The 141,038-nt window shown below is 38.4% G+C and overlaps 2 protein-coding genes across 4 annotated transcripts; one reads left to right on the top strand and one right to left on the bottom strand.

The window, feature by feature from the left end:
* The first annotated feature begins 39,775 nt into the window (after positions 1–39,775).
* AGA (aspartylglucosaminidase) lies at positions 39,776–58,554 on the top strand. 3 transcript variants are annotated; one of them, XM_074905785.1, is made up of 9 exons: positions 39,776–39,914; positions 41,821–41,974; positions 42,618–42,730; positions 47,907–48,019; positions 48,971–49,085; positions 51,008–51,083; positions 51,922–52,029; positions 54,207–54,340; positions 55,180–58,554. In XM_074905785.1, exons 1-9 carry the CDS (start codon positions 39,779–39,781, stop codon positions 55,278–55,280), a joined length of 1,050 nt encoding a protein of 349 aa, XP_074761886.1. In that variant the 5' UTR covers positions 39,776–39,778; the 3' UTR covers positions 55,281–58,554. The 3 variants fall into 3 exon arrangements, with proteins under 3 accessions (XP_074761886.1, XP_074761884.1, XP_074761885.1); XM_074905783.1 differs by having other exon boundaries at positions 39,780–39,914; positions 51,008–51,061; positions 51,930–52,029; XM_074905784.1 differs by lacking the exon at positions 51,922–52,029 and having other exon boundaries at positions 39,780–39,914.
* Positions 58,555–80,251: 21,697 nt separating this feature from the next.
* NEIL3 (nei like DNA glycosylase 3) lies at positions 80,252–102,993 on the bottom strand. The gene is made up of 10 exons (XM_074904094.1): positions 102,877–102,993; positions 99,737–99,852; positions 94,698–94,832; positions 93,417–93,630; positions 92,299–92,373; positions 89,538–89,704; positions 86,347–86,516; positions 83,271–83,673; positions 81,340–81,514; positions 80,252–80,553 (listed from the first exon to the last, which is right to left on the bottom strand). The coding sequence occupies exons 1-10, from the start codon at positions 102,991–102,993 to the stop codon at positions 80,377–80,379; spliced, it is 1,749 nt and encodes a 582-aa protein (XP_074760195.1). The 3' UTR covers positions 80,252–80,376.
* Between the last annotated feature and the right edge of the window lie 38,045 nt (positions 102,994–141,038).

Raw genomic sequence — 141,038 nt, 5'->3', positions numbered from 1 at the left:
TTCCCATTTCACCATACTTTCCCATCCTTTTGCATAAAACTGTGACATCCCTTGGAATTGGGGCACATAGCCTCCTAGTTTAAATCCTTTCTGCTGCTTGGCAACTGCTCCAATACTGAAATATTTTTCCCTGTTTGGCCTCTGATTTCCTAACACAGCATTCAAGCTGGAAATTATGTGGATGACTGGTAACCCTACCTCTTAGGAGTCACACTGATTGTATCTTCTCATTATATTTGATTACAGTTCTTGATAAATTAATCTAACAAAAAGGATGACAGAAGATGCCAAGGAAACTTTCCTATGCAATTACAGCCTTATCTGCAAGCTCAGAAGCACCTATTTAAAAGCAGTGATATTCTTAACTTCATTTCTTCCTTTTTGAATATGACTTTCTGTTGCCTAATAATCAGGACACAAAGAGGCAGGAACAATCTCATGAAGCCACAGGCTGGAATTCAGATCTTGCTTCTGTTTTGAAATTGTTGAGACCTGCTCTAGAACAAGCATGTCCCTCCCTGGATACTTGTATTCAGATAAGAGTGACACAAAAATTCGTGTAAGGCTAAAGAATTGCACTGTTGCTAGCTATTATCTGTTGGCGATAAGTTAGACATGCCTTTACTGGTGATGAAGACAGCTGTAAACCTTGTGAGGCAGAAAAATATGAGATGTTCCTCACATACTTCTTGTTACAGTTTGCATTTGGGACTGCATTCTGTATTTCATCTCACTCTTTTCCTACCCGTCTCTGTTTCTAACAGTCTGTAAAATGTCCTTCTTGTTTGAGGGGAATTTATTAACCTTCTGTTCGAATATGGATTTGAACATTATTTAAGTTCTCTGAGCAATGTTCTGTTAATTGTCTCTTTTAATCTGGCATGGGAAATGGCAACATTCGGATGGAGGACAGTATAATGCTATTCTCCAAGTCTATTCCTCTTTCTTCCTCATTAGTAGATTCCCAAATCCACAGAGTCCTTCAGAAATTAAGAACTCAAGAGAGATAGGGATGCAAGTGCAGCATCATCATCCTGCTTTCCTGTGGCCAGAGACAGCTGTACACATAAAGAGTTCCTTTACAAACCTTTGTATCATGGGCAACGATCTGGCTCTGCCATATGTATTGCTTTTTAATTTTTCTTCTCAGTTACATGTTAAAGCATAAGCATTGAGGAAGTCAACTGAAGGCTGGTAGTATTGATTCAAGTTATATTGGGGAAAATGGCTTATATGTCAAACATCTGTATATTTATTATTCACAGGTTAGAGAACATGAGAAGCTACTTCTGGACCAAAAAATTGAGTCCTATGATGCTGCAATTTCCTCTTAGCAAATGAAATACAATATTCTTAATCAATGGATCAATTTTTTAGCTCTTAGAGGTCAATTAATTGTACCTGTAATATCTGTGATAGTAGCACTCGTGCCACTGGAAAGAAAATACAACTAAGTGAGATGCAGGCCTGTAACTGTGATTAACTTCTGCAAATAGCAATAACAAGGCTGGGAGTAAAAATGTCATTAAAACTGACAGTACAATGCAGTCCAGTGGATAGGTGAAGAGACTAGATCCTATTCCCATCCTTGCCAATGGCATTATATGTTTATATCTTTGTGGCAGAATTAGCGCAGGTAACCAGGTAGCAGCAGCCACGGCTGAACACTCAGCTCAGCTTAGCACATGTTCTGCTGCAGCAGGGAGGGTGCCCAGCCATCTCTCCACTCAGCCCAGCTACTTTCAGAACAAGAAGTGAAAGCATTGCATGAGGATGCCAGTGGAGCCAGCTAAACATCCGCTACCCTGGCTAGGAGCTTGAGAATGTGCTGCCACCCATTGCACAGATATCCCAGTAACTCTGGAGATAGTCTGGGAAGCTTTCCACTGTATACTACAAAGATCCATTCCATCAGAGCAACCATTTTGGAAGGATGATCCAGGAAATTACAGGCCTATGAGCTTGACTTCAGTGCCAGGGAAGCTGATGGAGCAGCTCACCCTGAGTACCATCACACAGCACATGAGGGACAACCAGATGCTCAGGCCCAGTCAGCATGGGTTTATGAAAGGCAGGTCCTGCTTGACAAACCTGATCTCCTTCTATGACAGGGCGACCTGCTTATTGGATGAGGGAAAGGATGTGGATGTTGTTTACCTTGACTTTAGTAAGGCCTTTGACACCGTTTCCCACAGCATTCTCCTGGAGAAACTCGTGGCTTGTGGCTTGGATGGGCACATGCTTTGCTGGGTAAAAAACTGGCTGGATGGCCGGGCCCAGAGAGTTGTGGTGAACGGAGTTAAATCCACTTGATGGCTGGTCACGAGTGGTGTCCCCCAGGGCTCGGTTTTGGGGCCACTCCTGTTTAACATCTTTATTGATGATCTAGACGAGGGGATCGAGTGCACCCTCAGTCAGTTTGCAGATGACACCCAGTTGGGTGGGAGTGTTGATCTGCTCGAGGGTAGGGAGGCTCTGCAGAGAGACCTGGACAGGCTGGAGCCATGGGCTGAGCCCAACTGGAGGAGTTTCAATGAGGCCAAATGCCGGGGGCTGCCCTTGGGCCACAACAACCCCCAGCAGCGCTACAGGCTTGGGGAGGAGTGGCTGGAGAGCTGCCAGTCAGAGAGGGACCTGGGGGTCTTGATTGACAGCCCAATGAACAGGAGCCAGCAGTGTGCCCAGGGGGCCAAGAAGGCCAATGGCATCCTGGCTTGTGTCAGCAATAGCGTGGCCAGCAGGGACAGGGAAGGGATCTGAGCCCTGTCCTCGGCACTGGTGAGGCCGCCCCTCGATTCCTGTGTTCAGTTTTGGGCCCCTCACTCCAAAAAGGACATTGAATGACTCGAGCGTGTCCAGAGAAGGGCAACGGAGCTGGTGCAGGGTCTGGAGCACAGGTCGTACGGGGAGCGGCTGAGGGAACTGGGGGGGTTTAGTCTGGAGAAGAGGAGGCTGAGGGGAGACCTCATCGCCCTCTACAGCTCCCTGAAAGGAGGTTGCAGAGAGCTGCGGATGAGTCTCTTTAACCAAGGAACAAGCAATAGGACAAGAGGTAATGGCCTCAAGTTGCACCAGGGAAGGTTTAGACTGGATATCAGGAAGCATTTCTTTACAGAACGGGTTGTTAGGCGTTGGAATGTGCTGCCCAGGGAGGTGGTGGAGTCCCCATCCCTGGAGGTGTTTAAGAGTTGGGTTGACAGCACTGAGGGATATGGTGTAGTTGGGAGCTGTCAGGGTTAGGTTAACGGTTTGACTAGATGACCTTCAAGGTCTTTTCCAACCTAGATGTTTCTGTGATTCTGATGCTATAATACTAAGGAGATAACCTTCTCCTATTGGTACAACACTCCCCCATATGTCTCACTAAATATTTTAGGCTGTCCCCCATACCTCTTTTCTTTGTAGTGAGGTGACCACTCTAAAAACCTCCACAGTGAATTGCAGATGAAACTGCACCATTTTCAAGAGATATTAATATGGAAAAGTAGTGGAAAATCAGTTATCAGGAGAATGATTTATGCATCCTCATTCCAAGTTGCCATGATGAGATCTAGTGAAAATGAGATCAAAACTCTAGAATAGACCTACATCTACTATCATCATCCTTTAAAGTGGAAGAAGTGACTTTGGGAGAAAATCTAAGGCAAGCAAGCACTCAAGTTAACTCTGCAGTGCAGGCAGAGTCACACCTAATGATTCCTAAACAATTGGGAAATTAATTATGTCATTTACCTATCTCACCAATCTCCATTTACTTCGTAACAGGTAAATCCAACACCAAAGTGCTGACCCTTTCATTCATAAAATAATTGTGCTCAACTTCCCTCTGTTGCCTGTTGATGTGAAGTTTTACTCACTGTTTACTTAACTGTTCCCCATTAAGAAATGTCAGGGATCTCTTACACAAAACTGAGTAACAGGTAGGCTGAAGCATGAATTTACGGCATACCAGCTACTCTTCATTAAAGTGGATGCACTTAATCCACTGAAACAGTGTGATGCTGCAATGTGCAAGAAAGCAGCTCCTCACTAATCTCCCTGTATAGACCAAATGTTGCTAATTACAACATACTACTTCAGGGCAGAGAGAAGCTGTGTGTTTGTCCTTGTGTGAATACTGAAGTCCGACCTAGCAAAATATAAAAACTGTAAGTGAAACAGTGTGCAAAACATTGCTTTTACAATTGGATTTAATCAAAAGGATTCAACAGAAGGGGTAATTAGAGCATGGCATAAATATTAGGACAACATTTGACTGGAATGGAAAAGCCATCATCAGGCATTTGGAAAAGGAATAAGGCAACAAGAGGCAAGCACAATGGAATATTAAAATTTCAGCTCAAGCTTCAAACCAGGATAATGTTGACAAAGATTTGCCACTTCTGAATAGAAATTCTGCTCCTCAAAGAAAAAAATTATCTATGTTTCAATATAAGCTAGAGAAGCAATGATGAGAGCTCCTTTTTAATACTGAATACCACCTGGATGCAATTATGAGCAGTCCACACTTACACAGTAAAAGCGAGCGCAGATCCATTTGCAAAAAATGAAAGACAAAAAGTAAAAATTGCTGAAGGTAAGACAGAGTGTCTAGAAGTTGGATGTCCAGACAGCATGACTCATGACACAAACTTTAGCTCTGACACATCTCAAGCCAGGAAATCACTCTAATTTGTGACATTGATTGCAATCAGTAAAGTGGCTACTGTACATAATAGCTGCTCTTCTGTGCAGTACATTTTGTGCTGTACTTGGCTGATGCAAGCCAATTTATAGACTGCTAGGTACTAATCCCCAGAAGGGGGGCAGTCTTACTGCCTTTCTCCTCTGAAGCAAGGTTTTACTTTTTTTCATTTATTTTGACCCCATTTGCAAGACCTATGTGAACACTTCACTGTTCTCTTGGACCCCAGTGTAACCCAACGTTACTTAGCTGGCAATCATAAAATGCCATATGAAGCTGATCAAAGAGGAATGAATCAGTGGAAGAAAGCCTACTGAAACAAGGTTTGGGGGAATCAAGCAAAGATGGGTCGCACAATCCATAAAGAAGGTCTATTTTAGGTTTCTTAGACTCCAAAATATCTGTCAGTGTTAACAGGAACAGCAAAAGAAAGGACATGATTTTTGCTTTACTTTCTCTACTCGTTTGCCTGTTATATTCAGTGTTTGACAGGCATATAGCTATATATAAAACATAATAGATGACTGTATCTAATATACCAAAATCAGGCTCTTAACATTAAAAGTAACAAAGTAGAAATTATAATGGAATGACAATCAGCCTTTGTAACAGAGAGAAAATGAAAAATGGCAAGATGCTTTCAGAAAGGCATACATAGCCTTGCAGATTCCTTTTTAAAATATACCCTTGTATCTCTCAGATTGGAAAAGGTGTTTCCTAAATGTGTAAGCTTTAAGGTCAGAATGGACTATTATCACCATCTAGTCACTTCAGCCATAGAATTTCAGCAAGTAACTCCTACATAATGACAGAAACTCACTGATCTAAGGCATATGCTATATTTAACAAAAACAAAACAAAAGTTATTCCTGGTTCATTGTTCTTGGAATAACTTTTTTCAGTTCCACTAGTCATGATACCAACAGGCAGACTCTTTTCCAGTATATGGCTCAGAGAATCTACCTACCAGCAGCTGGGTTGCTTATGGTGACCTGCTTTTTAAGTTCACTTTACATAGCTCATGACAGCCTGGCACAGCAACCTCAATCTATTCTGACTGACATCAAGGCTCTGCAGAGTTCTAACGTCTATAGCACAAACACTTTTCATATGAGAAGAAAGAAAGACCTCTTGAGATAATGAAATTAAGTTATCAAACCTGAGCAGAATGGATGAAAGTCTGCTCTGGGCAGTAATTGATTGTCCAGTTTGCTAAGGACCAGATCTGGCATCCCCAAGATATTCCTGACTCATTCCAATTTCTTCATGATGCAGCTAGAACCAAAGCAGGGTCTCTTTTGTGTCTCTTTTCATCCTAGTCCTCACCACCTCAAACTCAGCTGCCAAGTGCATAGCGACCTGCTCCATCACACCTGCTGCTATTGACATGGCTTGGTTGGGTGAAATCAGCCTCTCTGTTGCAGGTTATGTTCTGCACCATGGCATTTCACCAGCCACAACACATAGCAGGGTGTCTTCAAAGGCTCATTCAGAGTTTAAACCCTAAATATCAGAATCTGAAAGTATGCATCTCAGAAAGCTAAGTCAAATAGTTCCCATATGTTAAGCTTCCAGATTGCTGCAGCTCTCTCCAGCTGCTGGCAGAGAATGGCAAGTCATGAGATACAAATCTTTCCCAAGTCCTAGCCACACTCTAGTTCCAGCAATTGGAGGAGGAAAGAGGATGGAGATTCAGCCAGCCCTCACTCTGGTGCAACCCCTTTCTCTCCACTTGTATCACGCTCATGCATTTTCACTTTGCATTTTCACTTTGTTCCTTCACTCAGTAACTATGGCTGGCAGCTAAAATAATATTGTTTTAACACATATTAGAGAATCTGTCAAATGTAGATCCTTCATGAAGACTTTCCTTGCCGTGCCCATCTCTCTCCTGAAGCATATTTTGGTCTCTCAGATGAAGGCAGGTAGCTTGTCCCGCACAGGAGGTGTCGGAGCACTGGGCTATGTTACCTTCTGACAGCAAGACGAAAGGCAGCCTTGCAGAGCTTTGCCACAGCTAATGCTTGTGATTTTTACCAGGTAAGTACTTCTTGTAAGCTCTATCTTGCCTGCAGAACCTGTTTTTTTTGTGACAAGGTGCTAAAACTGTAACTAGTGGCAGAGTGCTTAGATTATCCCCAAGGACTTTAGCGTTGCAGAGCCTGAAGGGGAAATAAAAAGACTTCCAGACTTCAAAGAGAAAGCATGAAAAGAAAAAAAAAAAAAAGTCTGTGAGGTGAAATTATATATACTACAAAGAAACAAGACTCTTTGTCTTCCATTTGCCACAGCTGAAAAAAAGTGCAATTCATTACAAGATAAGAAAAAGAAGTGCATTTACAAAGTCCTCAAGAATGGGGTTACTCCAGCTGTTCAGTTCAATGTAAGGTTTATTTTGAAATACCTTTTTAGCAGCATTAGGAAGGACAAGAGTTGCCATCTGAATACATGTATTATAATTACCAAAAAAGAAAGCACGTCTCTCTTAAGGTGAGGTGTCACAGATGCTTCATAAGGTATGCTTCCTTTAGTCTGAACACACTGGTGCCCTGTGTCTGCACATTGACTGATTCAGTAAGTACAAATGTAATATTAATTTTTTAAATTCAGAAATATCTTTGTCCTTTTTTTTTTAATCTGAAATCTCCTCTTTCACCCTTTCCTAAATAAAAAGCAATCTATTAATTAAAAAAATCCACGTTCATTTTAGATGTTGTTATCCTCCCATAATTTTCAACTACAGAAAATTTATCCAGATTCGTTTGACATATGCAATAAAATCCGCACTTGTAAATTCAATTAACGCTATACAGTACCCTACTAAAGCACACAAACTTATTAAATCTTATCAGATACTAATTATGCTCAACTGGTGTTAATCTCAGTATATCCCTCAGGGAAAAAAACATGTTATCAACCAGGAATAACAATAATCTCAAATCAGAGGAATGGTTATGGAACATTAATGTATTTGGGGTTTTGTGATGGTAACTTTGAAAGCAACAGGCAATGAAGACATTTAAACAGTGTTTTGATATATTGAGAATTATGAGACTAACACCTAACTTTTAACATAATCAGGCTCATTAGTTTATCAAGATAGTTCAAGAAGCACAGAAGTCTGTTCATGTAAGGGGAAGTGCCAGAGCATCGGTTTTTATGACGTATCTCAATACATCTTTCTCCCCACAGAAGACTTCCTACATGATATTTTTTTTTTTAGAATACAAGAATATCTAAAAATACATATATATACACAAAAATTGAAAATTTACAAGTAAGTCATTTAACCTTTATTCTGAATGGAATTGTTTAAGAGAAACTGCTGTCATCAGTTGTCTACTCAACTAACAGACGCTTATGCTAACCACGTTACTGTTCCTCATTAAAAACAGAGTTGGGATTTACAGCATATTTTGTGTACCTAATGTGGCAATTGGGTAGGATTTTTTAGAAATACCTCATGATTCTAGGCACTTCAATTTTTAGATATTCAGGGGAGGCAGAGGTTGGATTTTATTAAAAAAAGGCATTTCTGGTATTGCTGGACAGGCACTTCAGACTCCAGTGTTATTAATCACTTGGGGAAAACCTCAGGTAATCAGTCATATACTATATATGGACCAGGTGCCCTGATGTTTGTGTGTTTCATGCCTGTTGAGGGGAGCAGGAGTAACTGTACATTAGGGATTTTTAAAGTGTGTACATGAGTTACAGGCAAGCAAATACGGTACAATAGGGAAAGGTAATGCAGGGTAGGCATTAAAATCCAATTAAATTGAATCAGTATATTTCACTGTTGGAGGGCATTGGTTCTGTTTCTTCTCCTGTAAACTGGGCACTAGGGTGTCAGACTCTGAAGCATAACTCATAGGATTTGAGCTGTTTTTTCAGAGAAATAAGCAACCAGCTGATTTCACAATGTCTGTACCTCTGCAGAGTTGTCAGGGAAACACTCATATTTCCGAGGGGAAGAGAGCTAGTTCCTTCCACAGATGTTCTGCACCTACCAGACCTATGAACTAAATACCTCTGAGTATTGTTGGGGTTTTTTTCCCTCATCTTTTGCTGAGTTTCTGTCTATTCGCTCTTGAGTGCAAGGGACCAGCATCTCATCCAGCAGGAGCCTGATGAGCAGGATTATGTAGGTCAGGGAGCTCTGCAGTTCGAGGAGACCTGCAGGTTCCCAGTGGAGAGCAGCATTCTGTGCCCTTCAGAGCACCGCGATGAGGAGAGAGGAACACCATCTTGTCAAGTCTTTTGTCCACAAGGAACTGTTGTATCTACCAGAAACATACTGGCTGGGAGACAATGCAAATGGTGTTCAAGAAATCACAGACTTTGAACCACAGAGAGGAGTTCAACTCACAGCTCCCTTAGCACCAAATTCTTTTCCTGTCCTATGCCATACAGTGAAAAATAAAAAATATTTTTGCTGGAAGCCAATCCTGAAGAACAAGGAAAAAAAGTAGATTTCTTATCAGCAGAGTCTTGACAATACGTGGTCTAAGAAGACTCAGCTGTGTTATCACCCATCTTAGTTTACCTGGGATAATCCCCCCTTACTGCATTCCATATGGTTACTGTACAATATAAAGTAATGCTAACATGAATAAAAAGAGTAAAGAAGACAATAGACATGAATACTGTACTAGTTAAGGAAAAAAAAAAATGGGGGGGAATGTCACATCCAAAGGGAAAACAGTAAATTTTCTCTAACTAGCCCTGTCTCTTTTACACTGAATTCAGGGAAATTGCACACTGATAAAATATTTCTACAAACTCTGTGAAAACTGACAGCAAAAGCTCTGGCAACATCTTCAACTTCTACAGATAAAACAAACCCCTAGATTGGAATAAGAAGTCCAGAGAAAGGCTATTTTAAGATCTGTGTACAAGAGAGTCTCTAAATTTAGAACTATGGATGTGTGTATGAAAAGGGAATATTCCGTGGGTTGGTTCAAAATTTGTCAAAAGACAGACATAGTGTGAGGTTAATGAGCAGTTTACATGAAAGGAAATAAAACAGAGAACAATTGTACACAACGACAAAGAACTAAATCTTGTTTAGTTTACTCAAGTTCAATATCAAGATGTAATTCTCTATGAACAAAGCCAGAAGAATTTGATCTGAGATCATAGTCTACTCTTCTTCCACTGATGGAAGCAAATTGAGATCTGACATGAGTAATTCAAGTGAGTGATGTTACAAAGCATTTAAGGGAGAAAAAGAGTATATCAGTGTGCAAAATCATGGCCTGAAATTCAGTGTTACAAAAGGAATCTAAATATTAATAGACAACAAGATATTACAGTATAAAATACATGTAAAAGGGTTGTTAAAAGGAAGCACACCTACAGGCAATGCAGATTTCAATTAGCTATCCAGACCATGAAGTAGAGAACATTAAGCAGAAGGAAAAATCAGGGAAAACAAATTGGAATAAAATACTGAAAGAGTAATAGAATGCATACAAAACGTGAAAGAAGAAATTGGGAAGGGAGTAAGGCATGGCTTTGAAAAAGCAGAGGCATACTTAGGAATGTACAGCAAAGGTGGAGGAGTAGCTAGACAACAGTAACCATAAACAATTTATGTTTGTAAGTAAGATGGTGGACACATATAGGTGGGCATAAAGAGACTACAGCTAAGCAGAATAAACCTTGGAGGGACACAGAAAACACAGGGGGAAGTGGATGGGGTAGAGCAATAGAGTGGAAGAGTATAGGGGGGAAAATGAGAATGCGAAATAATTAATATATGCCAAACTACTCTATGGCTCTTCCCACAATGAATGAACTTTTAGAGAAAACTAGACTGATGAGCAAGCAAACACAGAAAGTAGCTGAGAATAAAAAAACAGATTAAAGAAGGATTACGGAATTAAATTAAGTTTACAAACAAGCCTCCAGGAAAAAAACAGAAAACAAGAATAAAAGTTAAATTGCGCAAGAGGTTAAAACATACAATAAAATATTTTTAGAAATTGAAGAAGGAACCACTAAAGGTAATTGTAACAAACTAGAAGTGTTTATCCAGTCCAGCATCTCTTTGTCATTAACAGATGTTGAAATCAATGAGATCAATGGGTTCAGCTGAAGCATTTGAGTCATTCTTATTCTCGAATAATAGATGAAAGCTGTTTTAAGTTGCTGGCTAGATAACTGGTTCAATGCTTGAAAGCAACAGCACATGAAAAAATAAAATGCTTTCTTTACAATGTGTTTATTTTGTGTATTTGTCAGCACTTGAGAATTATCCATATCACCAGTTTGCTGAAAGTTTGCCCCCCTTTCTTCATCTCAGCAAAACAAAAGTGTATGCCAATAAAAGCAGCAGCAAAGCTGGAAGTGAAAAGGTAGCAGGAAAGGTATATAATACAGAAAAGTGTAAATAATTTATGTTAAGAAAAGTTAGGCATGCTGCAACCACAAGTTACCCTCAAAGCTAAGCTCTGCAGAAGAACTGAACGACATGGCATGACTTTGTGTGGTGTAAGAATGTCATATCCCGGTAAGTTGCAACCCTGAATATTAGCTCTCCTGAACAGACAAAATTGAAGTAGTTAATACCACCAAAACACTGATAAAATCAGAAAATGACTGAATTATCTCAGAAGAAATTATACTTGTACCCCATTTCTAACAGACTGTGCCTACTTATTTTGGTAAGATTTGTGCATACCACTGAGTCTTTTAAGAAAGAAGAAAGGCCCAAATCATGCTTGAATGATTTTGAGTCTTCTTCCTTCTCTCAGCCACCTAATAATGACTAGGGTTTTTTCTTAATGATGGCAGGAAATGTTCAGCTGTTGAGTTTACAAGAATAAAAACCCTCTCAGCTTTTTGATCCTGTGGCTGTTTACTCTAAAAGCTACCAATTTAATAGGTTCTGAGTTTTGTTCATATGTACATATAAGACATAGAGACATAGTAGGATATTTCAAACAGCAACTCAGGACTGAAACCTTCATGTAGAAAGGTTGAGAGCTATAAATCTTGAGAAAAGACAACATCCATAAAATTTTGACCAGATCTAGGGTGGAGAGGGGGAAAACTTATAAAGTCATAGCATACAGCTTAATAGAATTTAAAATATTCTATAATCCACAAAGCAGGGAATCAAATATAAAATGGAGAAAATAGATCCAGCACTAGGCAAGTAATAGAGAATAAGATCATATTTGGGATAATGGGCATTGTTCTGGTCACCTTATTATGGAAGTGTTGAAACCTCATTGGCTGACATCTGATACGAGGTGGTTTTGGATGTCGTCCTGTTTCTTCCATTATTAATTTTGTGCTTGAGGGCAAATGCCAGCAGTGCTCATTTTAGTTTTTACCTCCTGCTGCAACTTCAACTGTCAGAGAGACAGCAGGAGTCAAAAATGAAAGGAGCCACCTTATAGAAATGCTGTGCCACTATGTCATTTTTAAACTGACAGCTTTTTACAGTCCAATTTCTCAGGGAAAGAAAAGAAGGACTTTCATTTTCACCTCCCACTGCTGCTTTGACAGAGAAAGACATTCACCCAGGTTTGAATGCTGGTGGGAGGCAAAAATGTAAAACTGCGGCAGAGTGTTTGTAAGTGGGCTTTGACTACCCCATAGAAGGATAAGCTGATTTGGGACAAGTTGAACTCTAACCTTTGCTTACCAGGTGGCAAAAGAGAAAAACGTGTCCACCTGCTCTTAATGCAATAGATGGAGAATATTCTGAAGGATATATGTGAATATAGAGCAGCCAGATACACCTAAGGATTGCGGTTCATCTGAAAACATAAAAATGTCTGTTTTAATAGTATTTGGTCTACAAGAAATTGACAATTGAGAAGATTCTTCAATGAGAACAACCACTGAGGAAGGTAGAAATGACTAAAAGGAGGAATTAAGGAAAAAGATGGCATGCTCCTTGTATTAGTAGCAAATAGTAAGGAAAATCCCCCCCAATCAAAGGACTCAAAAAAAGAAGCTAAGAAAAAACTGAGTGCTGAAGAACCACACGTAGTAATTTTTCTACAGTTATTAACATAATAGGTACCAAAGCAAAATATGATGGTGAAAGCAAAGTAATAAGGAACAGTGATACTAAAGTACACATATGAGAGATCCCTCTAGAATCCTGATCTATCTAGCTTCCATGACATGTATAGTATTTAGAAAACTTGGAATTTAATATTATAATATAATGTAATAATATCATATAAAGGTAGAAATAGCACCTGCTCACTGCTTGATTCAGTTTTTCATTTTCAAAGTATGTTACATATTCTTCTGAGCTCAGAGTTAAAATTAATTGCAAGTGACAATGTTATTCAGGCTAAAGAAATTAATCTCCTATCATTTGAAACTGTCTGTTGTTAATCTTGTATTCCTTGTTTTGGATCTCTGCTTCTGACAGTGTCCCTGACCTTGTCAAGGTTAGAAGTATGCACTTGACTAGAACAGGCACAACATTTGGCTCTCAAGGACAAGAATGCTGAATATCTCCAAATGCATTGTTTAGTGAGACTATCTAGAATAGCAACAAAGCTGTGGTATCTGAAATATATGCATGCTTTTCAAGAAAAATAGCATATACATATGTGTGGTATACATATACATATTTTCATATATATATGTATTTAAAAATATAAAAGTGTGCATTAAACACACAAGCTGTACCTGGGGTTTTGTAATGAAGGTTTGGAAATCTAAGCCTTGTAATGAAAAGACATCATCTACTGTAATGATATCTCAAGTTATAACTAATGCTGTGGGCCTGGCTCCAAACATTATTTCAAGTACATGCGAAAGCAAAGCACCATTCTAAATTCTGCATCTTTTACACATTTTATTTTCTACTTTTTCATTTAGAATGATTTTGAAATCCTATTTCATTCATATAAGCTCACTGACAAAGTCTTTTTTTCATTATATATTTCTTACCCTCTGATAATTTTACATAAAGAAAGTTACTTTCAAGTCCTGCCAGCATTTTCCAAGATGCTCAGCTGCTATCAAGAAACCACACGCCTCTTTTCCCTATCTGTTTCATTTTCACAATTTTCCTTTACAAGTGGGCTTGCACACACAGATGCTATCCTGTATAGATGATTCTGTGGTTAAAGGTACCGAAACATTTCTCAATAAAATGGCCTTGAGTGTTTTGAGGCCTTATTGCTATAAAAGAAAGCTTGAACACATGAATTGGGCAAAAAGTGACACAAATTATGTCTGCATAAGTACCCTTGTAATATGAAACATCATCAGCTGTATTTATGAAGGGGCTGTCAATGGAAACATCAAGATAACAATAAGCAATACGCAAAAAGAAGGGAAGAAGTAGGACACTGTTAAATACATAGAATAAGCAGGATTGTAGTGGCTGAGTTGGAGCTTCTGAACTGACTGCATAATCACTTCCCAAAGCAATTTAATAATATTTTTTAATGATTATTTATTCTGAGCTGTAACGTAAGTTTCAAACTTCCTATCAGAGCAGTTTACAGCAATTTGTGAGCAGAATTTGAATCCAGGTTCGCTGGATGAAGCCAATAAGAGGTAAACCAAGGAGTACAGAGAATTTATGTGCCATAATATTTTAAATTCCCATACAGTCTGCTGAGAGGATCATTTTATGTAGATGGAGCTTATTTTGCAGTTGTGACTAAAGGGGGTATAATTGTCTCCCCTTCCCCCTTTCCTGGCTAGGCAGTGCTCCAGAGAAACAGAGGCAGGTAGCCGGAGTGGAGGCAGAGGTAGTGTGGAAACAGGTTTTGAGGAAATGGGGAGGGAAGAAGTACTCAGGATAAAAGGAGCAATTGTCTCAGACATGTGAATCTCAGAAACGGAGTAAAAGATCCCAGGTGTGTTTAGAGTTAATTGCGTAGAATAATAAAGATAGGTTTCTCCTAAGTAATCACCTTAGGGAAGAGAATATTTTTACCATTGATAGCAAGAGCAAGCCAGGCTGCAGAGAAATTACATAAAGAAGGGGTTTGGGTTTTGCTTTTCCTCTCCTGCGCTTAATCCAAACTTTTCTTAAGTTTCTATCTGACTTCAGGGTAGCTCACTATATCTCACTGCCCTCCCCACTACAGTGCAATTGGGTTGTTTTCCCTCTGCCTTTCAGTGGTACATTTGTTCCTGAGTCAGCTTTGAACATCAGCTTCAGGAAGGGGCATATCTGCGAAAGTATCTGCGTACCCAATGATTCGGAGGAGGACCCAGTGAAATATCACCTGTTTTCCAAGAAAATTCCATCAAGCACTTAAAGATTCAGGTGATTCTGAAAATTTCTGCTACGTACACTTTTCATTTTAGAGTTTTAAAAACTCTGGTTCTTAACCAGGCTAATAAAGCCAGTGGCCAAGTTAAACTGAGTATATGCTGGCTGTAAACTGCAAGTCAAAGTGGGGCAAGGGGGGAAAGAAAGGGAAAAAAAAAAAGAAAAATTAAAGAAAGAAACTTGAAACAATATTGATTTTGACTTTACATAGACACCTCCTGATAAGAATTTTAATACAGCATATATGAAATCCAAATTCCTCTCCTATTTGAACTGATAGCTAGAGGAAAAGTTGTGACTGACAGGAAGTCAGTTCATGTTCTGATATACAGCTTTTCATTACTACAGTGTTATATAGGTTCAGCATGAATCCCCGAGAGCAAATCCCTAGTATATCCTAGTACATTGTTCTTTTCACTCCTGACGGCTGAAATCCTAATTGAAACCTTATGTTTATTTATTTATTTTCTAAATCTTTCTTTCTCTCACTCAAACCTCAAGTGATTTCATTATGATTTCTATCTTTTAATGACTACTTGGCCAGCTCTGGGTCTCACCTTGTCCGTGCTAATGCAAATACTCTGATGAGTTTTATGGGGCCAACTATACAAGCAGCAAAGACTCACTTCAGTGTGTTTGCAGAACTGGATTTCTGGTTGGTAAATTATTCAGGTTCAAATAGTAAAGAAACTGGTTTTTAACTGGCAGATGGGTTGAATGATATAACTGCAAGGAGCTACATTTATTTCTAGTATAAATCCCATGATGAAATGGCTGAACAATGAAAATCATCAGGATATGGCTGGGTATTGTTAGAGGTGAATCAGCAGCTACAGGGTTCACTTGACAAAGGAATTGCAGTGAGCCCGCAAGAGAAAGGTTCGGTTGTACAGCAGGAAAGTGGATGCCAGGGCGGGCGATGAAGCATAATAAGAGCTCAACCCCCTTCCCCCAAAAAAACCCAAACAAACCAACAGTAACAACAACAAAACAGTAATTACACTCTCTATTTTTACCAAATGGGGAAATCAGCTTTTTCCAGCCAATTCTCCAATGCATCCCTGGAGTGCTAACCATTTAGAAATGTGTTAAGAAGAATCACACCTGAAAAGAAACCTGCATTGTCATTTCTACAAGTGGAAGAAAGTTCCAGATGTAAATGATCTCCTCTGCATCATCAGAGGGAATATGTTTGCGAATTTTTGCTATGGGTTATGAAGTCACACAGAAAATCCTCTATCTCCTCAAGGCTAAAGAGAAGAGGGCCTGAACCCAATGACTGATTGTTAAGCAAAAGGAAAAAAATGTCCTTTAATTATACTTCTGACTTGCCCAGAAGGAGTTACAGAATAATAATAATAATAAAACCCATTATTTTAGGGGGGTGGGGGCCACTCTTCTGATGGAAAGAGAAAGAAAATAAGAGCTCATGAAGCCTCTTCTCATATCGCAGTCTTATATAACCAAGGGGTTCAAAGGTTTGGATAAAGACTGACATTTTCACTCTTTCATAATCAGAAATTTTTAAAAAGCCATCTTATTTTCATTTCATGACCACCCTGCTGCTATCATAATGAATACATATTATTATACTGATATTCTAAGGCACAGATCTACTAGTTATTAAGCAAATCTAAGTATCTCAGAGGAACAGATTACACTGTTGTATGAGTTCCTGAGATATTGAGATCTGTTTGAATATTGAAACAATAATAATGAAGGCCTTAAATTAATACAGAACCTTTTTATTCCAGACGATCACAGCTACAAGTTTCTTCAGTCATATGTACACATGCATATAAACAAATACAGACACACATATAAATGTATTTGGATACAGAAGCTTTTAAACAGTACAAAAGTCTTAACACAGGAAGAGACAACCACACCACTATTGTGAGGATGAGGAATTGCATCAGAGTTAAATCATATCTTTAACTTCTCAAAATAAGAAAAAAAAAAAGTCTTTAAAAGCATGTCTCAATTCACCAACCTCTGTTTTGAAAATCTTGCCCTACAGATAGAGAAGGGAGCCCAGACACAGAGTTAATTTCACTTCTCTGGTAATACAGTTACTTTCTGATTCTGCCAAGATAACTCACAAGGAAGCAGTAAAACTGTGCTGAAATTCTGTAGCTTTTAAAGGAAAATTTCTACTACTGTTTACAGAAAAATCACACTGCTGTCCCATTGATGAGGAGCTTGTTCATCTTTTTATGAAAACCTATAATGTCCCAAAAATGCTGAATGTCTTCTAAAATAATCTTGATCTTAGAATAGGTATCTTTATTACATTGGAAAGAACCTTGGGAGAACCTCTCTGTATTTAAAAGAGCCAATATTTATATACTCTGATTTGAGCAATTAACTTCCTATTAGTATTTTAAAACCTCAATAATACTGTGAAATATAATATTTTTGTACAAAACACAGTATTTAACTTGTGCACTTACTTTCAGTTGGATCTGTAAAGATAAGATATGAAGTAAATTGAGGCAAAGTTCAGTTGGTATCCCTCACTGCCTAAAAATCACAGAAAAAGAAAGGTAACATTGTCAGTGTTTTCTGACTTTAACTCAGTTGGGAGGCATCAGTGGTTTCAACTGCCGAGATGCATTTGATGAAAATCTTAAAAGCAATTGAGTAGTCTAAACTGTTGACTTTTATGAATTTGTATTGCGAATTACTCTTTGAAGGCTCTTTACCTGTGAGGCTTTGAACTGCCATTGTTGTGCTAAGCTTCCTGTATTTGGAGATAACAAAAATTAACTTTTCAAAGATTCAGTGCTCTGGAAACTGGGAAGTTATTTAAAAGGTTTAGTTCCAAGAGTACAGCAACACCCCAAACCCTTAATTATTGGAGACAATCTTTAATGCTTATCATCCAAATAAGAACAAGTCCATTACTTTTGAAAACAGATAATCTGACCTCTTTCATTTGCGGATTAGTTGGACATTTGTTTTCACAGAATTTAATGAATGATTTGATATTACATTTGAAAGGTGGTGAGGCACTGCTGTATTTACTTCATTTTCCTTTTATCCCTGTAGATTTTTTTTTTTTACACAGTCACAGCACAAAAGTAGCTTCATGGTAAGTTTATCCCTTTCATTTTGTAAGGCATTTCTTGAAGGTAAGATTTTTTTTTTTTTTCCTAAACATAAAGGTCCTGATCCTGCATGGTAATGAGTGCTTTTAGCTCCCTTCGAAGCTAACAGGCAGCAAGTTTGTTCAGTGTACTGCAGAAGATACCCAGCAGGATGCAAATCTGGGTTCAGAGTGATATAAAAAGACAGTACATGTTTCAAGTCCCACTCAAACCATATTTCTGCACAATAAATTTATTTCAACATGACTGAAAGACAAATCAGGCATTCAGTTTCTTTCCTGCGGCATATGAAACCACAGATTTAATAAACTCAGAAGACACATTGTTTACTGCAACAAGATGGCCACTGCAGTGCTAGCCCATTCAATCTAGCCAGTAAGAAACCATGTTAATTACAACCAACGAGATGTGGGGATAAACTTCATTACTACTACAAACTTGCCTGAACTTAAAGATACGCAACTGGTTTTAACATCTGAAATATAGATGTTTGAGATTTCTCCTTTGCTTCGGCATCCAGTACTAAGTTTGGAAAGAATACAGATGTTTGTTGTTATGATTAGGGCTCTTCGTACAGCATTTCATAGGAATTTCTAATTGTCAGTTTTACATAATAGAGGGTTCTTAGATTTTAAACAGCTATTTACAAACTCAGACAGCTAGCAGGCAAGTGAAATTATATAATTCAAATCCAGGATGCAACTTTTTTGCCATGAAATATCAATATGATATAAAGATTGGGTTGTCTTAGGAAAAACAGTACTTATTTTAAAAAGATAAACTACCAAAAATGGACTCTAACTTTTCTGATAAAATCTGAGAGTTTGAAGCTGCACAAAGGATTCTAGAAAAATAAAGATTATTGAGAATTATTTTCTTTACAGACGCTCTAAAGTCAGCAAATGTAAAGGAAATGTCTTGGTTAGTCAGAGCCTACCTGCATTACTGAGAAGCCTTAATACTCTCAGCAGCCATAACACAAATCTGTTCTCAGGTCACTAAAAGAGTCGGCAGAGCAGAGCTGAAAATTGCTGAGTCAAACATCAGAAGAACAGCTCCAGTTAACATCCAATTTGAGTAGGACAACATTTGTAATCTCTAATACTTTTCTAACTCACCTAATCTACAGAGACAACGTGGTATAACACACACCAAGAAGGACAGAAGTCCACAAAGCAGAGCAGAATGAGTGGAAATCCTTTCCTCTCTAATTGACAGGACCTAATGCCAGATGGTCTTGCCCTTTAAACAACTCTTCAAACATACATGCTTAGTCTGGGAGGTGAGGAATGCACAGTATGTAGCATTCCTACTGATTTCCAGAGTTGCTGATGAGGGGAAATAAGATCATCTGAGTTTCCCCTTCCTTTCCCCATCCCCTGTCTCCCCCTCAGCTCAGCTGTAAACCTACTGCTTCATAATCCACCTCTCAGAAGGGCTTGGACTGGCTGACAGAAAACATAGAAAACACGGCTATTCTGAACTACTGTCTCACATTGTATTTATGTCTTAACTGAAAGGGAAAGAAGTATGAAAGATGTTTAGTACACAAAGACTTAGAAATTTAGCTAGGCTTTACCATACCTTTAAAATAAAATCCAGGTCATGGTTTTGACAAGCTGGCTCAGCGCCATGACCATTGAATGTCCACACACCTTAACTCCTGGACTCCCAGCAGCTCCCTGACCAGGGGTATTTCTGTATTCACCACAGCATTACACTAAGCAAAGTAGACTAGAAGAAGGAAAAGCTGGTACAGACTGAACTAGAGACGGTCAAAAACACATTCAAAATCCACACACCAACCAGACAGAAATATATTCAGGCAATGCCACAAGAGTAAAAGAAATAAGAGGGGTTCTTTTCTTTTCCTCCACACAGCTGAAAAATACTGACTGTCAGGGATCAATATCAATTCACCGGATGAAACGCTGGATTCACCAAACCCAGGAAGATGAAAATGACAATGATAAGAGTGAAAATGTGCTTCAGAATACTACTGAACACTATTGTTCTTTTCCGTTGAAGACAATTACCCTTTGTTCATCAAATGTCAATCTAACTTGCTACAGCTTTCATAATAAGGACTCATGAGTAGGTGTAAATGAAAGAAGAGTCTCTGTTATTTAAATTGAAATCCTTTTGCAATTCCTTGGTATGTAAATTACAGATTATGTTATACACTGATAGAGACGGTATAAATAGATCTAGCAGAGTCTAAGGGGACCTTCTGAATAGTTCTAAGTAACATGCACCACTTCTGAATTTGGCCTTGAATGCAGACAGAGGCAAACACAGAAAGGGAGATTTAACTGCTGGTGGAGAAACTCTGTGTCTATAGGCAGTGCAGAAATGAAGAGAGACAGCAAGGAAGATGATACATCCTCCCTTACATTCAGGGTCAAACAAGAATATCAGTGAGGAAAGACATTATACTTTCTGTGGAAAAGAAAGTTTCCCTGAACTGCTTAAGATCCAACAGGACTATTAGCAGTAAAATGTCTCCAAATGACAGCAAGACCTAACACCTTGTGAAGTCCAACCTTGCTTAGTACCACTGGAGATGTAAAGCACAAGAATCCATGAACATGCCATGACACAGAAAACCTTTAAGTCTATAATGGTGATAAGACTTTTTTATCAAAAAAACTTCCACAGAAGTATAAGCTTGTTGGTCTTTGGGGACATAACATATGGCCTAGTCTTTTAAGACATACTTGTTTCTTAACTGAGAAACCAAGCACTTTAGATTTGGAAGCTGCAAACTTCAGCAGGTCTGCTAATAACAGTATATTGAACTTGTGCAAAAGTTTAATACTCTGGCCTTTCTCCACTTATTGTAGATCATATATGCTATATTGTCACAATTATAAAAACTGCAACTGACAAGAAGTAACTAGAGAGTGGGCTAAATAAAAAGGGTATGTATCACCCTGGCTTTGAAAGGAGTATTATATATGCATGTAATAGAATACCTATATTGAAAGTTAAATGGTAAAAAATAACAGAAAAGTAATAGTGTCCTGGCCATGAGCTGTGAGCCATGAGCAAGGATGACAGAATGATACAGCATTTAGGGACCAATCCATAAGGTTACTTAGGTATCAAGCTGCCTATATTCATTCATTTCAGTGGAAAGTAAGATACTAAATAGGATTCAAGTAACTGGAAGCCAGTGTGTATATAGAATATTTTGTTTGTTTCTTTTTCTTTTGATCATGCCTTTTTTAATGCAGCCTAAGTGTGCAGATGATATTTTCCATTAATTATGTTTGGCGATAGAAACATGATGTTTCAAAATGTAGGCTCAGTACTAAAGGTGCATATATATACATAGTATGAGCAGCATATAATGGTCAAAAGAGGGAAGGATAGGGATAAATAAGATGGAACTATAGCAGCCAATAAACCTGTGTAATAATTTTCAAATCCAAACTATTTTTTTAAGCTGTTTTAGATAAAAAAGTCTTGTTTGCACAGCAAATTCTGTAGGCATTTCTGTGAAGTACCCAATCAATATAATCAAATTAGTTTGTATACTGTTCCAAAATACAGAAGGAAGAAAGAGCACAACTGCATAACTAAAGACATCTTTCCTATCCTATCTGTGATATACAAAAAGTGTAGGTAAGGGAGGCATATCCTTCTGACAGAGAGCAGCAACATCTGTGTTACAAACATGTTATCTTGTTAAATTTCTTTGTATAAAAATCTTTTCATGACTCTTAAAAAGTCAGAAATGCCAATGCTATTGCTGCTATTTGAAAAGCCCTCTTGTAAAGTACAGGGATGCTGAAGCTCTGAAACAGTTTAGAAAAAAGGAAGCCTTAGAATGGTCTATTAAATATATCCTGACACAAACAGAGATGCTGGTGACAGAAAGAAAAGTTAAGCAACCCACCACAGTCTTGACCTCAAGTCAATGACAAGACTGACACTCCAAATCTGTTCCAAGAAAGTGTATTCCATAGCTGCATGAAGAAGCTATGGGACACAGTGATTTATAATTCTCACTCTGAACAAATGAAAGCCCAACATTTTTACACTTGAGTAAAACTGGGCCTGGACAATAGGGAACCAAAAACTCATTTGGATACATGTGGTGTTTTAAAACACATCACCAGGATCTTCAAATCGATCCAGTACCTAATGGCAGGCAGCACTGAGATCTCAGTACAGAGACATGTGATGACCAGCTATTGTGCATGCTTAAAATCTCAGTGGTTGCATTATTGTGCAAGTTCTTGTTTTGTGAAAGGAGGGCTGAGTAAGACCTGCAAGCAGGGAATTACAGTAATCCAGACAAGATGTCACGGAAGCATGAATTAACGTTTCAGTATCTCTATGTGACAACACTCTCAAACTTGTTATATTTCTAGGTTGATAATAGGAGTTTTGTTCCCCCTGAATGCACATGATCCCCAAAGAAAAGCCTTCAATTAAAGTTTACCTCTACATTTTGCACAGATGAAGACCAAGCAGTATTTATGTGCGGTACAGCAAAGGAACAAATCTTCAGATAAAGTGTTAACAGCATTATTAAACGCAGTGGTCTCATCTTTTTCATGTTTAAGGCAATTTTGGGGCAGTCAGAGCTACACTTCATAAGAAATGGGGATCAGATGCTCCTATTGAGTCTGTAGCAAAATAATGTAAGTCTTCTTTCCAATAGCTGTGCAAGCTTTTTACTTATACTCTTCTCATCTTCCCCTGGATCTTATTATCCCCTTTTGTCTACGACGCTTAATCAGAGTCACAGCAGTTTGAACTGCTATATGACCTGATAGATGACTTCTTTATCACCTCTGTACTTTCATAACAGAAGGAAGTGATGGGTAAATTATATAACAAAGCCTAGACAGTAACCTGAGCTAATAATTTTTGTGGGCTAAGTTCTGGCATTGCAAGTCTTGCACAGTGCTTGTTCAGCCAAAACCCACACAGGAGTAAGAGTCAAGCCCAAATAAAAGCAGAGTAGGGACCTCAAGATTTGGCCTTTTGACCTTCCGCTTAGAATTTCTTGCAAGCATATTGGGCCACATTTTCAAAAGCATTCAGAAGAGTGAAAGTCCTCTGTATGTTATTTTGTAAAACACTACAGTTCTATACCTACATTACCGGGGTATTTTCCAGCAATTTTCCAAATAAATCCAATGTGCTACATAATAGCAATTCAAGTTTGCTATTAAAATAATTAAAAACTTCAGCTTCACAAATTACTTTGGTTAGAAGAGACAGGGCTAATACTGAAATACCTCTAATGGTTCTCATCATTTTATAAGGGCTAATAAGCTTGGTGGTATTTACAGTATCAAGAAACCCCATATATTCAGACATGCAGTCGCCAGTCAACAGGCTTTTTATATCTTTTCTTCAGAATATCCCAGGAAAAAGGGCCAAGGGTGCTCTCTCCCAGGAGATTCTCAGCATGTGTCCAGGCATGAGAGTCACTGGGAGCAGCTCTCTGGATAACCATTCAGACTAACAGGGTTCACTGTGTAGGGGTGTGAGATACACTATGTCTGCAGAGAAGAACATTTTGGAAAGCAGCTTGGCAGAAGGAGACCTGGTTCTGGTGGGCAGCAAGCTGAACATCAGCCAACAATGTAGCCTTGCAGCAAAGGTGGCTAACAGTACATACTGGGATCCAGCATTAGGAGAAGTGGTACCAGCACGTCAAGGGAGGTGATTCTTCTCCTCTACCCAACACTGAGGAGGTCACATTTGGAGTATTGTGTCCAGTTTTGGGCTCCCTGGTACAAGAGAGACATGGACATATTGGAGAGAGTCCAGTGAAGGGCAACAAAGATGATTAAGGGACTGGAGCATCTCTCCTTTGAGGAAAGGTTGAGAGCTGGGGCTGTTCAGCCTGGAGAAGAAAAGGCTCCGGGGTTATCTCAACAATGTGTATAAATACCTGAAGAGAGGATGTAAAGAGGACAGAGACAGGCCCTTTTCAGTGGTGCACAGAGACAGGACATGAGGCAATAGGCATAAACTCAAACAGTAGGTTCCCTCTGAAACGCAGGAAACACTTTTTCACTCTGAGGGTGATCAAGCACTGGCACAGGTTGTGCACTGAGAGGTTGTGCACAGAGATGCCATTGAGTCTCCATCCCTGCAGATGTTCAGAAGCTGTGTGGATGTGGCCCTGGTCTACCGGCTCTAGGCGGCCCTGCTCGAGCAAGGGGGTTGGACCAGATGGCCTTCGGAGGCTCCTTCCAACTGCAACCATTCTGTAATTCTGTGCACTGGAGTGGGGCGTCAACCCAGGGGTTTCTACATCCAGGTCCTCACAACGGGAGAGATTGGGATCCAAGAGCATCTACTGGGCAAACTGAGCATCTGAGCCTTGCTGCTGGAGGCATCCACACTGCTTATATATATATATATATATATATATATATGTATATGTATATTCCCACAAATGGACCTGTATTCTGCTCAGCCAGAGGGAAGAAGGATGAAGCATTGGTCCTGTGTTCGTGAGAGTGCTCTGTGTGTCTGCCTGTGGTCTGAGTGGCTGGCCATACACAGGTATGTGGTGTAACCAGGTGCTCCGTGTGCTTGTGCATACTGGGTAGACATTCTCAGACTCACTACTTGCTGGATGTGGGGGCATTGCAGTAGCCTCACCTCCCTCAGGATGTCCGATCTAGCCTGATACATTTTCCTCTGCCAACCAGTTAAAATAAATTCAGAACTGTTAATGTTGCAGCTTCTGTTTATCTTCTGTATCTGAGTCAAGTTAGCCTTTTTTTCCATTCTACTTCATCTCTTCTGCAAAGTCATAAAGCTGGTAAAATGTAACAACAGCTCTGCTCAGCTCAATAGATATGGATTCAAATGTATAAAAACCAAGTGGTAATCATTGTTTGTTATTCTCAGTTACACGCTTCATCAAGAACTTCTGTTGTCAATGTTCAAAAGCCCTGAGAATCCTGGCAGTAGCCCCTGACCAGTTTCATTCCCCAGTATGCATAATGTATATACCATCACTGCCATACTCTAGGAGTGCTAGTTGTTCTTAGGGGCATACGTGATGTTCATACAGATTTTACAGGGCACTAATTCTGTCATTACCAGAAACCAGACGTTTTCTTATCAGCAACTTAGAAAGTCAGCTTCACTGAAATCAACAATGCACAGGACAATTTTGCCTGCTAGTATTTTTGAATGGTTTCCTCCACTTATAAGCTCTTTTGTCTGTCTGGGATTCAGCAGTCTTCCCCAACCCAAACTAGAAGGCTTTTCTTAAAGATAATAATTTTCAAATAAATTTATCTTTCTCTTTTACCTACTGTCTTTAAAAGCTTTTTGGTATATTCAAGTCATATTTTCAAACTTCACTCCCCTATTAGGAAGATAAAGATTGATATGTTTGTTTAGCTGAAAGCTGAGATTTTCTCTTGATGGCATGATACACAAAGTGAGCTTTTAAGAGAAACAACAAATATTGCAAGGCTCACAGTGCAATAACGATGGATGGCGTCATGGTGTAGGCTTTAAATTAAATAAATAAATATATATACATATCATTGCAGAACCAGGGCCACAGACACCACAGTTTGGTGTCTCCACTTCATCCATGTACAGAAGGAATGCAAAGGAAGATGAAAACAGACAGTAAATTCTTAGCAGGCACACTAATCTAATTGAAAACAAGGGACTACAGGGGGAAAAAAGCATTCAAGTCAAATCAGAAGCAGATTTGAGAAATGTATGTTCCTTCTGCTAAAAAAAAAAAAAAAAAAAGTTTTAATAAAACCCTACTCTCCAAATATCCAGTTAAAAACTTTGTAAACTGAATCTAGAAAAGACTAATCCATGTATGTATCCAAAAGCTATGAGAAGAAATAGCTTGCTGAAAAAAAAAGAAACTTGGATAAAGCCATATAGGGAAATCCTTTCCTGTTCTTTAGTTCAATGTACCAATATTTATATCGAGGTCAATTGCTCAGAGATAAAGGGTTAATAATCAGTTGCCATGTAATTAAATTACTTCTAATTACTCGTTTTGTGGTCAAAGTAGGGATGACTTCAGAACAAATATATTTTAAGGATTCAGGCTTAAATCAGGTAAATAATCCAAGTTTCTACTTGGCCTTGCAAAGGAAGTCACTAGTTATGGGACCAAATTTTTACATGAAAGTGAGCAAAAATGCTGCAAGCAACAGTTCAATGATATTCTGAGTTTAGATTCAGCCATCTATATGAGTTATTTCCTGGGTGATACACAGAAACTATTAGGTAATCTACACAGATGTTAAAACCAGAAAAATTTCACACTATATAACATTTTGGATGGAAATGCTGCTGTAGTAACTGCCATGCTGTAAACTGGCATTTTGTAACAACAGGTTCTTCCATGGGTCAGTGGCCTTGAATGAAGCTGGAGAAGACAGTGTAGGATGTGAACAAGACCTTGTAAGTCAAGAACATATTTCTCAGATATTGCAAGTAGTGACAACTTTAGAACTTGTTGGCTGGTGGGAATCAGCAGAAAAACTTCTAGTAAGCTTGTTTGCGACTGTGTGTGTACCTGTGTTTGCATGCACATAACTCAGCGGGCACCCCACTCAGGGCTACTGGGCAGGGGCACGTCCTAAAACTGTGCATTCACACTTTATCACATATATAGAGAGAAAGATGGAAATTTATCACATATTTTTACAAGCTGTTACATGTTAGTATCTTCACTGGTCATCTTGATTCTTGCAGCGCCTGTAGCAACTCAGACAACACGACAAGGCTGTTTAAAGTTGTAACAAAAAAAAGTTGTAAAAGTTTTGCAGTTTTTACAGGTGACTGGCCATTTTTTTCTGTTTTCCAGTACTTAATAAGGAAATGTTCTTGTTTTATTAGTTCTACCCTGATAATGAGCAACCTATATTGTTCTTAAACTTCTGTTGCGTTCTTGATGCACTGGACATCTCTATTAAAATAGAATGACAAAGAAAGGTTTTAGCAGGTTTTATAATGTTCTGGTAGGACTGGACCCCACTATCCAAAAGATGAGAGCCATATCTGGTTGCAAAAGACTTCTGACATTTTGGGGATTTGTTTACTTTTAATACAGACAGCAAAAAGAAACATAAAGTATAGCACAAATTCTCCTGAACTGCAGCATACATTTTAATAATAACAAACAGCTACTTCTTAGCTGATCCATAAAAATCACAAATCATAAGCACTGGAATCTCTGAGATATATGACAGGCATAGTCAAAAAATAATTAAATGTCCCAAATGATTATTGTCTCTTTGACAATTACAGCAGGGGTACAATCTATCAAATGAATACAAGAATAATTGAGACAATCTGACACAAAGTGCTCAGGACAAAAGAGTGCCGGGTCAGACAGACTAAACCATCAGTGTTATAAAGCACCATGGCAGCAAAATCTTCTAAATATAAACATTGTCCACTGCCCTAGAGTAAAAAGTATGGACAGCTTAAAAGACAACAAATTAACCAGTCAAGTCACATAATGAAATGTGAGAAAAGGAAAAGGCTGCCAACAGCAAACTGGGCAGACAGGTAGCCTCCCATGTAGTCATTCTGAAAAACAGCAAAGACTGAATTTGCCTGACATAAAGTATTTCATTAATTCACAAATGAGAAAAAGAACATCTTGGCTCTATATAATATAGTATCTGTATTTTAACACTTCACATTTTATGTCTATAAAAGGAAGATTTAATACTGAAGTGATCAAATCAGGCAGACTGTCCATTGCATGCACAGTGAACCTTAAAAGAGGAATTGCAGGTGATCCTGCTGGTGGTCTCCACCTCCACAGTGTCTTCTTGTGATCCCGCAGTGCAGACCTCGTTCTGCAACAGGTCTCCAGGACAGAGCTGCCAGCTCCAACCAGCTCCACTGGGCTGGTGCACCTACTACCTCCAGACCGCATCTTTGAGACTCCTCTGAGCATTTGCTAAAGCATCAGTGTTAAGAGGAAAGAGACTAAAACCAAAGAACTCATAGACAAAGCCATCCACATTCTTTCTTGGCTCTGAACCAGTCTTCACATCAGTCCTTAGAGCTCCACTACAACCAGAGCAGATATACTTCAGAAACTCATTATAACAAAATATTTCTAATTCCTGGCTGTAATCAAGCTTCTCTCACGGACTGAAATTAACTCTTCCCACTGAGGTGACTGAGCTGCCTGTGCCCTTTTTTGCAGCACACACCATCCCTGTCCGACACTTCAGACATAAGCACTAGAGGTGATGAGGTCCACCCGCCCTCCTGACCTACCTCTAAATACCTCATGTGACTCTTGTGGCTTTGCATCTACAGCAACTTCATGCATTTTCTACTTAAGGTGTAGATAGAATACGAATTCTTATGACCATAAAATTTTAGAAAATTGGACTATGGATTAATCAACATTTCTTTATTGCAATCCAGTGTAAAACATTTATGTAGTGCAGTTACTTCTGATCAGTATAGCTCCGCTGTAAATTTGCTACAAATGACATACTATATCGCCACCTAGTGAATAAATTCGGAAATTCTACTAAAATAAAATGGACTGTATAGCAGTATTTTTATGATACAGTTATCCTTAAAAATTCGCATCTGTGACTCCCTTGTGATAGTTACGTAGTGTGTAAATACACGTTCAATGACCATCTACATCCTTATGCCTGAGTGCATGTTTGTGCATGCGTACATTGCCCTGCCTAATCACAATGCACATACACATAATTATGAGTGCATTTGCAATATATCCACTTTGATGGACATAAGTGTTACCCTGTAAAATATATGTATGCTGTCACCAATGTCAAGAAAGTACAGAAACCTTATGTGGTGCTGTCTGTCATGCTTGTCATCAAATCACCTATGCCTAGGTGACATTAAATCTGATTTGTTCAGTGATGAGGCAGTCCAAATTCTGCTTAGATAAAAACATAGCACTCATCAGACTGTGCTGGTTTACTTGGACTTTGCTACCAATAAGCTGGCCTACCAGAAGATTTGCCATGGTTTCTAAGATAGAGTGCGGGGATAAAAGATTTGTGGTGGAGCTCCTGGACTGACAAATTGCAAGTGATATCTTGACAACCACCATATGAGCTTTTATGTCATGCTCACGGCAGTTTAAGGACTTACATGGGACATGGCAATGCCAGACAAGAGTAGACAAGATGAAAATGTGCTGATCAGAGATTATGAAGGCATAAGGCAGTGCTGCACTGAAAACTTCCAAATGTACTCAATCACCCTGACTGTCAACAGAGTTGTTTCCGATGACATCTTCCTCACCACCACTCCACCAAGTAGGCAAGCTCAGGACCTGAGAATTTTAAGGACCAGTTTGTCATTATTTTTTCCAGCACAATAACATCGAGATCCTAAGCAAAGATGACAAAATTAATGACATGATAGGGATTGCCTGTTTGGAAAACTCTGGATCATTACTGAGACTAATTTAACATTATAGCTGTTGGTGCATTTTGTGAGTGTGCGTATATAGAAGGATACATCCATACGAAAACACAATTCCTAATAAACATGAAACAAGTGTAAATTAGTAAGAGCATGTATGTCAGCCCAGATTTTTTTTCTAGCATTGCTGAATTTGTAATTAGGATTTCACATTACTGGAGTAGTAAAAAGCAAAGTGCGCTTTACTAACAGCTGGAAATAGAAGTAGTTCTTTGAAATAATGTCCTTCACTTTAAGTGCATACGAATAGGTATTAGGGTGCAATTAAGTGGAAAACTATAATTTATAATTTTTTGGCCTCAAAGTCAGTTTGCTTGCGTGCATGTATGTATTTGCAATCTTTATTGCCCTCTAGAACAGCACTGGACAATAGAGCCAAATGCAGCTGATCTAGCAGTGTACCTAAGTCATTTGCTGATCAAGGGTCATTTTCAGCAGCATACTTCCTTAGCTGGGTTCATTCTTCTTAGTATAAAATAATCAGAAGGCAGTCAGTTACACAGTGTAGGGAACCAGATGCTGCTTATGCTTCACAGGTTAAACAATGAAAAATGCTGCTCGAAAGTCCACGCATATCTTACAACGTCAAATGGAGAGGAAGTTCTACATCCCATCTGGTTTTCAAGGGAATTTTATTGTATCTTTTAGATATATATTTTTCAGCTTCTGGGTATTATGTTTATTACATGGATTGATTTGTTATCTGTTTTTCTCCTTGACGGAAACTGGTTTTATGAATGAGACACTGAAATAACATGCTTTTTCATCTGCTAGTTCTTATAGACTGTAGATAGAATCATAATTTCATACTGTCTGTAGACTAACAGGAGTCTACATTTGCCACTTCAAAGCCAAATATGTGCAAAGTTAATGAATGTAAGTTCTTCAAACACAAGCAGAGGCACAGCTTATAACTAATGCTTGTATAGTTCTAGCAGTAAATACTAGTCAAAGAAGACACTTCTTGGAATATCTTTTAATGAAGGAGAAATAAATTGCAGAAAAAAAACCCCACGCCAAACTTTTAAAACTAGACTTACTCATTACACATTATCTGAGCTATTTAATACCTGATTAATATTCCAGATTATATATCAAGTTGCTGAACAAACTTAGTCTCTACGGTTTTTTACATATTTATGTAGAAATAGACATGTCACAGACCATACAACAGTATAGCACTGCACACATCATTACAGGGAAATTATGGAAAAGATGGAGTGATAAAGACAGTAACAGATGAACTTGAATACATACATTACAAGAAAGAAAACTGAAACTGCTGAGGTGATAAATATCATAAACTGAATTGACGCAGCCATTTTTTAAAGGAGGTGAATCCTTTGCCAGAGTAAGCCTCTGAAAGAATGGCCTATCACTATCTTGCACTGATGGAGCCATTTTTAACAAAGCACTGGAAGGTATTTTTAGTATTCGAAAATAATGCAATCCCTGATTTCTGTACATGATTTTTGTGTATAGTAAACACAATTCCTACATCTGATAGGAAATTATACAATATTAGCATGCATGTTTGATCAGAGCAAACTCTGATAAGAACAATAAATAAAACATAATACACAATTTTAGAAATCACATTAGAAAAAAACGATGGCACCCTTTCAGAGTCATAGCTCAGATGACAGCAACCATCTTTGTTCCCAGAATGGTTGTGTTGATTAAAGCAGCCCTCAGATGGTACGATACTTAGCCATGATCATATTTCCAGTTCAAGGATTACTGAAATTAACTAATGTTAGAAAAGATTTCTAAACAAATGATAAGATGTATTTTCCCTCAAAGTCTGTAAGTAGTTTCATCTTAAATAATATTTGCTAGGATAGGTGTTTTGGACAAAATTTCATTAAATAATGTGTCACTTATGGAATAAGTCAAAACTTCAAATTCACTGTTTATGGGAAATTCTTACAATTTGAAAAAGAAATTAACAAAATAAATTATATAGAAAAATCAGCCATCTTTTGTTCAATTTATTATAATACGGGGCAAGGGCAAGCTCCTCCTCCCTGATGCCATATTCCCAGTAACTTGTAGTTTGATGAAAACACATTAAATGGGTACATTTTCAAAAACATTTTAGTTGTCATGTGGGGGGATTTCTGAAGAAAGTACTTTAGCAGTTAATTATGCCCTTTTATCATTATTATTATTTCAATAGCAATGCGTGCAATTCTGTAACAGTGTACAAAAGATTGTTAGACATATTTTTTGTACGGAGATCATATTAAAATAGAAAGAAACACACTACAGAAAAGAAAAAATTATTTCAAAGAAGTTTGTTTAAGATTAATTTGGTAGGTAGAAATTAAAAATACTAGGCTCCTAAGAAGCAAGGTGCAGGTACTTCAGTCATTCACGCCCCATTCTGTACAGCTCTTTTCATTCTCTCTGCCTTCTCTAATGTGTGCTCTTCCTGCGTGACTCTCACAGCTACACTAAATCTCAAGTCTTCATTTGTCTTCCCTAGAGATGATCTGTAGCTGTGCAGACACTGGTGGATGCCAGGAGATTAGAATCCTCTGAACATACTTACATGTGGGTCTTACTGATGTGAAAGGGACATGGGCTGCAGCTTGTTTTACACACCTATCAAAAGTTGAGCCGGTGTGTCCAGATAGCTCTAGATTTAAGTCCAGGCTGTTCAGTTTAGAATCTAACACTACCAAGAACACAACTAAACCATGTCCCTAAGCACCATGTCAATTAGTTCACTGCTGTTTGTTCAGGGGATTATATTTCAAAAAAACACCTTAAGATTTAAGTCAGATTTAAGTCAGTTCTTCAGAAACTACCCATAGCCCAGGCCACACTTGCAAAGGGTTTTGGATCCCTACCTCCTCTTGCATCCATAGTTTCACACAGTTGGTAGTTTGGGAATCTAAGCACGAGTCAGGAGCTTAAAATAGTTTTGTGCATTTAAGCTAGGTCCATGACTCTGCTGCAATCATGTATTTGAAATGTCATACGGCACTCCCTCTAAATATAAATCTGTAAATATAGACTTTGTTTTTTCACACTACATCTTTGGTAATTCTGCTTACAGGGGAGTCAGACATGATCAATTAATTCTATTACATGAAGCAACATCAGCATGCAAATCCTGGGTGGTTTTTGGTGAGTGAATTGTCAGTACAAGGGTTAATCCAAGCAGCAATACATTATCTATTAATCTTAAAACAGATTTCATGAAAACAAGCTAATGGACTCATTCTAGTAGAATAAGAATTTGTATTGTTTTTGTATTTGTATTGCTTAGGGTTATGAATTTGAATCTTCAGCTGAAATATAGTCAGCTAGACCCAGGTACCATATGGTTATCCACACTACAGCTCAACAGATATCTCACAAGCTACATAGCTGTCCTTATATATGAACACAAAGAACACATGGTAGAATATATAATACTACAAATATGTTCAGATAACTAGGAGGAAAGATGTTAACATAGTTCCTCTCAGTAAGAAATGTGTAGTGTTTACACACATATATATTTTATGTGAAAATTCTGACAGATTCTCTTCACACCCAAATCCAAAAAATATTAGTTCTATTTAGAAGCTTGATCATTGTTACCAAGTCACAATAAAAGCATCTCAGAATTAAGACCTGTTTGGATGGAAGTCTGTATGGTAACACCATAGTTTTGATATGACATTATCCAGCCTCTCATCAAGTCTTACAGCTCCTTTAAGTAAAGTCTAAGTGATATTATTGCTATAGTGATAGACAAGCTTGTCAAATTTCAAAGTTTGGAGCAAAATTAGATTTGCTTCTAATTAAAGAGTAGCTAGAAGACTATTGGGAAAATGAACAAATAGTAAGACTGGACTTGACCAATTTTATCTTAGTGATGTTTTTGTTTGCTATTTTAGAAAACGTTTTTCTGAAAAGGTGTATATGAATGTTTTTATGAAAGTTGAGACAATGTAAAGATGACCACAGACTATTGTAAATTAATTCAGTTAATTGCTGTCTCACACACCATTACATGTGTTGCTACAGACAAAGGGAGCCCCAGGTCAGAAGATTAGATACGTGTCCCTTTTTTCTCAAATGACCACCTAAGTTATCTAGCCATGTCCCTGCATGGCACAGAGCTCCAGGCAATTGCCCTGTGTGCCTCGTAGGTGAACTATGTCTGCTGATGAGGGAGAAGTCATTTACCAGATAGATCTTCAATGAAGCCAACAGGGCCATCCACAGTCATAAGTGTCTGTTTAACTATTATTTATTCACAATCTATTATTTATTCACAATCTGAATTTGTATCTATGCTACAAAAGCAATGTCACTTCCTCTTTCAACGTGACTCTAAAGACTCAGTCTAAAAAGTAACTGTAAAATCACAACCCTGAAGAGAATAAAACATAGGAAGAGATATATTTTATTGAGATTTAGCTGAGGTATGTGATGAGCCTTATTCAAAACAATATTCCAAAAGTGAATATCAAAGATGACAGCAAATGCATGAAACAACTCCTTTCTCTCAAGTAAAAGCTTCTAGAATTTGAGAAACATTTATATAGGATGAAAACACACAAAATCTGAAGCGAAATACTGCTGTTGTTTCAATCTACACAGTCTCCTTTGCATTCTGTGGTGTTGTACTTGTGTGACCAGGAAAGGTTAAGATTATTATACTCAGATAATTAGAATAAATCCTCGTAAAGTAAATTCAGACTCACACCTGCTGCTTAACCATTAGCTTGCCCCTTTCTCTCTAGGCATCATATCCTATGATTTGATCAGTAAGAAGGTCAATTTCTGGCACAAATAAGAACTTTAAAATGTAGAGGAAGCTCAAAACTTTGTATTTCTGTGCTTTGTATCTCAGTTATTTCATCTTAAAATATAGTTGGTAAAATGCTATCAAGAGGGTTTTTGTTCGAGATTCTAGTTTGTCGGTCTGAAGCCAAAAAAGATGTATTTCCCACTTAATAACCCCTGTGGTTAGTATCGGAGTCCAGTGGAACTTGCAAAGGACAGTAATTGAACGGTTGGTACAATGCTGAAACATGCTCAAAATGACTTTGACCTGATTTGTACACTTCTTCGGTGGTTTAGAAATGCTGCAGAGCTCTGGATACATGCAGTTCAGATGTCATGGAGTAGGAACTAGCTCTTTGCCACTTCTCAGCCCCATTCTTAAAATCTGTCTTCAAAGTTTTTCAACCATCCTTACACTGAACGCTATGGGGCTGTGATATCTGAGCAAGCTTTAAGTGGATGAACTTGACTATGAGACACAGAAGCCAGTATAAAACAAAGGGTTTGGTTTGTACAGACCACCTGTACATGGAAAACCACAGAATGGCATTAGTGTGTCCTAACAAAGACTACAGAGAAAACAAATTGGGCAGAGCACTATGCACAGACATCACACAATTTTCTTTTCAAAGTTGGGGCTTACACATTTTAAATTACCTTCCAAAGGAATTATTTATTGCTTGGGGTGTTCTAACCACGCACACACCACAGTGCTGCATGTGTTGACACACCCTCTAGTTTTAGATAATTCTAATTCAGTGAGGATCCTGTTAAAAAATTTTGGTAGGCATACCCAAACCACATGAAATAGATGTAGATGTTCTAAGTTGCCATATTTCTAAAATAATATTTCTATAATACAAGTTTCTGGTTACCTTTCTTTCAACACTGAAAACTTTAACTATGTTCATTTAACAATGTCACGATAACTCTTAGACTTGAGGGAAACAAACAGTACTTGCTATATTTGTCCAACAACTTTATTATTGCCATGGATCACATTTATGAAGACATCATAAAGTTACAAGGAGTTATAATAAAAAAAGCAGTTCCAACAATGTAAAGTGGTCCATTACATGTTCCGTGTGACAACTTTATTACTGCAGTGGACCAGTATAGCAATTACGAATAGGAAATATATTACACATAACTTGTTTTGAGACAGAACGCCACAATAGACCAAAATAATACTGTAAGAACATAATATTCTGTGACATGTAATAATTATTTTGAGGTTGCAAAGAAAGTAAGCTACTGTAACTTCAGAATCTGATAAAAAAAAGGGGTAACAAAACCAAGTTTAGCAATGGCAACATGACTACTATTGTTTAGATATTATTGATGGCTGCTTGATCGTTATAATTAGCATCTGTATGTTTTCTCATTATATATATTAATGCTTATTAACGTATTGTCAGGGATCAAGGAGTGCTAAACTAGGACACACAGGTGCTATATGCTGTGAAAACTTAAAATGAAATGACAACCCATACCCCAAAGACCTTACAGTACAAGTAAAAGAGAACACATAACACATGAAAAAAGATTGTTGGGGAAGACAACATAAAAACAGTATGGGAAGCAGAGATTTGGATAAACATGTGATTTAAATGATAGACATTCTGACAGACCTCACACTGATGCTGAGTTTTATGAAGGATTCAGGTGAGGATAGCTAAGTAGCTATGAAAATGTTTATACATAGCTCTTCTCAAGCATGAGAGAGGGCATAAGGGTCTTTCCTAGAAGATTTAAGAGGTAGGTGATGGAGACATTCACCGTGAATGAATCTTTTCATCCTTACTAGTGTAATTCAGTGATGAGAGAACACATGTATTGCAAGAAAAAAAAAAAAAAAAAAGAATTTTAAAAACTGAAGAGTACAGTGCTTCCGCAAATCTACTCAAAACAGAATACCACAAAACAGAGTCATTTTTAAATATATTTTAATTAGAAACATGATGGATTCAAAATCCTAGGTGTCAAAAAAATCCACACTTAATAAGTTTCCATAGCAAATGCTAACCAAACAGGTCATTATTTTTATTAATAAAATTATTTTCAGATTTGATTTTCATGTGTTTGTGTACATTAATATTAGAAAGTGTAAGTAAATCAAGATTAAAATGTTAACAAATTACAGATGTAGCTACAATACTTAATTAAATTTCAAAGCACACTTACGGAAAATTTGAGACAGCAAAAAGGAGCTAGGCATGCATTTTTGAACAGATGGTGCTAGATAAGGTCACACAGATATAATTGAGGTCAGAATTTGGCCACTGTAGGAACAGACATTCTCAGTGAAAGAGGTGAATTTCCTCCTGTGTTTTTCATTAATTACTCAGTGCCATTCAGTCACAGTGTTGTCTGTTGTAGATCCTCTCAATAATCCCTTGTCCACACAGGTCTTTCTCTAGAATATTCTTTCAATATTATGCAAGAAAAATCCTGTTTGTGATTTACTTTTTAGCTGCAGAGAGAAAAATCTGCCGTATCACCATTTATCTTAGCTACAGTCTCTAAGATAACAGTAAGTACTGGGGGACAAACAGATTAGGGTTCATTTTCACTGCTGATGTAGGAAGAACTGACATAAAACAACAGCTAATTTTTATGAAAATACAAACAAGTTTTAAATACAAAGACAAATTTTAAAATACTTTCTATCAGAGACAGAAGGCAAATCAAGAGCCCACATGGATGTTGCAGAACTGACTTGCGGAGTTCTCTTGGACAGATACTGCTCAAATTCTCCTCAGGTTTCATCATGTAAAACTAGAGTTTTATCAACCTTGCTGTTGATTGTACACACTGTATCTGAGAGCAGTGATCGTTTTGTGAGTTTTTTCACACAGCATAAAACATGATATTAAATAACACTGTATACAGTAAAGATTGGATTCATTACTGCATTTATTTCTAGCAGGAAGTCATTCACATTTGAATGCCAGTTAGAAAACACACTACAGAAATTAAACCAACTGAGTTTCTACATGGGCCTCAAAGTATAATGTTATGCTGTTTCAAGTTGTATAAAACATTCACTCCACAGTTGTGCAGGCTCAGCCTGAAGATGCAACCATCACGGTCAATACTTTTATTTGGATGATGCCCCTATCAAAGTGTTTTTCTTTCATAATGGTCCATTTTATCTGACTAAAAGAAAACAATATTTGAAAAATATCACAGAATCATCAAGGTTGGAAAAGACGTTGAAGATCATCTAGTCAAACCATTAACCTAACATTGACAGTTCCCAACTACACCATATCCCTAAGCAGTTCAACCCGACTCTTAAACACCTCCAGGGATGGGGACTCCACCACCTCCCTGGGCAGCCCATTCCAACGCCTAACAACCCCTTCTGGAAAGAAATGCTTCCTAACATCTAGTCTAAACCTTCCCTGGTGCAACTGGAGGCCATTACCTCTTGTCCTATCACTTGTAACTTGGTTAAAGAGACTCATCCCCAGCTCTCTGCACCCTCCTTTCAGGGAGCTGTAGAGGGCGATGAGGTCTCCCCTCAGCCTCCTCTTCTCCAGACTAAACACCCCCAGTTCCCTCAGCTGCTCCCCGTATGACCTGTGCTCCAGACCCTGCACCAGCTCCGTTGCCCTTCTCTGGACACGCTCGAGTCATTCAATGTCCTTTTTGGAGTGAGGGGCCCAAAACTGAACACAGGAATCGAGGGGCGGCCTCACCAGTGCCGAGTACAGGGCTCAGATCCCTTCCCTGTCCCTGCTGGCCACGCTATTGCTGACACAAGCCAGGATGCCATTGGCCTTCTTGGCCACCTGGGCACACTGCTGGCTCCTGTTCATCGGGCTGTCAGTCAACACCACCAGGTCCCTCTCTGACTGGCAGCTCTCCAGCCACTCCTCCCCAAGCCTGTAGCGCTGCTGGGGGTTGTTGTGGCCCAAGGGCAGCCCCCCGCATTTGGCCTTATTGAAACTCCTACATCATTAATATACCACTTTTAGGAACACATTTTATTATATTTTCCTTTTATTATTATATTATTTTTCTGAAAATATTGTCCTAAATTTTCCTTCAGCTAACAATAGTTCAGATCTGTATTTTGAACCTTTTCCCTTCCCTAACAGCTTTACACAGAAATACATGACAGAGATAAGAACAGCACTATCAGAAATATATCAGCTACCAGTACTTACCTGAGTAAAGGTTTCTGTAGACTACTTGTAGTTTTGCTTTTGGGAACTGGCTGACAGCAAGACTATGCTATTACTAAAGTCAAACCCAATCTTGCATTTTATTGTTTTGTAATGTCTGTAATAAAGGATAATACTTTTGTCATAATAATTTTATTCCAAAGGCTGTGGATCATTTTGTTATAATAAAAACAATATTGGTTCAGGCTTTTTAAACCAGCTTGGGTACACTTTACAATTTATACATGCCTACAGACTTGAGCCTGTCACACATGAAGCCCAAGTATCTCCTCTTAGCACAAATACAAGACCAGAGACATTGCTGATAAAGTGTAATTCAGTTCAGCCCATCATATATTGAAAAGGAGTAATGAGAATGAGCTGAAAAAGTAAAAAAAAAAAAAAAAAAAAAAGAGTTTATTTTATATTCACTTCCTGTGGTAGACGCAGAAGCCACCTTCTTTCACATTGCTCTGAAATAATAGCTGGTTGATGATCAGAGACTGCTTGAACGTAATCAGCCCTGCACACGAATCGGTGCATTATGCTGACAGCAGGTGAGTCTACGGGCCTGAACACAGTTGGACTACTATGGCAATGTGTCAAATGACTTTAAACTATTGCTAGTGGTTTATAATGAGAAGCTTTAATGACAGAGACAGAATTAAGAAACTGTTATATGCTTTACGCTTTCTACAAAACAAGGCTTTTTACAAATTTTTCCATAAGCTATTCACTAGAGTAGATCCCCAAACGGACCCTTTGCAGAAACATCTCTGTGGCGTTAAGCCACTTTTGACAAAGCGCACGTTAACGTAACGCACACGTTAACAAGGCGACACGTAAAAACGCCGCATGTGAACCTCACGAGCGTAAGTGGAGATTATTTTGTACACCACCACGGGGCTGGCCCAGCTCTGGGTCTCTGCTGACGCCCACGGCGCTGCCCCATCCCCACGGCCACGGCTCGTCTCCACGCTGCAGCGCCGGTAATTCCACTGGCGGACTGTGACCTCCACACCGGGAGCCTGGCCTTCACACGCGTCCCGGCGTACCACAAATATAAACTGTATTTCAATCTACTCTGGGCCTTGGCCTTTGCTGGGAGCTACTCAGGGTTTTCCTTGCCACAGACGCGTTCCTCAGGAGGCCGCGCCAAGCGCCGACCTCTGCGTAGGGGGCAGAGGTGGCGGAGAACCCGCGCCGCCGCCCACAGCAGCCGGCCGCCGCACCGCTCCGCCGCCGACGGGACGGGTGCGCACGCGCCGGCGCAGGCGCGCGGTTGGCGGCGATGGCGGCGGGCGGCGGCGGGGCCGTGATGGTCGCGCTTCTCCTGCTCGTCGTGTTGCAGCCGGCGGGCGCCACCTCAGCCGCCGCCCTGCCCCTAGCCATCAATACCTGGGCGTTTAGGAAGGCCGCGGAGACAGGTGCCCCGGCGGGGGGCCGGGCCGGGTGGGACAGGGCCGTGCCGTTCGCTCCGTGCTCCTCAAGCTGAGGGGCCGGAGGGGCGCTCCGCGCGTTGAGTTAAACCCATTTTCTTAGGCGTGACCGCGCTTACGCCTGGCAGGAAGAAGCGGGCTGCGACCCTGCGTCCGATAAACGGCCCCGGCTGCGGCGGCCCCGGGCTGCCTCCTGCCCCGCTGCGCCCCTCGCAGGGCGGAGCGAGGTCGGAACCGGCCGGGAGGCTGCGCCTGCGGCGGCTCTGCCGGAGCCGGAGCGCTGCCTATGGGAAGGGGTCAAGGCGCTGGGCTTGCGTTTGCAGCCATGGCGCAGTGCTGCCGAGCCCTGGTGTGGGCCGAGAGCCTGCGAGCGGATGGTTTAACTTTCGAGGTTGGGAAAAATGCGGTTAAAAAAAAAAAAAAAAAAAAGGTTACGAACTGTGGAAAAGCTAGATTGCAAACATTCTTCTGCTAATAATGTGGTTTGCGGCGTTCGCAGTGGTGCCTTGTTTGTAATGGTGTTCGTCCGAGATTCATTCTTGCCCCCAAAGATTTAGATCTGCTTATTGTATTTTTGGAGCTCTGTCTTGTTTAGGGATATGTTATTGACAGTCAAAGTAAGTTTTTCCCGTGGCAACATAAATTAGTTGTGGATAGTGATTTTAAAAGACTTGCAGGCTAGTTTAGCATAGGTGGGTTGTAAATAACCCCTTATTAGGGAAGTCTTGCTAGTGAAATGAGTTACCTATAAAGCCTTGTATAGGTCACAAGTGAAATACAGTCATGAAAACTGCAAGGCTTTTGCACTGCACTGCTTTGCAGCTTTTGAAAACTTGTGTTAAGGTTAATCACAGAAATAAAGATCATGGGAATTGGCGCAGTTTCCACTGAAGTTTCTAATGCACAACCATATGTGGAGTTGGTTGCTAGGTATTAAGTCATACTGTTTCCTTGGTGCAGGCAGTTTCATGGAGCTGCATGCAGCATTTGTGAAGATGAGACGTTCTGAGATGGTTGAGACAGTGTAATAGATCTTCCCAAAAGAGCTGAGCTCTGTGTCCTTCTGTTACCTCCCCTGTGCTGGGTCTGGCAGATGATAAGAAGCCCAGAGCCGGCACAGGGAGGAGGAAGCAGGACTGCAACTGTCACTGGCAGCAAGCTCAGCCATGATGGAAAATCTGGCCTCAGGTCCAGCCTTGTGAAATATGATACGTGCAAAGCCTTCAGGCCCAGTTTATTCAAGTTGTGTTGTTTGGTGTGTTCGTAATGTCTTACAAAACTGTACTCTGAGCTAGATCCTGAAGAATAGAAGACCAAGGGTTGAACAAGAGAAGGTGGAGACTAATTTCTTGTATATCATTTACACTTTTTGTTCTCATGAAGTTACTGATGTAGGTTTCAGTCTTTTAGATCACTGTATGTTTTAGATCTTTTTGTTTTGCGGCTGGACACTTAGTATTGTCATAGGAAGCGTTTGAGAACTGCTTGTTATAACTTCCTTGTTTTAAAATGAAAGTTTTGCTTCCCCCTCTCCCTCCCCCCTAAAGGCTTTAAAAAACCAGTGATAAACTAATGTTTGGTTCTGGGTACACAGGAGGTTATTTAATACATAAAGTTGTGATGATAGTAGAGAATACTTTGCCAGTCAGAAAAAAGCTTTGTTACTCAGTCAGAAACACTAACGAAACATGCAAGAAAAAGTGTTTAGAAAAGTAGTGATTTACATTCTTTTGAATTATTTATATTTGGATTTTTATTTCACCTAGAAGTTATAGTTTACTTTCTTTATCCGCTTACATAGTACGTCTTCATTATGTCCATCTTTAAAACATTCTTTAAAGCATAGTGGAGCCTGTTTTCACTGGTGACGTTTAATTATTTGTGTGGATTACAGCTTGGAGAGTATTACAGTTGGGAGGTTCTGAGCTGGATGCAGTTGAGAGAGGATGTGGTCAGTGTGAGATTGACCAGTGCGATGGGAGTGTGGGATATGGAGGAAGCCCAGATGAAAGTGGAGAAACAACACTGGACGCAATGATTATGGATGGGTAAGAAGACTACATGGAGAGAAGAATGATCCTTGTCATTTTTAGACACTTTAATGTGAGTTGTACAGAGATGTTGTACAGGCTGACTATGGGACAAGTTACATGTTAACTTGTGGAACTAGGAAACTGGTGGAACTAGGAAAAATACTTCTTTAACTGGTGGAATAGTAGCTAGGCATGTTTGTTATTGAATCTTTACATGTAGTTCCATTATCTGGCTCTAGATAGAGAACTTGCAAAGCAGATGGTTTGTAGCATTGTAAGCTTTCCCTGCACAATCGTTCCATAAATATTTCACTTCTGCAGCAATTGTCTTCTATACGTTAACATTTAAAACTGTCCTGATTAAAAAGGAATTGCAAGTGTGTGGTTCATGTTACAAGTTTATATAACAAAATAGTTACCCTACTGTGGATGTAGTTATTGTTACTTGAGCAACATCCCCATGCCTGTGAAAGGAAATGATATGTGTACGAAGTTCTTCCCTACTAGCGTGATGCCGTCTGTCTATGACCTAGAACAATTAAAGCAGTACGTTAAAGGAGCAATTTTTCTAATTTAGATGAAAACAGATTTTGTCTAATAAAAAATGTACAGTTATTCTTGGTTTTTTTAACAAGTTTTGAATATTTCTTGTTTCCAGTAACACTATGGACGTTGGGGCAGTTGCGGATCTCAGGCATATAAAAAATGCAATTGGTGTAGCACGGAAGGTCATGGAATACACTAAGCATACATTATTAGTGGGAGAGTCAGGTAATTATTCCTTTAACTGTTTCCAAGTCATACCCCCTTTCTAAAACACTTCCTATTAAAATTGCCATATGTTAATCTTGGTAATATATAGGTGGAAGGATTCCCTGACAGTCAAATGAATCTAGTCGAATAATTCAAAAGTGTTTACTTTCTTATTACATGCATATGAATTAGGTTTTAGTCTGTTATTTGGCCATGAAAAATACAATTTTATGGTCTTTCCACCTATTTAACTGCAAATATTAATTTATAATCCCAAGGCTTTGCTAATATCACTGCTGTCAAAAGTATCAGGGATGATTTGGTACAAGACGCTGTAGAAGCTGTTAGATGTAAACATTTAATTTAAAACCATTAAGTAACTTTCTCTAAGGAACGACAGAATTAATAGACATTACAGATAATACATTTTACTACTTTAGTATATATTGAACATGATTACTGTATTTCATAGTTTAAAAATACTAGAACTTGAATGAAAAAAAAATACATTAGGAGCTGTACTCCTAGGCACAACTAATGAGCAATAGCAAACTGGAGGAATAGTTGAGCTTTTAAAATAGGAGCAGCTGCTAGAGTAACAGTGGTTTCAAAACAAGATGTATGTTCCAGGGAGGTATATGAATATTGAGTGGAAGGTCACTTGGCTCACAGTTAAGGACTTTTAAAATGTGTGAGCCTGCTCAGAAAAAAATGTGGAGACAAGTGTGGAAATTGACATCTGAGCATTAAGGGTGAGTCAAGTGCTTTGAAACTGATAAGAAAAGATTCTTGAAGGAATTAATGTGTACAGAATGATAGAGAAATAAGTGTAACGGCAGCTTTTTGATAGGGTAAAATAGGTCAATAGAGGGAGGTGAGGACAGTGTTTGACAGAAGGTCTGAAAAGCTCTATTTGTGGATTCTATTTAATTTGAGCAGTTGGCCATGATTAGGTTATGAGTGGCTTTGGTAAGAGAGATTTCACAGGTGATACTGAAAAAGAAATTGGTCAGGTGTTAAATAGCAGAGGAAGAAATGCTCATACTAGTCCTTTCCTCATTGGTAGTTACCAAAATATTTTAAACTTTTGATTGGTAGAATGAGCAGAAAAGATAAGAAGCAGAAGAACAGCCTAAGAAGATAGCTCTTTGCATAATGAGAATCATGTGGACAAGGCTGATATACCGAGTCCTTGCTGTCAGTGAGAACTTCCTCAGAAGAAACTGTGTAGCAGTTGTGGCAAAAGAAAGACTGGAAAGCGGAAGATATGTCTGAGTAAAAATTGGAGATGGTGATAAATGTTAGTGAACGAATCAGAGCAGTGGAGAAATTGAGAAAGAATAATATTTCTTGTGAAGGAATGTATTTTCTGTGGAAATAGGAGCTTGGATAAAGGAAACTATAGTTGTCTTTACCAGGTGAAGACTGATAAGGAGAAATTAGAGCTATAGCTTCAGAATAATACATTTGAACCTTCAAATCAGCATGTGAGAGAAAACGACAGTTTCTTTTCTAAATAAAAATATTTACATTTTCACTAGAAAAGCTAGCTAGAACCTTTTCATATAAATGTATATAATCTCTGCAGCCTTTTTTTTTTTATTCAAGATGAAAAATTGCTGAGGTTATTATTTCCCAATAACTAAACTGCACTTTTATTTGTATATATTTAGTGATATAATCTGGGAAAGTCTGCCTGTCTCTTAAAATTTAATTTCTGAGTGGTTGACACTAGGGAGGAGAAGGCAGGCTGTGTCATGCATTAATTTTGTTTCATAGAATCGTAGTATACCAGGTTGGAAAGCACCCCAAGGATCATCTGGTCCAACCTTTCTGGCAAAAGCATGGTCTAGACAAGATGGCCCAGTGCCCTGTCTAGCTGAATGTTAAAAGTGTCCAGTACTGCGAATCTACCACTTCCTGGGGGAGGTTATTCCAGTGACTGATTGTTCTCATTGTGAAAAATTTTCCTCTTGTGTCCAATTGGAATCTCCCCAGGAGTAGCTTGTACCCATTACCCCTCGTCTTTTCCATGTGACTCTTCTTTACACCCTCACTTCAGATATTTTTATACAATGATGAGATCCCTTCCAGAGCCTTTTCTTCTCCAGGCTGAAGAGTCTCAACGCCCTCAACCTTTCCTCATAGGAGAGATGCTCCAGTCCCTTAATCATCTTTGTGGCCCTTTGCTCGACTCTCTCCAGTATGTCCATGTCTCTGTACTGGGGAGCCCAGAACTGGACATGGTACTCCAGGTGTGGCCTTTCCAATGCTGAGTGGAGGGGAAGGATCGCCTCCCCTGACCCGTTGGCAGCACTCCTCCTAATGTGGAGCCCAGCCTGCACTGTTACCTGTCTTTGCTGCAAGGGCACGTTGCTGACTGACTGTGATGGTTTGACTCTGGCTAAATGCCAGGTATCCACCAAGTCACTCTATCACTTCCCCCCCCCCCCCCCCCTTTGTTTTCTCAACAGGGTAAAGAGGGGAAAGAAGATAAACTAACCCTTGTGGGTGAAACAAAAGCAGTTTTAATATAAGCAAAGCGAAGCAAAAGTCCGCGCGCAGAAGCAAAAGCAAACATTTATTCTCTACTTCCCATGAAGAGGCGATATGGGGCCTTCTCAGGAGCAGGGCTCCCATACCGTAGTGGTTGCCTCGGAGGACCAAGGGTGACCCCACCCCCTTCCTCCTTTCTCCCAGCTTTATACTGAGCAGACGTCATATGGTCTGGAATATCCCTTTGGTCAGTTGGGGTCAGCTGTCCTGGCTGTGTCCCCTCCCAAGATCTTGCCCACCCCGTCCCACTGGGGGAAATATCAGAAAGAGCCTTGGTGCTGTGTAAGCCCTGCTCAGCAGCAGCCACAACACCGGGGTGGTGCCAACACCCTGCCAGCTCCCAACGCGAAACACAGCACCGTGAGGGCTGCTGCAGGGGAAACCAATTCCAGCTCTGCCAGACCCAATACACTGACATTGAGCTTGCCGCCCACCAGAACTAGGTCTTCTCCTGCCAAGCTACTTTCTCCCTGGGTGGCCCCAGAATGTACTGGTGTATGGGGTAGTTCCTCCCCAGGTGCAGGGCTTTGCAGTTCTCTTTGTTGAGCTGTCTGAGGTTCTTATCAGCCCATTTCTTTAGCCGGTCAAGATCACTCTGGATGCCAGCATAACCCCCAGTGCTTCAGCCACTCCTCCCAGTTTTGTATCATCTGTAAAATTTGCTGAGGGTACATATACTCTGCCCCATCATGCAGATCAGTAATGAAGATACTGAACGTTACTGGACCCAGTATTGACCCTAGTGGTACACTGCTAGTTACTGGCTCCAACTAGGCTTCACACCACTGATCACAACCCTCTGAGCTAAGCCCTTCAGCCAGTTTTCAGTCCATGTCACTGCTCATCCAGCCAATACTTTATCACCTTCTCTTTGGGGATCTTAAGGGAAACAGTGTCAGAAACCTTATGGAAATGAAGGTAGACAATATCCACTGTTCTCCCGTCATCTACCAAGCCAGTTGTTTCATCATAGATGGTTATGAGGCTGATGAAGCATGACTTCCCTTTTGTGAAGCCATGCTGACTACTTCTGATCACCTTCTTGTCCTTCCTGTGCTTGGAAATGGTTTCCAGGGTAGTTACATCGTCTTAGTGATTACATCACCTCTCAGTGATCACCACCTCAGAGGTGAGGCTGATCAGCCTGTAGTTCCCTGCTTCTTGTTCTTGGTGTAGCTTTTGCTGAACAGGTGCAGCTAACCACAGTGAGCAGTTCTTGCACTGTTAAAAGAACTGCTTTCTCCATTCATTGCCTAATTTCTTTAGGACAACTCTTAGAAAACTAGCAATAAAGGCCATCTCTACCAATGTAGGGCTGAGTCTGGTGAGAAGCATTTAGTGCAGAATGATTACAAGTGAGGAAAAGGATTATTTTGGTTATCTGCCAAGAAATTTTCAGGTTTGTCTCCAACAGATCGGAAAGTTTCACATCATAGTGTCCCTGAACTTTTTCCTTTTTGTCCTAGCAATACTTAAACCAATAATCCGGAAAGTTTCACATCATAGTGTCCCTGAACTTTTTCCTTTTTGTCCTAGCAATACTTAAACCAATAATCCAAGTAAAAAGTTCAGAGAGTAAAAAATGACCAGCTGTGCTTCCTGGAATAGAAATAAGGCTTCAAACGTCACGAAAGAATGACTGACAAACATGCACAAGCGAAATTTTACCTTAAAAAAAGACCCAAACAAAACCCAAACACCATAAAAACCACTGCTTGTTTGTTCTAGAAATGGGAAAATAAATAAATATTTATTTGAAGCTGTTATTTTTATTTTCCTGTGAGTGAAGAAACTTTAATTGTGTTAGTTTTTAAGAAAAATGCAGAAAAGTTGTCCAAAAATAATTAAAGGCTTTTCCTAATTCTTGTACTGGAGAAGCTTGTTCAGCTGTGTCTTATAGTGACATTATTATCAAGGATTGGTAATACAAATTGTTCAAGCATCTGAATCTAGCAACAGTATCTGTTGCTAGGTAATATCAAAGGTATGTACAACTAAAAGATGGAACAGTTAGATCCTTTTTCTTTTTCTCTTTCCCTAACTGTGAAAGCAATTTTTAGAAGTACAGCATTCTTCCACTGCTTGTGTTGGCATTTCTTTTGCTCCCTTGATGCATACTATATTAATTTTAAAAACAATGAAGCAGTCACTTTTAAAGCTGCAAGGAATGATGTAAGATGGTGGTTTGATTTCTGCAAATACCAGTGGTTAGTGCCAATCTTGTGCTACTAGTTTACTTACATTTCATAGAAGATTAGTTTTTTAAGGAAAATATGCTATTATTTGTATCACTTAGTTAAATATTTGTGACACACACGGCCCAGGCCACTCTTGCTCCAGGTTATTTGTGTCCAGTTGATTAACAGAGTTAAATTTGTTTCTCTTTCAATGATAAAACTTACATGTTAACACAGTTACAGTGAACTGAGAAAATTTGATACTGGCCATGAAAGGAGAGTTTGTTACTGCAGCTGTGCATCACTATAATGGCTGATAACTGCTCTCTGAAGAAATATTTCTCAGTTCCATAAAGAATGTAGAATTTCTTGTTTTCTAGATAACATTACATGAATATTATCATAAAATATATTAAAATGTTAATAAATCGATGGTTTTGGTTTTGTTGTTTCTTTTAAAGCCTCCCTGTTTGCTGTAAGAATGGGGCTTCCATACGAAGATTTAACTACCCAAAAATCTCTTTCGTTGTATTCACAGTGGCTTAATCAAAGCTGTCAGCCAAACTACTGGAAGGTACAGTGCAGTGATGGTGGTGAAGTGGGGGTTTAGAAAGTCAGTAATGCAGCATTGCCTCTTCAGCTTATGGCGAAGTTGTGCTTTACATGTGAAGAAATAAAAAAGTTTTGCTTATTAAACAGAACAAACTTGGAATTGCCAAGCATTTGGTAGACTCGGGAAGAGTATGCATCTAGCTCTTACTTCTTAAATCCTGCTGGTTTTGACGTTGCTGTTTTAGTGAGGGAAATTTCTTTTTTATCTTCAAATTTGGGCAGAACTTCTCAAACTAAAAGTAGTGCATGTATTTTTTTGATGCATATATAAATTACTGAAAGAAAATCTTACAGTAGCAATTAAGGTCCTTAGAGTGGCCTTATTCAGACCTGTGAACACATCACATTAATGCAGCTCTCTGTTAAACTTGCCTGTTGTGGTAAGGGTGGCTTTGTTTTTTTTATTTTGGGGTTGGAGTTGCAGATTTCTACATATTTATGCACTGCCTTCGTTGTATCTTGGATATGAAATGCTGCATTACTGAACCATTTTAATTCAATACGTATTCTGTTTTTCAACTGGGAGAATATCTTGACTATGATAGTGACTGGACATAATATCTTGACATTAGTAAAACAAGCTTAGTTCATTTGATTGTTTTTTCAGTTTGAAGATTTTCTTAATTTTGCTGAAGAATGAGTGGTTTGTTTTTTCTTTTTTACTGGTCAATTGAGCAAAAGAGATTCTTTAATGTGAACAACATAACTTCCTAGTAGGAAAAACATATAATACCACAAGTCAGTCTTTATTCTTTAAACAAAACAACTTGTGGGATTTCAGTATGGCTGTATAATTAAAGTATTGGGCATCTGATATATGTGTAGTAGATTATAGATATTGATTGTAGTATTTTTAAGTTTATCTGTAATGCAGCATAATATGTTATTCATGCAAATAACAAAATAATTACAGAATGTGGTACCAGACTCTTCAAAATCCTGTGGACCATACAAGCGGCCTGAAAAAGTAACTTGTAAAGAAGAACAGACCATCTCACAAAGAAGTGTTCATAATCATGATACTATTGGTAACAACCTTTGGTAACTCTGATGCTATTTTTTTTTTCCTCATTCCCCTACAATTTAAATCATACTGAGTTTAAAGACAAGTGTTTCATATAAGCATTATTTCCTATTTATAGTGGTTTCAAGATTGTGTTACTTATGTGTTAGGATTGAATGCCTAAAAGTAGGAATTTTTTTGTGTTTTTTTTTCCAGTGCGCTGGCTGCACCGCCACTTGCTTCATTTTTAGCCCTTAGCTGTTTCATTGCCCTGCTGCTTTTCTGTCATATGTTCTTGGCATAATTGCTCGGGTAGCTATGGATTCTTAGAAAACTGATCAAGGTTAAAAATAACTATTTTTATCTTGATTATGGTTAACATAGGTCGAGTCACCCCTAGTCTAACCTAAAAAGTTAGACTGTTTGCCAAACAGTCCTTAAACTTATAAAATAGAGCTTACTTTCTTTCTTCTTCTATTCTGGCTTTTGACTAAATCAATACATTTTTACAGAAACTACAATGCTTAAAGCAGGTTAGCAGTAGTAGTCCCCAAAGACTTCTAAGAATTTACTGATTGAGGATTGTTAATTGCTAAGCCTATAAGCTGATTAGTGAGCAGATCAGACAAAGGACTGGAGCAGTTACAGATTCATGTCTTTCAAAGCTTTATACTTTGTAGTCTTGAAACTTACACTTTTTTGTTTTAGTCTGGATTTTTCTCAGTTTAGCAGTTCAGAACTTTTTGCCTAACATTATTTGCAACACCAAGAATTAACAGCTTGTTTCAAGTGTGAATCTTTCTTCTTTGCTTCCAGTCCACCCTACTAATAACCAATTAATGTTCTACAGAAGCCAGGCAACCTACCGAGTTCTTAAGTTGGTAGGTAGCTTTCTTTACTGGGATATACAGTCTTCAATATGTTCTAGAAAATGTGGAAACTGTGGAGTGTCAGGATGAGAGGGGAATCTGCTAAATGCAATTCAGGAATTGCTTGTGTCATTAAGTAGTCCTGAGCTGTTTTATACTATATGATGGGCTTATCAAGTTCTCCTGCTCCACTGTTTGTTTTGTATATGAAATGTCTCCTTGACTAACACATTTTGAGAAAAGTCTTCATTCAGAATGTGTTTAAGAAGTTGGTAGGAACTGATGCTCTTCCAGTCGTTTTGCAGAGGCTAATGGTAGCCATAGACTCAGCACCTCAATGCTTTTAGCTTCTACTGGTTAGGAAGCTCTTTTTATGAGGGGGTACAGCTAAGTGAGATCATGGCATTTGAATTCTGTTTCTTGGCTCTCACTTTGTACTGGAGTTTCATGCCAGCAGCAATTTCTGCCATCTCTTAAAGAGATAAAGTTTTGCTCAGTGGAGAATCAGCTGATCCCAAATCCTGTTGCAAGTACCAATCTAAACTACTCTAATGAGGCAGTGGCTTCCTTATCAGCACAAACCAATAAGGGGTAGGCTCATCCACACATTTGCCTGTCATGTAATTCCTGTTACTTTGGTAGGCAGTATTCACCGTCTGCCAAGTATAAGCTCATCCTCCTGGCTTTTCTTTTAATCTCCCTCGAGCACCATTTATAACTTCACATTTTGTTGTTCTTATGGTACCAGTGCAGGATGTGATGACACCAGGCACTTGTCTACTGGTTAATGCAGGTGTATATCAGGAGACAGTGGCTGCTTGGGCAGCAGTAATGTGCAGCTCTGAACAGTACAGCACTTGCTGTTCTAGAGTCCCTTCTGAGCTCTTGTAATACACTGAAAAACTTCCCAGATGTGTTTTACAAAGAATTTGTTTTCTTTGAGTATGACTTTGCAGTGTTTCAGGGTATCAGTAATTTGAATAGTCTGTGCATCATGGCTCTGTTTGATAACCATAGTGTCAGTTTAACAGATTTGTTAGAGTGTTTCAGAATGTTTCATCTCTATTGAAAATTTTAGGTATGGTTGTAATTGGCGAGAGTGGAACTGTTGCTTCTGGGACATCTACTAATGGTGCAGCCCACAAAATTCCAGGGTTAGTATCTGGTTTTACAAAAAAGTTTTCTTCCCATCTCATTTCCTGCATTAAGCTTATCCAAAGGTTATATGTTTTAGATGGCGATGATCACAAAATAGCCTTGCCTATTTCTGGGCACTGCTGTAAATCCTAATACTGACAAACTGATTCAGTTGCAAGATGATTTGTGTTTGATAGAATGCTTGTTTTTCAGCTGGCTTAATTCACCATAGAGACACAAACTGGCACAGTTGTGAGGCAGCTTGTAAGGCAAGGCACCAGAGATAAATGAGAATTCCAGAGAGGTGCATAGTCTCAAAAGCAGTGTACAAAGAATTAGAGCCCCAGGCTTGTATTTTGTCTTTGAGATTTTTTTTCTACCCAGTTTGGAATCTTGTCTGTCAACCTTAAGTCAGACAGCTTCTGAATTTAGCAGCAAGTTACTGAACTTACTAATGTCCCCAGCTGCTTACTGTTGCCCACTGGCTAAACCTTACTGCCTTAACTGTAGTCAGTATAATAACAAACAGTTGTGCATTGGGGGTGGATTAAGCCTCAGGTCAGTCAGGTTATCACAGATCACTTTTATTGGTAGTTTCAAGGCAAGACTTCTGAATGCAGAGGAGTGACCTCTTTACCTGTTCTTTTCTCCTGTGGGTTTAACACTAACCCAGCTGGAGGCAGTAAGGCTGACAAAGTTAGAAGTGTGCTCATGTCATAAGAACTTGTCAATATCAGGCCAAGGGCTACTCCATTAATGCAGTCCCACTGGAATTAGTAAATTACCGTTTTCTGTAGTTTCCATTTTTTGGTTTGGGTTGGTTTTGTTTGGGTTTTTTTCCATTGTTCACTACAGCCGTGTAGGAGATTCTCCGATAGCTGGAGCAGGATCCTATGCAGATAGTACAGCCGGAGGAGCTGCAGCCACTGGGGATGGTGACGTCATGATGCGCTTCTTACCCAGGTTTGTCCTTAGGGCAGACGTTGCTAGCTTTCTCTAGCAAAATGTGAACTCAGCAGATGAAGTAATTGATTAAAAAGACAGTCTGACTTACTGGTTGCTGAAGTGGGAGTAAAGGAAGAGTGGAAGGGGAAAGAACAGTAGCAGAATCAAGTCATCCTTATGATCTGTCTTAAAAGAAGTGACTTCTTAAATATCTTGATGACAGATCCCTTAATGCTGTCAAGCTGTGAGCAAACAGGCAGCAGGTAATGAGTGTATTCCCAACCTGCATGCTTTTTAACAGAACTGATTAGCTTTCTCCTTCAAAGTGCTTTGTTGTGTGGGAAATAAGTGTTACAAATTGTAGAAAGGATGAGGAGTGAGTCTTAGATTGCTCAGGAGAGTGGGGGTTGTCACTATAACAGTCCTATGTAATTCCATCTAATTTGAAACTTGAAGAGGTGTTTTAGTGCTGTCGTCGTGGGTGAATAACCCGTGTAAAATATGGCTGTTTTCATCACTGAGTCTTGACAGTCATTCTCGTGGGTCAGCCTCAGTGGGAATGAGTTATAGAAGTCTATGCTGAACATAATGGGCACTGATGCTTGGGAGAATATATAGGAGTGGCCTTCATATTACTCAGATGCTTTTTCTGAAAATCTGGCAGTTATGAATGCCTACTAGCTGTTGCATATTTACAAATGTCCTCAATGAGTTTCAAGCTGTTCCGAGGCAGTCTTGAAACATAAGGCAATTGACAACTTCATGAATTATCCTGAGGTATCAGATACCAACAGTAGTAGGGAGTTGAGCTCCACTACGAGGTTAATCAATAAAATCTTACATTACAGTTTAGCAGCCTGAAGGGTTTGGCTGTAATGCTTAAAACATTTTGTTGACACCAATGGGTTTTAGAAAACAACTCAGACTAGGTGGTTAATCACAGGTTCCTTGTAGATGCAGATCTTTCCTAATTCCATGTTGTTTAGATATTCCCACAAGAAAACAAAGAATAGAATTGACCTGCCAGAAGTGAAGGAAGTGTCAAATAAAGGGCAAAATTGCTAATATTTTCTATCCGCCTTCTTTGAGATAGTAACATTTTACTGAGTTTTTTGATTAGTGAAGAGACCCCTGTGAAATACAGCTTTATATTCAGCTAGTTATCTTTAGACAACTTGAACCTATTTGACTGTTAGAATAAATCAAAGGTAATAGGGAGTCTCAAAACGCAAGGAAAGTTTGTTTCTGTGGTACTTTAATAACATCTGTAGTTAATGCTATCTGTAGATGAGTCTTAGTGTAACAAGAATTGGTTTTGGTAAATGCATCTTTCATCAAAACAAATTCTAAGGTGGTTTTCTTGTAAGTTATATTATGCATTTTCTTTTAATCTTCAGGTTCTGAAAGAAAACAACAGCAAAAGTATCTTTTTTGCCTCAGGACATTTTGGAAATGCAACTGATTCATCTCAGGCAATACCCATCTAGTCATTTCTCTAATGATACTGTAGATAAAAATGAAGTTCATTTTGAGTACTCTTTCATTTAGTGTAATTTTTTTTTTTTTTAAATTAGCTTGCAAAAAGTTTGAAAGTGACTCAAAGTCCTGATCAAAACATTCTACCTTCATATTCATTAAATAAAACATTCTACCTTCATATTCATGAAATAAAGAAAATGTGTCAATTTTGAGGTTTTCAGAAACTTGGGTTTTGTCTGAAAGATTTTTTTAATGCTTACTGAAATCAGTAATTTATCAGTTATGTAATATTGGTGGTCAGTTTTTTCCAAAGAAGCATCTTGACATTGGCCTTTTTGAAAACTAATGATAACTTTTAATGTCAGACTTAATCATGCAATGAAAAATAAAAGCCACTAACTCTTTAACTGCTTTGTTGCAGTTCTTTAACTGATCTGTTGCTTGGCCTCTTCTGCTGCAAATGATCAGTTATCCCAGGCTTGTTCCTGCCTTAGGATGACAGATGTCATAGATGACATCTTGCAGTCCCTTTTAGTTCTATTTCTGTTTACTTTTCATGTAGAACTTGAGCAATAATTACCAATACAAAGTTTGGTTAAAGATTATTTATCACGTCTTTCCATTATTCAAATAAATCAAGGTCTGTCAATGTTTTTTTAGAGTATATAACCTGAGTTTGGCTAACTGTCTGGGTGTGGGCTTGGTTGTTTTTTTAGTTATCAAGCTGTGGAGTATATGAGGATGGGAACAGACCCAACAGTAGCCTGTCAGAAAGTTATTTCCAGAATCCAGAAGTATTCTCCAAAGTTCTTTGGCGCTGTTATATGTGCCAATACAACTGGAAGTTACGGTATGTATTTTGCTTATCTGACAAAGCTTGTTGACCCTAACTAGGTCACAGAAGTACAAAATTGAAGGTGGATTTTAAAGCAGAATGCTTTAATTATTCTTTGAACACTGCAGCAGTACTGGCCGTTCATATCAAATGCTGGCTAGCAGGGCATCTGTGTCCTAGTGTGGATTTTAGATACTTGAATTTTTTCTCTTCATTTTGATATCTTAGACTTGTGCAAAATTGATGCAAGTCTCAGTAAAAATCAAAAATATTTACAACCTTCATGTGTTTTCCTGGACTGTATATGATTAATTTGAAGGTTTTAAAAAAGAATGCTTATGCCTCCCCTAGATACAGCATAAGGCAAGGAGAATGTGAATGTTAAGCATAGCCTCAAAGCAATCGAAGATCAGTCATTGTGCCAGGCATCTCATTAGTGAACTCTTAGATCAGTAGGAAATACAATTTGCTAATCAACACAGCTTATTTAGTTAGACTGCTTATTGCTGTTCTTTGATCTCTTATTTCCCATAGTTCTGTGTTTAAGAGATTAGTGTTGGAGGAACTCATTAAGTTAATCAGGATTGAAAAAGAGAGAGAGGTATTTTCCTAACTCACGTTACTGTTTCAAATTGTATTATAAGGGCATTAATTGCACTACAGCAGTCAGTAGCACTGTATTTTTACTTAAAAATTAAATAGTCAAGATGTCTTGGGTTAAACAGATTGTAAAAGAATAATGACACCATTGTAGTAGAATTAGTAACTGGGTCTTTAGATGATAAAGTACAATGACAAAGACACTAATCCCAAACGTAGCAAATTATACTCTTTTTTTTTTCTTTCTTTCCCAGGTGCTGCATGTAATAAAATTCCCGGATTCACTCAGTTTCACTTCATGATTTCTAGCCCTTTGTTAAATCATCCAACTGAACAAGTAGTAGATTGCATTTAATTTCTTTTGTCCTATTAATATCTAAACTTAGAGGAAAGTGCTAAGGTTTTCCAGGTGTTACTTTTTTAAATGGTTGTTCATTTTCATGGTTGCAATAACCATGTGAACAAGTACAAAGGTATGTTGATGGTGCAGCTACTACTTCACTGGTTTTGATATCTTCTACGTTATGATTTACCATAGTGCAACTAAGCTCAATCTGTGGTTTCCTAATGTAATTATCTTGGTAATCTATTTCTAAATGATTGTAGATGGGTACTGTAATCTAGATCAAGGTTTAAAAAAATTACTGTAATTTGAGGGAAGTGAACAGAGTTGCAAAATTATAGTTATGTGTTGTCCCACACAGGAGGTTACGAGGGGGGTGAATCTTCTGAATTCCCCGAGAATCTGCATGCCAGTGGAAGAGCCAGTCTCTGCTCTGCAGAGCCACAGGGCAGGCTGAGTCATGACAGTGACTCAGAGGAACAATTGTGCTGGTCACTTTATTAATTGACCACTTGAGTGAGTGAATAGAAAGTATTTGGCAACAATCAACTGATAAATATCCAGCAAACAAATGAAGGCACTTTGATGTGAGACTGTTTTCCTGATAACTCGTCACTGATCAACCAGTCACAATTCACTTCGTATGAAACTGGCATACATGAATGTATGTAAGAAAGAGAGAGAGAGAGCAAAAAGAGGAAAGGGAAAAAAAGAGGAAGAAGGGCTAGGAAAGGGGGAATCACCACCCTTGGATCCCGTGTTGTCACAGAGTAGCCAGCTTGGTCCATAGTTGGTGGGTCAACAAAGACACACGAGAGGTATTTTCTTTATATAGTCTTTCTTACACGTGTGCAGTAGGTTGTTCAGAAGGTTCTCATTTTCTCTGGTTTGTACCTGTGCAGTTAGGCACGTTCTGTCTCTGGGCAACAACAGGAAGGAGGGGGAGAGAAATGGCCCACCGCCCCACCTCTGCTGAGCGTGCTCCGCTTCTCCTCCAGAGGCCATCCCACTCAAGTTGTTTGAGACATCCTTGCAAACTGTTGTTTATGAACACTTTGTGACAAGCTAGTGCTGACACTTTCACAGTTAGCATAGGCAATTCATCTATGTTTAAAAATTTACATTTAAGTGAAATGCCTGAAATTAATGTGCTTCACTACTGAGGTCTCAAGTCATGAATTTAATCGGCATTACCTTACATCCCAACTCAATTTTTAAATTTTTTCAAACCTGACAGTCAAACTCTGGTTCTAAATACCACTGAAAGTTATCTGTTGTGATTTAGTGCCAAGTGATGCCAAGTTTCACCTGCTTTTTTGGGAAAGTAGAGCTTTGGTTATTGGAAAAAAGAACAGCTTTCAACAATAGCTCATAAAGTGGACAGGTGGTAGTACGTATGCAAAGAGACCAAAGTGTCTATGGGTCTTGTAGTCTGTTTTTATAAGAAGTAAGTAACCAGAAGTGATGAATAGTAAACATTGAACTGGATCTTCACTTTGCCATTTAAGAACATATTTGGCAGAAGTCTGGAGTAAAGGTCAGGGAACAGGAGGAGCTCTGCCTCTACACATGAGACTTATTTGGAGAATATTTAATTGTCTTTCTAAGATTTAGTCCGTGTTTTCTCTTGAAAAGAAAATCACATGCAAATGCTGACAAGCAAGGACAGGGTTGAAGAATAGTGAAGCATTCAAAGCTTTAAAGAGATAAGGAGCACCTCCTTGTGAACCCTTCTAACTTGTATTCTCAGCTGTTGTGAAATGTTTGAATAAAGAGGACATCCAAACATCCCTGGTAGTACCAGCCTTCAAGGAGTACTGCATTGACTGGATGTGAAGACGTGGAAATCTTCCTGTCACCTTTTTTTGTCGGCGAAGTCATGAATCTTAATCACTGTGATTTCCTTGTCACTAATGTGCTGTGCGCTTGCACATTCCTGTAGCACGCCTACCCCCGCGAAGGAGCAGTTGCATACCTGGAGCATGACAGTTACCTACAGCTGACAAAGCTGGGTTTGTCACTTTCTCTGGAGATACCAGGATTTATTTGTAATAGAACTTCAGCATCTTGAGGATTGTTCCATAAGTATTTGAAGATCTGTTTGATTGTTTTCTTAATTTGGTGGCGCATTGATCACTTAATTGAATCTTTGCTAAACTTGAGCTAGGAAGTTAAAAGGAGGGAGCAAATAAAATGAGCATGTCTTGTTATAAACACTTTAATTATTCTTTGTCTACTTGAATAAAATCATTGGGTAATAAAAGCACACCTTAATGTATCATTTATAAGATGGTTTAGATACTTGCACTGTGCTTTAGAATGATTATTGCCTTATGTTCTAAGATGGAGTCTTTGAAAGTTGGAAAAAGTTCAAGCTAGAATAGCCAGTTTTAATGACCTGCTGTTGAACTTCATCAGCAAAGTCATTTATTTGGTGATTCACTTCTGTCACTGGCTCTTCAGAGCATCCTGTTGCACAGAGTACACTGTAAGCCACAACAAGCTTTAGTCAAAGAAGCTCTTACTGAATATATCTGCAGTGGTTTAAGTTCTCTCTACCTGTCCCACTTACAACCCTTTGCCATGGCTGCTGTATCTTCAGGTAACTCAGGCAGTCAAGTGGAAATAGATGACTAAAATCCGGATGATTGTTACTTTGGAGATAACACTGTGCACTGAATTTAGGAGGTTTCGGTACTGGCAGCTGAGTGGTAACTTCTCAAACTGCTGCAGCTGATTCCACTGGGATTCATTTTTGAGAGAGCATCCACGGCCTGCTTTCTGGTGTGCTTATGCCACTCTGTGCTAGCTAGTGTGTGCCTCTAGAGGCTAGGATTGCCCATGCTGAAAGGTGAGTGCTCTGTAACAGTGTACCTGGAGGCACCGAGTTACAATTCTAGCTTACTGCATAGTCTGCTCACCTATACACGATCTTGTCTCCATGAGACATATGTACTAATACATGTGGTTTAATAGTCTATAGTCTAATAGTTGCTTTGTCATGCTGAATTAGTTATCATAAATGAAGGGGTTAGTTTTGTGCAAACTATTTTAATACATTGTTAATTTGACAGTGTATTAAATGATAATATTTATACATGTGCTGATCTGATGTAATGGAGAGAATTCTGGACTTAAAAACTAATTTACTTAATATTTTGTATTAAAACTATTTTTTTAAAGGTTGCTAGTGTAGGGCTGTTCTCTTACGCTTAGCAGACGCATGAAGTTTTTTAAGAAAGCTTTTTACAAGTACAAATCCTTGCTGAAAGTAAGCAAAAACTGTGACAGTTTCTGCTGGGGGGGGGGGGGGTGGGGGTGGGGGTGGGGGGGAGTCTTACTGCTCCTGATTTCAAGGAATTTTGTATTTCTAAGTTTTTACACTCAAACTTGTACTACAAAATGCAGAAAAAACCTACACAGAATGTATTTGTACTTTAGTGGTATAGTTGAATGCATTCCTTCTGTAAAGTTGTGGGGGTTTTTTGAGTCCAACTGTGTTTTCAAATTCATTAGCTTCTAGCTAGCCTGCTTTTTTCTATTTTGAAAACTTCTTACGAAATTATAGCTTCATCCAGTGGAGACAGAGAAAGAATCTTAGCTCAGTGGTCTGATTAATAAAGCCAACTATGCCATGTTTTTGCATGCCACTGAATTGTTCTTTAATAAAACAATCTGTGTGAACCCTGATGATGTTTTGTATACAAGTGTTGAAGAGAACTTGCCTGTCATTTCACTGTAGGTTACCACTGGAATACGGCTTTTCATCCACAACTGCCTCAGTCAGGAATAATTCAGATTTTCAGAGAATCCAAGGTTGATCTTTCAGACAGAATCTACAAGTAATACTATATAAAATGGAGTGAATCTATTATCTTTTCATAGGGTAAAAACAAGTGGTGCTGATTGCTTTTTAACTTAAAAATTCTTTTAGCATTTGTTGTTTGGGTATTGCATGACTGCTGTAACTCATTAACAACTGTGTTCATCCTTGTTTTGAAATAGAAAATATATGTAGGATTTCAGTTCTATTATCTGTAGTCTGTGTGTGTGAGGGGACATCAGTGATACGGTTAAATTTACTTTAGCTCTAATCTACAAGTAGTACGTTCTATATTAAGCACTGAACTAGAGATGTTCTCACTGAGGGATCTGTTAATTCCTCCACATAAGTTTCATTAAATTTACAGCAAAAAGAACAGTACTGAAATGTCTGCAGAGCAGCTGTGGCAGAATCTCAGGATTTTATGACTAGCTCTGTTGTTACTGTTCAAGCTGCTGAGTCACTATTTCAGATATTTGTGCATTTAACAACATTTGCTGTGTTTTCATTCTCTTCACAGTGACAGATGATGGTCTGTGAAATAGAAGCAACAGCAACTTTCAAGTGTGCCAGTTGTTCAGGGAATTTCTGTTACTGGTGGGTTTTGTTTTGTTTAGTTTTCCAGTAGGATAGAGAAAAATCTTTGAAAGAAGAGGGTTTGATTATACTTTTCAGGTAGAGTTTTACAGAAACAACTGTGTTATCAGAGTTTTTTACTGGTTAGACATGGTGATTTCAAAACTCTGCATGAAAAAACCTTTCATGTTCCTCCTGAAGAGGAAGTCTCTTGTTTTCATCCTTTGCATGCTTTCCAGGCTGACTCCAAAATACATTTCGGCTCTAATTCTGTTTGTTGGTAAATTATTATTTTGATTGGTGTTGTGCAACATATAAAATCGGTGAGCTCTGTCACTTGAATGTAGTTGTGAAATTGGGTTGCATTTTATATTTCTACTTTCTTAGCATTTGTCATTTAAAGATCCCAAGGAATAAGAAATTCAGTTTAGCAATAATTCCAGTGGCCTTGGCTTATCTAAATATTCTTATGTACAGATGGGAAGAACCTGAAGTTGTTAATTTTCCAAGACAAGCATACAGAGTTTGTTACAGAACCTAACACTCCCAACAGGAAAAAGGCTTTTTGTGAAAGCAGGTCTGCTTAAGTCTGATCTTCCAACTGCATTTGCAGACTGTATTTAGTCTTTGTAGAATGTCAAGGTAACTGAACAGGAAAAATGCACTGTAATACTCTGACACTTTTTTGTTTGTTTGTTTGTTTTCATTGTTACAGATTAAAACAAGATAATTATTTGCTGAAGGTTTAGTAACTTGAATTCACAAATGTATATGGTCTCAATTACAGATGAGCTTTTGTCAAACACTGACGGTATTCCCTGGCAGTGTTCAAGGCCAGGCTGGACGGGACTTTGAGCAGCCTGGTCTAGTGAAAGGTGTCCCTGCCCATGGCAGGGGGCTTGGAACTAGATGATCAGGAGAATTCAGCAGATGAATGGGTGGCTCCAAGACTGATGTTACCATCAGGGCTTTGGATTCTTTAATCATGGGTTGGTATACAGGGACCTGATCTTTTGACATTAGATGGGATGCACCTGTCCCGGAGAGGGAAGGGGATTTTGGGTCAGGAGTTAGCTGGGCTCATTGACAGAGCTTTAAACTAGATTTGAAGGGGGAAGGGGGCAAAACATCGGCCCATCTGAAGTGCATGAATACCAATGCACACAGCATGGGTAACAAACAGGAGGAGCTTGTAGCTGTGATGAAACAGGAAAATTACGATGTTGTTGCTATTACAGAAACATGGTGGGATGTCTCCCATGACTGAGGTGTACAAGTTGATGGCTACAAGCTCTTTAGGAGGGACAGACAAGGAAGGAGAGGCGGTGGGTGGCGCTGTATGTTAGGGACTGTTATGATTGCTTCGAGCACAAGTGTAGTGAAGACAGGGTGGAGTGTCTTTGCATTAAAATCAGGGGGAAGGCCAACAGGGCAGATGTTGTAGTAGAAGTCTACTGTAGGCCACCCAACCAGGACAGAGAGATGGATGAGATATTTTGTAGGCACTTAGGTGAAATCTCATGATCGCTTGCCCTTGTTCTTGTGGGCAACTTCCCAGACATCTGCTGGAAATACAACACGGCAGAATGAGACCAGTCCTGGAGATTCCTGGAAAGTGTGGGAGACAACTTCCTGACGCAACTGGTGAGTGAATCATCCAGAGAAGGTGCCCTGCTGGGTCTCCTCTTTGTGAACAGAGAAGGGCTGGTGGACGACATGGAGGTTGGAGGCCGACTAGGGCACAGCAATCATGAAATAATAGAGTACCCTATTCTTATAGAGGTCAGGAGAGAGAGCTAAGCAGGACTGACATCCTGGACTTCCAAAGGGCTGACTTTGCCTTGTTTAGGCACCTGCTTTAAAGGATCCCCTGGGAGACAATCCTGAAGGGTATAGGGGCCCAGGAAGGCTGGGCACTTTTTAAGAGGGAAGTGTTAATGGCTCAGGAGCAGGCGGTCCCCAGGTGCTGTAAGAGAAGCCGACACCAGAGAAGACCTCCCTGGCTAAACAGGGAGCTTTGGCTGCAACTCGGGGAGAAAAGGAGAGTTTAGGGCCTTTGGAAGAAGGGGCTAGTCAGTCACAGTGATTACAGAGAGGCTGTGAGGCTGTGCAGGGTGAAAATCAAAAGGGCTAAAGCCCAACTGGAAATTAATTTGGCCTCTGCAATCAAGGACAACAAGAAAAGTTTCTATAAGTATGTCAGTAGCAAAAGAAAGTGCAGGGAGAGTCTCCATCCCCTGCTAGATGCAGGAGGAAATTTGGTAACAAGTGATGAGGAGAAGGCTGAGGTGCTTAATGCCTTCTTTGCCTCAGTCTTTAATAACAGGACTAGTTGTACTGAGGGAATCCAGCCTCCTCAGCCAGAAGACAGAGACTGGGAGAACGACCCCCCTGCAATCCAGGAGGAGAGAGTCAGTGACCTGCTGCATCACACAGACACACACAAGTCTATGGGACCTGATGGCATACACCTGAGGGTGCTGAAGGAGCTGGCTGGGGTGCTCCCCAGGGCCACTTTCTATCATTTATGAGCAGTCCTGGCTGACTGGGGAGGTCCCGATTGATTGGAAATTGGCCAGTGTGTCATCCATCTATATGAAGGGTCGGAAGGATGATCTGGGAAATTACAGGCCTGTCAGCTTGACTTCGGTGCCCGGCAAGCTGATGGAGCAGCTCATCCTAAACACCATCATGCAACACATGAGGGACAACCAGATGCTCAGGCCCAGTCAGCATGGGTTTATGAAAGGCAAGTCCTGCTTGACAAACCTGATCTCCTTCTATGACAGAGCGACCTGCTTATTGGATGAGGGAAAGGCTGTGTATGTAATTTACCTTGACTTTAGCAAGGCTTTTGGTACTGTTACCCACAGCATTCTCCTGGAGAAACCGGCTGCTTGAGGTTTGGACAATCGCACACTTCGCTGGGTAAAAAACTGTCTGGATGGCCGGGCCCAAAGGGTTGTGGCAAGTGGAGTTAAATCAGGCTGGCAGCTGGTCACGAGTGGTGTCCCCCAGGACTCAGTTTTGGGGCCACTCCTGTTTAACATCTTTAATGATGATCTAGACAAGGGGATCGAGTGCACCCTCAGTCAGTTTGCAGATGACACCCAGTTGGGTGGGAGTGTTGATCTGCTCGAGGGTAGGGAGGCTCTGCAGAGAGACCTGGACAGGCTGGAGCCATGGGCTGAGCCCAACTGGGGGAGTTTCAATGAGGCCAAATGCCGGGGGCTGCCCTTGGGCCACAACAACCCCCAGCAGCGCTACAGGCTTGGGGAGGAGTGGCTGGAGAGCTGCCAGTCAGAGAGGGACCTGGGGGTGTTGATTGACAGCCCGATGAACAGGAGCCAGCAGTGTGCCCAGGTGGCCAAGAAGGCCAATGGCATCCTGGCTTGTGTCAGCAATAGCGTGGCCAGCAGGGACAGGGAAGGGATCTGAGCCCTGTACTCGGCACTGGTGAGGCCGCCCCTCGATTCCTGTGTTCAGTTTTGGGCCCCTCACTACAAAAAGGACATTGAATGACTCGAGCGTGTCCAGAGAAGGGCAACGGAGCTGGTGCAGGGTCTGGAGCACAGGTCGTACGGGGAGCGGCTGAGGGAACTGGGGGTGTTTAGTCTGGAGAAGAGGAGGCTGAGGGGAGACCTCATCACCCTCTGCAGCTACCTGAAAGGAGGGTGCAGAGAGCTGGGGATGAGTCTCTTTAGCCTAGTAGAAAGCGACAGGACAAGAGGGAATGTCCTCAAGTTGCGCCAGGGAAGGTTTAGACTGGATATTAGGAAGCATTTCTTTACAGAACGGGTTGTTAGGGGTTGGAATGGGCTGCCCAGGGAGGTGGTGGAGTCCCCATCCCTGGAGGTGTTCAAGAGTAGGGTCGATTTGGAGCTTAAGGATATGCTGTAGGTGGGAACTGTGCTAGGCGAATGGTTGGACTTGATGGTCTCCAGGGTCCTTTCCAACCTAGATGATGCTGTGATCTTTAATGTCCCTTCCAATCCAAATCATTCTATGAGTCTGTGACAGATTTCTGTAATTTCTTTTCCCTACTGATTATTTTTTTTGTAAAAAATGAAATTACATATTTACATGTAGACATCTACATGTTTCAGTAGTATTTCATAATGTTATATTAAGCAGCCGCAATATTAGATAAGCTTGTAATGGTAAAACTGTAATAGGAAATAAAAACTAAATCCTTTCTCTCACATAGAATTCTAGGATCTGGATGTTTTACCTTGTGAAAGTCTGAAAAATGTTTGCCTTCATGTTAAATTCCACAGGCTATATTACCGCATTAATTTTATTCATAACCTTCACTTAAATTGCTGTATAGGCTCTGTTGTTGCACAGGACCTTGACAAACTAGATTCTCTTCAGCTCTGCAGGATAAACAAGGTTTTGAGGCAAGTTGTTTTCACTTGTCACCCAAATCCTCCTTCACCCTTTCCCACCTATCACTCCTGCCCCATGCAAAAGTAATTTTATCTGAGGCTTAAAGTAGATTTTAGGATTACTTTTGCTAAGGGCTAGTATCACACATTGCTGAAACCATTTCACAAAAGTTTCACAGAATCACCTCCAAACCAGATAGGTTGCTATTGCTATAAACTACAGCAATTTTTTAAGTACTCTGGTCTGTCTAAAGCCTTCTTCCATGTATAGGCATGGTCCTTTTCCTACCTTCCACCTCTGAAATCAGAATACTGGTGGGTTTTTTTCCTGTTTTCCTGCCGTTAATGGTACTTTATACTTTCTCCAAATGTGTAGTTTCTCGTTTTATAAATATTTTTTTTTTCATATTAATTTGCTTTTTTTTTTATCAGCAGACCTGTGTCATTATAAGAGTTTTCTTGATGCATTCTGACTCTACACATCTAGGTTCAACTGTTGGTTGATTTGCTTTCTGAAGGTTACTTTGTGTCTTGTGTTACTGTTTTTCCAAGTAGTATTTGGCAGAGAGGATCCAAGTGCTGGATGTTAAGATTCTTGAAGGTGGCATAATTCCTCAAGCAGTTAGTAATTTTTTTTGATGTTTAAGAAGCCTACAGTCTACTTTTTTTTGGGGGGAGTGGGGGGGACTTAAGGAGGGTTTTATATTTGTATATTCAAAAAATAATATAAAATTGTCCTGAATTAACTCATAGTGAGTTAGTGATTTAAATGCTGGCTACGGAAGTTGCACTTTTTGGGGGCTGAGGGTAGAGTTACTCAATCATTACTTCACGGTATCGCAGTAATACAGATTGAGGATTATACTTAGCTAGGTCATGAATGCTTATTGTTTGTAAGTAGATGCTTGATTGTATGTGTGGTTATTTATTAAATACAGTGTGACAGGCTATTTGAAAATAAAAATGGTTGTGCTGCTAGCATAATACTACTCCTGGATATTCATTGTTGCAAGAAAAATTCTAAGGCAAATTACCATAGATCATCTGTGAGGATGAAGGCTGGGTTGGCATGCTAATTCATAGAGACGTATAAAGGAACTGAAACTTCCCATAAATTAATATTTTATCTGCAGTACTTTTCCCTGAGCATTGAGGAGCAACATAGAACTGACAGTTTCCTACTTTTGTTGTGTAATGAGTTCTTTACCTGTGTAAGTTTTTTTTTTTTTTCTGAAGGATTTACAGTAATAAAGTAAAGCATTATAGATTAAAAGGGTGTATGTAAAAAGTATTATAAACAAGTAGTCAAGTGTGTTTTGTTACTGAAGACTAATTTGTATTTTACAAAGTAGAAAATAAATACACTGGAGTAGCTGTAGTGTTAATGAACTGTAACTATTTAAATTCAGTCTGTACCCATTCTTATGAATCTGTCAACATGAAAAGGCCTGCAATCTCACTTCTCAGCAAGAGTTATGACAGTTTTTACTGCTGCTTAGTGAAAGCGCTAGCCCCACAAAACGGGTATTTAGCAACTAGCATTACTTTCCCACGTGAGCTTAAGGACATTAATGGCCTTCAGCTGATTTCTGCAGTGCTGCTTGTCCCTGCCCTCTGTATCTCTTTGCTGGAGGTTGCTGTTCCTGTACCAGGACTGGCAGCCTGGAGTGTATGCCTTCACCCAGACAGCTTCACACCACATCCAGCAGTTTAACCTCTCTGACCTCCATCTGCACTTTGCACTGAGAAGAGCAGATACCTGCACCCCATTCCACTGGCTCTGCTGTGGGGTGCATAACTTCTGATCAAAGAGCAGTAACAAACAACTCCCATGTGTTCACTGGATGAGTATGCATCAGAGCCCTCAGGTATGTATATGGTACCATCCTCATTCCTGTGAATTGAGCTCCTCAGCTCATAGTTACAGTGGTGGTAATAAAATCCACAAAAAACAACTATACTGAACAGAGAACAGTTGGCTAATAGTGAAGTTCTGAAGACAAGGTTATGTTTTAAGCTTTGTCCATCTCTGGAGAATGATTTTGCTGGATTAAGATTTTGTGCCCCAAAAGGGATGGTACTACCCACATCCCCCAGTATGCATTCTCTCTTCACTTATACAGTTGGGTTTGGTGATTGTGTGGCTCCACAAAATGGATTAGCTTGCTGGTCTGGCTGAAAACTAATCTTTTTGGCTTTTTTCAGAGTGTGAGCAAGCAAGCTGTTCAGTTTCAGGGTACAGCCACCCATCTGCTAATACCAAGACAAAGTAGAGCGCTGGAACACACAGTTGGGCACTAAGAAGCACAGGAAAAAATCCAGCTCGTGACAGCACATACTTAGATTGGCAAAAGCATGCTCTTCAAAATTTTCCTGCAGACTGAAATGAGGTGCCCGTCTCTGCAGATTTCACATCCAACCCTCAAGCTGGATGCCCATCCTAATATTTCTACCCAATAAAATTCAGTGAGGGACATGAGAAATCAGGATTTGAATCCAGGACTCACTACTTCAGGAGCTTTCTCATCAACAGGCTATTGTCATATTCCCCATGTTCTCTCTTCTGTCCCATAAATATTTAGTTATTTGCCATAGGTTTCTCCTCTTCAGGATGGGGAAGCACAGAGTCTCCGTACAACCTTTTTCTGATGGCCTTCTCTTTGTTAAATTGTGAATTTGAATTTCTCCTGACTGAGGAGGCTTTACACCTTAAATCTCATCCTTCAGAGCAACTGCTGTTTCTACAATGCTTTATGAAAATGTGAGCACCATTAATTCAGTCTCCTTGACTGGGTATTTAATTGAAAGTCACTGTGAGGTGTGCTTTGTGTTAACACCACTGTGTTTTGGACAGACTAGTATATTGGGCGCTCAGGGGTTTCTGTCACAGGGATGTCTGGTTACTGAATCACAAAGAGTTTTAGGCAAGAGAGAAGTGCCCGTATGCTCAGCAGAGCTAAGTTAACATCCCCAATCACATTCAGGAATAGAGCTATAACCCTGTAACTTAATTTGAAAAATCAAGTCTCTTTCAGAGTTGAGAATAGAAGTTTGATCTTGCATAAAGTTTTACTCATATAACAGTAATGTAGTGCCTCACTATGACAAATGTAAGTGCTAATGCCAGATAAATATTCCAACTGTCACTTATAATTGTCATTTATGTACCTTTGGTCAGTCTTAGCTACTCACAGTATGCCAATCAGTGACCTACTTAACCATTATGTTCTATTTTACAGCTGTGATTTTTCCAGACTTAGCATTTGGGAAGAACTTCAAATGCATACTAGAAGTTGAGGCAATCTGGTCATATAATAGACCATCTCATATAAGTGCCTCTAAAGGATTTCTCACAGTGAATAACAAAATCACTGAACAATACAGAACTGTTGAAGCCTTTAGTCTCAGTATGCAAAGATTAGAATACTCCATCCTTAGGAAGGGAAAAGTTGCCCTTTCTTGGGAAGATCCAAAAGGCTCTTAGGAGTCCAGTGTTTTAAGCTTTATGGGAACCTCAGTACTTCATCTCAGGAGCTGCTTTCTAACTTTGTAGGTATCCCAAATCTCCTGTATTTCCTGTATTTCTATTAGTGGGGATGTGTAGAACCAGTAACTGGATGCTAGGAAGCTAATAGGCCCTCAGGCTCTGGTCATTCTGCTGTTCTAACCCCAGGGCCTGATCCGATGAGGATGCTGATATACTGAATGCTGTTAAGCCGACGGCTAGAGTGAGTTTGCACGTCTGGCTTCTTGCACTTGTTTGTTCTAATGGCTGTGCTATTATATGTGAAACACGAAAATCTGTGCTCAGAGAGTAACCTGCCCAATTATCCTAGAACACTGAGGCTGAAGAATCTTTTCCTCCTTATTCTCCTGTGAAAAGTAGAAATTCATTTATAGAGGGTGAAACAGCTTCAGGGAGAAATGTGAGACAGTGAGGAAAATAGGACATGAAGATCTGCTTCTCTAGTAACTGAGATTCTATGAGGATACACCTCCTGACATACCTCTGTTCCTCTGCCAGTATTGGTGAGGTAGTACACGGTACAAAGCATCTGGTAAGCATTCCTTGAATACCAGCAGAGCTCAGAAAATGGGTTAGGGTCCCAAACAGTTCACTGACAACAAGACATTAAGGGCAACTTTTGGTGAGTAAAGAATAAATGTAGATTTCTGACACTAAGAATCTTCCGTCAGTGAGGTTCCTGTAGTTCCCATCTATTCAATTTCTGTAGCAGCAAGTGTTTGTTCCCAAGGATGTTACAAAGGCGTGTGACTTAATAGTGAATGACTAACAACATACCTCTCCCATGCTGAAGCTCCACAGAGATTCAAGTTGGGCATTCTTCTCTCATACACAGGAAATGCAGTTGAGTAGATTTTATTCTCAAACCAAATACGTGAGAGTGCCACATTATACACCACTCTTCCCTTTCTGCAGTCACAGTTTCAGGCGTGCCATCACCCGTGTGTGAAGAGTAATACAAATCTCTTCCTGTTACACTGTTGACAAGTTTCAGTGTTTTTAATGATGTTCTGTCGGTGTTAGCAGCCTATCCGTGGGAGAGCAATTTAATGGATATCATTGTAATCTGAGTAACTAGTGAACAGTGTATCTTGCACCCAAGAATGTTTACTTCAGCCTTACCTAAAGGGGTTACCAGGACCTGTGTTCAGATGTGATGCTTCAGAGTAAGCTACCTGGTAAAGCAGTGTTAACAGTTTGAAGAGAGAAATGGATGTACTGCGCACTGGTTTAGGTGAGAGATTGTAATTGCTGTGTATGTTAATCATATGGCCAAGCACAAGATGGGTATGCTTTATGATATTTTGTGAGAGCTACAGTCTTTAATTCTTGTTGCAGGGAGTAAGTGGAAATGTTTTTTTCTTCTGCAGTCTAAATAACTGTTTTCCTGAATTTCAACTGCCTTACTCAACCTGTATTTGGGTAGTCTTCCAAAAGTTCTAGGAAAAGTGTAGTTTTATCTGTGATCACTTCAGGAAGAACTTAATAATAAATAATTAAAAAAATTGCTTTAATTGTTCATGTGCCACAGTAGAGAATTAAGGGCAGTTGGCATGCCCATGAAGAAATTATCATCAAATAAATGATCATTATTAAAATATATTTATCATGGCAAAAAAATATATGGCAAAAATTAGGTGAGAACAGACATAAAGGGCATTTGCAAGTCATTCCCGTTGACCTTACTGTCTTCTTCCAATGCAAAAGCTTTCTACTATTTGCAACATCTACGAAACTATTTTTAGTGGATATGATCAGTATTCTCTGAATTAGCTGCTTTCAGTAAAGCAAGATAAAAATTCTAAATAACATGATTGTAAATACAGTGAGAGTTAGTTCGGTGTACCTTTCGTTTTTCAAAGTTGATGCAGCTGTGCTCTTTTAGCACTTAAACAGCTCGTGTATGGCTCTCGACTTGCTCATCCCGAGCAGCCTTGCAGCCTGCTGCCAGTTGGTGGCTGAGCCTGCAGGACTGCCATGGGAGGAGTAGGAGCTGAGAGCTGCAGGTTTTGTTTTCTGCCCAGTGTCATTCTTGTTCCTAGGAAACAATCCCAACCTCGGTTACAAGTTTTTCATCAGTAATTTCTTCAATCAAGCAGCCTAAGCAATCTGTAAACATAGACTGAATATAATCACCTAAGCTATCATTAAAAGATTCATCTCAATCAGCAGTGCCTGCTGATTGTCACCTGAAACCTTGCAATTAACACAATGACTAGTATTTTTGACAAAATAGCTGAGTGTGGCTTGATTAATAGTGCTTTCTCAAGAATGGCCTTTTCCAGTATTTATTCCCATCAAAGCTGTCAGTGCTGCATACTGTGTTATTATGAAGAGACTTCATGACAGATAGAGCTAAATGGTTGGATATAAGATAGTCTTTGTCTGGCTTCTGGAGATACAAGTAACAAAAGTACTTGAATTTTGTCATGTGTTTCGCATATTGATATAACAATAAATTAAAAATAAAGTTTATCCATCTTGTGCCACGAATCAGAGGCTTTAAACTGAATTTGAAAATACTGTATCCTAGGTAACACCCAAACCTAGATTGTGTAGAGGAGGGAGGGGGAAAAAAAGTTGTTTGAATTGCAGTTGATTGCTGTTACCAGAGGCTGTGTTCATTACTGCAGTACCTAATTTATTACATTCAGACTAGCATCACATAGTGAGCTAGGATTTGTTAAAGTTTTTAGGTTAATAACCAAACCACTTTGCTTCCTTTTGTGTGTGCTACAGTTCCAGGGTTTTATTTCCCTCTGCCTGAATTTCACCTTCTGTTTTGTCCCATAACTGCTTTCCTCCTATTTTAACTCATAACGGTTTAATTCCTGTTCTAGTTTATCAAAGCAACTAGCAAAATATAAATAGCTGAAAATCCTGTAGCTACTGTAGTGTCTGCATACCTGAGTAGTTTTATGGCAAGGGTATAGAAAGTCTTTTATGCTTATGGTTCATTCTGCATGGCTGTGTAGAACCAAGCAAAGTGAGGCGCTATAGAGTGATGCTTTGAACAGTTACAGCTTGCATCTGGTCATTTGATCTTTGTCGGTGTTGGTCTCTCTGGAAATCCAAGAAACTTTAGTAGCCAACATCAGGACTACATGTTTAATACATTTCCACTGAAAAAGGAAAACCTTTTTTCAGTGTGATAATGTACTTTTTTTGACTGCTAATTCCTTTTCAGTGGTTGCATATATCTGACAAAAATATATAAGTTTCTATGGTAACTTTCTGAAACCTTCTGTCCTTACTGTGAACTTCCTGTATTTTGTTGCTGCTACTCTTAGCATCTGATACTGGATTAACCTATATACAGTCATCCTGAGTAATTTATTAAAAAAAAAAAAAAAAAAATCAGTCACTTTTTAAAATTAGATAATTCTACTTTATTAAAACACACTTTTGAGAAGTTGTGCTACTGTAATAGCAAATATTTCTGTTCTGGTCCACTTGGAGTCTGTTCGTGTGTTTAAGAAAAGCATTTGCTGAGAGGCTGCTCTTATATACAGGGAGATATTTTGTGTTTGTAAAGCCATGTCCCATTAGACTATTTTAGACTGATTGAAAAAAAGCAATGGTATTACAATACTAGGTAATGGAAAGGAGTGAGAATTGGCAAATAGAGTGCAAGTAACATGAGCTATCAGAGAAAGCAAAGAATAAACCACATATTCTATGTATACAGTAAGGTAAAGAAAAACAATAAAGTGCGTTATTTTTCTAATTTCTTCTTTGTTCAAATTTTAAACTTCATTGTTCATTCTAGTATTGAGTGCATTTTTTACTTTTATAGTGTTCATCTACAAAGTCCAGTATTTGCTTAAATGTTATTTCTGTTACAATCAAAGCAGCTTACACTATTACCTTGAAGACTGCTTCATGTGGCAATACTGTCCTTAAGAAGTACAACCCACCATCTTTGCCTTCAGAGTGGAACTTTCACTAAATGTTTTTTTCCCTTGCATAGATTCTGCAATATTGCTATAGTAAGGCGTTTATATTGTAAACTTGCTCTTCAAATATTGTCTAGATTAAAAATTGAAATTTAAATTTTAGCTGCTGTTTACATGTTGTAACTTGAGTGTTTTTCTAAAGACATTTCAGAACTTCAATTTGTATTTTTAAGATCATCCTTGTGAAGTTCTAGAACATATTATTTAAATAAATGCTTGAATTTTAATTGTTTCTTTTTGATTAAAACTTTTTTTTTTTTCTGGTATAGAATTATTTATACCCTGAGAAAGGTAGTCTGATTTATTTTTGTGAGAAATTACATTGGTCTTTCTCTAGTTATTCTTAATGGACATTGTCATACGTTTGAAATAATAGCCTCGTCCAGTATTCTGCTTTTCAACAGAGTCAACTAGCTGGTGCAAAAAGTGCCGTGCAAATGCTGCCTGACTGGGTTGGGTGTAACAAAGCTGGTTATCACTGTGTGGTGCTGCATTGTGTTTTCTGGATAAAGCTTAAAATACGTTTTCCCTATTTCAAGTGTCGGTTTCTTTTTTTTTTTCCTTTTCCATACTACAGTGTCCAGGCCTCTAACAAATTATGAGATTTTTTTTTTTTTTTTGCATGTCAAATCATCATATGTCACTGTTATTATGCTCAAGTATTTCCTGGGCCAGAACGAGAGAGAGAAAAGTTATGTTTGAAGGAAATAGCCACAAAAGAATTTCTAGATTAAGTGCATCTGGAGGAAGATGAGTGGACATTAATATACTTAAACTGATCAAAGGAGCATAATAAATCCATCTGGTTTTTGCAAAAGGGCAGGTTAAATGATTACTGTAATCCTTTCTAGATTTAAAGATATGTGAATAGATTACTCTCAGGAATATGATTCTGTCAAAGTACAATATGTAGAAGTAAGCTTTTTGCTTATAGGAAATAAAACTTCTACCCCATCTGTTTTCCTGGATCCTATGATCAAAATGTGAGGGCAACTCCTGTTCAAGTTGCTGCCTCGTACAGGATATATATGCAGATTTTTTCAAAAATCTCCATTTGCTCTGCATAAACTACAGACTAGTAAAGTACAGGCAAGTTCTTATCCAAAGATGTGATGCTCAAGCTGCTGCGGTAAGGCCCACTCCGAGTACTGTATTTCTGGAGCTGGCTGGAATCAGCCTGGAGCACAGACCTGTCAGCAAAGTCTATGCATAAACCAGTTTTTAATCTAGTGGAATGTGCAGTTGGATTTACTGAGATTAAAGCCAGTTTAATCTGAGCACAGAGCATTTGGACTGCAGTTAGTTTGTTTAGTAGATCTAAAATACAGATGGAAATAACCCAGGTTGGTGTGAAAGACCTCATACACATACGATTTCTGAAGGAAGGACTTAGGTTTCAGTTCCATTTGTGGCCAACCAGCCAAATGCCCCTTCTCCTGACAAAACAGAGGAACTCTTGCTTCACTTTTCCCTTCAGTGTCCTAACTACAGTTTCATCCCATCTTTAAATCGGGCTCTGCTGCTCGTCAGTGCCTTTTGAGAGGCGCCTCTTTGCCAACTCTGTCAAGGTCGAAACGTTAGTATAAAAAGATTAGTGTTAGGATCTTTTCACAGTATGATCATATCACATGACTAATAGCTAAAAGTCATGTTTGATTTTATAATAAAAAACATAAAGCATACAAACTCTGCAGGGACTTGCACTCTGTATAGGAATGGTAATTCAAGAAGCTATTTAACTAAAGCTAATAAGCTTTATATATATATAGCTATACGCATAGCTGATAGTTATTTAACTAAAGCTAACTAAAACATAGTGTTTAAACAATACTGTGTACACTCTTAATTCTACTCACCTGTAAGTGTGCTTGTTTGTTTTGTTGCATTTTCAATAAGCTTTTACCTGGAAAATATTTTTGTTGGGTTCTCTTCTTCGATTGGATTTATTGCATTGTTCCACTAAAATAAAATATAGCACCTTCCACACTTTTCTAAATGAATTTTGAATGTGTTTTGAATATTCAAGTAAAAATTTGACATAATAAGCAACCTGTCAGATATTAGAGGAATAAAAAGACTCATGCAACATATTATATTGCACTAGATGCTGAACGGTGGCTGTCATCAGCCAATACAAGTGTAGCTGACAGCTATTGTACAGTGCAGAAAGGTACAAGAAAGGTGTTGAAGAGGGTTTTATATCTTCTAGAAATTTTTTTCAGAGATAAAGAGGGCCTACAGTTGCTGTGAAGTCCACGGAAAACTGCAATGCTTTTTCATTCCATGTGAAATACTAGCCACTAGTGATGAACATTCATACAGATATTAAGGAAAGTATGGCATCTTCTACATCTTTGAAAGTCCCCTTCCACCATCAAGCTATAACACTCTTACTTAGGTTTTCCATTCCAGAAAAACTAGCACCATTTTAGACAGGAATGTGGATGAAGAAATAGTTGTGTATGTATAATTGTAAAGGTCTGTAGTCACAGTGGTGACATAGTCATGTTTCAAAATTTGAGTGCGTATTGTCCATGTAAGTTTATATTTCCCTTAGAGAATTACTAATATAAGACCATTGCTTCAGGCCTCACTCTATTTGCTGAACTTGCATTGTCATCAAAGGGTAGTTGTGCATGTATAGATTAAGAAACATGCGCGTCTGTCTTTAACAAATAGCTGGCTATAAAAGTACTTTAAATAAGGGCATAAAGGCATGAAACCAGGCATAAAATGTTGATTCTAACCTGAACGTCACAGATTGGAAAATAAATGTTACTTTCAAAGTGAAAAATGCACTCTCCCTAAACTTACTTGAACTAAAGTGCTACCATAATGCAGAACCCGGGTATGGCACTACCATTTTCTAGGTTTAAAACTTACTTCAAAACTTGTGTGACCTTGACTTGCTCCTCTAAAAACTGTTTTACATAGCGTCTCAGCTGAGTCCAGAGAGCTTTATGAGGTTAGTCTTTGTGGTATATAAAACCAGAAGTGTTTTCTGCATAAGGTTAAAGACAGGTTTCTGTTACGAGTCCTGCTATCACTTTGTAATGTTAATGTCTGAAAAAGCTCTCTAAAAATTGTAACAGTACTTAGAAGTCAGCTTTACAAGAAGACTCCTTTTTATTTCAGAACTGCCCTCACCACCTCATTCAGAATGCATCTAGTCAAAGGAGCTTATGTGAGCCTGTCAGTCCAAACAGCCTCCTGTAGACAGTGGTACTATATCCCATTTCTCTTAGCTGTGTATGGGTACAGGTTAAAGTAACAACTCTATCTACATCAGAACCCTAAGGTCTTTAAAAATGGGCTCTATTTTATTAAAAGATTTTACATTGGCTTTCATAGGGACTATAAATGACAGAAATGTTTGGGATAGAGTTCCCTCTTTTTTTAACTTAGGCTTTGTTACCCTTTTTAGCCTTCACAGTTGATTGTATGCAACACAAGCCATTAAAGTGTGTAAGCCACATATGAATCAGAAATAAGTGTGTTCCATCACTTGCACTGTAAATAAACACATTTGTAAACTATTAGGACAAAAGCTGCAAATCAAGACTTTTGTTTTGAGCAAACACAAGAGCTCCTTTCAAGAACTGTCTGCTGTTTTGCACCTCTGGTTGCAGATTGGTTTTGAAAGGTTGAGAGTGGGATCTACTCCAAGATAAGCTTTCTTGCCAGATTTTCTTTATCAAAACCTTTAATAACCACCTATCAGCTACAGCTTGTTAAACAAGTTACATAGTGCTGTCCTCTCCAAGATGAAGGAAAAAAAAAAAAGTAAAATAAAAGCAGTGTTTACAAAAGCAGTAAATTAGGCAGAGGCAGCTGGTGGATTAGAATTCCCCATCTCTTGCCTAGTCTCCTACTTCACTAGAGTGTAAATGTGTCAGATTTCTCCACATGCTAGTTCAGGGTAGCCTTGCCCTTTGGTTCTTTCCATTTCTGCCTTTCCTAATCTTGCGGTATTAAACAACCAAGATATATCATAAGCAAATTTAGGCTGATACAAATATAGCCCTTCAAAACAGATGCCCTAGGGAACATACTCTACAAACTTTTGAAGTTTATAGCTTAAATGTGTGCTACTTATAGGGGAGACATGAGATTAGAATTAAATAATCTGAAATCTTGTTATTTAATGCATAGTTTAATAGCCTTAGCAAGGTAAAGCAGTTAAGTTTCTATCATGAGGTTTAGGGAAGAGGTACTAGTCCCAAAGTTGTTTAAGTTGAGTGTTAGGTGGTAATCTAATTTCTAAACATAAAGTTCTCCATAAACTTTTATTCCATAAACAAATCATTCATGTTGCACTTCTTTAATAGCCATACCTTGCCCTGTGGCTCATGCCTTATTTCCTGTTTAAACTTCTTAAATTTATTTTCATACATTTCAGAATTCCTCTCAAATATTTTACATTTTATCTGCAAGATGACATCTCTTGACTGAATTTATGAGCTAAATATCCCTTTCCTGAAACAATTGTTTGTCCAAAACAGTGCTATCAATCAGTGATACAAGCATTCTGAAGTATCTTGAGACACTTAGATGCTTAGAATTCTTAACTTGGTTTATTACAGGTTCATGCACAATCAGAGACTTTACAAAAAACTCTAATTTGCAATCTCACTGGTAAATAGTGAAGTACAGCTGTTCAAGCTACTTCTCTGCAGCCAGCTCTGGTTACTTCAATGGGCTAGCCTGATGAAAAAAAAAAAAAGTTATTGCATGCTAACATGTGTAGTTAAGCTAAAAGTAGCAAAAGTGAGGCAATACGGAAAGTCGCTTTTAAAACACAACTTTTATTCAAGATGAAACCTACTATTGTAACAGTAAGATTTTAATGTAGGTTATTTCTCATGCTTTTAAATTACACAAACTTATTACCTGTTAAATAGATTTACCAATTATCAGGACCAAATATTTTATTTTAAACACCTCTCCTTAGGTTAGTCCTTAGTTAAGCAGGACATACTACTCATTTCAATAAAGAAGTCAGATTTTGCATCCTTGGAGGGTAAATGCACTTTATACATGACTGTTCCACTGTCCAGGTTAACTTTCCATGTTGCTTATTCACGTTTTAAAAAAAAACAACAACACAGTCTAGACGTGTAAGAACAGAAAAAGTGATTGCAGTAGCTAATAAAAGCAGTTAATCCTTTAAAACATGTATGTGTTGTATGTAAACAGATACTCACTTCTTGTCTGGCTGTTAAGATAAAAGATGTAACAGCCCAACTGTTATCTTTGAAATGTCAAAGTTTGAAAAAAGTCATTTAACTTCCAGCTTCAGTGAGATCTTAACATTTATTGAAGGCAAGTGATCAAAAATGGTTGTATTTCTTTTTGATTTCTCACATTTAGCTGAACTACTGAAGATTTATCCCCGTGCAAGACATCCAAAAGCACATACAATTTAAAAATAATCAGACACTTTATCACAGTAATCAATTGTACAACTACAAGCAAGGAACTGGTTAGAAAGCATTTTTAAAGACTTAGATGTATAAGCACAAGCTAGCAGTGACATATCATTGTAACAAGCGTCATATAAAAAGATGGCAATGGAAAGTCAGTCATCACCATGTGAAATAGCTTGTTTTGTTCCCAGGTAGAGTTCTGTACCCCACTTTAAATAATAAGCTTCATGAAAGATACATATTGGAAAGAGTCCATTGAGCAACAGAAGGATTATCGTTTCTACAGTCTGATTAGAAAATATTTTCTTCACACAGGGAAGTTTTAAAAGATTTCAAAGGTATCAGAGACTACTGAAAAGAGGAAAAAAAAAAGCCTCTGAATTGGTTTCACTTGTACCATGGTATGGCAGATTTAAATTGGACTGAAGTTCCCCAACTTCCTCAGGAAAATTAAGTAGTGCTCCCTCAAAAAAAAAAAAAAAAACAAAAAACAAAAAAACAAAAAAAAAAAAAAAAAAACAAACAAAAAAAGAAGGAAAAAAGCAGTTAGCTCTCAGAAATGACACAATTAATTCTGAAGTATTTACATAGACTGAAGGACCATTTACAAGCAGCTTTTAAACCTGTTTAAACTCTCACATTTTTGGTGGGAAGCAACATTACTTTCCATATCTTCATTAGTTTTATTTTCCTTGTTATCTGTAGTATATGGTCCAAAGATCTGAAGAATTCAGTTTACTTCACATTTGATAGCTTAGCATATTCTATTTACATTTCCCCTTGCTTCATCAAGCAGTGGTAGGACAAGCAAATGTAAACTGAGTATCAACCACCTAAGAGGTATGATTTTGTTATGCATTACACATGAATTAGGGAAAAAAGTTCAGTAGCAACTAAAATAAAGTGTTAAGACCTGAATTTAAAACATGTTATTAAGAAAACTGCAGTCATGTTATTAATCTTAGTTTTTGTCTTTGTTTTCCAAACCTAAGCAAGGTCACACATTCAACTATGGTAACATCTGAAGTGTACAGTTGTCCTGGTTCAGCTAGGATAGGGTTAAGTTTCTCCCAAGCAGGGGGAAGGGAGCTCCAGCAGGGTTATTCATACCATGCTGACATCAGGTCAGCACGGCAGCGCGGGAAGCTTTCCTTTGTGGCTTTGTTCCAGGGAAGCACGCATGGTGGGCTGGCTGTGTTCACTGCGGTATTTCTCTGTATATCTTTTGTCTTATTTACTGTTATTACTGTTAATTGTTGTTATCATTGCTACTGTTGTTGTTCAGATTGTTATTTATCACACTGTTGTATTAAATCTCTTCTTATTTTAACCTGGGGTTTGTGCCTCACTTCCAGCCTGACCCGCTGAGGGTGGGGGAGGGATAACGGCAATGTGGTCTCCGGTCCCGGCAGGGCTTAAACCAACACAATAGTCCACTGCTGTTTCATTTTAAGCTCTGAGGAAATAAAGATGTGCTCGCCAAGCCGCTGTCCATGATTTACCTGAAGTCATGGCTAACTGGGGAGGTCCCATTAGACTGGAGGGTGGCAAAAGTGACACCCATCTACAAGAGAGGCAGAAAGGAGGATCCAGGAAACTATAGACCTGTCAGTCTGACCGTGGTGCCAGGGAAGGTCATGGAGCAGGTCATCTCGGGTGCCATTAAAAGCCATATAATGGACAACCAGGGGATCAGGCCCAGTCAGCATGGGTTTATGAAAGGCAGGTCCTGCCTGACAAACCTGATCTCCTTTTATGACAAGATGACCTGACTGTTGGACGAGGAAAAAGCTGGGGATATTGTCTACCTGGATTTTCGAAAAGCATTCAACACAGTTCCCCACAGAATTCTCATAGAAAAACTGGCTGCTCATGGCCTGGGTGAGCGAACGGTCTGCTGGGTCAGTCACTGGCTGGCTGGACGCTCCCAGAGAGTGGTGGTCAATGGAGCTAAATCCAGCTGGCAGCCGGTCACAAGTGGTGTTCCTCAGGGCTCAGTGTTGTGGCCATTTCTGTTCAACATCTTTATTGATGATCTTGCTAAGGACATAGAGTGGATCATCAGTAATTTCGCAGATGACACCAAGTTAAGCGGGAGTGTCGATCTGCATGAGGATAGGGAGGCTCTACAGAGAGACTTGGAGAGATTGGAGCGGTGACCAGCGTTATCGGGATGAGCTTCAACAAGGGCAAGTGCCAGGTCCTGCACTTGGGCCACAACAACCCCCTGCATGGCTACAGGCTTGGGAGGTGTGGCTGGAGCTGTCTGGAAGAGAAGGATCTGGGGGTTCTAATTGACAAGCAGCTGGACATGAGCCAGCAGTGTGCCCAGGTGGCCACGAAAGCCAATGGCATCCTGGCTTGTATTAGAAACAGTGTGACCAGCAGGAGTAGGAGGTGATAGTCCCCCTGTGCTCTGCACTGGTGAGGCCACACCTGGAGTATTGTGTCCAGATTTGGGCACCTCAATATGAGAGAGATATCGAGGTGCTGGAGTGAGTGCAGAGGAGGGCATCAAAGCTGATGAAGGGCCTGGAGAACAAATCCTGTGAGGAGCAATTTTGAAGAAGCTGGGACTGTTTAATTTGAGGAGGAGAAGGCTACGGGGAGACCTCATCACTCTCTACAATTACCTGAAAGGACATTGTAGAGAGGTTGGTGCTGGTCTCTTCTCACAGATGATTAGTGACAGAACAAGAGGGAATGGCTTTAAACTGCAACAGGGGAGGTTTAGACTGGACATTAGGAAAAAATGTTTCAGAGAAAGAGTGGTCAGATAGTGGAATAGGCTGCCCAGGGAGGTGGTGGTGTCACATCCCTGGATGTGTTTACGGGTCGTTTGGATGAGATGTTGGGGGATATGGTGTAGGGGAGAACTTTGTAGAGTAGGGCTGATGGTTGGACTCGATGATCCCAAGGGTCTTTTCCAACCTGAATGATTCTGTGATTCTATTAAAGCATGAAGTGGTATTAAAAAAGTATATTGACTTTCATTCATTTTTATTAAATATATATTTACACTTATGAAGAAATCTACCCATTTAATACACTAAATTAGATTAAAGTTATCGATTCTATAAATCACATATGCTTAAAGGTATGCAGTGTTAACAAACTTCAGTCATGTATATGAAAAAACAGTTCAGTGTTTTTTTTTTTTAGAAATATAACAGTATGTCACAATATATTGAAAGCTAGATGTGTATTACAAAATAGTATGCAGCATACAGGCAGTGTTTAATTTTTATAGGACTATGTAAAATTACTCTTTCCAAATCTGCAGTTCTTTACATTGTTGGAGCTGTCTTAGTAGTTAACCAGCAAATAGGGAAAAAGACAAAAACAATACAGAAATGACTAGGAAAGTTGTATGCACTTAAGACTTTGAGGAACAGATAACTATAACATCAACATCAAGGAGTAACCTGCATACCTGGCCCATTTTCTGCCCACTGGAAAAAGCCACACTGTTTTTCCTTTCCAAGAGGGCACACAAAAAAGTTCTTTCCATTATTGGGACCAATCTTCAACACAGTCTTCATAACACATCGCTTGCCATGGTTACAGAACGGAAAATTCAAGTCAGCCCACTGCCAAAAGAAACAGGTTTTAGGCAGTTTTAGCATATGTGATGGCTATAAATTCCTTATTTTAAAACTGGCAATATAAACAGATCTACAGGGGAAATACTAGAATCTTAATTACCCTAGTAATTAAGATAGTTTTATCTCTTTTGTGATCACTCATTTCAGGTTTGTCTTTAACTGGTGTAACTTTAATTGATGTTAACACATAGGGTTTTTTCAAATTAAGGTGTTATAGTAATTACTGTCTTGAGTTCATCTGTTAGCTACCTGGTGATAGGTGACTGAGTCAAACTTTTCATTCACATAACGTTCATAGCAAGGAGCAATGGCCACCAGTTGCAGCTAGGAAGGTTGGGTTAGCTATGAGTGGAAGCAGATGCCCAGAAAGATTACAGAATCTTCATCCTTAGAGACTTTCAAGATTTTGGCTAGACAGAAACATGGATGATGTCTAGATCTGGAGTTTGCCATAGTCCTTCAAGCAAGAAGCTGAACTAAACTTTTACAAGTCCTTTCAAACCAACATTTCTGCTGTGCATCTGTTTCACATCACATGGAAGCAGATTAAGAACGTTTGCAAAAGCAGGTTCATTCTCAGCAGTAACTAAAACTGGATGTTCACAACTACAATTATGATCTTAGTTTCAGTTCAGTATGCACAAGTATTTAAAATTACCTCAATCTTTAAATGGATTGTTATCTGTCCACAATTATAGATTATTGGGGCAAGGAGGTTGCAGGAACAAGTGCTCAGTAAAAAACAGGACTTGAAGTCTTATACATACGTACTTGAAAGTAGTCACACCGAGTTTCTCTGGGTAGAGGACAGGTATAAAACTGCCTGCCTTTGTTTTCTCCATCCTTTCTCACAACTCTGAGGCTGCAGAGACGGCTGTGTTTACTGCAGCGAGGACGGCCCACACTTAACAGACGAATATCCTTTGTCGTATTAGCTTGAGGTGTGCTGTAATGACAGATCACAAAATGACTCCTGCGTAATGTTAAAGGGGTTACCTACACCACAGCCAAAGAACTCTCTCCTACTACTGCAATATCTCACTCAGTGTACTTCTACACACAGTGACAGCCAGAGAAATAACTTCTCTAAGGCACCCTATCATGCCTTTAAAGCTGAATGATTGCTAGTAGTGAGTAGGCAAGAGTGTGTGCTTTTCTTCCAGGTATTATATCATTTTTCCCAGCATTAGGCCATGTTTTAAATTATTTCAAAGTACTCTAGTTTACAAAACAAAGTAAGTACTACCACTGCTATTATACTGTCCACGTCAAATTCCAACATACTCTTAAACAGCATTCTGCTTTCAGTGCAGAAAGAGACCAATACCAAGTAATTACTCCAGGTCAAAGGTATTTGTATGCTTCACAGAAAGACTTCCACACTCTTTACTGAAAAGTTACAGTAAAGCTCCAAATCGTATTCAGCTATGAAGTAATCCAGCTGGGGCAGGGGAACAGTGTTCTCTGAATAGTATGAAGTTTCTTCCTCATGATTCAGATAGTCGGAGATTATCTGAATGCAATATACAAGGCTTTACTTAAAAATAGTAACATGACAAAGATTAGTGCTCTGAAATGTATATTTACAATACAGTTATAGAGCAGAAAAGTGGTGATGAAACCTTAGTGAAAAAAGGAAAGATGAATTCATTCTTGTTAAATTATAATTTTAGGAATTTTATATTCTCTTTTATGTCTGGAAGATTGCAGTCCTGCAGACATCAGCAGTTTTCTTCCAACACCTCATTAAAACAAAAGAAAAAAAGAAAACTACAAGCTTTTTTGGTTTTGTTTTTTGTTGTGGGTTTAAATATTTAAGTTGATGACTTGCTATAACTACCTGTTACTGTGATTGATACTGTCTCACTTTTTTGCATTCCTCCAAATTCTCAGTTATCCTGCCTACATCCTCAGTTGTCTGTAGTTGTCTACTGAGACAGCAAGGAGAAAGTATATTCATACAGCCAGTGATACCATGTTTCAAAACTGGTGCTTCAACAACACAATAAAATTTCTTTATTTCAGAACAGACCCATGACCAAGAATGTATATCTGCGTATGTCTGCCCGACTTTCCTTGACAACCCTAATAGGTTCTCACATTTCTCTTAACTAGACAATGGTTGTGTCTGAATAGGGCTGTGTAAATAAAAACTCAGGATGGGCAGAGCATAGAAGTAATTACATATAGGATGGAGAGGAAGTGGTGGGAGGTTCATCAAGGTACATGTACAGAGCTTCATATCATAGAAGAATGTTGAAAACTGCTAGCTGAAAATAACGTTAATTAGAATATATTCATTCATCTATCTTCTTTTTGTCACCTTTCACAATGACTTCAAGATCTCTCTAAGCAGACAGCAAGCACAGTGCTAAGATCAGACAACTCCTTAGGTAGAACTGTGCTTGACTTATTAGAGCTATACTGTCCTACTCTATGGGAATAGGTAAACCACGAATGGCTGTTTACTTAACAGCAGTACTGGCCAGATGCCAAAAATTAGGACTTTTCCAGTGACAGACTAGGTCACTCAGTGCTTTTGAAATCAGAGTGTAATGTTAGTTACCCAAGAATAAGCTAACTTTGGCAGAAATCCAAAGACAACAGTGTCTAAACGCAACAGCATAGTATTCCATTATCTTCAGGGATAAAGTTGGTTTATGGGAAAATAAAAAGACTTGTTTACATTTTAGAATACATACCTTAGTGCTGTATTATGTTGGTGAACCAAGGATATATGATCAGTTCTCTGTTTCTTCTGTATATGTTTGAAAGAGAGAGGTTGCTGACAGGAGAACAAAGCCATAGCAGTTGTATGTGTGGAACAATCCTTGCCTGTGCTTCCCCCTGATTGGCAGACATTGTTTTCAATTTGATTACAATTGCTTTTTGGAGCAATAAACTTAGAGTGTCCATCAGATATTTGGGTATCCTTTCTCAAAACAGCTTTGTTACCAAGATCTGTTAAGACAAGAGTTGTAGTTCCAAAGGCAGCTTTCCTATTGATCTTTACTTCGGTGCTTGGTTTTCTGAAGTCATTACAAGGGTACTTCATTAAGTTTATATTAAAGGCTGCAGAATATTCAGCATTCTTTGTCTTTGGAACTAAGGAAAAATAAGTTATTGGTTATAATCCATCTGTGTAGAGTGATACATCATATTTCTCATCTGTATTCATAAGTCATCATACAGGGTGTGAAAGAGTAAGTTTACCATACCATCTTGAAAGATCTTAAAACCTGTCACAAATCAGATACAGCACTAACACAATAAAAAAGCCTCATGCACTTCTGGAGTCACATACAACATGTATTTCAAGGTAACGTTACTATTGCTTGAATAGGAACAGATGTGAGTTGTAGTCTAAGTGAAAGCTATTGGAGAATTAACCATACAAAATTGAATTTAGCTCAAGTACAGGGATTAAAATATTTAAATTTCTCAAAATAACCTTTTATAACCTCAGCACTGGGATATTGCAGTACCTCCAGCAGCAACACATTATCCATTTTTAAAGTACTGTTTTACTGTTGACACAAAACGGAATATTCATTTGATGGGTTTTTTATTGCTTTCAGGGTTCCCGTTCTTTCCAAACATTGTGCACATCCAAACTTATTGTTCCCTTACTTTAACGGGTTTCAGAAGCAAGCAGTTCAGGCATTTACTTTGCATCTGTTTCCTGACGTGAACAGTATGTTTCTTCACAGAAGCAGAGGCCTGCCTAGTGGGCAATACTCATTCTGAAAGAGTGGGTGTAATTTATTAATGCCAGTTTAAAAAATAAGGAGTCTGTAGGCAACCATTGCTGAGAAAAGGGTGCAAAGAAAAACTTTATAGGGTGCCTATGTGCAATCTTTGTTAAGTAGCTGTGAAATCAGTGCTCAGGAACAGTCTTTCCTCTTCTACCATCTCCAGTGAGTGTTTCCCTCCTACATCTTCTCTCCATACAAAGAAGAGGAAATTAAGCAGAAAAAAAAAAAAAGGTTAGATAAGGCATACACAAGGGCACACTCTCTCCAAAGGCATTCTCACTTAGAAACAAAATAAGAATCCCTACAGTTTACTCTGAACAATACTTATTTCCAGGCTCCTTCCATTTTTGCCACTGCTGCACAGTGAAACATACCGGTTCCAGCGCATTCAGATTTGTTTAAAAAAAGAATAGGAGCTTAGCCTTGTACTTAGCAAAGGAGGAGGGAAATTGAGATGTAATGGTAAATAGTTATCTTTGACTACAGACTGAATTATTTCAGCTGTATGGCCAGCAGATAGCTTTACAGACCAAGCAGTCTGTCCTCAAAAATTCAAAGGTTTCTGTTGACAGTAGTTAATTTTAGAAACAATGTAAAAGACAAAGAATAGGGTATCATTTGTATACATAGGGTATACTTCTTACTTCCTAGCCTGAATACATTGACTTTAGCTAGTGTAAGATAAGAGTTTCACACACATCACTCCATTCATAAAAAGACTAACTAGAATGAATCAATACTTAAAAAAAAGCACTGGAACTTAGAAGAACTGAGATAAGTACCATAAAGTCACTTCTGCACAGGCTGGGAATCTGGGGGCACTTTGGAAAGTATGGTTCAAAGTAAAATCAAAAGCTATGGCAATGTGATCTTTAATCCTGATTTCAGCATATATACTGTGAGTCATAGTTAGATTCAGTGCACTTTTTACATAGGCTTCAGGACCTATTGTTAAGACATCAATTCTTCTCAGACACAAAAAGCCTGTATAGTGTTTACAAGTATCTTTTCTTTCAGTTTTGCAGCACTGGAGCTAGAAAAATAAAGAAGTTGTAGTATGCAGATTTCAACCACTTCATTAAATAATTCACTACACAATGTGAAATAAGTGGAATATTAGTTTTTGAGGTCAAAAAGTTTCTATGGAACTATTAGGGAATTAGCTTTGTCCCTAGAAAGCCACACATGCACACCTCTAGACTTTGTTTCTTGGAATATATGTAGCCATTCAAAATGCTTTGGAGCAACAGTCTTCATCCAAATTCTGTAAATCCTTCCACAGAGTAATTTACTCACTTCTACAGAAAGTAAAAATACAAAGCTCCTTGTCACACAGAAAACAAGTCTCAGTGTAAAGTCTGTTTGCTACCTCAACTGATACCTTCTTAATATCTACATTTCTGTACAGAAATCTGGAGACAAACTAGCATGTTACTCATTCCATCTTCCTGTTCCTTTCCAGGTCTCATTCACAGCTGCTTCTGCCCACCAGATCTAGAAAGCAGCATTAAAAGTTCCAGTAAGAGACAAACAAATTTAGGTAAGAAGTCCAGAACCATCCTTACTGTGAACTTGGAGGAAAAACCCTAGCCCCTGAGAAACCTACATCCTTTTGGAAAGGGTACCAAAATACACTTGTTTTGTTCACATGAAAGAATCATAAATACTTTTCTGCCCCTGGTGATTTCTCCAAATGACATATGCTGCAAGCTTCTGATGATTTTAAGGAGAGTTGAATGAATGGCATTTTGTCTCACGCCTTGCTCCAGTAAAAACAAAGGGGTATTGCTATAGAATCCCACCTGAATACTAAGCTGGAAGACAAGACACTTTTAGGGTTTAAGACAAGACAGTTTCCATGATTGTCTGTGTAAGCTTTCCTCCAAATTTGACTTTTTTAGCTAAAGTTATATAAATACAATTCACAATAAGGCATTTCTACAGTTCTGTATTTCTACAAACTGCATCAAAACCACAGTCCTCCTCCCTTTCCCAGTAGAGGTTCCAGACAACCTTCCAATACCTTCAGGCCTTGAAGTCAAACAGGCATCACAAATTTCAGCAGCAGGCTTGTTTATTAGGGTACAGCGCGTACACGTCCACTCCTCTTCAGATTTCTGAGCTACATGTTCATTAGAACATGACCCCCTGCCATATGCCCAGCCAATTAGGCTATTTCTATTTGGCAGTTTGCTGTGAAACAAAAGAATGATGTTAGTCTTTTGTGACGTTTCTTCTACAAATTGCCTTACACCACTATGTGCAGGGAAGCACAGGGCTAGAGAACAAGGAGTACAGTGTTATGCCTGCCTATCAAAGCTTTGACAGCATGTCATGTTTTGGGTTTGATATTTTTTTCTTTACCTCAAGGGCAAATCTTTCTTGATGCTGAAGAAAGAATACAAATAAAAATATTTAAACAAAACCAAAGTTAATTATTAACTGATGTACACTCCAGCACAATGTCCCAGCCTCTCCCAAATTCCCTTCTATTTCAAGCACTGCAGCAAGAAAATTGGCAAGAAAGTTTCAGTACTTTTCCCCTATCCCTTGAACAGGACACTTACTCAGAAATGCATCATTGGATGAAGACTGTTCAGAAGCCAAACTACAGAAAGTCACACCATCTAGCAAATAAATATTTTTGCTCTCATTTAAATGGTACCATTAGACCACACTCTGCTATTGTAACAGCCAACAGAACTGAAAACCTTAAAAGTTAGAAAGTCTTTCTTGTGTGTCACCATTTGCTGGAAAGCCTATAAACATTTAGGAACCTGTTGAGGATTAAGAGTGGGTTTTTTATTTTTCAGTGGCTTTCTCCCCTCATGAGAAAGAATTCAAGCATATCCCAGCCCTGACTAGTGAGCCAAAGCTACACTCCAGACACATCTATAGATTTAATTTTACTTATTTTCCTGTAAATTATAATACCTCCTATGTCGATACACTGATTTAGAATCGTAGTTTCTATTGTATAGTCACTACATGTTACCAAGGACTAACTTTGTCATAGTATCTGAACATTGTTAGCATGCTAAAAGTAGCTTGAACTTACCTGTTCAGCAAGATATGTATGTAAATTTTTAAGTACTATGGTTGATAAGTCATCAAGCATTTTTCTCCGCAGCTTTTCCAGAACTATGCACTTTTTTGAGATTTTTTTTTATAATCCTAAGAATTTAAACCCTTCAATTAATACCACCAATGCTGTACTTGGGAACTGTTTTGAAACTGCTTAGACCTATCACTTATTCTATAATTATCACTCTTCTTAACAGGCTAGAGTTCTAAGATAATGGTAAGGATATCCACATCTCTCCCACAACAGGAAACCTAAGGAGGACAATGAGAACTGCTGACGTATCAGAGACCCTATGCTGTCAAAAGGTACAACAGACATCACAGTAGCATTCACCAAAGTCCTATGGCTAGATAACAAAACAGCCAAACTGGAAGAGTTAATAAATGGGTATTTACACATTATTAGATCAGTTGTTCTACTCAGCTATCAAAGATGCATTACTAGACTGAACATATTCAGCAAGTCATGTTTTTGAGTTTAATTCCATGTCATCAACTGGTCCACCCTTATGTGATTTCCCCCCCCCCTCATTTTGGAACATGAAATGGAAAGGTATATATTTAAGATTCAAGGTACATTTGAATTTGATTAGTTAAGCTAATAATGGGTATTTTTCTTCATTTTTTCAGCAGAGCAAAATCATGTTACTTGACACAAGAACCACTGGGTTAAATTCTACCGTTTATGAACTCTAGCAAGTCAGTCTGATCACATGGACTCCTTTCAGTCTTCATACATGAAAAGCTTGGAATGGCAGATAAACCACCTGAGCTACACATACTTTTGTTTGGTAACAGTTACTGCATAATAGAAAACAGAGCAGTAGAACACAAAGACCTGACAATTAGGATGAGGACAGCACAAGAAATGACCTTTTTATTTTGTAGCTACCATTATCATGTTTTTCACTGAAATATACCATTGTTTAAATATTTGTTAAAAAATAACAAAAAAACAAACTACTACTTGTTCTAGAACAGAGAGAGATGGGGTTTTTAACTTGCATCATCTTCTAGTTATCTAACACTGCTGTCTTCCTACCCTTCTGCAAAACATTTCTCATTATTACTTTCTGAAAATACAGCAGATTGGTGTTATCAACACTGAAATATTTATCTTCCATGCTGGAATTTTCTGTATTTGATCTGTACTCAAAGGCGATATTTAAGCTTTAACCAAAATCCCTTCAGCCATCTGAATCTTGAAAGAAGGTTGGAAGTGGGAGAGGGATTGTATGTTCTGCAAATCTTAAAAAAAAAATAATAAATATATACACACAAACACACAAATGAAGGCAAAGTTAGCAAAGCAAAGCAGTATCTTTCATTAGATTGACAGAGCTCAGTATAAAAATGCAAGATTCTGAAACCTCAGACGAAAATTTTCAATAACAGCTTCAGCATGTAAGAGTCTGAAATAAGGTGCTTTTGGAACTTTTACCTTTTGACCCTTTATGATATCAAATGCATTTTATGCTCTTCTAAAATAAAAGGAGGAAAGCTGCTGCTAGCACAATACGTGGAACTGAAAATGCCTCTGTGGCACACCTGTATTAAAAGCTTTCCAAATCCAATGAGGAACAAAAAAAGTCCTAAGCCCTAAATATTTGCTGCACTCTGAACTTACTGAAGTTTTAGTTATCCTCAGTGTAACTCTACAGCCAGAATTACATAGATACATAGGTATCTAGATATTCCAGGACTGAAGGGGCAATCATCCTATGAGAAGAGACACAAATTCCTACCTTCCTTATGCCATCCAACTCAGTTGTGTGTATACATGCAAGCCTATTATATTGATAACACCAAGAACCAGGGGCAAGTTTTCCAGAAGCAGTGAATAATTCTGAGTACTCTGAATGGGTTTTTATAATCCCTACATCAGATTGGAGTAATAGCTATTTCTTAACACATAGGGCCTTTGAAATAAATGGTATGAAAGACTCAAAGCTTTTAACCATTTTTGAATACCAACGGCCAAAACATTTTTCTTTTGCAGTCAAGTGAATTTAGATGTAAAATGCACAAGGATCCATTCTATTTGAGAACTGATGTCCTCTTACTGCAACAAGCACTTTGAGGTGCTTAAGCACTTTGATGCTTAAAAGCATTACAAAGTTACTGTCATACCTGACATTGACAAGCTGAGGATCCACCTTTTGACACTGCGAGCAGAAGTAAGTCATCCTGTTATTCTCTCCTAAGCGGCAGACGGTGATCTTCCCATTGCACTGACCACAGACTGGACGCTTGTATACTTTGTAGTGTTTGTAGAGTGGGGACCCGTTTTTGCAGCACTAGAAGAGAACATGTTCAAAACCCAAGTTTGAGACTCAGCATAAATTTTAAGTCTGTCCTTCTACAGTTCAACTGAAGCTAAAATAAGAAAAACTCTACATAAGCTGACAGCTCAATGCCTACATAGATATTTAAGGCACGCTCATAAGAACTATTGTCTGTATTTCATACTCTTTTATGAAAATAATTGACTTTAAATCAGGTATAACAGTGTCTGGATTTCTTCATATAATGAAATAAAAGACAGAAGACAAAAAACACATACTAGCATGGCTCAAGCAAACGTATGCTAGGCACTCCCTGAGTTCAGTTATCTCTGATTCAGCACCAGTCATTTTTGACCTGGCACCTGCAGAATTGTTCATAAAGAGCTGAAAAGCTCCAATCAACGCAGCACAGAAAACAAAAATAAAATAAACGTAAACCAGAAAACCAACGTCATCTTCCCACACCCCAAAAAACACACTGCAGAGCCAGATCAGACCTGATACTACAATCTAAGTTAATCAACCTTTCCAAAAGCTGAAGAACTAAGCAATGCAGAAACATTCCAGAGATTCTGTAGGAGTCAGGTAGTGCCCAGTGAAGTTGCTAGGCTTCATCTTAGCACTGACCATGCCAGACAAATTGGCTCAGGAAAAGCCACTTGGCACTATGGCGAGCTCCCCAGATCTTGGCAGAAAGTCATATTAAATTAAGTACAATACAAGCCCAAAGGGCACAGTGACCTAAGAGCCTCCAGAGGGCTTACAAACAGGCACATTTCATAAGACAATTCACACGGAGTCAGTCGAGACATACCCCAGCTCAAACTGGCAGAAAACAAAAAAAAAACCAAACAAGAAAATCCCAGTAGAGATGCAGCCAATTCTGCAGAGCCACACAAATCTCTCCACTACAATTGCAGGTCCTTGGGCACAGTTCAGACAATACCACAGCTGTCCCAGCAATACCAACCCAGCTCTGGCAGGATTCAATGGCTCTAGCTCCGTAATGCATGAAGACCCTTGGAGTTCTCCCAAAATACAGGTGTCTGGGCACAGCATATTTGCTTCTGTTGTGCTCTTATTCATCAGCCTTGATGAATGAGAATGCTTTTGCTGGTACAATCTCGTAATTCAATCAGAAGGAATTACAAATATACATTTGCATAAATATTCTCAAGCAGTTTGCTTTCTCCTCAAGATTTTTCCTCTAGGTTTACAGTTAGTTTCTTATTAGTAGTATCCTCCCATCCAGTTACTTAAAAACGAAACAAAAGCAACAGCTTTTTACACAAACAAGATTCTTCATCTTTGCATCTGTTAGGTGTTATGATAAATGATATAGTATGATTACTACATTCTGTAATAGTCTATAAAAATGATCAAGCACTACCCCTCTTATTAACATATTTTCATTCCATTTTAATCTTAAAGAGACTTGGAGAGGGGGTGGGGGGCACGGGGCACAGGGCTAGCTCTCCTTTAAAAGCACTTGACTGGTGGATACTTGCTAAGTATAGATTATTAGTTTTGAAAATGGCTAAACTGAGCTACCGAAAGTTTAATGTGTTTGGTTTTATTTTCAGTCTAAAATCGTGTGACACATTTAAATCGCCTAGTATTATAGTTGTCACAGAACTGGATACTCTCTCAATTGGGAGACTTCACTATGAAGTTTGGAGAATGAAAAGATTTCTCTAGCCAACAGACTAAACTACTCTTCAGTGGGTTGGGGGAGAGCAGACATTTAAGCAGACTATTAAACAAATTACATTTTTGGCCTTTATGATGGAAAGGCAATATTAGGAAAGTTAGGTGCCCTCCTCCTAGCCTACCAAAAAAAGCATTTTTAGCAGCACTAGCTCCTTGCCTTTCATAAATACCAGGAGAAACAGACAAGAATTTCACTGCTGCTGTCCATTTCTCTGCATGAAGCTTAAAGAAGAAAAACATACAAGAATTAGGTCAAATTCTCTCTTTTTCTATTTTGGAAAGTTAAAGAGCAATCAGGAATTATAGAATTTACAGGGGGAAAAGTTAAACCCTACTGAAGTTGTGGCAGTAGGGAGAAGCTAAAATTTATTTCACTTAGCAACCAAAAGAGTTGTTTCAGTTAGGGGAAAAAAAAAAAAAAAAAAAAGTTGTTGGAAGTTAGAATCTATTTAGTCAAAAACTTACTATTTCAAGTTTCATGAAGGTAATTCATGTGTCTTTCTTCATACTTCCCTGGGGCAATCTCTAGTTCCCAGTTTGAAGAGTGACCTTTATGTTATCTTACTTGTAAGTGTATGCTTAACCCACATCAATTCTGACACGTTCAGAGTGACATTACAGCGCATGCACAGCAAAACTGTACTGGCCCACAGGCAGCATCTGTCAAACTCTTCTGCTGCAACTGGGCCAAGCTGTGCACACTCTTACAGTCTAGACTCCCTCACCTTTCCATCATTTGACAATTCACAATTAATAAAGAGCACACAGACCAACATCCCTATTCATGATAACAAACACCTGTCCTGTTGCCTCTTTTTACTGTTTTCACTAGATGATCATATACAGCTAATATTCTGGAGTCAAGTTTTGGAGGCTTCTCAAACATGTGCCAATACCTTATAAAAAAGCAGGGTAAAATCACGTGTCATTTTCACCAAGTGACTTATATGCTCATCTGTCAGTTGGCAAACCTGTAAGACAAACAAGAATGATTTTTTTTAGAATATTACTGTACTAAGGGACAACAGCAGAAAGACATGTAATGCAGAGGTACTTTGAACACCTTCAGCTGATGTAGAATTGCATTGCTTCCCATTGTAATAATTCTCTGGCTTCACATTCTATATATCATCTCAGTAGAACAGTGCATTTTCACATTCTGTACTACACAAACTCACTGTGTGAATACCAGTGTACTTTGCCGCATCTGTGCATCCGAGGTAAAAATTTCAGTTGTCTTCCTCTATATTGACCTAAGAGATCTTGATGACAGGAATCATGTAGAGTTAACAACTCTTAATTGCCTCATGGATTATGATATGACCTATCTATCATCAGATGCTCTTTTCTGTGAGAGATCTTCAGGAAAAATACTTAAGTTTCTCTAATTGTGATGCCTTCGGTTTATCAACCAAATACATTTTTGTTACAAACTCAAAATTTTAAGTCCCATTTTTCTCTACTGCCAACTCACATTGCAGATATAGTTAAAATCCAAACTGATCCTATGAAGAACTTTCAGAAATATTATTTCAAAAAACCCTTTCAGTTACTGTCTTCACCAGCTCTCCTTTACAGTAATCTCGATCTGTTTTGCCAACATCAGACTTCTTTTCAATCAAACTTTGGAGATGCACACTTAGGATCTTAACCAAAAAAAGTATGGTAAACAATGATAGAAAAGCAAACGATGCCAGCTATCAGAACAGAAGTGGAGGAAATAGCTGCAAAAATAACCAACGCTACCACATAAACTATTTTGAGTAGTAATTGAACAAAGAAAACCTGAGCACAGAGTATGTCCACTCTGAGGCAGAAGTAGCAGCAACAAGTTCCAAGGAATGCCATGACAAAGATCTCCAGTTATAATGATAAAACATTCATTTAGTGTCTTGGAAGAACTTAAATGACAGATAACAAAACAAAGGTAAAATAACAAAATGTTATATAAATATGTATTTACATTCTCAATACTCTGGTGTCATTAAAATTAGTCTTGAGACATACTGCCCACCTTAATGGCTGGATGAAGACCACTGTCAAACAGTGCTTCATTTTTGATGATATTTCCCACTCCGGGTAATACTGCTTGATCCAATAACACATCACACAACATGCGGGTTTTCTGCTGCTTAATCTCACTTTCTGCTCTTAAGAAGCTAAACTTTGGAGAACAGACATCCAAGCTTTCCATCATTCTCACTTTTCGTTCGCTCTCAGCTGCATTTCTGGAAGAGAAAAATACATTAAGATTTATTTACATTTCAAATATATGCTAATATAGCAGTACAGTTTTAAAAACAACATGTGAAAGTATAATAGAACATTATATGTAGATAACAGAAATTATGAAAATATCAGTGACAGGAGGAGGCACAGAAATTTCATTAACCATCCCATTCAAAGATAGGTCATTGATATGGATCATGCATCTAGTCCAATATACAAGAAAATTATCCTCAATTTTTTCATATTAGTTCAAAAAATAGTTGCCAGGTCCTTGCTTTAAAACTGTTTCCAACATGGAAAGACCACATGTTTGGACCACTAAACATAACTAACTGTATGGTTACATGGTCCAGTAGTTACGTGACAATAAAAGCTATATTTTTCTTAAACCTTGATTTTATTAGGTTAAGAATAAACATTTGAAAATAACACAGTACATGGTCTCATGCTTACATAAGCTTTTATGTTTTGTAATATTAAATATGCATATATGTTACTTGAATTTACATGCTTCTTTTCATTCAAGAGCCTCAAATACTTTAAAATCAAGCTTGCTATGGTATTTTTATTAGCAGTGAGAAGTATAATGCTGATAGAGAAAAACAGTCACTTAATGTAAATTAGAACAATTATACCAATTAGCTTCCAAAAAGAAAACAAAAATAATACAACCACCTTGGGAGCATAAAAATTTGAAACCAGTAATCAATACATGTCCCTATTCTTGTTAAGGCAGTGAGACTTGCACAGAAATTAAAGGAGCAATGGGGTTCAGCATTTACACCTAAGGACGGAATTAAATCCAACTTTCATTCTCAGTCTGGACACTATCTAATGAGACTATGGCATAGAATTACTTTAACTGTATGTAAACTCTGATACAAAAGTAACAAAATTAAATTATCATGCCAATAAATATACTTTTAGAAAGTTTTGGTTTATTTCTTCATGTCTATGATGGCATCCAAGCACTTCACAATTTGCGTGTGATTTTTCATTACATTCGTAGAATGTTATAAAAGGAAATAAACCAAGTTGTGTTTAGTTTGGTTAGTTTCTGCTTTACCTATACTCTACTGTCACCTCAAAAAACCACACAGTGTCCTCTGTGAGCTCTATCTCCAAAACTGGCAGTGATCCATTTCTGTCTTTGCTTCCATCAGGATTAATACGCATGGAGCCATTCATACCAAAGTGAATCCTTGGAGAGAAAGAGAGTTCTTAATAGGTATTTTATCTTAACAACATCTCCAAGCACTACAACAGTCTATTTTTTTACGTTATGAACCATTCTTACCTAACCAAGTTAGTAGTATGTACATGAATATGTACATGAATTCTAGTCATTAAGAGTAACATGGCAACAAACTACTTGCTTACATAGTGCTCAGTTCCCAGTGAAGAACCCTCCCCAAGTCAAAACCCCTCCAAAACACTGCAGTTTTTCAGTGGTCTTCATAATTCTTTATACAGAAGTCAAACCTGACCATTAAGTAACACACTTCTCTGGTATATCACACTTAGAACTTTTTCACTTGACACACTGGTCTTCCAACATAGGTTCTTAAGTCCTCAGGGATGCTGAAAAAAATGAGGCTACTTTACCAGATAATTTTCTGTTAAATCAGGCAGAAGTCACCTGGTATGAAAGTAAAGATTCCAGTCCCCATATCACCAACACTGTTATCATATCAAAGCCCCTTCCAATAATGCCATAAACAAAGTAATTAACATCTGCCATATGTTGTTTTCTGCTTTTCTTTGCCTACAACCAAGGCAAAACCTGCAGGCCAATTAAAAATTAATAAAAGAAATAAACTGAAAAATGCACAGATGGCAAAGGAGTGGACCAGACTCTTTCAAGCACTCCTTTTACAGATCACTAATGCTTTAGGAGGTTTCACATTTTATAATATATTCTGCTGGGAGCTAGTATACTCGAGCAAAAGACAAGTTTGACTATGCTCTCATACATTTTATGTATTACAAATTCACCTGGCATATTCAAGTCCTAAAAAAAAACCCATAAAAAAAAAAAGGGAGTGCCCTACTTTTATACATTGTATATCAGAAAAAAGTGGATTATTTTGTAGCTACAATAAGATGACCAAAGAAATGTAACATCAGGTGTGTATTTCCTTTTACCCCCTCTTTGTTACATTTCAGGAAGGATAGGCATTTTAAATATTTACAGACAACATTTCATTAAGCATAGTCTTAAAGTCAACTCTTTATGTAACTTCCTCACAGCATTTATTCATCAATTTTTTTCAATTTTTAAAAACCTATGTCTTTTCAAAACTCTCTTCTTACAAGTCAGTTGATACAGTTATTTCAGCCACTTTTATTTTCAAAGGCCATTTCCAATTCTCAAGTGCCATAAAGAGTACTGCACAGGCTTAACTAGTCAAATTTCTTTTTAAACCAAACTCTTGCATCTTACTACCAAATGGTAATGTACTAAATACTTCCAGAAAGTTATTTTTGAAGAAAAAACATTCACACTAATAGCTGATTTACCAAGCTCCTGTACACTTTTTAAAAGCAGCATTAAGAATCACAACTATTAGCTACCTTAAGTGAATCATCAGTTCATGAGAACAAATAATTGAGTCATCACTACACACTGACATTCAAAAACCTTAAGAAATTCACAAAATTTCACTCCGGTATGTTTCATTACCTTTGATGTCCTTAAACAGGGCAAATCAGGAATATTTTAATTTTAATTACAAATAGAAAAGCCATGCTAATTAAAGCTAGGATCTGTTATTCAATGATAACTAGTAGTAAGGAGTTAACTTTTTGTTGTTGTTTTAAAGTAAAAAGGTGAGGTTTTAGAATTATTTAGAACTACACCATATTGTAAGAATCTGCTTTTGTTTAAGACATTTTCCTCCATAAAAATAAAAGATTAATTGCAGCACAGCCAAAATGTTATATAGAGATGTATAAAACAGTAACAATTCACATCAAGTTCTAAGGGCCAAGATGTGATTTCCAGTCAAGACAGTGGACGTCTTTCCTTTAAGATATTTGGAGGCAACAACTATCTGTTCCCTAAGAATATTTTTGTCCTTTTTCAGTTATGCAAAAACATGTGCATTGTCAATTTTCAGAAACTTTTCTAAACCTTTTATTACTCCAAATTTACATTAATAGCACACTATAGAAGCTAAACCCAGGACAACCTCTCTCACATAACTGTATTTTTTCCATGGCAAACCATTCAGTTCATGCAAGTCCCTCCTGCAGAACTTGCAAGTATCAGAGAATTTTTTCAGCTTTCACTGATTATTTAGTTACTTTCAAGGCAAAAACGAAAGAAAAAACCTCTAATTTTTAAAAACCCCTCAATTTCTTCAGTGACTTTAATGTCCTTGTTTAAGTGGACATCAAAAAGTAGAAGTACTAATTTCTTCAGAAGGTGTCATTCCTCATTTGTACTCCTTAAAAAAAAGCTACTACCCACTGCAGATTGCAAATATACTTAACTGAATTTCATTTGCTAATTGCTCTCCACAACATGGCAACACTTCAGAAATACCGTCCTCATTTGCAAGTCAGGCAAGCAGTAGCCAAACTCTATAAAGCAATTTCACAGCCAGGTTATCTTTACCCACCAGGCAGTCACTCCTTACTTGAGAAAATCCAGGAACATAAAATGAGTTAGTTACCCTTCATGGCCCAGTCTTTCCCAAGACATATCTGATTAACATTATTCCAGCATGATTACCAGCTTTTCAGAGATAATCTTAGCAGACAAAATCTGGTTTTGTTATGTTGAGAAAGTATGTACAGATACAGAATCTGTATACCAGTAATCCTCCTCATTACAAGAAAAGTCCTATATTTGAGAGTTAACTTTAATAAAGAAATAATACATCCTCTGAAGGTATGTTCCTTATTTCCTCTCCCAGTAACAATATTGGCAGCCAATCAGACTAGTGTTAAATACATTTTCTGAAGCCTTCCTTTACCTCCCCTCAACATCTTTAAGATGCACAACCTACATTTTTAAAACAAGAGAATGAAGAGCCTCATTACCAGATAAGTAACTTCTGGCTCCTGTGCAGAGACGTTTCCTGTAAATAACCTCTACAAGGTTTCCAATCAAATAAGTGACATGACTAAAGGGACTTAAATACAGTTTCTAGATGCATATATAAAAATAACTGATGGATTGACAAAACTTTTAAGGTTCTTATCAAACAAGAACTGAAGGTTGTTTTCATTAAGTACAGTAAGTTATTGCATTGGCGAGAAAGCTTAAGAATTATTTAAGATCTTTCAGGGTCAAAGGATTATATTTTCCATACTAGAATCTGGTAACATTTTCCTTCTCTTAGAAGAGAACTTTTGCAAAATGGTTACTTATATTCCTTAGTAATAGCTTTTTTCTTCTGATAATGTAATTCAGCCTGTTGAAACAATGTCTTCTTACGGTATAATTTACTCCTTTGCTCATACAATCAATTTGTAATACATGCAATAGCCGTCTAAAATAGACTAACATCTATAAAAGTTACCTCCCCTGACTTTTATCTTCCTTTATAACTGACTTGTATTTTTCCTTTTAAAGCTGCTTTTTCTTCTCCGTTTCTATTTAATAAAGCACAATACAAAGCAAGTGAGACTGATTATGACCATAAACCTATCCTTAACAAATATGGGTAGCTTTAAACACATACACAGTCCTCTTCTACTAATTACTTGTACAATTGTCATGCAAAGACTGGTATGTGCTTGTAAGACTAGTTGCATTTCTCTAACACTAGGAAAAATAAGTATATAGAACCATATCCAATAATCAGTAGGCCCCTGAAAGATCAGCCTGCACATCATCCCAGGTAATTACTAATATATCACCGCCTTTATTTATCCAGCATGCAACTACTGTAAACTGTTGCACTCACAGCCAAGTATTTTCAATTCCATCTCCTCGCTGTAACAGCAGTACCACTGGCAAAATACTATGCCACAGAATTGTAAAGTAGTTTAGAACTGATAATATCAACAAATAACAAAAATCATGACCTTACACTTTTGTTCAAGATCAGTCACTAGGTGACAAAGACTACACTGAATGCAAAAGTGACATTGTTTCCCTTTTTAAAGATTTAGAAAGATTAGAATTATGTTGCAAGTTGAAGGGTAAAAGAAAAGCATTAAATGCAAGCCTTGCCTATTAAATATTCTTAAATACTCTAAATATACCTTACATATTCTGTGCTAATTACCACAAAGAATGAGGGGGGATTTTTTAAATAATCCATTACACTGTGCATTTGGTTAGATTTATTTTTAGTTGATTTTGCAGTACAGAAGCATACTGAACTAGAAAAAAATGAACTAGATTTCACATACAACCTTGGTGGCTAGTACAAGATGTCCAAGTGATTAAAGCATATGACAAAATCCTGAACATGCCAGCTAACCCCTAATAAGCTCTGCAAAACATGAACAAACAATGATTTGGCAGTTTTACCATTTGTCTAGGAGACATGGTTTCACTAGAAAGTTGTTCGGGCATTGTAAATGTAGCTCAATTCACCTGCCAAATTTCAAACCACAGGTCCAAATCAAGGAGTGGTTAATACTGTTTTAAAAAAAAGCAGCATAAATGTATACACACAGAATATTTTAAGTTTGGCAATTTTTTCACAAGTTTATTATCAGAGCAATCAAATCATTAAAATTTAAGTACAGAATTGTCTAAATTTCTTAAGCTAAAAGAAACTGCAAGTACAGATTGTAGTGGAAGATATTAAGTAACATGTATGTAATGTAATTAACATTAAGTAACGTGCATGTATTTTTCTCAGTTTTGTTTCTATAAAATGAAATTTCCTGTTTGAAACAAAGCTCTTCAAGGAATAACTGTTCTTTTTAGACATCTTTCAATGGAATTTTAGAGTAAGAATAAAGCAATAAATTAGCTGAAAAAGTAACTATATCCACTATTGCCAGTACTGCAGAGACGCTGCTGAGAAGTTTCTCCATGACATTAACTTTCAAATCTTAAACTGACATTAGCAAGAACAAGATGACCCCCTCGAACACATACAGTCTGAACACATAGGAAGCCTTTTTCTCGCCTCTTACCTCAAAGCCGCCTGATCAAAATACATAAAAAGTTCCTTTCCCAGTGTCTCCACACCCCTGTAAACATGTCCAATAAGGAAATCATGACCAGAGGTTCTCTTCTCACTTGCAGAAGTCTGAAAATGAGTACACACAAAGATTAAAACAGAATTGATACTACTTTGATTCTAGCATCAGTGCATGCTCAGCAAGTATCTGTATGAACTAATTTTCCAACTTGGACAATATTAAACCTTTTCTCCTTGAGCAGCTCTATTAAAGCCAATGTGACTACTAACCCAGAAAGCAGTCACTATTGCTAATGCTATCATAACTTAGCTCATTCTTTTCTGAATTGAAACAAAAGGTCTTCTTTATCGGTATTTTATGTCTTCTCCTTCAAGTCATGAATTCACAAATAGTTTCAGGCTGATGTAAACTTAACAGGTATAATTTGAATACAAGTATTTGTCAGTGTCAATTCTGCCATTTGCAAACCTCCATCCTTCTCCAAATGCCTCTTGCTGGAGTTTCTACCCATGCTAATAATGTGCTTTCAGTGTTTCACATGTGACATTGTGTACTACAGAAAAGCTTCCACCGAGCCCACAGAGATATTTCACTCTTCCTACTAGCTGAAAGTCTAATCTCAGATGATGTTGCAGGTGGGACGTTACTAGAGGACAAGAAAGAGATAATTGTGAGATAAAGCAATAATCTTCTCCTGCTTAGCACAAGAAACTCCACCTCTACAAGTTAACTGGTCCAAACATCCGCTTAAAGCAGGACTGACTTAGGTCAGGCAACCCAGAGCCTTGTCCAGTCAGCTTCAGAGTAGCTCCAAGGATGGAGACCATCTCTCCAGGCCCTTGTTCCAGGGCATGGCTATTGTTGTGGTAGAAAAATTTTCCTAATACCTAATCAAAATTTCTCCTATTGTCACCTGCATCTGCTGCCTCTCATCCTATCACACACCTCTGATGAGCTGGCTCTCTCTCTTCCACACCTTCCTTTAACATAGCTGGATAGAGCAATAAAAACCCAGTTTCATCAGCTTCTCTTTGTGCATCATGTGCTTTAGCCTGCTAATCACACCAGGGGACTCACTCTAGTATGTTATTATGTTCTTCCCACAAATCAAAAACTGGGCACAGATATCCAAATGCAGCCCTGCAAGTGCTGAACAAGGTAAGAAATCGCTCTCCTCCGCCTCCTAGCTACACTGTCCTTAGCAGAGCCCAGGATGGGGCCAGCCCTCTTCCTTGGAAGGATACACTACTGACTTGGACTCAGCTCAGTCCTTTTACTTCCTGTGGAGCCATTTTGCATCTGACCAGCAGCCAGGCCTGTGCCACTGTATTGAAATTATTCTGTTTCAAGTGCAGGATTCCGCAAATCCTGCAAATGCTGAATTTTAGTTTCTGCCACCCCTTTTTCTCAGTTTATCAAGATCCCCAAAAGCTGTTGAAAGCTGCAAGTAGCATATTCAATGTCATCAGAGCCCTAACCGCAAGGCACAAGATATGTGCACCAGTGCTTCAATCACAACACTCAACTGCAATGCAAATATGTATGAAAGTAACTCCGGCAAATGAGCAAGGCTTCAGCCAGTTAGTGAATCACAGAATCATCAAGGTTGGAAAAGACCTTGAAGATCATCCAGTCCAACCATTAACCTAATATTGACAGTTCCCAACTACACCATATCCCTAAGCACTATGTAAACACGACTCTTAAATGCTTCCAGGGATGGGGACTCCACCACCTCCCTGGGCAGCACATTCCAACGCCTAACAACCCCTTCTGCAAAGAAATGCTTCCTAATATCCAGTCTAAACCTTCCCTGGCGCAACCCGAGGCCATTCCCTCTTGTCCTGTTACTTGGTTAAAGAGACTCATCCCCAGCTCTCTGCAACCTCCTTTCAGGTAGCTGCAGAGGGTGATGAGGTCTCCCCTCAGCCTCCTCTTCTCCAGACTAAACACCCCCAGTTCCCTCAGCCGCTCCCCGTACGACCTGTGCTCCAGACCCTGCACCAGCTTCGTTGCCCTTCTCTGGACACGCTCGAGTCATTCAATGGCCTTTTTGTAGTGAGGGGCCCAAAACTGAACACAGGAATCGAGGGGCGGCCTCACCAGTGCCGAGTACAGGGCTCAGATCCCTTCCCTGTCCCTGCTGGCCACGCTATTGCTGACACAAGCCAGGATGCCATTGGCCTTCTTGGCCACCTGGGCACACTGCTGGCTCCTGTTCAGCCGGCTGTCAGTCAACACCCCCAGGTCCCTCTCTGACTGGCAGCTCTCCAGCCACTCCTCCCCAAGCCTGTAGCGCTGCTGGGGGTTGTTGTGGCCCAAGGGCAGCCCCCGGCATTTGCCCTTAGTGAAACTCCTCCAGTTGGGCTCAGCCCATGGCTCCAGCCTGTCCAGGTCTCTCTGCAGAGCCTCCCTACCCTCGAGCAGATCAACACTCCCACCCAACTGGGTGTCATCTGCAAACTGACTGAGGGTGCACTCGATCCCCTCGTCTAGATCATCAATAAAGTTAAACAGGAGTGGCACCAAAACCGTGCCCTGGCTGACATGTACCTTTCCCTCATTGTGTTTCATTCAGACTTAGGAGATTATAAAAAACTTAAAATTAGGAACAACTACTATATCTTCATTATACTGTGGGTTTCCTGAAGCTTTATTTTAAAATTAAGTGAACAAGAGCAATTCTAAAAGCTTTCCGTCATTATTTCCAAAAGCTCCTATGTTTCTACAGCTTTAGCATGTCTTCACACATCCAACATGCAAAGGCTTATTTATTATGTTGACAAGAAGAATATTTTAAAATTTAAAGGAAGAAAAGCACAGCGGCCGAGTACACACACACACAGAGCCCACACCCCAGCCGAGCTGGGCAGCGGGGCCGCAGGAGCTCTGCGGCAGCGGGGGCCGCAGGGGAGGCCACAGCCGCGCCCAGAGCCTGCGCTGTGCTGAGGCCGCCAGCCCCGCGCTCCAGCCCCTCCCGACGGCCCCCAGACCCGTTTCCTGGCCCCCGGACCTGGCGGCCTTCGCCTCCACGCACACCCAGACCTGCAACCTCTGCGCGCCCCAGCCCAGCCCGGCCCTGGCCCTGGCGGGAGGCGGCCGCCCCTCTCCTCCCTGGCCCGGCCCCTCACCGCGCCGCCGGCCGCGGCTGGCGGGACGCTGCTCCGCACGCTCCGCACCGCCTGGCCCCGCCGCACCCGCGCCCGCAGGCGCTGCCCGCAGAGCGCGCAGCCCGGGCCCTCCACCATGGCCGCCGAGCGCGCTGCTCGCCCGCCTTTCCCGTTCAAATCTGCCGCTGGCGGGGGGCGGCGCTGCCGCGGCGGGGCCGCCCCGCCTCCGCCCGGCCCTCACCGCGGGTCCGTCATGGCTGCCGCGGGAGCTCAGGCCGAGGTTGCCAGAAGGAAACCCCGGGGGCAGCCTAGATCTGCCCCTCACGGCGCCCCGCCGCTGCGCCAGCCGTGGCCGGGGGCGCGCAGGGCCGGCCGCAGCCAGCCTGGAGGCGGCCGGAGAGGCGGGACCGGCCTAACCCGCCTCATGGCGTTTGTTTCCGTGGTGGCCAGCTAGTGTTGAGCTTAGACTACTTCTTGCATGGACGGAAAGCTTTGTTTTGGGAGACCCTTCAGGGAAAACACGGTATAGCCTCTTTATTTTGCTATTAAGTGTGAACTTCTAATGTTCTCAAATACCTCATTAGTTGTCGCAGGCTTCCTGGTATTGTCCAAAACACCCTCGCAAGTACATCTTCCTTTAAGACTACAATTGGAAGCTAATTTCAGCCTTAAAAAAGTCGATATTTAATAGGCGTTTGCAGTCAGCCCAAGTTTACACAGGGAAAATGAGCCTTTCCCTGATGCTCTTGAAGTAAGAGTGGGTATAATAAACTGCGAGCTTTAAGAAAATTGATGGAACTTGCATTTCAAGGCAGTACATTAGACACCATGTCCTAACGTCCACCTTGTGAGGCATACTCACGCTGATAGAAATCTCTCAAGTAATATTATCTCTTATATAAACAGTCCCGCCTTTTATCTGGGTTCAAGCAAAATGCATCTTATCCCTAAAATAATAACTTTTTTTCCTGGAAGGAAGTGACTAAATCCGGTTGAAGTAATTATGTTTGCTGAAATAAAACTACGGTCTCAGGTGTGCTACAAAAGTTAGGGTATGCTACCCTTTGTTGCAAATGTGTTCTTCTTCACAGTGATGTTTTTGCTGTGATCATTTTAAATTAATAAGGCAATCGTTAACCAGAGAATTAAGCTCACTAGTCAGACAGGAGAAATCAACAATGTTCCAAAACGGCATGTGAAACTCAGATTCATTTTTCTGCCGCCCTTGAGTCCTGCCTTGCTGTTCTTCCAAGGTGGTTAGAAATTGATACACAACTTGGGGTTTTATATTCATATGTAAGCACCTTAAAAGTACAGATAATAACAATTCCTGTTACTTGGCTATCAAATATAATGCTTTTCATTATATTTTATGTTTTATAACAATATTTTTCAGTAGATGGTTTGTGCAGTATGTTACAGCAGATTGGGTTTTCAATTCCACACCTAATTCTGCACGTGCATCAGAAGCTGCAATACTAACCACTTATTAAGGTTCTCTACCCTTTTTTCCACTCATGTAAACAATAAATTTTAACTAGAGATTCTGCAGTAAGTCACATTTTGCCTGTGCTTTTATTCCATGGAAAGCTGAATTCCAGGTACCTACAAACTACCATTGGTGAGCTTTATATTGAAGTGTTTGGTGGTGGTTGACAAACATTTGGGAGTTTCTTCGCTTTAAGAAAAGTGTTTAAGAGTACATTGGCAACAAAGAGAAGAGGGGTAATAGCCCTGTAGGAGGTACCAGTCTGACGGTTTTATAGTTTGAAACAGATGCCCAATGCTGAACTGTAAATCAGGATGGTTTTTAGGTAGAAGTACCTAAATGACAGCAACTGAATGAAGAACAGTTGTTGGGCAAAATCATTGCTGATACAGTTTTCTAATGATGTGGTAGTGCAGTCAAGACAGAAATACGTAACTCTGAGTTTTATGGTGTTTCAAGTAGAATAATCTTAGCTGTTTTTGTAACAGTAATTCCTTGAGTCAGGAAATTTCAGCTGATGCTGTTCAGTTTCAATACTGCAGTTCCCAGGCCACAAGGGAATGTATTTTGTAAGATGCAAGTTTTGAAAGGAGGCTGATGGATTGCTTACAAAATAAAAGTTTTCACTAAATTTATTTCAGGGCTCCTTATTAGAATATAACGTTTCTTGGCAGGTTGTTCACACCTTATTTTGATTTTGAAAAATCCAATGTCCACAAGAAATAATCTCTCCCACAGGTAATGAAATGTGCAAATTTCAAGAACAAACAAGCAAATAAATCTCACTTGAGTATACATTTAACATTTGACTATTTTTTACTTCCTGTCTGCTGTTACATCAACAAAATCATACCATTCTACAGTACTATGATAATTGATGTAGCAAATAATTGCAAGTCACCTGTGGTGAAAGGTAAAATTATTTTTCAAAGAGAAATTGAGTAAATCTCCATATGCTTATAAATTTGTCCACTGTTATTTGTAGGTGTGTGCACAGCTGCCTCTGTTATTTTTCCCAGTGGTCTTCTCAGGCACCATTTCTTGACTTATTTGTACATTTGCAATATTTACATTCAGATAACAGCATACAATAGAATGGTGTGCTCAGAACTGGACATTCATATTTTTGCTGAACTAGCTGATGCATTATTGCAGTTGTGATCTCATTAGGGAAAAAAAAAAAAGTACATGTCTTTCAAAAATATCAGGTTTCCCAGAATTATGTAAAGTATACAATCCTTTTTTTATTTCTGTTTTCCAGAATTTATACATAAGCTCCAATTCCCTGCCTTGTTATACCAGTTCATGGACATTTGGCATAAAATTGAAGTGGTTAATTTGCAAGAGTAGAGTTATCAACATCCAATTGCTCAAACTCTTTGTTTTATGCACTTTTGCTCCCTTGGATTAATGTGTTAGTCTTAGAACATTGGTGTGCAGTTTAAATATGTAAGTTAAATTAGCAATTAACAAAGCTTTGAAAAAAGATGTTGGTAAGGAATATTATTGTACAGCAAATATAGACTAATTAAAATAGAATATCATTTTAGACCAAATAATAAAGTTACATTTCTTTGAGGGCAACATGAGAGAACAGAAATATGCAGAATACAAGCACACCATGTTCTTCTAATCCAAATTCTGAAGAACAATGTCATCACTGAGATTCTCGCCAAGGCATAGGTTTTTTCTTCTGGCTGATTGAAGTGTACAGTGAAGTGATCTTGCCCCAGTACTCGGCACTGGTGAGGTTGCACCTCGATTCCTGTGTTCAGTTTTGGGCCCCTCACTACAAAAAGGACATTGAATGACTCGAGTGTGTCCAGAGAAGGGCAACGGAGCTGGTGCAGGGTCTGGAGCACAGGTCGTACGGGGAGCGGCTGAGGGAACTGGGGGTGTTTAGTCTGGAGAAGAGGAGGCTGAGGGGAGACCTCATCGCCCTCTACAGCTACCTGAAAGGAGGTTGCAGAGAGCTGGGGATGAGTCTCTTTAACCAAGTAATAAGCGATAGAACAAAGAGGTAATGGCCTCAAGTTGCGCCAGGGAAGGTTTAGACTGGATATTAGGAAGCATTTCTTTCTTAGGCGTTGTAATGTGCTGCCCAGGGAGGTGGTGGAGTCCCCATCCCTGGAGGTGTTTAAGAGTCATGTTGACATAGCACTTAGGGATATGGTGTAGTTGAGAATGGTCAATGTTAGGTTAATGGTTGGACTGGATGATCTTCAAGGTCTTTTTCAACATAGACAATTCTGTGATTTTGTGATTCTGTGTGAACTGCAAAGACATTCCTTTTACAGTGACAAAATCTTGGATAAAAATTAATAAGCAGTGGATGACTGATCTGTCTCATGGTTGCCTAGAGAGTTAATGTGAACAGGTAAACACACTCAAAATTGCTCATCATGTAATCCTAATGAAATCCTTCCTAAACCTTGTAAAAACATTCCCAAATCCTTCTAAATTAAGTCTGTTAATACAATTAATCCAAATAGTTGCACTGTTCAGGGAATGTGTGCTGGTTATGAATTGCTGGTCTGCCAGTGATATTTGAAGGTCGTGCATGGTTGATATGGATACATAGTTAAACTATTTTTGTCAGTTTTCTCAAAATAAATAATGCCTTGAGTGCTGGGATCCTTTTATTGGAGGGAATTTCTTACTTTCCATTACAGAAAACATACTATTGTAACTTTATTTTTTACAGCTGCAGTTACTGTAAAGATACAGATCAAGGAGGTTCTTTGGAAATTGCAGTAAAGTATCCATCTGAAATTATGAACTAAGTTGTGAATAAGAGTTTTAGTGTGGGAGCTTCTTGCATTTATATCATCATTGCAGCCACAATAAAATGCTACAATTTACGTACTTTTCTCACTGAACATGAAGTATGTGTTGAAAATGTAATTAATGGATTAATGGACTGGAAGTAAAAGGGATGGTTGAAACTTAATAGTACCATCCTAATTTATACCGATGGAAAACTGGTCACAGATAAGCATGCTCCTAGGGTTCCAAATCATATACTAAACAAGAAAGTCAATTTCTTATTTATAGGTTTAATACATTGTAGTTTAAGTTGGACATGCGTTGGAGTAGGACAGATAGAGGAAATAAAAAAAAACCCAAACCACTTAATTATATGTGCTATTTTAAAAAATTACTAGTATTTCAATATTGTTACGATGTTACCAGGTTTTCCCTGAGTAGTGATTAATAGTATAACGGATCCACCTGTTGATGACTGGCTGTAAGCAAGTTACTACTGTTTTAGAAAAAATAGCTTATTATCTCTGTATCAATTCATGATTTCCCTAGAGACAAAAAAAAAAAACAAAACAAAACTAAAAAACCCCTTTGAAAATCTTGGCTAGTTTGACATGTTAGTTTTCAGCAGAGTAATATTTCCATTTTCAATCAGGAATGAGATGTAGATTGCTTTTAAACACTGAAAATCATGATTCTTTCCTAAGAGTGTACTGTATTAATCTCTTGGCCTTTGCTGGGGGGAGAAAAGAAAAAGCAGAACTAATCTATCTTAAATCTGAATTTTTCTTCTGTTCAGACCAAGGGGTTAAATCCACAAGAGGGAATTAGACTTGAAAGGAGAGAAGCAAACTATTCACACTTCCTAAAATGCAGTAATAATTGAGGTCCATCAACTATACTATATTTGTAAGGTACTGGAAACTCTGAACTCCCTATCTAATCAGTGGCAAAAGGTAGGCACCTCACCAGACAGTGATTTAGAGCAGAGGCCTCATTAGGTCTTTCTCTCCATTAGCCACACAGGGAACAATACCAGTTCCTGCTATTGGATACCCCGCTGCGTAACTTCAAGCAGTCACCTATTTTCCTTAGGCAGTGTAAGGGGAGAGTTATGTCTAAGAACATGATTCACTTGTACACTGAGCCAGGTACTGTCTGGAAGTGCCATGGATTTGCCTAGATGCCTCTCTGCAGTCTGGATTCATAGCAGTGACCTACCTCCTTTGGTTAGATATCCAAGCAAAGCAATTTTTTCAAAAAAGATAATGTGGCAGCTTCTTTAAGCTGCTATAGCAAGCCGTTGATACCTGGATAATCAGTGGTGCACTTTCCCCCTGGGAAGTGGAGAGCAATTGATCCTAGAGTTTCTAACTCCTGAGAAAGTATGCAGGAGACTAGAATAGACAGTGTTCTGAACTGAGGATCATCAGATCTCAGTTATCAGAGTGTTTTTACTTTGCATAATGGACTTTGCTCCATCTCTCTTATCAGAGTGTTTTTACTTTGCATAATGGACTTTGTTTTTAACTAGAGCAATGACTGTCACAAGGTTGTTTAGATAAGTTTGGAGTTATCAAATCTAATTTTCAGCATCTGACTGCTGAATATAGCCACCTCAGACTTCATATTTTGTAATACAACTACCTCTGGAAGGATATTCTGATCTTAGGCTGTGATCTTGCCATTAATTGTAACATGAGCTTTTGAGAGTATGAATTTAATTTTGGCTTGTTGGGAGCAAATGTGCATCTTAATGGTGTAGTTATTAAGTTATGTTATTAAGTATTCAGTATCCATCTATACCCACACTTTATTTATTTTTTTATTGAAGGGAGATGTTTTGCTACTAAAGAGATTCCTCTTCCTTTCTGCATTAGAGTACCTAATAACCCAATGATAATGGCAGTTCCTTTGGTGGCAGGAGATTAACAGTCCATATGCTGCTCCAAATCAGATCGAGTACTTGTGTGACTGTTTTTAGCCAGCAGGAGAGAGACTTGCGGAGATCACTGCAGTATTCTCCTCACCATGTTCCTATTCAGGAGTTGACCTGGTAAACATTACAAGAAACTACATCTCTTGGAGCAGACTCCGAAAGCAATATGCGCAGAGATAGTTTGTCAATTCCATCTACATAAAAGATACAAAGAAATGGTTATCTTCAAGTCTTGATGCTTGTGCACATCCTAGGGGCAGAAAACTGGCTACAGAAGAAATGTAACTTCCTGGGAACATAGGTAACTTCAAGGCTAGGTAGCACTGAATTTGAATGTGGGAAACCATATTTTTTGACTACTTATGTCTTGGTATCAGACCTCTGAGATTAAACTATTACACACTAAGGTGTTTTTTGTTGTTGTTGTTGTTTTAGAAAGCAAAACTGGAGGAAAAAAAAAATACATGGATTCCTTCGGAAATGTTCAGCATAGCACACAAATTACAATATTTCAAAGTTTTATAACCATATTAAGCAATATCAAGTTTCATTCCTGAATATTTCTTTCCAAAATATTATGCCCAAAGAAGAAAACATCTTTTGCAGTTCTTAAATTGAGTAATATTGAAGAATTGAGTAAGGCCCATTCTAAATTCAGAAACAAAATGTTTGGAAAAATAATTGAAAAAATGTTGTTTTAGAAATACTGAAAATTATAGACTCCTTAAAGGCTTATTCCCCTCCCAGTTAAATCCTCTTCTTGCTTTTAGATACTTGAATCCATCAGCATAGATGCTTCTACCCATTCACAATAGCATAATCTAATTTACAGTTGTAGTTTAACTTCATTTGGAGAAACAAGTTTGACATCAATGTGCAACTGCCTCAGGGTGGGAACAGCAGATCTTACTGAAGCTGGATATTCATGGGATAAGTACAGACAACCTTCCTAGGGACTTATGAACAGCACTCATAACTTGACACAGTTCAGTGCCAGTAGTTTTCCTTGCTTTGTTGATGGATATTGGCTCCTCCCAAATTAAGCAGAAGTTACTACATTCGTCTGGAGGAGAAAACATTTAAAACTTTCTGTAGTTTATTCAAAGGGTAAAGCCTTGAAGATTTTTAAGAAAAAGTGTCCAGCAATGCCTATAGGCTAACTACATGCTAAAACAGATGAAAGGAAAAAGGAGAAAATTGTTATCTGGAGAGGGACAGAAACATTCTTTGTTGCATTTATACATGGAGTGCTCTGATGTGTATTCCTTACTCTGGATGTTTTACATTTAAGATTAACACCTCAAGGAAAAATAAGAGGATTTAGGACAATATGATCTTGGGATGCCATCTTTCCTTCAGGCTCAGATGTTGCACTTTAATGACGTCCTGAAAAACATTACAATAATACTTGTTTAAAAGCATAGATAGTAGTATAAGATCCATAAAGCTCTAATAACAGACCAAAATAAGTGAGGTTTACTCGGCAAAATACAATGAGGGCCATAGCAAAAACTCTCCTAGCAGATGCAACCTGTTTTTATTTCTCTGTTACACAAATAGTACGATTCCTAGTACCTTGCTGCAAGCCTTTATCAGCAGCACATGTATATGCAGCACTCCATTTTAATTAGCCTGAAGACTCAAGCCTTAGAAGGAATAGCAGGGGTCTCTAATTATCTTCACAAACTAGTGATCTGCTCAGAAAATGAGGAATGAATAAGCATTAAGCAGTCAGAGGCCAGTATTCAATCACAGAGAGAAGCAGGAGGAGTGGAAGATAAAGAAATGCAATTTTCACAGACTTGTCTAGGCCTTGAAAATTACTAAAAATAATCCTTCTAGTAAAACATACCAATTCTAGACACAGAGATTTTTGGTTTATTCTTATCAGTGGTGTTGAATTAGATATTTAGGGTAATGTTTTTCTTGTGTCTGTGCTGTATTTCTGATATTTTTGTTTTAAATGTATTTGTTTAGTCATCAATAGCATTTCTTGAATGACTCTTACAAGAATAATGTTTTTCAAGCATTGTTTATAATTTTTCAGTCCAAGTTCCAGGGAAATAAAGACTATTCTTTCCATCCCTTGAAAAAATTTATGACATTGGGATTTAAATAATTTCTATTCACAAACTGGCCTTGAGTGAAGGATTATCTCTTTAGCAACTTTTGAATCAAAGCTGCATTATTGATATGAAGCTAAAAAGGCTTTGCAGTTCTTTATATAATTAAAAGCAACTGTTATGGAAATTTTTCAGAACAGCTGTTGTATTGGAAGAAAGGTTACACTCTTCTCTATGAGTAATCCCTTTAAATCTCTGACATGATTCATAGCTCCTCAAACAATGCCAGTAAATTAAACAAAACTGGATGCCTTCCATACATATATTTATTACTTGCACCCTATCAGCAAGTCATGTAAGAATGCAATCACAGAACTCGAACTGGCTAGTGAAAGAAATGTGAATGTGCATTTTTATGAACTTTGTTTCTATTTTAGTTTTTCAAAATACTAATTTTGACCAAAAGTGGTGTCCAGCTTCCTGATGAAGCCATACTAGCACTGGCCCAAAAATGCTTGCAATTGCTGCTTTATTCTTGAACATCAGTCAAGGGTAACAGATTGGAAGGAAAGGACAGACCTTGCTGAGTTTGGTAAAGGCTAGAGACAGTTTTGAAGGAGGATAAAAAGCTTTAGCTGTTTATGAATTTCTGCCTTTCCTTGTGGAGAGTGGAAAAAGATTTTTTCTCCTGGCTGGAAGGAAGCATATCATTACCGCAGCTGAGGTTTTCATTTCATTCCTGGTTTTGAAGCCAGGGAGAGCTTTGGAAACGGGAGAAAGACCAGCTAAGATTTTATTTTTTTTTTTTTCTTCAAGGGGTAAGAAGTACTAGGGAGTAGAAGGAAGCAAAAAAGAGGACAAATGAACAAATATGTGCCTCAAAGACCGGAATTGGTTAATGACTTGCTAGGGTTTCAGAATGTATACATGTAGTGTATTTTGTAGACGTGAGAGAACGCAGAAACAAAGAAGACTGGGCTTGTATAGAACCAAGAAGATGCTGCTGCTTTTTTTTTTTTTTTTTTTTTTTTGCGAAGTTCAGCTACTGGGAATAACCCCATGCAACAAATGCTGGCCTAGGGGCTGACTGGCAGGGAAGCAGGGCTCCAGGATGGATCTGCAGTCATCCTCCTGGTCAAATGGAAAATGAGCCGGCAGTGCACCCTTGTGGCAAAGAAGTCTAACGGCGTTCAGTGCTCCTTCGCATGGTATATAGCCCTCAGGTCAAGGGATTATTTTTGTTCAGTTAGCACACGTGAAGCCACATCCAGCCTGTTGTGTGTAGCTTTGGATTCCTCAGCACAGAAAGACATTGACAAGTCCAGCCAAGCTCCGCCAATATGTTTAGGGGACTGAAGCACCTGATGGACAGCAAGAAGCTGAGAGAGCAGTGTTTGCTTAGCAGAAGAGAAGGGCAAAGCTTTTTTAACACTTCTCTGATTGCTGTCCTCACCTGCTTAAGGAAAGGGGAAGTTGTTAAGGATGAAGAAGCTCTTCTCAGAGACATGCAGCAAAAGGACAAGAGGCAGTGCAACACATTCAGGAAAGGAAATTTTTACTCTATAAGAAAAGCAAAAAATCCATGAAGAGAAGTTAAGCATAGGAGTAGGTTATCCAGGGTGCATGTGAAACCTCTACCCTTGGAGAATACTCCTGGGAACAACCCTGAGGAACCTGCTCTCACTTTGTCTATTGCCTTGTTTTGAGTGGGACATTGGACTAGGTAAACTACAGAGGTCTCTGCCAAAAACGTTTCTGTGAGTCTAGGATCCACACTATTTGTCAGCCAGATTTCTCTCACTGTGTTTTTGAATGGTGCAGCCCTTGTTTATGTTTTCCCCTCTGACAATGAAATACTGTATCTAAGAGGTGTTAGCAAAGAACTGTTAGTAAAGGGTTGCTGATTAAACTGCTATAGTAGTAAGAGGTGGGCTTCTGTGCAATAAAGTTTCTTATGATTTGTGAAGTGGGAAGAAGGTTGCTTTGGCAGCAGAGTTACTTGGCAGGGTATAACCTGATAGAAGCTGATGAGGGAGATGTTTGCCAGGAATACTGGAAAGTTCAAAAAGGACAAAACCTTTCTTTTGGATGCACTTTTTCAATTTAAGGATTGGCAACACTGCAGTACTAGGAATGATTTATTTCTTTTGCCTTTGGATATTTTGAACTCTCTTTACTGTATTTCAGCCTTTGCCTTCAGTTCCCTCATGCAGACTTCATAAATGGTGAGAATTTTAATAGACTGTGGCCCATTACAGGCTACGGAGGGATGTTGAGAAAGTGGTTGTGAACTGTACCTGTTCTACCCATCTTAAGTCAGATCTAAGGAAAAGAGAAGCTGTGTAAAACAGTGAATAAAAGTGTCAGCACTGTAAAAGTCTTTAGACACTGGAGTAACTAGGGAAAGATTAATGTTGGTTACCACTGAGTAGAATCAGGTGGGAAAAAAACCCCTGTATAAAATAAACCAGACATCCTCTAACTGGACTTAAGAAGCACACTGGATGAGGATTTATAGGATTTGTATCTACAAACAGCATAAATAGTATCTGAATCATGAAAGTACACTGTGAGAAGCTGCCCAAAGACATAACCACCTACAGTAGTCATGGGTTTGAGCAAACTGTTGTCTTGAAAAGTAGGGCCCATGGACTCTTTTTGTAATACTGCCGAGCTTCCACTATGGCTCATAAGAGATTATATAAAATATTTACACAAATATAATAAAAATTGGTTTTATCCTATTTTATTCACAATGACCACTAAATGTCTAATTTTATATTTATTTTTCCACAGGGGGAAAGACCTTGCTTTGACCATCTATAGGCTCATTTACCAGAAAGAAAAACTACCCCAGGAAGCTGATGACAGAAGAAAGGATTCAAACCACTACAAAAGAGTCAGTGATACCATGTAGGTGAGAACAGCATTACCTAAATCATAATCTGGGCGGAAAATTATCTTGAGAATCCTCCATCTGTACAAGTCTCTGTCCAAAGTAACTTAAATACAGTTCAGCTACTACTAAATAGATTTTGCCCTCAAAGATACAGAGGAAGCTGACTTCTCATAAGTCACTGTCAGCCTAATATGTTCTGGTTTGGGAGCGCTTTAAGAAAAATAAGTTACTTTCTTCTAGGAGTTGAAGTTTTTGAGTCTTTCTTTTTTTTAAAAAAAACCCACAAAAAACCAACAAAACGAAACCAAAAACAACAAACCAAACAAAACCAGAGTTTATATCTCTCTATCTCAGTTAATTCACCAGGGCTTCTTTTCAAAAAGTAGCAATTTGCTTCTATGAATTGTGTGTCATCTAGAGCATTTACAGTGATCTGGTTGTTGAACCATCTCTCAGGTGTCAGGAACCAAAAAATTTTAGAGCTCTTCTCCAGAACCTTGTCAACAGTCTTTCGAGCTTGCCGCAAGAAGCAAATAAAGTCAGTGAAGTTTTTCAATAATTGCTGTAATATGTTCCCTGTGGTTAACATAGCCAAGCAGGTGGACGGCCTCCTTTTACATCAGCTGTATCATCCAAACAATCTCCAAACAAAGAGTATGATGAATTATGTTGTGAGGAGAGGTGTCTGCCAAAGCACCATGGGATTACTGTTAGAACCGGTCTTATTTAACATCTTCATTAATGATCTGGAAGAGGGAGTAAGCAGACCATTAATTAAATTGGCAGATATTACACAGAAATAATTCTAACATCCTAGCTAGACGAGAAGCAAAGCCAGACTAAAACCAACGATGAATATTAAGAAAATAAGAGTAATTTGGGAAAACAGTTTCTCTTTGCCTGCAGCCATATCTGGGTCATTTTACAGATTGTGTTTACAGAATCTGCACGTTTAAACACTCTTTATTTTACAATTAAGCACTCAGCAGCTTGAGAGAACTAACAGATACATAAGATACAGCATTTCCTTAGACAAAGTTTAAGTGATCCTGTCTACCCTGCATGTTTACCTGTCAACATCAGGATACCTTTTATCAGTACAGTAATTTTTGTCCATTCCTAAAACACTGAAGTGAACAGGACCAAGAGTAACACTTGATAGGCCCCCTTACAGACACCCCAACTTGATACTCATAACTTTACTTTTTTAGATCTTTCGGGTGGTTTAATTTACATTTTTACAAGTAGCTTTTATTCAGAATTGCATGTGGCCTAATAATGTCACCAAACTTGTTTGATTATAAGATTTTCTAAAATAATGTTTTCTGGGAATCAATTTTCCTTTAATTCCTCACTGAATTTATGTTGTATCAGTATTTTCATGATTTTGATAGGGTTCCATATCTATCCATGCTGCAATCACCACTACAGTCAAGTTTCCCTTTTAAAATTTATTTTTAAGAGAAAAATGAAAGTCATCATTATATGCCAATTTTATACAAGATCTTGTACACAAAAGAATAGCTGTGATCAGCAGCTCTAAAAATCAGGCACGTACAATCAAACAGCACAGAATACAAATCTGCTTGATTTTTCAAAGCTTGTGAATGTATTTCGTGTGTAACGTTCTGTATAGACTGGGTACAACTGGAGTGTGTTCCCTATCTATGTCAGTGAGACAGACCTGTCTAGGCCACAGTAATGTGGGCTGCATGCATTTTCTTCAGAAAAGCTAGTTGTTTCTGTCAATTGTGGATAAATCCGCACAGCATGGGTTAAGTTGGAATAAGCAGCATATCTGTAGGACACAATATTGCAGTTCTTGTGCTTGGAAGTCTAGTTTAGTTCTACTTGCAAGCATAGGAAGCAGGCTCCTGATACAGCAGCGCTCTCAGGAGGAAGCTGGCAATATAGCAGAATCCAAGTCAAAAAAAGTATTACTGCAAGTACATCTGTCAAACCAGGGGATACAGGAGAAAACGAGGTGGTGACAGGTTGGGCAGAAAGAGGAATAGTATAATATGAAGTGAGTTAATGATGCCAGCAGTTTTTAGCAGTTGAGAAGGTAAGGGCTGCAAAGGCAAGGTGGCACTCTATGATTTATGTACAAGAAGTCGGCAAGGTGATATTTTTTGAAGTGTATGTTTTAAGCTGCTAGGCTAAGTTCAGATGTTCAATTTCACTGTTGTTTAGGATATAATTATAAAAACTGTTATTCAGTTATAAAAACTGGTTATTAGTGATTTGCTATCTCTTGTGTTCCAGTCCAAATGAGATGACTTGCTATTAAGAAATATTTATTGAGAATCAAAGGTTTTGTTTTTCTTATGCTGGTTATATGCTAAAAAATGTCCATTAATTTCAAGTGAATTATTACTCCTGGCTTACCCTATTAAAAATAAAAATGTTTAACTTAATTAAAAATACTTATTATAAAGTTAAATGTTTAAAAGAAGTCATTTGTACTCACCCAAGATGCCTGTTATTTTCATCCCACTCATAAGAAAATTTAAAATGTGCTGGATAGCAAAACTCAATCATGCTATTCCAGGTACCTGACTTATTATTCATACCAACAGGATAAATACTTTAGTATATATCTTAATTACCTAATTAGGAAATGTAAATCAGCAGTAAACTTGTATTGAGCTGTGTCATTTTCTTTATGAAAATCAGTGAAAATTGAAGAGAGATAAACTTTGACAAAAAGCTTCAATATAACTCTAAAAATCTTCTAATAATGTGAAAAATCAAAGTGTTTCTCACTTTTCCTTGGCAAGAATTTCTTTTCAGTGTTTGTTTGATGCAGTTAGTTTCAGGTGGTTTTTTTTCATAAATGAGTGTACTTCATTGTTGTTATATATACAATGGCAAGTGTTGTTGAGAGGAAGTGTTATAGGTGCAAAATATTATTAGTGTGACCTAGATTTGAAGACTTCTAAAAATAAATTAAAGAAGATAAAACAAATAGATCTGGGTATTGTGTTAAAACAATGTTTACTTGAACATCTGTATTTCCAGGCTTATCTAGTATCTCAAACTATTATTTTCTTGGTAATCACAGTCCTAGGTATAAGCTGCTAAAGCTATCACTTCAGGTGCTCACTTCTTCCTCTAGAATGAGTTTCATATCTCTTCTTGAAAGGTGCCTAAACAATGTTTAATGATGAAACGTGAAGCTAAGGAAAGAACTTATCCAGAGGGAATATTATTCAGTGCATTGTATATTAGGGGACATTTTAAAATAATAAATAACAGCTGTCAAAGGAAGCTTGTTGTAGTAAGTTTGCAATAAATAATAATAAATGCTCTTGGAGCACAGCAGTTGAAATTTTCAATAAGTAAGCAAGTGGTCAGGTCAGCCTGTAGTACAGTCCTCACTGGTCACTGTGAAGATAGTAGCTTTTAAAATGGCAAAGAAAATGGGATGTGCATCCGTGAGTGTATGAATGATGTGCTGACAGAACCTTAATTATGTCATGAACACAAGAATGCTGTAATACAACTTCCATAAAGGACTCAAGGCCATAAATATATTTTACCAGCTGCTGTGTGGAAGGAAAACCTATTGCAAGAATTTGTTTTTTATGGGACTTCCAAAGAGGTGTTGATCATGAATTCTCAAGATCATGGTAACCAGAGAGGGCTAAGTATCTATTTGGTGTAGGAAACATCTGTTAAATAATTTCTCCTGAGTCTCATCAGTAGTTGGCAAGACTCATTGCTTTAGCAATGTTTTCATTATTGCTGTGTCTATAAAACAGTATAATATGTTTTGTACTACTGGTCTTTTTTGTATTCTCAGTGCAGACTAATAACAGGTATTTTAATTCCAACTTCTTAGAAGTTGGAACAATATATGAAATAAAATAATTTAGTGCTTTTCATCTACATAGTCCTATATTGGAAATTTCAATTTTTGTGCTAATATAAATCACTGAGTATGAAAATAACATATATCTAATCTATGAGCTACACATTAGCTCTGTTTCAAAATCAAGACCTAGTTACTTTGGAAATGAAGAAGTAGCTATGTCTTTTACTGTGTTAGTCTAAGAGTAGATGTAACATTACATGTACTCACTTTTCTTTATTCTGTACGCAGAAAAGACAGGTTGTCTAATGAGCATCTATTAAGAACCTGATAATCTAATCACACTAATCTTAGAAGAGAAAGCTACCGAGGTAAAATAAGACAGCTTGTCCTAGGAATTAGTATGCCATGCCAAATAGTCTATCTATTATTTTAAAGGAACTGATAATAGCCAGCATCAAATACTCCTGCAGAGCTGAGACAGGTTGTGCAGTGGGAGCATCTATTAAAAAAAAAAAAAAAAAAAAAAAATTAAAAGGATTTTTCAGTTAGGCTGATGAGGCTGATGCTGAAATTACCTTTTCACATTTCCTGATACCTCTTTAAAATTATCGGTGCTAGCAAACTCAGACTTAAAACATTTAATACATGGATAATTATTTTTTGTGATGAATTTGAGGTCACTTTACCTTTAGGTCATTTTAAAGTAATCTGTAGTTTTCTACACAAACCTCATGAACAAAGGAGATGCTTTACAATAAAGCCTGTAAAGCATACCCTCTTGACTTGAAGAGGGGCCAGGTCTCTCATGAAGACTATAAGGGCATAGTGAAGCTGTGCAGGGAGAGCAGTAGGAGAGCCAGAGCGCAGCTAGTGCTCAACTTGGCTACAGCTGTTAAAGGTAATAAAAAATGTTTCTATAAATTCATTAACACCAAAAGGAGAATTAGGGAAAATCTCCCTCCTTTATTGGATAAAGAGGGACACATAGCAACAAAGGATGAGGGAAGACTCAGGTGCTCAACTTTGCCTCAGTCTTTAGCAGTGGAACTGGCTGTTCCCTGGACACCCAGCCTCAGGAGCTGGGAGATGGGGAGGGGAAGCAGACTGAGGGCAGCACAGTTGAAGAGGAGGTGGTCAGAGACCTGCTGCACCACTTGGATGCACACAAGTCTGTGGGACCGGGTGGGTTACACCCAAGGGTGCTGAGGGAGTTGGCAGATGTGCTCGCCAAGCCCCTGTCCATGATTTACCTGAAGTCATGGCTAACTGGGGAGGTCCCATTAGACTGGAGGGTGGCAAAAGTGACACCCATCTACAAGAGAGGCAGAAAGGAGGATCCAGGAAACTATAGACCTGTCAGTCTGACCGTGGTGCCAGGGAAGGTCATGGAGCAGGTCATCTCGGGTGCCATTAAAAGCCATATAATGGACAACCAGGGGATCAGGGCCAGTCAGCATGGGTTTATGAAAGGCAGGTCCTGCCTGACAAACCTGATCTCCTTCCATGACAAGATGACCTGACTGTTGGATGAGGGAAAAGCTGGGGATATTGTCTACCTGGATTTTCGAAAAGCATTCAACACAGTTCCCCATAGGATTCTCCTAGAAAAACTGGCTGCTCATGGCCTGGGTGAGCGAACGGTCTGCTGGGTCAAGCACTGGCTGGCTGGACGCTCCCAGAGAGTGGTGGTCAATGGAGTTAAATCCAGCTGGCAGCTGGTCACAAGTGGTGTTCCTCAGGGCTCAGTGTTGTGGCCATTTCTGTTTAACATCTTTATTGATGATCTTGCTAAGGACATAGAGTGTATCATCAGTAATTTCGCAGATGACACCAAGTTAAGCGGGAGTGTCGATCTGCATGAGGACAGGGAGGCTCTACAGAGAGACTTGGAGAGATTGGAGCGGTGGCCAACGTTAACGGGATGAACTTCAACAAGGGCAAGTGCCAGGTCCTGCACTTGGGCCACAAGAGCCCCATGCATCGCTACAGGCTTGGGAGGTGTGGCTGGAGCTGTCTGGAAGAGAAGGATCTGGGGGTTCTAATTGACAAGCAGCTGAACATGAGCCAGCAGTGTGCCCAGGTGGCCACGAAAGCCAACGGCATCCTGGCTTGTATTAGAAATAGTGTGACCAGCAGGAGTAGGAGGTGATAGTCCCCCTGTGCTCTGCACTGGTGAGGCCACACCTGGAGTATTGTGTCCAGTTTTGAGACAGAGAGAGAGATATCGAGGTGCTGGAGTGAGTGCAGAGGAGGGCAACGAAGCTGGTGAAGGGCCTGGGGAACAAATCCTGTGAGGAGCAATTTTGAAGAAGCTGGGACTGTTTAATTTGAGAAGGAGAAGGGTACGGGGAGACCTCATCACTCTCTAAAATTACCTGAAAGGACATTGTAGAGAGGTTGGTGCTGGTCTCTTCTCACAGGTAATTAGCAATAGAACAGGAGGGAATGGCTTTAAACTGCAACTGGGGAGGTTCAGACTGGACATTAGGAAAAAAATGTTTCAGAGAAAGAGTGGTCAGACAATGGAATAGGCTGCCCAGGGAGGTGGTGGAGTCACCATCCCTGGATGTGTTTAAGGGTCATTTGGATGTGGTGTTGGGGGATATGGTGTAGGGGAGAACCTTGTAGAGTAGGGCTGATGGTTGGACTCGATGATCCCAAGGGTTTTTTCCAACCTGAATGATTCTGTGATTCTGATTCTGTGTCTGGTGGTGCTTGGGCTGTGCCAATCTGCTGAATAAGGTCTGGGCACACATACATAATCACTTAATCTTTATAAAGAGCTACACATTTTCTTCAAACAAATGGAAAAGATTCATGTGCAGATGCTGGTGGACAAAATATTTGGCAGAAATATACTTCTGTTTCATCCAATTTAAACAGTGTTTGAAGAAAATTCTCTTTTGGTGTTTAGAACATCTAGAACATGCATTACAGATCATGCACCACAACATTAAACTTGTCTGTCAAAGACACCACTTTCACTTATCCATTCTCTATTTACAAATCTTCACCAGACTAATATACACAGCAGAACCAAAGGTAGACATTTTTCTTAGAAAAGGAACAGGGTTGAAGGGAGGGTGGGATCTTGACTAAAAGATGAGTGATAAAAGTTAACGAGATCAGAATTTGCATCATGGTGCATGATCTGTTTTGTATAACAGTTGTGATAACATTGAATAAAGGGAAATATAGTATTATTTTGCTTTCATTTCCTTGCTTTTATTGGCTTGTCATAACATCTGATACATCTAGCAATACTCTAATTGCTTTACATCTATGAAAATATATTTTAATATTCTGTCTAGTGTAACAGTATTTTCATTAAATGTATGTTTTTTCTGTGCTGATATCACATCATTGCTGTCTTGTGGTGGAGAGTTCAACATGTTCATTATGTGCTTTCCGATACTATGCTCTTTTAACTTCAAGTCTGTTTTTCAATTTTCTTGAATGGCTCCTTGCTCTTATATTGTGGAAGAGGATAAATAGATGTTCACATTTACCTCTTCAGTTTCAATTTAGATTCATTACTTTCCAGAAATTATGAGCAGACACAAATAATTTAATCTAGAACTGAAAGGTTTTGAGAAATGAATTTAAAATATATACATGTGTATGCATTCTTGTCTTCCCTACAGCTTATCATATTTCAGGAGCATGACTAGACCTCCAGTTGACCTCACTGTTTACTCCCTGATACTTCCTCTTCTTTTTGTCTCTGCTTTCTACTCGTCACTGTCCTCCATTCCTCAGTAATTCTTTTTTATGCATTAGATCTTAACAAACAAATATGTGCTTTTGACTACATATAGAATGTCATCACCCTTATTGGTATGCTGTGCTGTTTCTAATAGTCTGTTCCTTTAGAATTACTTTAATCTGACTTTTGCCTCTCTCAAAAAAAACCAAACAAACAAACCACAATGAACATACCCAGATGAGTATTTCTTAATACAAGAAAGTTCAGTGCAGTTACACAGTGCTTGTCTTTGTTAATAACTGGACCAAAATCAGTATTCCTAAAGTAGTGAATAGTATCTTCATATCTAACATGTAAGGTTTTGTTGCTCCTGCAACTAAATTGCAACTCCATGGTCACTGATGCATGCAATGGACCTGGCAAATACAAGTAGCTGTCTGGGTGTAGTTGTGACTGAATTCTTATAGGTAGGAAAATAACTTAAGCACTCATGCTTTTTCTGTAGTGCCAGACGTACAAGTCGAAAAGGATTAGTGTTAACATAGGAACCCTAACTGTACCATTAAAGACATATCAACTGCTGTGAAATATCTGATGAATTTGTTCCAAATCTGAGTTAAAATAACTCTGGTAGAGGAAGGGAATGACGAGACTTCATAAATTATCAAAATTATGAAAATGACAAAAACTTCAAAAAAAAAGAAAAAAGAGGCAGGCATACAGTGACAGGTGTCATCTTTGGATCCGGAGTACTTTTATAGTCATCTGACTTGTGAATTTCTCCCATATATTACTATCAAAGAGAGGATGAAACAACTTAGCTTCAAGGCAATGCCAAAACCCTTTACATCTAACTCCAAGCACCTGCCTCTCTTCAGAAAGAAAATCTATTCATCTGGCAGTCTACAGCTTGAAACTGGCAGTTCCCAGGCACTGTTTGCCAGGTACAATTACGTCAGTTGACACAAGACATTAGGCTCACTGTTAAGCCATCACAGAGGTCTAGGGAAGAACTAAGTTCCCTAGTTTTAAGAGTTAGTACTTTGGATTTCTTTAAATGCTGAGGTTAATATTGCAGAAAGATTGATAGCTGGTGGTTCTGATGGCTGAAATATTCTAGAATCCATCAAAGTCCATAGCAGAAGATCCTCCTTAAGGCAATTATGATTTGTTCAGCCTGAATTCAAATGATGCCATACATTCATCAGTAGATTCCCAGATCATGTAGAGAGGCATTGAGATAGACAATGCTAGAAAAACAGGAAAGCTTTTCTTGCTAGACAAGACAGAAAACCAACAAAGAGTGAGGGTTTACTGAAGGATATTTTACTATGCATTAGAGCAGACCAAAGTAGGTACATGGGCAGTTACCACATCTCCGTATCTCAGAGGTATAGTAACTAACACCTGAGAAGTGGCTATCTCCAACAGAATATTCACAGATTATTAGCTTTTCTGAAACCGTTCTGAGAAAGGAGTGTTGTGTTTACTGTTTAACAGTACCTAACCTGTTAAAAAAGAATGATTCAATTTGTTGCCCACAGAGTACTTAATGCAGTATAGCTAGACTCATAAGATTAGCTCACAAAAGGAAAAAAAGGGGTCAAATATATTGTTTGCAGTAAATAGATCCTAAGTGTACCACCTTTGTCTTTATTAGGCATACACTAGGGATGATCTTGGCTCACTCTTTCTCTGGTTGATACTAACCTCCAGTTGCTGATGCCATTATTAAGTTAATTGTTTGGATCATCAATCTGTGTCAACAAAGCTTTCAGAGTGCTTGATGAGATTTCAGGCATCAAGCTGTGAGGCATTAAAAAATGATGAATTTACATCCAGGTAAAATGATGCCCTTCAGCTATAATAATCACTACTTTGTTTACAAATGGGCATTCATCATGAGACATGGCATGCACAGACATTTTTGAAGGGGAAAGGCATTAGCACAGTAAATGATCTTTGCAACTAAAGCTGAATACACAGAAAAGTGAAAAAGGAGAGCATGTCAAATTATCTTTTCAAAACGGAATTATGAATGCAAATTCACACTGTTGTTGCCCGACCCACATTTAAATACTAACAAAAGATACAATTCAGTATTAAGATGTCCTTTTTCAGTAGAGACAAACAACACAATATACTTCTTCTAAAAGTTTCATTATTCAATAGAATTTCTCAGTATACACTTTTAGATCCTGGATTAAATACCTAATCTTTTGCTCAAAATGAAAGACTACTTCCTCTAACAGGCAGCAGGTGCCAGTGGACCACCTCCCACCATTATGGCAGCCAGGGAAGATTCAACTATGTTGGCTGTCCCTCCACATGCTGCTTCTGCTGTTGGTTGGAGAGACTGATATCATTTTGTTAGGCCTGTCAGCCCAAATAACTTTAGTTTATTTAGTAAATAATTTTAGTAAATTTAGTGTAGTTAGTTAGTCTCACAGAGGCAGTGAAGATAGTACTGCACAGGCTCAAGCAGCCAGAAAACGTGCACAGAATTGCCAGAGGTCTGATATTGTGATTGCCAGTGAATTACTAATACTGGGCAGATTATAGTTATCAGAAGTATGCCCACCTGTCTTGTAATCAAACCTGTATCGTGATTTACAACTCTGTATTTGGATTCTAATTTATTAGTGTTACAACTTGAGAGTCATCAGTACTGTCTAGAGAAAGTATTTTCCATGCCATAATGTCTAGTTGTCCAGAAACCCCACTATATTGGTATTTTACGGTGAGGTATTCAGAAAAGAACCAACATTCAGTACTGGGGACATGTCAACACAAAGAGTCCCACCAAACATGTATTAATAGCTCAGAAATAAACTGTTGCTGTGAAGATCTGGATAAAACATTTGTTATTTCTAAAAGCACCCAGCCTCTCACAGTCTGTTCTTTGGGAGAGGAATATGCTGTACAAAATGCAAGCATGGCAAAAGTCTGTAATCAGATGATCCAAGATGGTTACTGTCATTCTTATGATTAAATCCTGAGACTCCTGAAGCAACCTTTTTAGGATGCCCTGTGTCTGAAGTCCTTAGAGTAGTCTTGGAGGATCTCTTCATCAATTAGGTTGCAATTGTCTCAACACCACAGGTTGACAGGAAAACAGTTCCCTGGTCAAAGTGATGCATTTTGATGGAAGTTTTGGTATAGAGGCAATAAGTACTTCTACTAGATAACCGGTGTTTCTGAAGTTAAGGAAAACTTGTTTATTCCTCAGGCTATGAGGAAGGAATATGTGAAGTCTTTGTGCTACCAGCATTCATTGTTCACCTTTTTGTGTGCAAAATGCTTGTCAGCCTAGCCACTGAGTAGGAGGAAACCTTAAAATAAACAGTAAGACTTTAATACTTTTAACATGTTAGTTACCTATAACATTAATCACATCAATCCCAGGGCTTGTTAAATTTAAAATAGAACTGACACACACTTCAAGATAGAAGGTAATTTTCCACCTTATATTTGAAACGTGCTGGCAAAAGTTTGTTTCTGAAAGGGCGGGTAAGGGATGGCTTTGTCTTATTTAGAAAGAGCAATGAAGTTTGGAATCATTTTATACAGCTTCAAGGCAGTAAGTAATATCTACAGTGACTATATGTTAACAGTACTCACTATCATCATGCATTATTGATTCTTTTTCATGAAGAAAATAATTTTTTTCCCCTTAGTTATGGAGATGCCTGCCAACATTCTGTGAAAAATTACAAATAGCTCTAGGAATTGTTTACATGAGGCAGGAGTATCCTTGCAAAGATAGGCTGGAAATGTTGTAACAGTTCTCATTTTGACAGTGCATCACTAAAGAATCACCTTTGTGTTCAGAATTTTAATTTACAAACCCAAATAGTTGCAGTTCATTTGGCTGAAGCAATTACTGTTTGTCTGCCTGGCATTCTCTTGGAGATTATTGCTTCTGCAGTAGGAGCAACCACACAGGAAACAAGTTCTAACATCTGCCATTTACTACCCAGGATATTAAAGTAACCCTAAGCAGCATCAGTATAATTTGGTATGGTGATCTGGATGAGATGGTGAACCATCTGTGATGGTTCAGGAGTTGTTCCTGCTGTGGGAGCAGAAGCTTTCAACAGAGACGCAGGGAAGACAGCCGAGAATGGTGAATTCTAATGTCATCTGACGGTAGCAATAATAATGAGCCTCTGCTCAGATGTTTCTTATTAGCCTGGTTTAATTTACTTTCAAGCAGAAGTGTTTGTCAGAAATTAGGCATGCCTCATCTGAAATTCTAGCCCTGTATACCTTCAATGGGCCTTTACTACCAACTCATTTAGTATAACAATCTTACATTTTTTAGCCTGTAATTCTCTATAATTTTACTGAAAAAACTATTTCAATGTAGTACTGAGAACTCTAATATTTCAAATAATTTTATTTGTTATATGTATCATTCACATTCACAGTAAGACTTGTAAAATATAGAACAAATGTATCTGTAGCACAGTACAGCAAAGTAATGCATCTGGAGTTACACAGAGGGAGCTCTTGCTTCGTTTTTCCGATGCAATAATGCAATAAATATTTCTGAACAATGACACATTCTGAGTCAGAATGAAGACTATTTGCTATAGGCTCAAGCAATAGAACCCAACAATACTGTGGCATTTGCTGCCTTTCTCATTTATCTGATACAGAATAATTAATTTTCCTTAAAATGCAGTTGTTTTCAGATGCTATTTGTTTCATATACGAAAGTTAAAAGAATAAACTGTGTGACATCACAATCCCCTGTTGCTCAAAGAAGAAATTTCTCATTGTAGGGTGTATAAAATAAGAACAGTAACCCTACAAAATTATCTGTGGAAGAATTAATACTTGTCATGAACCTTGTGTAGTTTGGTTCCTCCCTTTATCTTGGATTTGTAACTACGTATTTGGTTCCCATCATTGTTAACCTGTTATTTAATCTGCACATGCAGTTCAAAACCTTTCATCTGTTCAGTGTGCTCGTTTGTTTCAATTTTCCTTTTCCTGGAGCTGTTTGCTTTTCAGAGAATGTTTGAAGTCTAGCTGCTAAACAAACACCAGAAAGAATGAGGCTTCCTTCCCTGTTACTTATATGGGAACTTTAAAATTCATTTTTATCACAGATAGTGAAAGCATTTTCTTTTGTAGGGAATCAGAGAGAACATGCTTCATAGGCCCTCAGGGTGACAGACAGAGTTCTGTGCAGTAAAAAAGAGCAACTTGAGCCAGAATCTTATGTCGCATGTACTAACAAAACAAATTACTCTTATGGGTGTGATTTTCTAAAAGTAGCTGACCTCTCTTCTGTACCAATTTTCTACCTGGCATTGTTTTCATCTTATAGTTGTTTACAGTCTACAAGCTAGACAAAGCAGTATTTGTAAAAGTGATTAGTTACACAGCAGTTTTTTTAAGAAAATGACACCTGCCAAATGCAGCATATCTTATGAAATCATATTGTATAATATTTACAAATTTTGACATATTTTACAATTTAGTGTGCTGGGGTTTTTTTTCATTTGATATGCTAGAATAGTTATATGAATTGGCTGTCAGTCATGAGGGGCTAAATAAGCTGCTTGTTCAGACAGGATGCTCTAGTAAGTTCTGCTGTGTCTTGAGGTGCAGGTGCATAGCATTCTCTCACATCCTCATTCTCCCTGAGTTATTCCAATAAATCTGTAGAGCATAAAGGGTTTAACACACACCTAGAATAAATTAAGGTAATCTCAGTAAGGTCAGTGAAGCTCTTGTTTATAGAGGTAGAAGTCTGTTGCAAAATCTTTTGAAATAAGAGAATTTTTTGTCATGTTAATGGTCTTGAAACTCCCAGGAAGTAGATTCACTACATTACATGTTTACGTAAGTTTACAGGAAAGATGTCTGTACTTGCATATCTCTTTAAAATATTTTATGGGTCTGCAAGTAGGTGTTTACTATAATAGACAATTTGAGGCTCTAACTGATCCAGCAGCATCAGTAAAGCAGAATCAGTGGTAGACATCAATGCTGTTGAAGGTCAAATGCTGTTCACTGATAGCCAGTCGCTGAAGAGGCTCCTTTAGACGTTTGCCTGAGAAAGTGTCTTCATATTTTGGGAACAAAATCCCAGTACTCCTGGGCCACCTAATTTCAGAGTATCCCAGGACAGGGAGACAGAGTCACCTCATCCAGTTCCTTGTTTTGGGTTTTTTTGAGGACTGCAGCATATTGTGGCCTTTGGAAAGCAATTCTTTGGAGTCTGGTTATAAGGTCCTGTTCTTTGTAAGCTCTGAGGAAGGATGTTTTGGCCTGGGAAACAGTAAAGCATGTGTCTGGCTTTTAGCAGGACTAAAATATGTGTCCTCTGACTCAGTCCCCAAATTCTACTGCTCTTCCTCTCTTACATAAACCAAAGAAGGACTTCTTCCTACTTGTTCCTTGCAGGTGGCCTGCTCTGTTACTCTGTGGTCTTAAGCTCTGTGGAGTCCAGGTTAGGGTTGTAGATTCTCTTTAAGGCACAGGCTCATACAACCCGTCAGGTGATGAAGAAACCCAGCATGTGAGGCAGGGCAGGACATGGGTCAGCATGGGATGGAGGCAGGAAAACGTCCTGTTTGATGCAGATACTTCAGCGGGCCAGCCCTATGAAGGCAGAAACAGGGTACTCTCCCTCATGAAGGCTCTCAGCTTCCAGGGTGTAGAAGGGCCCTGGGAGGACAATATAGACATCTGCTAATGCAGAAATACTTCCCTGGTTCAAGATTTCTACCACTTTTGCTACAAGTCACTGGTAGGGTAAGATAGAGCTCCTTATGTAGTATTGCATAATGAGGTTGTAGAATAGCTGTGGTGTGGAAAGATTGGAACTGGAACAAATCCTAGAAGGTCTGCTATGTGAATGCAGGAAGGACACTTTATGTAGAGGTGTTTATAGGGATACCTGCTCTAGAATGACCCTCAGGAGTGGTGCAGACATAATCTTTATCACCAAGTAAAAGGGAAAATATCAGGGATAAAATTATTGTACTTTTTCTGTATTGTATTATCCCTAAAAATATTTGAAGAAAAGTAGTCTGTTAAATTGTATTCTTGGAAAATGTGGGATTTCTCATTTGGTAAATTGCAAAAGGGGAAGGCAAAAACGGTGATTAAAAAATGAAAGCTTTCTTGCAATTTTTACTTTTTGTCACAGTGAGATTTCCAGTTGGTAAAAAGTTTAGCAACATTTCAACCAATGCTACAAAATTTCTGGGTTTGGCTGAGTCTAAACATGCTGTTCTCTGAACGGTCTTTACATTTTGCAGTGAGTTTGCTGTAAGCTTTTGTATTAGGGTGAACTAGGTGATCTGTCAAAAAACCCACAACCCTTTATCAAAATACCACTAAAAGAAGAATTGAAGAATTGTAGCCAGTTTATTTTACAGCCATATGCTGATATGCATAGATACTTGTCATTGACATGGATTCATTTCTAGTCTCAGTACTAAAATTCTTTTACTTCTGAAAAAAATCACAAAGTTGTCTTTTGTTTATGTTATATTTATTATCTAGTAATTATTATTAATATTATAATCTATCCTAAATTTTTCTACTGTATACTGTAAATTGAGTTTCCCTGAGTGCAGCCTGTATGTATTACTGTAAGAAGATAATATTAGTTTGTAGGGGATGAAGCTAATAACAACATTATTCCTGAAGGAAAAAAAATTGATGTTTTCTAGAACTTGAAGATCTAAGAGATATTTTTTGACCAATTGTCACTGATTTGCCTGGCTAAACAATCCAAAAAACTACATCTCTGTCCTGTAATAATGACATTTCATAATCATGCAATCCACAGTGTTTGATCCCAGATGAGAGAAAACTCATATTTTTCTACATACCCTTACTGATGATTGTCTTGAATATACATATATATATATATATATATATGTATGTTTTACAATGTTTCTGCATTAACAGTGTAACCTTTTCAATGCTTGTATTTACAGTGCCTGTTTTGAGGATCATAACAGGAGTCATTGAGTTGTGGGTACCATGAGTCTTAACTCTGACAGTTTTTGTTTCAGCTTTTGCATATTCTCTCTTGTATTTACTAGCTTACATAAAGAATAAAACACAGAATGCTGGATTGAGGTATTTCTGATTATCTCAAGGTATTGCTTTCATTCTGTTTAAAATTCCAGCTATGTATACAGAATATTTTGGTAAATGCTGTCTTATTTTATGCTTTGATGCATATGTACTCAGAGTAGCAAAGCCCAAAAGATTCAAAATAGAAATTCATGCTGGGAGTGGCAACTGAAATAAGAATGTTCCTCGGTATAGAAAAGGGATAGAAAGGATCATGCTAGAGAAATGACATTTTGAAGCATAACTTCTATTCACTGTTGATCAAGTTGCACTGCAACAGTAGGTCTTGAAAAGCTCAGAAATAGCTGATGTCAAATCACACTTTCATGAGAGTTCTTGGCATGAAGCAGGCATGTCTTATGAAATTTCTTCAGAATAGCCAATGAATTGTCATACAAACATTGCAGATGAAAAAGAGTGATAATTTGAGCAACTTTTGTATAGCTAATAATGACAAGTTAACAGTCACATGAAAATATTGTCGCTATGCTTGGATTTAGTGAACCTAATTGTATAATCTTGTTTTACATGCTGAATGTAATTTTCATTGATGAACATTTTGTAAATTAGTGCAACTTTTACAGTCAGTAAAAAATGAAAAAAAAAAAAACAAACAAAAAAGTAGGCTCATATTCATAAAAGATATTTTAAAAATAATCTGTTACATACCCAATGCCCTAACACTTAACTTATTCAAAACTGAACAATGACTGGAATCTATCCAAATGCAGACAAATGCTAAATACTGCCAGTATACTGCCAGTATAAAACCAGTCTCTCTTGCTAGTATTCAGTGTCCCTAGGGGAGTAGTGACCCGTACATTGCCATCCATAATAGCTACTTTCCCAGGAACAGAGGGGAAGAGAATGTTTGTACAACCAACTTTGGTAAGTTGAAGTGCTTTTTCATCATATTTGATTGTGGTTTAGTGGCAATCAATGGACATGGAGAGAGGACTGTCTGGCTAATTGAGATTTCAGAAGCATAGGTGGAGGAATCAGTCAGAGCAAGTGTTAAGTCTCTACTCATCTGTTATGCTACTTTATTTTCTAGTTTGCTTTTGTATTGTCTTTTTTGTCCAGCAGTGAGTTTCTTATTGTTTGTTTGATTTTGCTGTAACTTACAACTCTTTATCAACTTATTTGGGGTATCGTTATGCAGCTCAGTTTGAATTTGGTCTTTTTGAGCACTAAAATATGAGCTCTTACCACAACTGTCCAAGAGCCAAGATTGTATATGGGAGACAAAGAAGAAAAGGAGTCCAGGAAGTCTTAAATTAGGATTTTCCCCATCTCAAACAAGGCCTACAAGACACAAATACCCCCTCAGTTCTTAGCAGAGGAGGATGTTTCTGATAGCAATCATCTGATTCAGACAAATTCTTAAATAAGGGTAAGGATAAGCAACATAACTCATTAAATAAGTAGTCTTCCCCTTTGACACAAGTTCCACATTTTCTCCAGAGTTTATGACCATGGGAAAGGAAGTACAAATGTTCCTAGACTTTTATGGGCCAGACAGGCAGAATCTGAGCTATTCCAGAGTATCCTTATCTTCCTTTTCCATGTCACAGTTCTGTCCTCTAGTTCATGAAGACAAAGAGCTATTCACAGCGTGTCTAGAAAAATTCAAGAGTTGAAGAAAATCCCATGCACTATGGGGGAACACTGTGGATGGGCAAGGCCTCCTTCATTATGAGCTAATAGCAGAAAAAGATTTTTTGTCCTTAATCAGTATGTACAACTGCATTCATTGATAGAAACAAATTATAAGATTTTGCTTCAGCTGAGCAAGAAGATTTCACTGGTGTCTCTTTTTTTTTTTGTCTTCTTAATTTTAATTTTTTAAACAGAGCACTCATCTGTATCTTAGTAGGTAGAAAGAAAGCAGCAGAAAGCAGTGTGAAAGGTAGGGCTGTCAGGAAGAGAGGGCACTGTTGCAAAGAGGATGTTAAGTCAGACTTAGAGACAGGCACAAAGGTTCCTTAGTAGGGTCTGTAGCTGTAGGTATACATCACCTTTAATGGGAGAAGCTAATTCAGGAGAAAAAGCCTGCAGCAGGTGATGATGAAGAAGTATGAAGATTCTAACAATGGCAATTTTACACCATGCTTTTCATGAGGGTTTGCTCAAACTCCCTACTAGTTGTTCCCATTTCTGGTGCTGTCAGCAGTGATTGGAGTATGCTAAATAGATACAAATGTTGAACTCTGGTTGATATGTGATTGATAATGTTTACTGAATATTTAAATAACTGTTACCAACTTAATTGTGCCCTTTTTCGTGTGTTTTGATTTTCTCTAGAACTAAATAATTTACAAAACACAAGGTAAGGAACAGGGAGGGAAAGATTGGTGATTCACCTGCCAGTGGTAGTTGCTTCCCATAAAAACCTACCACATTGCACATTTGATAACAGTTAGAATGAATCTTCCAGTTGGACATCCTCTGAGAGGAAGGAAATTCTGTGGTCTGATCCAAGCCACAGTAAGTAAGGAGGTTCACATGAACAGTGTACTACAGGTCTAAACTAAAACTCAAATGCAGATATGAAGAATAGCTTGGTGGCTATTCAGAGACAGGTGAAAGTCCAGAGTGGGGGTCAGGGAGGAGGCAGAGATTTCAGAGAATCACAAGTGGAACAATTGAAGTTGCAGGCTCTGATTTCCTCACTCTTGATATGAGGGCTGTGACTGCATTCCTTGTTCCTCTCCACAGACATAAAGCAGTCACAGCTGAAGCTTGGAAGTAGGTTATTCCTGTCAGTGTGTGCTAGGTACTTTCTGAATTATATGAGGCTTACATGGAAATTAGGACCTAATCTCTGCCAAGCGTATCAGTTCTGGGTTTGAGCAAGAACCTACCACATAAATCCTACATGTATAGCTCAAGCAGGGCGGTACTCTGTGACTCAGGCACTTCCAGTGCTTGGCAGCAGCAGATTTTTACTGTGATTTTAATTTAGACATTTTGGTTATTTCTCTGTGCTTATACTGTTTTCTCAAGAGGAACAGATTTCATAAGTAACACATGTATTTGGTGGTTTTGTATTAGAATCATTCCTGGTGATTATAATAATTATTAAGGAGCTGTCTTGTTAAGCACACTACAAAATAGAATGAGGGACAGAGCTCTGAAGAATATAATAGCAGAAAGGCAGAAGAAAAAGAGGTGAAATACCTTTTCTTGTTTCAGTAGTGGAACAAGGAAAAGAACATTTGTCTCATTAGTCTCATGGCACTTGACTCCATGTTGCTGTCCTTCCTAATAGAGTTGTTTATTCCCTTCACTGCTGTCGTGTGATGGTGATGGCATCATGATGCATCATTTAATTGTATAACTTCTGTATATATTGTTTGCTACTTTTTTTTTTTTTTTTTCTAGATAACTTACTGGTTTTCAAATATATTTCATTCTTCTAACACCTTCTGGTCCTCCTTGTGCTTACCTCTGACAAGGACAAAGTTTGCTGTTTCTGGCCTGATTCTGTAAAGTACTGAGTTCCGTTAACTCTACTAACTCAACCCTTAGCTCCTTCCCGGATCAAACTGTGTCTAACTGCCACATAAATGATCAGAGTTAAAGAATGTAATACAATGGTTGAATTCCATTTCACTGACAAGTCAATCAAGTTGCAATTGTAGAAGTATTCAGCAGCATAGAATTACTTTTCTTTCTTGATTAATTATTATAAATGTTGATGTCCAGTCTGTTCTAATGTAAATTCATAATCTGCTTCCTGAGGTCACCTTATCCATCTCTTGTAATATCATTATTTGCTTTGTTTATTAGTAAAGAAATTGCATTCTCATATATTTAACTTTAAAGTTGATAAGCATGGACTGTAGATGGTGGGAGCTGCCAATTCATTATTGTGAAGAACGGGAGAATAGAGAATTATCAAGAAGAAATGTTTACACAGATACCCAAAAGGAACATTTACACACATCAGCTATATTAGCAGAGTTAATTGTTAAGCATGACCCAACTCCCTTCAGTCTAATTACACCAATCCCCAAATTCCATGAAAAAGCAACAACTGAGCAATACACAGCTGGAAAAAGGGCTTCAAATGCAGCTGTCTTGCTTTTTTTTAACAGAGGATTAAAAAGATTCTAGAGATCCTTATGATAAACAGAAACCTTTTGCTTATGTAAACTGTAGGGGACAGTCTGCTCGCTCTCTGCTTTCTCATGAGTGTTCAGAGATAATGAGAACATGTAAATCTTGTCTCCAAAACCTGTATGTAAGGCAAAAACTAGCTTGTTACTGATCATAACAACTTTGTTCCTGAATGACATTATCATTCATAGCTCAGCAAATTCAGTATTGCTCTAGTGACTCTAACTGAAAGCAGAACCTATTATTTTGTCATATCAGAATATTTTTTTCTTTAAAAATAAACGTTTGTTTGAAATTGTGTTTTTTTTCTTCTCTTTCAAATGCTTCCTACAAATTTTGTAAATCCCTTTAAAATGAAAAATACTGGGTTTTTTTTGTTAAATTCATGTTTAAAAAATACATTTAAACTGATTTATTACATGAGGTTTAGGACAAATATCTTTGAAAACACTTTTTGTGGACTGATCTGAATCACACACATATATATATATATATATATATATATATAAAAATTTGATCTCTGACTTTTTTTATATTTGTTCTGTATGACTAATTCCTGTTCCTTGACATTCCTGTTTTCTCTATAGAAAATTCTATGAACATAACAAAAAAATACATTAATCATTTAAAATATTTTTTAGCAAAACAAAGAATTCTGTTGCCAGGAAAAAAAATATTTCATTAATCTTCTATCTGTCAGCATTCCTTTGTTTTGAGACTTCTCTTTTTAGAGTATGAATACTATGTGTATTGTACAGATATCCGGGAGTGAAATGGAACTGCTAATGCAGTTCACAAAGAACTGGATTTTATTCAGCAAGAGCATTAATTAAATTAAGTTTCTAGTCATAAAGTAACCTGGACTTTAAAGCATCCTCAAAACAAAACATTTATAGACATGAGTTGAATATAGGAAAATCTGTCACAAGATTGCAAGTGTGTCATCTTTGTATGACAAGTAGAATTTTCAATCCAAGCTGTCTTAGTTTGTCATCTATTTCACGTGACAGTAATGGCAAGGAATTACAGCATCAACTGACATGCAGAACTGGTGCAACAAACAGGTGAGAACTCCAAAGATGGAGCTGAAGTGCCCTTGCTCCTTTACATACCTGATGATAATCCTGTGTAAGAATATGCTGCACAAGTCATCTATTTTTTGCCTGATCCTGCATTAGAATATGATAGCTTTCATTTTGCACTGCAAGTTTTTTTGAATCTCACTCAGTATAAAAATAAGATATCCTGTGTCCTTTGGGAAAAATGGCAGTCTGACCTTTACAATCTGGAATCCCATCACAGTTTCCTGGAACTTGCAGTGTTAAAAATGCACAGTGTCCAACATGACTTTGCACCATTGCTTTCCTGATGAGTTTTCTTGTCTGACTTGATCTTGTCTTTTCATATATCCTATTTTACTGTAATAGTTTACAACTTTCTTCTGGGATCCTTTCTACACTAGGGTACAATGATATTAAAAAGAAACAAAACAGAGAAGTTAATTTTTAATTAATATCCTAATAATGCTGAATTTGAATAGAATTCTGCTTTGATTATATCTTATGTACCACTCTCTCAACCAACAAACTATTTTCATTTGACCTTCACTTAATTGCAAAAAGCCACATACTGGTTCTCTTTAATTAACACCTGTATTTCCTCCTTGCTCAAAACTTTGTAGTTAAGTCTTATGCACAATTTAATAGGTCATACCTTCCAGATACAATCATCTGTGATAGAATACTAGGTAAAATGAAAGACACTTGATAGCATAATTTATTATGAAACCTTTAAGACTACTTACTAAAACTTTTCTCTTTTAAAAAAATAAATAATAATTTGGAACAATTTTAATACCAGCTAGAATGTCTCATTCATGTAAACCACTTTCAATCTAGCAGTTATCTGCTTTGAACTGAAGGACATGATTCCTTATTAGAAACATATCAGCAGGGTATGCAATTTCATAAGTACTCACTACCAACTAATAAAAAAAGTCTTTCTAAAATAGGAGTTTTGTTTTGTTTAGAGAAAGGTAATTCCACTTGCTTGAGATTTCAGTATTTGATATACTTCTAGTCCTAAATAAAACTATCAAAATTAGTAGTGAAAAAACACAGAACCATCCTCTAAGACAAAAAATCAGTAATTTTAGAGTTCTCAGAGTCAAACTTAAGAAAAACGGAAACCAAAAGCCCAAATGCTCTCACCATTAATTCAAATTGTGTGCTTCTGCAAATTCTTCAGGACCCTGGAGGACTTCCATTTTGTTCTTCCATGTAATCCACAAATGGGCTTCTTTGAATCTATGGATTTAGGAAACCTGGGGATTTTTGTGCTGAGGGCTAATGGACAACAATTTGTATAACTTCTGAAGAAGAGTGGTTAAGTCAGAAGCTTGTCAAGTGCTTCTACCAGGTGTTTTTAATTTGATGATTTAGAAAAAACTAAAGCAAATGTTTGTAGGCTTCTGTCAACTTCAAAGAGTACAAATATTCACTGTATTTGTTTCAGTTAGAGCTGACTCCCACTGTACTCATTTGATCACATTTTAAGGTGTGATAGTTGTTGTCCAAATTTTATTTCTCTGATCCACCCTGTGCAGTGTGGTAACAAGAAGCTCACAATCCGTGAGCACACCAGGAAATTAATTATGACTCAGAATCACAATTCCTCATGTGCTTTTCACTTCCTGTCGTGTGGGACTGTGGAACTACCCCACCGGTTTGTACAGAGTAGATTACTTGCTGTTGTTTAAATCGCTAAGTACTTTGTCTAGCAAGTATCAAAACTTCACCCTCAAGTGTCTATATGGGGAGACAGAGGAAGAAGCATTATGAATATTCAATTTGATGAAAGATCGTATTGCTAATAAGCTTATTCTTGCAAAGTAATATGTTGCTTGTGGAGGCAATAGGATTACCTGTAAAGTATGGTTCCTTAGTAATAGTAACAGAACCTGCCTTTGATCTAATATTCCATATTGTCATTCTAGTGATCCAGTATTTGAATCAAGGCATTCTTTATTTTGTGAAGACTGCAGCTCACACGAAAAACATTTCTCTTTAAATTATTTCTTCATGCCTAGGAGCTAAATGTATTGGATATAGTATCTTACTATCTAATATGTCATGTCAATTTTGGTTATGAACAATACATTACTTTCTTTGTAATTAAATTAAATATGAGAACTAACAATTTCATACATCTCCTTAAGCGTTCAACTTATCTCCATATCTTAAGGTTCTCCTTATCTCCATGAGAACAGTCAATAAGAAGTTATAGCAAAGGATATGTTTCTCCAGTAGTACAAGGAAAAAATATTCCAGAACTAAAGTAGCGGAAGAGTACATTCTATAGAAGACAACCTTCATTTTTTTGACAGTTACTTGCTGCCAACCCAGGCTGGGCAACAAGTTTAAAAAAATCCCAGAGTACTCTCTGTATTCAAAGGCCATATTTCAAAATGAAGTGAAATTAGATAGTCCTTTTTTTTTTTTTTCTTTGTTACATATTAGAAAGCATTCTTCAGAAGCATACTTGCCTTGGTGTATGTTACATTGTACTGGGCATGAAAATTATGCTTGATGCAGGAAAACAAACATCTTAAAAGAGAATAGCTGATATTCAGCTATAAACTTTATTAAAAGCTTACTCTAAAGGTGACCTCTAAAGATTTAACAAAACATACATTGGAACAGATAGAAAACTATTCATTCTACTAATAAATGTGCTGCAACTACGGTTAAGGTCTGTGTGAGTTACATTATTTTATGGGCACAGTTGGGCCTTTCTAAACACAACACAATATAAAATACAGAGTCAGTAGTAAGATTTGCTTTTCTAGATACATATAATTATTCTTATAGAGAATAATGTGCATGCTATAGAAGTCTAGGCATAGGTTTACACAGGTTTGTTTATCTTTATTCAGATCCTGGCCTATATGTACTACTTTGCAACAGAAAGCAAGCTGATTGATTTCCATGGGAAGAAAATGCCATTTTTTTCCTTTTAAAGAACAAATATATAAGCAAACTCTGCTTTATATGACTAGTATTACCCCAAATCAACATCAGTTAGTGAGGTCAAGACCACTTTTTATGCAGTATGCATGCATTCAAATATGCAGTCTGCATATCCACTTCCAGATCAATTTTTGAGAATTACAAGGAAGTAGTAATTCAGAGCTGATTACTCATTGCATGTGTAAGAGCTGATAAACTGAGCAGCAAGTGTCATAATACCACATTTCAGGGTTTTTAATCACTCAATAACAAAGACATATTGACACAAAGTGATATATATCACCCTCTTCCTTCTTTCAGTCGTTAAGCACAATTGGCCTTGTATCTTCTGACTTCTTTGTAATAAAATGCAAAACCTGTCTGAACTAGAAGAAAAACTCAGGGTCTAATTAACTGCTGATTTTTAGTAAAGCTTGATTAGTTCTAGTCAGTGGAATCTTTTATTGACTTTGTGCGGGCTGAGAAAGGAACTTTGTCACATCCATCAGAAAGGAAGATTATTATCTTTGGACTGTTTGTTTTTGGCTTTTACTCATGTTTCCCAAACCTTTGTTTGAAGCTCAGATGGAAGAAGAGAACTGAATTAACTGAACAAAGGGAGGCCAATATTAAATACAGAGAAGTGTGTGATTGCCAGTGTTCCTGTGAGCTTGATTGTTGTAGGTGGTGAGAGCATGACTGGACTTTTGAGCAGCTACTCCCACAGAGGGAATACCAGTTTTGCTTTTTCTTTGCATTCTCTGGGTGGGAGAAGCTCTCAGAAGAGACAACAGATTCTGTTCCAGCTCATCAGAAAGCCCATAGGCACACAAGGCTCCCTGTATGGAAGATTGCATCTAGCTATTTTTCTTTTGACAGGATGCATATTCCTGATGTAATCGTTATGATATAAAAAAATTCCCTTCTCCTGGAAGGTTTCTTCTAAGAAGCATTTTTATATTGTGAAAAATAGCTTTTACAATATAAAAAGCCCTTAAACTAACAGTGCACTTTAACTTGCCCAATAATGTTTTATTGGACTCGGGAGGGCATGTTACTGTGTCTAGTAGTTTGCACACTTTCAGCATCCATGGAGTTTTCTTCAAAACATCATCATTGTAGTTGAGAAATGAAATGAATAATGTAACAGCCCTATCCCTAGCTTTCATGTGTGAGACTCATTTGTATACACATATACTGATGGTTATGTAGTCTGAGGCTGAATTTTCAATCAGACAATACCTCTGGATTATTCAGATTGGTGATAGGAGAAAAAACATACATTAAGCTGAAAGGGGAGAGAAGGGTGAAAGAATGATGGGAGAGAAGTAGATGGTAGTAATATAAAAAGAAGTAGATGGTAGTAATATAAAAACATTTAACTTTCCATTTTAAAATGTATGATAAAAAATATTTTTCTATTGCATACATTTTCTCAACAATGAAGTATGGTATTCTGAAACATCAGAATAAAAATATTTTTTGTAGGATTGTTACTTTTTTATCATGGTAGACTAGTTTTAGCCAGAAATAGCTTTGTACATTCACTTATTTAACACAGCACATTTTATACTAAGTTCTTGTGCTTCTGGTATAAAAGCATGTGTCCTCGAACTATTTGGAGACTGAATGGCACAGAGAGTAGTGCACAGGCACCTTCATTTACACAATAGAGTAATAAATCTTCAGGTTCTCTTGCCCATTTCCTAGCAAATAGAGGCTTTGAGTCCTGAATAAGGTTACTTCCGTTGGTTGTATTCACAAACATCTGTATTTCAATTTAAAATGTACCTTTCTTTAAAAAATAGGGAAGCTGGTGTTTAAAACCAAGATAGTAAATTTATATGTAGATCTAACTGGAATGAAATGTATGGAACGTAAACTCGTATTTAAAAGCAATTTATGGTATTTTCCTGTTGATTTATTCCATTTAGTCCAAAATCATGAAGCTCTACAAATACTGAATATTAATAACAAACTATTGGAACTAGCTTAGTTTCCTTACTTGATAAATGCTTGGGTATTCTCGCTATTGGTACTGTGCATATTCATTTAATATTTTCTGATAGAAATAGTGGTGATAGCTCCATGAAATTACTTTTCTAACTAAGAGATTATTTATGCAAACCTTCTCTGAAAGTGAACACATTAAAGTAAATTATTGTAACTGACCAAAATTCATCCAAAACCTAGGATGCTGGTGGGAAAACAACTAGTCAAAAGGTCACAGTAGAAATATTTTCCAAATAAAATAGTTTCATCCATCTCACTGGGTAGGAAACTTGATAGGACTTTGAATTTCTAGGTATTCCTTTGTTTACATGGCAGATTAATACCTAAATATCTAATATACTGCCTTGTAATTTTACTTTGTGAGATAAAAAGCAAATAGTCTGAGTATAGAGTGTAAAATTATTCAGACTAGCAAAAGAATAATGGGAGAAATGTTAACTAGCAGAAGAACATGTTGCCTTTTTCAGATTTAGATATACATAGGAAAATATGGTTAAAAAGTAGTACCTCATATTTGATTGGTAAGAACTTAACCATTTTTTTTAATTAATTTTTCTATTATATATAGTAATATGAATTATGCTGCTAAACAGGATGTTTTTCTGTGCATAAAATCTAAGAGAGAGTATCCTGCAGAATTCAAACCTTATACAAAATAAGTGTATTTTATTAGGTGAGTATTAAGAAAATGGATATTCATATATTCAGAGGTTATAAATACTTTTATTTACTCTGGCACAGAGATAAAATGATTTAGTATTATGAGCTGCCTACTAACATTTTCAGTACAGAAGCTGTCAGATTACAACAGTGATTCCATGCTGTCTTTATGAGTCATGAACCATTTATGTTCGTTCTATGAACACAAAGAAGTTGTGAAAATGTATCCAGTTACATTTGCAAATGCATTTCACTGGAGAAAGGTGAATATTGAAAGAATTTTTCAGTCTAATTCAAAGGAAATTATTTGTCCAATTCCCATCATCTTATAATACAACATTAAAAAGCAATAATTAGGGCCTGTAATATCTGATAACAGTAGAAGTTAGATATGCCTGATATGATGTACTGCAAACATGGTTACCTATTTTCCTATCTAAAATAGTAGTAAGAGGTAATAGGGAAAAAGCTGTTTGACAGAATCACAGAATCATCAAGGTTGGAAAAGACGTTGAAGATCATCTAGTCCAAGTATTAACCTAACACTGATGGTTCCCAACTACACCATATCCCTAAGCAGATCAACCCGACTCTTA

Source organism: Athene noctua, chromosome 4 (genome assembly GCF_965140245.1).
Source record: "Athene noctua chromosome 4, bAthNoc1.hap1.1, whole genome shotgun sequence".
In the NCBI taxonomy this organism is placed as follows: domain Eukaryota; kingdom Metazoa; phylum Chordata; class Aves; order Strigiformes; family Strigidae; genus Athene; species Athene noctua.
This window is presented reverse-complemented; position numbering and strand designations above follow the sequence as displayed.

Excerpts from the sequence above, each read along its gene's own strand:
- AGA (XM_074905785.1), top strand. The coding sequence starts at position 39,779 with ATGGCGGCGGGCGGCGGCGGGGCCGTGATGGTCGCGCTTCTCCTGCTC. Across the intron at positions 42,731-47,906 it reads ATTATTAGTGGGAGAGTCAG|CCTCCCTGTTTGCTGTAAGA; the intron begins GTAATTATTCCT and ends TTTCTTTTAAAG. Across the intron at positions 54,341-55,179 it reads CAATACAACTGGAAGTTACG|GTGCTGCATGTAATAAAATT; the intron begins GTATGTATTTTG and ends TTTCTTTCCCAG.
- NEIL3 (XM_074904094.1), bottom strand. The coding sequence starts at position 102,993 with ATGGTGGAGGGCCCGGGCTGCGCGCTCTGCGGGCAGCGCCTGCGGGCG. Across the intron at positions 94,833-99,736 it reads TTTGATCAGGCGGCTTTGAG|GATTCACTTTGGTATGAATG; the intron begins GTAAGAGGCGAG and ends TTTCTCTCCAAG. Across the intron at positions 92,374-93,416 it reads GTCTTCATCCAGCCATTAAG|GTTTGCCAACTGACAGATGA; the intron begins GTGGGCAGTATG and ends TTTGTCTTACAG.